The 104539-nt window shown below is 38.6% G+C and overlaps 5 protein-coding genes across 7 annotated transcripts in view; 4 read left to right on the top strand and 1 right to left on the bottom strand.

Annotated features, from left to right (window-relative positions):
- dnajb4 (DnaJ heat shock protein family (Hsp40) member B4) overlaps positions 1-2526 on the top strand; it is a 9008-nt gene extending 6482 nt beyond the window's left edge. Inside the window, exon 3 of the mRNA XM_022213246.2 lies at positions 876-2526. Coding sequence (XP_022068938.1) covers positions 876-1106 — 231 coding nt within the window. The 3' untranslated portion in view covers positions 1107-2526. The remainder of the gene's footprint in view (positions 1-875) is intronic.
- A 2613-nt stretch (positions 2527-5139) lies between these two features.
- Positions 5140-34124, top strand: gipc2 (GIPC PDZ domain containing family, member 2). The gene is made up of 6 exons (XM_051953257.1): positions 5140-5728; positions 24222-24407; positions 27447-27627; positions 31104-31216; positions 31286-31367; positions 32447-34124. The coding sequence occupies exons 1-6, from the start codon at positions 5462-5464 to the stop codon at positions 32596-32598; spliced, it is 981 nt and encodes a 326-aa protein (XP_051809217.1). The 5' UTR covers positions 5140-5461; the 3' UTR covers positions 32599-34124.
- Positions 34125-36518: 2394 nt separating this feature from the next.
- On the bottom strand, positions 36519-41378 carry txndc12 (thioredoxin domain containing 12 (endoplasmic reticulum); the record flags this gene model as incomplete). The annotated part of the gene is given in 9 exon segments (XM_051953692.1): positions 36519-36868; positions 37427-37459; positions 37462-37509; positions 38550-38619; positions 38715-38790; positions 39632-39648; positions 39650-39687; positions 40141-40197; positions 41258-41378. Coding segments are annotated over 9 exon segments (540 nt in total), but the record flags the coding sequence as incomplete, so codon positions are not given.
- Positions 41379-42602: 1224 nt separating this feature from the next.
- Positions 42603-48420, top strand: LOC110946626 (transcription factor BTF3 homolog 4-like). The gene is made up of 5 exons (XM_051953603.1): positions 42603-42736; positions 44414-44527; positions 46713-46914; positions 47712-47771; positions 48007-48420. The coding sequence occupies exons 1-5, from the start codon at positions 42683-42685 to the stop codon at positions 48051-48053; spliced, it is 477 nt and encodes a 158-aa protein (XP_051809563.1). The 5' UTR covers positions 42603-42682; the 3' UTR covers positions 48054-48420.
- A 436-nt stretch (positions 48421-48856) lies between these two features.
- On the top strand, positions 48857-100835 carry zfyve9a (zinc finger, FYVE domain containing 9a). Of its 3 annotated transcripts, none has more exons than XR_007944237.1 (20): positions 48857-49105; positions 61863-61967; positions 63829-63936; positions 70100-71541; positions 74038-74137; positions 75264-75440; positions 76324-76487; positions 77451-77580; positions 78605-78727; positions 79884-80039; positions 81843-82067; positions 85038-85120; positions 85784-85888; positions 89256-89406; positions 90504-90584; positions 92530-92692; positions 93420-93525; positions 94499-94675; positions 96408-98488; positions 98715-100835. XR_007944237.1 is itself a non-coding variant. In XM_051953261.1 (19 exons), exons 3-19 carry the CDS (start codon positions 63867-63869, stop codon positions 96567-96569), a joined length of 3594 nt encoding a protein of 1197 aa, XP_051809221.1. In that variant the 5' UTR covers positions 48857-49105; positions 61863-61967; positions 63829-63866; the 3' UTR covers positions 96570-98304. The 3 variants fall into 3 exon arrangements, 1 of the variants encoding a protein (XP_051809221.1); XR_007944238.1 differs by lacking the exon at positions 98715-100835 and having other exon boundaries at positions 96408-96793; positions 98357-98708; XM_051953261.1 differs by lacking the exon at positions 98715-100835 and having other exon boundaries at positions 77451-77559; positions 96408-98304.
- Positions 100836-104539: the final 3704 nt, after the last annotated feature.

The raw sequence follows: 104539 nt of genomic DNA on the forward strand, positions 1-104539 counted from the left end.
TGAATTGTTCCAAAAATTATTGCAAAAAACTTGTTTTACTTGTGAAATCCAAGTTTTTTTGACAGTTATAAATGAATGTTTTTTGGGTTGGGTTTTAACAAGATATTAACAGGAGTTGAACAAAATGGGGAAACTGAGAAATTCTGACCACCTGTTTAACCCTCCTGTTGTTCTTATTTACGGGCACCAAGAAATGTGGTTTCCTTGCCTGAAAAAAATCCAGAAATTCAGCAAAAAAAATACACAAATTTCTGAAAATTTGCAAAAACTTCAAGAAGAAAATTTCAATAATTCCTCAAAAGTTTCCCTTAAAAGTTTTATTTAAAAATCCCCCAAATTTGGAAAGAACATTTTGTTAATATTTCCAAAAAATGAGCAAAAATCTTCCAAAAAAATCCTAAAAATATCTAAAGTGATTACATATATATCAGTAAAGCGTCTCACATTTTCTTAAAGAACATTCAGTTTTTTTTCGGGATGTTGTTAAAGAAACATTATTAACATTTCTTTTTTTATTCCACCAAAAAATGTTCAAAATTCCTCAAAAATGTTGAAAATGTGGACATCAGGCATTTTACTGTGAAAATATTTTTTTTCTTCCACATTTTCAAACTTTAAAACGGGTCAATTTGACCTGCAGGGCAAAAGGAGGGTTAATTAAAAATGAATAAAAATCTTTGCTTTAATTGTCATTTTCCAGAAATGTCAGCACACATTGAGGTTTAATCAGATGATGTGTAACAGAGAGACGGAGAAATGTGGGATATTTTTGCTCGTGATCAGATCCGTGTGTTATTTTTGCCTCGGTTCATGTGTGGGCTGCTCTTCTCCTGCTGATCCTCACTTCCACCCTCTCTCCTCTCTCGTCTCCTCAGTCGCTGTGCGGATGCTCGGTTACCGTGTCGACGATAGACGGGAAGACGTGCAACATGAAGATCACGGACGTCATCAAGCCCGGCATGAGAAAAACTGTGGCCGGACAGGGCCTCCCGTTCCCCAAAAACCCCGAGCAGAGAGGAGACCTGGTGGTGGAGTTTGACGTGAACTTTCCCGACACGTTGCCCGGCAACGCCAGGGACGTCCTGAAGCGGCATTTACCTGCTTAACGGCGACGGACCGGACAGCCCTCGACTCACCGAGGACAGCTCTGACAGATCACAGATGGACCCCAACTGACGAATGTGCACTTTCTATTTTTGAGTATTTTGGTGGTTTTTTGAGAAACGCCACGCATGCAGGCAGAAGACTGTTTGGACTGTTGGTGTCTGGAAGTTTAATCATTTTAGCTTTCTGTTTGTTGGAAATATTTGTGAATGAGTTGCCAAAAAAACATCCCGGAAAAAAAAAACAAATTTAGTGCCAAATGATCCATTTTTAGATTTCCGAATTCTGTTTTTTTAAACCCTCCTGTTGTCCTCATTTACAGGCACCAAACAATATTGTTTCCTTGTCTAAAAAATAAAAAAATTCAGCAAATAACAAATTTAAACATTTTTGAAAATTTGCAAAACCTTCAGGAAGAAAATTCAGATAATTCCTTAAAAGTTTTATTTTTAAAAAAAAATCCCACAAATTTGGCAAGGAAATTCTTGTAAATATTTTTTAAAAATGAGTAAAAATCTTCCAAAAAAATCCTAAAAATGTCTAAAGTGATTATATTTATATATCAGTAAAACTTATAATATTCAAAATTCACATAAAAATCAACCAAAATCCAGAAAATTTCGCTGGATTTTGGTTTATAGCTTTTTACATTTTTAAAAAATATTTTTACTAATTTTTGGAAAATTTTTACTAATTTTTTGAAAATATTTACAAGAATTTTCTTGCCAATTTTGGAGGATTTTTTAAAAATAAAACTTTGAAGGGAAACTTTTCAGGAATTATTGGACTTTTCTTCCTGAAGGTTTTGCAAATTTTTATAAATTTGGGTAAATTTTTTGCAGACATTTTGGATTTTTTTTTTAGACAAGGAAACAATATTTTTTGGTGTCCGTAAATGAGGACAACAGGAGGGTTAAAATGGATTTGATTTCTGCCTGAATCCCAAAATGGTTTCAGTTCTGGACAGTCTCAACATATGTGAAGATTACTGACACTTTTTTCTGCCGTCTTTCATGTTTTACTTCGACGAGCTTTCCCTTCGGACGCCGTCTTATGGTTTGTCAAGAGGACAGCGGTGGAATGAACAGTGTGTGCATTTTACAGAGAATTTGTGACGACGTGAAGAACTTGAATTTTAAAATAAATATTTCCACACGAACTGATCTCGAGCTGTTTCAGCCGTGGAGACGAAGAGTCCTCCTCCATGAGAAACAGAACCAGCGTGTTAACTTTAAAATCGCTTTAAAATTTGCTAAATGCTGCTTTTAGGGGTTCTTTCTAGTCTGTGTAGCAACGTTTCACACAATGGGCACCTGGAAATTCTATATTTTGATAGTCACATGTGAATATTTTGTTGTTGTTGAGCTTCTACGGTGACATTTTTGATGTGCAAAGATCGAAATTAAAAATATCTTGACTGGATTCATTGCTTAAGGTCACACTGTGGTGAAGGAATGACCGGGTAAATATAGCCGTCTGCTCTACGCTGCTCACACTGGGATAAATGCCCCTCTCAAAACAAGAAAAAAAACTTATTTCAAGGAACTTTTACCTTGAAATAAGTGGGGAAAAAATCCGCCAAGAGAAAATGTAAAAAATGTCTGGGAAAGATTTCTTGAAATAAGATGTGATATTTAGACTCTTGAGATCTCAAAATTAGCTGGGAAAACTTATCTTAAGCTACATTTGAGCAGGATTGTCAAGCGGTGTCTTAAAATAAGCCATATATGCTAAAAAAAAAAAAAAAAAGCAGTTTTCCCCTCAAAAACAGATTTTTGCTTTCATGTAACCTCCTCATTTAAGATGTATTAACCCTGTGGTCTCCATTTATGTGCACAAAAAATATTGTTTCCTTGTCTGACAAAAATCCAAAAATTCAGCAAGAATTCAAATAAAAATTAAAAGTTTCCGCTAAAATTTTTATTTAAAAAAATCCCACAATTTGCCAAGAAATAAACGTTAAAAAATAAATAAAAAATTGGAAATATTTTTTAAAAATTAGTAAAAATCTTCTAAAAAAATCCTAAAATATCTAAAATGATTCCATATATATCAGTAAAACTTCTAATATTTTCTTTAAGAATATTCACATAAAAATCAACCAAAATCCAGTGAAATTTGCTGGATTTTGGCAGATTTTTTGGGGAATATTCTCAAAGAATCATTTTTTATATTTTTCTTTTTTTCCACCAAAATGTGACAAAATGTTGGAAATGTGGACATCAGAAATTTCACCGTGAAAATATATTTTTTCCAAACATTTTCAAACTTTAAATTTGTAAAACCTAAGTAGAAAAAATCCAAAAAAATCCCAGCAAATTTCACTGGATTTTGGTTGATTTTTATGTGTTCTTAAACATTTTTAACATTTCGTTTTTTTCCACTAAAAAATGTTCAAAAATTTCCCCAAATTGTTAAAAATGTGGACATCAGAAGTTTCACTGAGAAAATGTGTTTTTTCCCAGATTTTCAAACTTTAAAATGATCAATTTTGACCTGCAGGACGACATGAGGGTTAAATATCAAACTGTGGTGAAAGTATGAGCGAGTAAATATAGCTATCTGCTCTCAGCTGCTCACTTTCAGCTGCCAACAAAGAGGCGTTTTCCCACCAGGGGACGCCACATCACTCGTCATGACTCGGGGCCCACACAGGGGACGGTTCATGTTTGCAAAAGGGCCCCATCCGCCTGCAGAAGACGCTAATTATCCTCCTTCTGCAGCGTTTGCATCCAACAGCACATCTGTCCCTGAAATCGTCAGCATGTGTTGGAGATTTGTGATGAGTCACGATCATCCAGGGAGGAAGGAGAGTAAACACACCTGCTGCTGCTCGGAGTGGGAGTTCAGCAGGCAGCGGCCAGAAAATCAGAGGAAAACCCATTTAAATCTGGAAGAGTATCATATGGAATCACAGGAGTGACATAAAAAAAAGATAAATCTGTTAAAAAAATAAGGAAATAAATGTGCAAATATAGAGTAATAAATAAAAGAGAAAATAAAAAGATAAATCTGTTAAAAAATAAGGAAATAAATGTGCAGATATACAGATAAAAAAATAAAAAAATAAAAAAATAAATCTATTAAAAATTAAAGAAATAAATGTGCAAATATAAAGAGGAATAAATAAAAAAATAAATCTGTTAAAAATGAGGCAATAAATGTGTAAATATAAAGAGGAATAAATAGAATAATAAATGAAAAATAAATCTGTTAAATAAGGAAAAAATGCATAAATATAAAGAGGAATAAATAACGAAATAAATAAAAAATAAATCTGCGGAAAAATAAGGAAATAAATGTTTAAATATGAAGAGGAAGCAATAAAAGAATAAATAAAAAGATAAATCTGTTAAAAAATACAGAAATAAATGTGACAATATAAAGAATAAACAAAAGAATAAATCTGTTAAAGTTAAAATTATATATAATATAATAAATTATGTATAAATAAAGTTGTTATTGTGAGATAATTTGGCTTAAAGCATGGCCCTAGTTGGAAATATTTAATTTTTACTGGAAACTTCTTGATCTACACGATATTTTACAAGTTTATATTACTTCTGCATGTGTGTTTGGATGCAGGTTTACTATTTTATTGTATTTATTTCACTCGTTCCATGAGCTTTTAATTAAAATTCCTAAAATTAGTCATGTAAATAATAATATTGTTCAGTTTTAACCATAATCTAGATAGGTTATTTTGTACTTTATAGAATATTGGAGGTTCTCAATTGTACTATTTGAATAGTCAAAGTTAAAATTGAATATAATATAACAAATAATGTACAAATAAAGTTGCTCTTGTTATGTAATTTGGCTAAAAGCATGGCCCTAGTTCGACATGTTTAGTTTTTTTCTGGAAACTTCTGAATCTGCACTACACTTCTTAACTTTATATTACTTTTCATGTGTGTTTGGATGCAGGTTTACCTTTTAATTGTATTTACTTCACCTGTTGGATGAACTTTCAGACCCTTGGATGACTGTTTTGGTCCCAGGGCTCAGGTGCTCAGGGGCTCCCACTGCGCCTGCGTCCCGCTAACAGAGCCGCTATTGTTAGCCGAGAGCCGGACAGCAGCAGCGGAGCAGCGGCAGGTTCAGCCCGGGGTTATCCCGCTCTCACCCGCCCTACCTGCTCAGGATCCACGCTGTCGAAGAACAGAGGCGAAGCTGTGGGCAGGTAAAGGTAGGAAAGGAGGAAGGAAGCAAGGAAGGAAGGAAGGAGGGAGGGAAGGACTCCGAGGAAAGGAGGAAGTGGATGAGGTCGACCGTTGGGCTCAACAGGTTAGCTCCTCCGATGTTCTAGCAGCGGCTCGGACTTTTTCTCTCTAAAAACAAACCAAGAAAACACAAAATGCCGTGGAGGAAGAAAAACAAGTCGACGAAGGAGCATTTGGTGGACAACGAGGAGGTGAGCGGCGGACACGCAGGTGCTGGGAGCCTCGGTAAATCCGCCGTGAACGGAGCCGGACTGCCGCCTCCACCTGCCGACCTGCGGCCGAAGCTGGTGTTCCACACGCAGCTGGCCCACGGCAGCCCCACAGGCCGGATAGAGGGCTTCAGCAACGTCAAGGAGCTGTACGCCAAGATAGCGGAGGCGTTCAACTTCAGCCCACCTGAGGTAGGAGCTCACCTGGACGGAGCAGATCTGGTGCTGCGTTCAGGGGTTAAAGCTCGGTTTTACACGGAGTCAGTGAAGTGTTCTGGCAGACTTGTTTATAAACCTTTAACCGTGGAAAACCCAAAGTACAGCACCAGGTTTATTTTTTTTAATTTTATTTTACACAATCTCAGATATTATCATGAAATATTTGTGGGGAATTCTTTGTTTGTGTTTCTAAAGGTACTGCATCAGACAAACAAATACAAATAAGATATATTTTGTTTATTGTTTACAAGAAAAGCTAACAAAAATTCTAATTTCTAACAAAACGACCCAATATTCAAAATGTCTTATGTTTATAGAACCGATCAATTTTAAGTTTTTTAATGGCTCTTTGGGACTTGTTTAATATTATGGCTGTGATTGGACTAAAAGAAATTACACTTGAACACCTAAGAGGGATTCTTAATGCAATATTTCACAAATTTTTGGCGTTTCTGAATTCTATATTTGAGTGTATATATATATATATATATATATATAAGACAGAGAGAGACTTTACTTTTTTGTTTATTTTATTTATTTTGCTATTTTCTTCTATATTAAAAATACAGGGTTAATGTTAAAATACGTCATGACTAATTTCAAGTTTCATCTTAAAGTTCCTCTGATTCCTTAAAAAAAACTGAACAAAATGCTTTTAAAATCATGACTTGGCTCCCAGTAATCTCCTCGGTTGTGAAAGTTTAAAACCGGCCGACTCAACAAAGCCAGTTCAGTAAACTTAAGATATAAAGCTTATCTCATTAGGTCAGTCTGAGTTACATCATACAGGGACTGAATTAAACACCAACGACTAACTTGATTGAACAAAGACACACAGCAGAAAAACATAACGGCTTTAGAAACTAGCAGAACTCGAGCATTTACATTTGACTCAGTCTGTTTATGGTGTTTTACAGTGTAGAGCTGAACGATGTCAACACCTAAATTAATTACCAGCTGTTGGTTTAGAAGTCTAAATTTTCTCATTCCAGCTTCTTAAATTTGAATATTCCCTTTTTTCTCTCCTCCTCAGAACATAAACTGAATATATTTGCTTTGTGGACATTTGAGGACGTCCTCTTGGGTTTTCAGAAACAGTAATTGACTTGATCCACCATTTTCTGGCATTTTATAGATAAACGACTAATTGATTAATCAAGTAACAGATTAATCATTAGTTGCAGCCCCAGTCTCTCTCTGAGTGCAGATGTAGTTTGACAACCAAAAACTAATCACATCTTTGCTTGTTAATAATCCTATTTTTAAGCAATTATGTTATGTTCAGCGCTATTCAGTTTTGCTATAAAAGAAGAAGAAAACTAGCACTGAAATGCTTTTTTGGGGACCTATTTAATAGATCATTAAAACCCACTCAGATTAGGTGAAAATCCTGCAATAATAATACTAAATTCTGTCGCTAAATTCTCAGTACAACATAAAACAAATCACATCTTTGCTTGTTAATAATCCTATTTTGAGGAGTGTTGCTAAAGTTGAAAATTTAAAGTTGAGATTACATAAAAATCAGAAAAAAAAATACGAAGTTGTGTAGCTGAACTTTTGCAGCTTTTTTCTGACTTACCTACTTGACCCTTGTGTCGTCCTGTGGGTCAAATTGAGCCGTTTTAAAGTTTGAAAATGTGGGGAAAAAAAAAATTTCCACAGTGAAACTTCTGATGTCCGCATTTTTGGGAAATTTCTGAAAATTTTTTGATGGAAAAAAGAAACCAAAATCTAGGAAATTTCAATGGATTTTGGTTGATTTTTATGTGAATGTTCTTAAAGAAAATATTAGAAGTTTTACTGATATGTATGGAATCACTTTAGAGATTTTTCGGATTTTTTTTTAGAAGATTTTTACTCATTTAAAAAAAAATATTTACAAGAATTTTCTTTCCACATTTGGGGGATTTAATAAAACTATTAAGGGAAACTTTTAAGGAATTATTGGAATTTTTTTCCTGAAGTTTTTGCAGATTTTCATAAGTTTGGGGAATTTTCTTTTGCTGAATTTTTGAATATTTTTCAGCCAAGGAAAAAATATTTTTTGATGCCGGTAAATGAAGACAACAGGAGGGCTAAATGACCACGTCTCAACTCTGCTTGATCTCTTTGAGTCTTTTGAAATGGTTGGGATTTCACTTCTTTCAGATTTTTTAATGCAAGAGTGATTTATGAAGACGTGTTTTTACATGAAATGAAAGTAGTGCGACCGCTGAATGTATTAAATGTGATTTTTAACAAGCAGGGGCACGAGTTGATTTCTTTTCCTGTAATGAGACGTCCAAACATTCAAAAAAAAACCTAATGAGAGCTTCATATGCAAAGATAAAGTCATTTAGATGAAAACCGAATCCTTTAAGCGGCATGTATCACCTAAGTTTAGCTCAATACACGATTAAAAACAAGAGAATTCAGTAGAACTTATTTCTGTAATCCCCAAATAGGGTCATAAACAATACCTGATGTGTCTTAGCTGCAATCACAAGCAGCATTCATCTGCAGAAATAGTGCTTTTGCTGTTGATATGTCAGATTTAAATGCAGTTTTTCTGCTCATACTGGCATGCTTTTACTGTGGTAGTGTCACTTTTACTTCATAAAGGATCTTCATGCTTGTGCGCTGAAGGTAGGGCGGTTTTATAAGTGGCTTTTCTGGAGATTAGTCGTGTGGTGGCCGTTTAATGTCAGCTTTGACTGTGTCATGTTCGGAAAGACACGCCCTGCAAACGACGATACGCACCTTCAGACCTGCTTATCTGCTATATTACATGGAATCACAGGATAATAAAAGATAAATCTGCTAAAAAAAATAAGGAAATAAATGTAAAGAGGAATAAATAAATAACTGTTAAAAATAAGGAAATAAATGTGTAAATGAAAAGAGGAATAAATAAAAAATCTGTAAAAAAAAATAAGGAAATAAACGTGTAAACAAAGAGGAATAAATAAAAAAAATAAATCTGTTCAAAAAATAAGTAAATAAATGTGTAAATATAAAGAAGAATGAATAAAATAATAAAATATAAATTTGTTAAAAAATAAGGAAATGTGTAAATATAAAGAGGAATAAAAAAAATAAATATGTTAAAAATAAGGAAATAAATGTGTAAATATAAAAAAGAGGAAATAAAAATAAATCTCAAAAATAAAGAAACAAATGTGTAAATATTAAGACGAATAAATAAATAAATAAATCTGTTAAAAATAAGGAAATTAATATGTAAATATTAAAAGGAATAAATAAAAAAATCTGTTTAAAAATAAGGACAAATGTGTAAAGAGGAATAAATAAAAGAAAAGAAAAATATTTTTGCAATTCTTCTTTGTATTTATACATTTATTTCCTTATTTTTTAAGAGATTTTTTTTGTTTTTCTCTTTATAATGACACATTTATTTCTTTATGTTTTAACAGATTTACTTGTATTTTTTATTTATTCCTTATTATATTTACACTTTTTTCCTTATTTTTTAATGAACCTATTTTAAGCAAAAAAAAAATTTACTCCTCTTTATATTCACACATTTATTTCATGATTTTTTTAAAACAGATTTATGTTTTATTTTTTTATGTATTCCTCTTTATATTTACACATTTATTTCCTTATTTTTCAACACATTTATTTTTTTAAAAGATTTATTTTTTCATTTATTCCTCTTTATATTTACACATTTGTTTCTTTATTTTTTTCACAGATTTTTTTTAAATTTTTTTTATATATTCCTCTTTATATTTAAACATTTGTTTCCTCATTTAAAAAAAAACAGATTTATCTTTTATTATGGCACTCCTTTGATGCCATAATATTATGGCCACTGGACACCTGACAGATTAATGTGCGTCTATTTTTAGCTGCCGTTTATCGCGTCCATTCAGCATCAGGTTCCAGCGGGGAGGCGAGTGTAAAGCAGGTTCTGAGTCCTCCTCGGAAGCTGTTTAAGCTCCCCCTTTCAAAGTGGAGTGTGAGTGGCATGTTTGGCTTTTGTCGGCCTGAATAAGTCGAGCTGGGAGCTTCCTTTCCCCCCTCAGAGCTCAGAGATACCGCCGCTTCTTTCAACAAGTGAAATAATTAGAAAGGAATTCGTGTCTGCGGCGTTCGTCTCCACCTGTAGATGTAGGACTGATAAGTTCAGGCCACAGTCTCTCTCTAATCATAACCCTGTTTAGTCTGAACTGGACCCCAGCCATGTTTCTACAGGTATTTGTTCCATCGTGTCTATTAATAACGCTCATTAAAATCATCCCGCTGCTGTCAGAACTTGTTTTATTACACAAACTGCCTACAGCGTGTTCTCTAACTAACGATACCACAGAGGGCTCACAGATGATTTTAAAAGTTCGTCTTCTTCTTGAGCAAAACAATGATCCCCTACTAGCTCCAAAAGTGCTTTTTTTCATGATCTCCGTGTATTTTTTTTTATATTCCTCGTTATATTTACACATTTGTTTCTTTATTTTTTAAAGATTTGTTTTTAGTTATTTTATTTATTCCTCTTTGTATGTACATATTTATTTCCATATTTTTAAGTTATTTTTATTTATTCTTTTATTTATTCCTTTTTATATCTGCACATTTATTTCCTTATTTTTAACAGTTATTTTTTATTTGTTCTTTTATTTATTTCTTTTTATATTTACACATTCAGTTCTTTATTTTTTAACAGATTTATTTTTATTTATTCCTCTTTATATTTACACATTTATTTACTCATTTTTTTAAATAGATTTTTTTCTTCTTTATATTTATGTATTTATTTATTTTTTAACAGTTTTTTATTCTTTTATTTATTCCTCTTTATATTTACACATTTATTTACTTATTTTTTGACAGATTTTTTTTCTTTTATTTTCTCCTCTTTATATTTACATATTTATTTACTTACACCCCCTGTCAAAAGTTGTAGGACAGGTTCTACTTTATTTGAATGAGAAAGTGTCCTAAAACTTTTGACAGGGGGTGTATTTTTTAACAGACTTATTCATTTTTACTTTTTCCTCTTTATATTTGCACATTTGTTCAGTATTGCCTGCAGAGGAAGAATAACAGCTTGGGTGTCAACAAATTAAACAATTATGTTACGTTCAGTGCTATTGTTTTAAATATTTTGGCTTTACTATGAAGAATGAGAAAACTAACAATGAAGTACTTTTTGAGGATCTGTTTATTAGGTTGATTATCTTTTAATTCATAAAAAAATTCAGATTGCATAAAAATCTAAAAAAATATATAAAAGTTTGTCTAAACTTTGTTTTTTCCTGCTTAATTACTTAATTAACCACATCACAAGTCTTTGGGGGCAGTTTGGGCCTTAATTATGCAGGATTTAGATGAATGTAGGTGTTATTTGCCAGCATATGCTCACATTTGAGAAACCAGAACCAGTATTATAATGCATTATTTCTTACAGAATGACGTCATCGTTTAGCGGGGTGTGTATTCAGTGCAGTAATAGTTCAGAGCTGTGGCGCTGATAAACGCACACAAAGACGGAGTGAGGGATTGTGATGTGATCATGTCAGCTGTTAGACTCCACAGTTTTTAGCTCAGGAAGTCCCCGACGTCCGGCTCGGTGGGCACAGCCTCAGAACGAAGCAGATAACCCGTCCCAGAGGACCTCCTCCCTCCGTAAATACGACCCAAACCGGACAAAAGATAGCGGCTCTGCCAAATGAAGCCACGTTTACTGGCATCCTCGCAGCTTTTTAGGGACTAAAGTAATGAAATAGGGATGAATTTTATGCACAATGCCTCATTTTGAAATCATTTTGACACATATTTCACTTGTTCATCACTGAAGCAAATATAATCTGGTATAAAACCAAACGCTTTGCCATAGACTGTATATATAGTGGATGTATCATCTGGCTCCAGAATTGAAGCAAACCCGGAAGTGTCAAAAACTTGCAATATCACGTCGTCCGCGAGGGTTGGCTCCAAAAAGCTTTTGCTCCATAGACCCCAATTCATTTTTGGAAAAAATAAAATGTGATAGACTGATGTTCTACAGCTCAGGATTTTTTTCCCGTTAGTTTTCATGGTCAAAATGAGAGATCAAGTGGCCGATCTTAAAATGAATCAATACTGAATTTTAAATAAATCGTTAAAGTTGGCGGAGCCAGGGGGCGTGGCTATGCTTGATAGACAGCAACAGAAGCCTCTGCGGTAAAACGTGGGCGGGATAAGAGAGTCCTCAGCCAATCCTGCCCTAGTTGCTCTCCGGTCCAGTCTGTTTGATGACGCTTTTTACGTCACTGGCTCCAAAAAATCCAAAACGGCGACCAGGAAGTAGCAAAATCCAGGCTTCATTTTCTCGTCGTTGAAACCAACGGGTGACGTCACGGTTAGTTTACGCCTGTGCTTTGCTTGTAATTGTTTTCTATGATGGTTTTTACCTTTTGTCTAAAAACAAATTACATATTCCACTTGACCACACAGCAGTTTTATTAATATTTCAATTGAATGTTCGGCCTTTAAGAAATATAGTTCCTAGTGTTAATTCGGGGCTTCTTTACTATAAGATGTCATAATAAATATATAAGACAGCTGACTGTAGATAGTAGTAGTGTCCTTTTCCTTTTCTTCTGATGGATTCAAAACAAATCTAAAAAAAAACATATCAATCATGTATAACTAATAGAATACTTGTTGGATTTTGTCGACATTAATGAAATCCAAGCATTATTTTATCCGTTTTCACGATAGACAACAAAAAAATAAACCTGATAAAGACATTGTCCGGTAGTCCATCTTCATGCCAGTATACATCCCTAATGACTGATTTGAATTTTATTTATATTATTGATATTTGTATCATAATTCTCAAGTAAAAGTAATAATAAAATATTCTAATATCATTGGCTGTAGTAGTTTCAGTCCTGGGACATTTACTTTAGAAAAACAGTTTTTGTTTTCGTGCTCTTTGGTGGAAAACTAAATCAGAGGATTTGCTGGTTTAAGTGGATTTTCTGCACTCTGCATTCCCATTTTATTTAAATAGAGAAACAAAGTAATACCTCTTGATAATGTAGCACACTCTGGGCTGATCTAGTTTTAATTATTATTTCAACTTGTGTCGAAGAAATCATGTTTTCTCTGCCATTTTTTTTTTAATATTGTGGACTGATAATAAACACCATGAGCACCGTCGCTGTGACTGACTTCTATTCATACTTTAGGCTGCAGATTGCACATTAAGCTAGTTTACCCCCCCCCCCCCCCCCCCCCCCCCCCATTAACGGCTCATGTGACAGAGTTTCATGGTAACTGTTTGAATTTTCTTGCTGACAAACTTGTAGTTTTTGTCAAAGAACCGGATCATTTGTGCTTCACTTGTTAATCATTTGTGCCGGTGAGTTAACCGGGATCCGTAGAAGCCCTTCAGCCGTGAGCCATGAAACATTTTCTCTGGGGAAATGAACTGCAGAGCGGTTGTTTTGGACTGCTTTGGCTTTAGTTGTCTGTACTTTATCTGCTGCCGACCAAACGGAACGCTTCAAGGATGAATCCATGCGCGTGTTGAAGAGCAAACCCAAGGCTGACAGTTTTTATTCAAGTGTCAAAAACAGTCTGCGCTCAAATCCCGCTGGAAAATGTCCTTTTGTGCGTCACTGAATGGACGTCTGCTGGAGTTGTCATGCAGATTTAACCCTCCTGTTTTCCTCATTTACAGGCACCAAAAAATATTGTTTCCTTGTATGTGAATTTCTGAAAATTTGCAAAACCTTCAAGAAAAATAATTCAATAATTCCTTTAAAGTTTTTTCATTAAAAGTTTTATTTTAAAAAATCCCTCCAATTTGGTAAGAAAATTCTTGTCAATATTTTCAAAAAGTGAGTAAAAATCTTCCAAAAAAAATTCCTGAAAATATCTAAAGTGATTCCATATATATCAGTAAAACTTCTAATGTTTTCTTTAAGAACATTCACATAAAAATCAACCAAAATCCGGTGAAACTCGCTGGATTTTGGTTTATTTTTATGTAAATGTTCTAAAGAAACATTTTTGACATTTTATTTCCCTCCAAAAATGTTCTAGGATTTCCCAGAAATGTTGAAAATGTGGACATCAGAAGTTTCACACTGAAAATATATATTTTTCCACATTTTCAGACTTTAAAACGGGTCAGTTTTGACCCACAGGACGACATGAGAGTTAACTAACAGCAGAAACAGCTGGAACTGAAACATAACTCACTAATCTGATTTAAAATCATTCAGTGGATTAAAATATGTTTTGAATAATTTTACTAATGTTTGATTTTTGGAGGTGATTTTTGCAAACAGTCGATCAGAGCCTTCTCTCTTTGCCGTGCTGAATTTCAGACCAATTTTAATTTTTCCTTTGTGACATTTTCTCTAAACTGTTTACTGGAACAGCAGCTGTTGTTATTAGTCACCAACACAGCTGAGCAAATAGTTTCTCCCTCTGTTGGGACAGACGTGTAAACCTGAATCATTCCCACTTGAAGAAGAACTGCTCCTTTGCGACGATGAAGCTGGAATCTGTCGTTGCTGTAAATTAAAATCCACTGTGGCTGTTGTAAACCAGTGGCTCTGTGAGGGTACAGGAGTGCTTGGCTGAGCCTCGCACAAATTATATAATAAACAATGGTGTTGTCTTCCTTGTGATAGGTTACACATTTCTGTCCAAACACATTCCATTAAAACGTGTCCGGATTCCGTGGATATTAACGTGCGCTAAAGAGCTCAGTGCTGAGGAGCAACGGAAAGGAATTTCTCTGAGGTAAATAAGTGGCTAATTCAGCAAAAAAAAAACAAACAAAAAAAACAACCCCAAATTTCTGAAAATTTGCAAAACCTTCAGGAAGGAAATTCCAATAATTACTTAAAAGTTTCTCTTAAGAATTAAAAAAAAAAAAAAACAAATCCCCCAAATTTGGCAAGAAAATTCTTGTAAATATTTTCAAAAAATGAGTAAAAATCTTACAAAAAATCTTTAAAATATCTAAAGTGATTACATATATGTCAGTAAAACCTCTAATATTTTCTTTGAGAACATTAACATAAAAATGAAATTTGCTGGATTTTGGTTAATTTTTATGTGAATGTTCTTAACTGCATTTTTCACCATAAAATTTTCAAAGATTTCCCAAAATGTTGAAAATGTGGACATTTGAAGTTTCACTGTGAAAATATTGTTTCCTTGTCTGAAAAAATATCTAAAATTTAGCAAAACAAAATTCCACAAAGTTCTGAAGATTTGCAAAACCTTCAGGAAGAAAATTCCAGTAATTCCTTACACGTTTCCCTTTAAAGTTTAATTTTAAAAAAATGCCCCAAATTTGGCAGAAGAATATTTTCAAAAAATCCTAAAAATATCTGAAGTGAATACATACATATTAGTAAAACTTCTATTATATTTTTTAAGAATATTAACATAAAAAACTAAATTTGCTGGATTTTGGTTCATTTTTATGTGAATGTTCTTAACAGCATTTTTTTTTACCATAAAATTTTCAAAAAATTTCCCGAAAATGTGGAAATTTGAAGTTTCACTTTGAAAATATTGTTTCCTTGTGTGAAAAAAATCTCAAATTTAGCAAAAAAAAATTCCCCAAATTTCTGAAAATTTGCAAAACCTTCAGGAAGAAAATTCCAATAATTCCTTAAAAGTTTTATTTTTAAAAATCCCCCAAATTTGGCAGAACAATTCTTGTGAATGTTTTTCTTTAAAATGAGTAAACATCTTCCAAAAAAATAAAATCCTAAAAACATCTAAAATGATTCCAGATATGTCAGTAAAACTGCTGATATTTTGTTTCTTAAGAACATTCACATAATAATCAACCAAAATTCAGTGAAATTCGCTGGATTTTGATTGATTTTTTTTGTGAATGTTCTTCAGAAACATTTTTAACGTTTCTTTTTTCCTTCAAAAAATGCTCAGAAATTTCCCAAAAATGTTGAAAATGTTTCACAAATATTTTTTTCCACGTTTTCAAACTTTAAAACGAGTCAGTTTTGACCAGCAGGACGACACGAGGGTTAAATCAGAAGCACAGAAAACACACTGCAGGAACAGAGCATTACAGAGCCTTTAATAGAGCAAACAGTCATGCTTTCTGTTATGTAAACTCACTTCAAGTTCAGTGATATCTCAGCCGGTGAGATGTGCATGTGATATGACAGTCTGAGGACAAAGAAAGGAATGTTTTTATGTGCTCAGGTCAAAGTCTGGCTGCTGATTCGAGGTGTGTCTCTGCCTTCCATCCATTTACCTACACTTTGAATACTCGGGCTGCGGCCGTGCAGCACAACCACACGTCTTGTTTTTGTTTTTGCAGCCGGACATTTGTTAATCAGGGAGGGTGGATTATGTGGAACAATCTCATTTGGTGGAGCTTTAGCCGGGCTCACTTCCTCGATGTTGTGTAAAAAAACATGAGATAAAAAACTGGTTACACATGTCATGTACTTGAGGAGATGTGGAGCGGTACCTTCATCTGTTTGTGTATCGTTTATTGTGCAGCGTTTACTTTCATCAGTCATCTCTAAACGTGACCGACTGCTGATAGAACGCTCTATAAGCAGATGTTTGTAGAGAAGAAGCTCTAATGTCTGATCTGAAGTCACCACATGCAGCTTTTCTCCAGTAACTGCTTCCAATCCCTGTTCACTGCAGCCCTGTACAGCACCGATTCTGAGCCTGTAATGATTAGCTTTTGTTTCCCTGGAGGTGTTAATTCAGCTAAAAATTTGTTACAGAGGTCACAGCTGGTGGCGGAGCTGGAATGGATTGAAGTGTGTCTCTAAAAACCAATCAGCAGATCCCAGAACAGACTTGTACGGACCAAACAGGACAGTTTTATGTCCCTTTAACCCTGTACAACCCACTGTTGCAAAAATCAAATTTTTTAAAATTATTTTCTATTATATATTGTAATAATTGTCCTTAATATTACTTTTTATTATTATTAATATTTTTTGCAAATGTTTTTCTATATTTGGGTTTATATATTTATATTACAGTAATAGTTATTATTAGTAGTTTTTTTGATTTTCACTCACTATATTTGAGTTCATATATATATATATATATTTTGCTACAATACATTTTGCTCATATAATAAATGTTATTATGATTATTATTTTAATTTTTTGCAAGTTTTTTCTATATTTGGGTTTATATATTGTACATATGTGTATTTATCTATTTTTTTGTTCTTTTTTTTCTATATTTGGGTCTCACAGGGTTAGAATAAGGTTTTAGTGAAGGTCAACAGAAACAGTGAGAATAACTTTTGTATTTTTGAACCATTTTTATTGAGGACTCCTTTACCATTTTACCTTTAGTGTTTTTGCTCATTAGATGGTCAGAAATAAGAAGAAACGGATAGATTTCTGTCAGTAAAGGTAACATTGCTGTACTGTGTGTGGTCCAGTCATTCTTACTGTCCAACAAAGCTGCCTTTAGATGCGTAATCATTCACACTGAGCAGTTTATTATCACGGGACAAACACATGCAAATATTGACATGTAGCAACAGGTTAATTTTTTTCAGAATGTAAACGATGAATCCTTTATTTAAATATGGCTGGTTAATGAGCCAATTAAATGACTAACCATTTTAACATTACCAGTGCTGTTATTTGTGATGTGCAAAAGGAAAGCTGTGGTTTGTTCTGGTTCCTTCTTCCTCCTTAGAACTGTAATTATGTTTTTCCCCAGCTGAAACCAATTATCCTCATTATCAAACAGCTCTGTTGTTTAGTGTCTAGTAACACGTTCTGAGGTTAACGTGGTTCCAGTGATCGTGTGTTTACTGGTATTTGAGCTTTATTATTATTATTATACGTGTGACAAGCAAATGAGCACCAAGTCTCCCTGTCTGAGCATCGCATGGCTGCAGGAGAAACAAATGCGACGCTAACGAGGAGCGTGAAGCTGCAGGAACAGACTCCAGGTGTGTGTGCTCACTGCTGACCGGCTTTATGGTGATTCAACCCTGCAAGACCGAAATATAGAAAAAGAAACATTTGGAAAAAAATAGAATAAAACAAAACACACACACACAAAAATATATAATCCCAAATACAGAAAAAATTTCCAAAAATGTAAAATAAAATAAAAAAACTACATATATATATATATATATATATATATATATATATATATATGTATATATATGTATATATATATATATATGTTTTTTGCTTTATTTTGATTTATTTTTTGCTAATTTCTTCTATATTTAGGTTTATGTATGTTTTTTGTGTGCATGTGTGTTTTATTTTATTCTATTTTTTGCTTCTAATTTATATATAATTTATATATGTATGTGTATATATGAAGTTTATTTGCAAAAACAGATAACTCCATTTTATAAATTTTCAGAAAACTCATTTTTTTACTGTTTACTTGAGATAACAATAACAATAATATGCACGCACACAAAAATATAGAAATAAAAGAATAAATAAATAAAGTAAAAAAATGATTATACACACACCTTTTTCAGTACAGTATATTTAAAAATATCTAAAATATATATATTTATTTTTGGTTTTATTTCTTTATTTTGCTCATTTTTCTACATTCTACATATATAAATACATTTATATATAAATAATAGAAAATGGTAACTTTTAAAAATAAGACTGTTTTTGCAGCAGTGGGTTTTCCTGGGTTCGGTGATGCTGAAGAAGATGTTGTCACGGCAACACCTTCATCAAAACCAGCGGGTTGTCAGAGGCGGCTGAGCTTTCCGTCGTCCTCTCTGAAGATCCATGTGGAAACTAAATCACAGATAAAAAGAAACGTGTTTGTCTGCTGATGGATCCGACTTTCTCCTTCAGGTTGTCGGACGGCCTTTTACCTCCTCGCTTTCTGAAGCAGTCAAAGTTTTGTCGACACTTTCAGTAGTTTGTAGTTCACTTACTTTGGATCTGTAGTTTTTTCTTGATTCTTCCAAAGACATTTCTTTTTAAAGCAAAGTGGTTAAATATACCTGTTGAACTGAGCTCACTTCAGTCAAACAAGCTTATTTTTAGGACGTTCTGATGGATAAATCGGAGGTTTAATGGAGGTTTTAATACACAGACAATGCTCTGTTTGGATCAGATGTGGCGTTTTACGACACGTTCGTCTCCGTTCTCATAACAGGCTTTTTTTTCTGCCGCCGCTATCGTCGTCTTCCTGAAGAATCTCACATCCGCTGTCAGGTGAATGATTACACTGAAATGCTGACGGATGTGATTTCCTGTTGAACACGCAGCTTACATCAGCGTTCCCCGTTAGCCAGTTAAAAACTAAACGCAGCAATGACAGGAGAGGCTTTCTGGAAGTGGAGAAGAACAACAGGTTCTTAAGCTGCTGCACATGAGTGATTTCCTGCTGGAAGCTTCTCCGTTTAACCTCTCTGACCTCCTTCTCCACCGTTAGAAGAACAGCTGAAGAGGCTGTGAACTGGCAGCGATTCAGTTTCCTGAGCTTTTAGTCAAACCTATTTCAAGTCGAGTTTATTTCCCAGAGGTCCAGTTAGACCAACATGAGGCCCGTGGGCCAAAAGTGGTCCTCCAGAGGGTCCAATCCGGCCCTCAAAGTGTAAAAATTACAGAGAAGACATTAACTGCAGATTGTAAATTAGTAAAACTATAAATTTAAAATCATTTCTAGACCATGACAAGTTGATTTGATCAGAAAGTAAAATACTAGATTGTTCGTTTGTCGCTTTGTGTCTCATTTTTGTAATATTTTGTCTTGTTTGTGTTGTTTTTGTCTTTTTTTTTTTACCTGACTTGTGGTTTGTGTCATGTTTTTGTGATGTCATTTCTCGTCTTTGTCGTTTGTCTTATTTTTGTGTTTCGCTTGAACTTTTTGTCAAATTTTTTGTAGACAGTTTAAAAATTAAAGAATAAGACTGATTGTTAAAGAAAATAATTAGAGAGACGACATCACACTGAAGAACCAGGCAGCTGAAAGAAAAATAAAACCAGAGAGAACATCCAAAATAAACAGGACAGAATAGAAAACTAAAACGAATTACAGCCAAAAGTAAACCTCACATAAAGTGGGTTTTAACCTGCATGCTGTCCTGTGAGTCATAATTGTCCCATTTTAAGTTTGAAAATGTGGAACAGTGAAACTTCTGATGTCCACATTTTCAACCTTTTTGGGAAATGTTTGAACATTTTTTGTGGAAAAAAAGAAATGTTAAAAACATTTCATAAGAACATTCACAAAAAAATCCAGTTATTTTTCCAAATTCAGATATTTTTGGGATATTTTTGGAAGATTTTTCTTCATTTTTTGAAAAATTTTACATGAATTTTCCTGAAAAATTTGGGGGATTTTTTAAAATAAAACTTTTAAGCGAAACTCTTAAGGAATTATTGGAATTTTCTTCCTGAAGGTTTTGCAAATTTTCATAAATCTGGGGAATTCTTTTACTGATTACTTTAAAAAAAAATTTCAGACAAGGAAACCATATTTTTTGGTTCCTGTGAATGAGGACAACAGGAGGGTTAAGGACCGATTTAAAAGAAAGGAGATCGATAATCAGTATTCATCTGCATTTGCTTTAAAAATGAAGGTTTATACCCCTAGTTTTCCTCTCTGACTGTAAGAATATGTCATTTTTAGAGTCACACTTTGTAAAAGAACAGTTTCTACTTTTAAAAATGACAGATTTTTGCTGAACTAAAACAGATAAAGATGCGTTGACGTCTTCTGACTTTAAAATGCTGCCGTGCGTTTGTACAAATTCATGCATCAACGTCGACTCCCAATTCATCCTGAAGTTTGATTTTTGCGTTCTCCTCTCAGATCTTTGACACTCGGAGCAGCTCCGGCCTCGGATGAACAGACGGCGGTCCCTCTCCTTTGACTTTTTTTCTCCGTGTGGTTATCGGGGTTCTGGTCGGTGTGGACCGGCGGTGGGAGGTGTGGGGTCTGTTCTTGTGAGTCAGAGCGTCGCTGCAGAGTGCGACGATGCAAACTAGCTGCTCTGGTGGAGTGAACAGGAGGAGAGGAGGGAGAGAAGTGGCTTCATGCAGCTGGCAGCCTTGGTAACCGGGCGTAGGCGTCTGCTGCTGATCCTCCCACTCGGCCTGGGCGGAGGCGAGGAGGGCTGTTATGGAAAAGAAAGGAGAAGAGCCGTCCGTTCAGCTGCAGAGCACCCCTCCTTCCCCTTTTACTTTCTCTCTCCAGTGGCCTCCCTCCCTTATTATCCGGTTCTTTTATAGTCTGGTAACCCGAGGCAACCGAGGCAGCCGGTGTGAGAGCGAACAGCGCCTCTTGGTACACGGGAGAAAGACAAACAAAGGCCCAAATAAGGCCGTCCTCGCTGCCAGAGGCTGATTGGTGCACAAAGGTCGTCCTGCTGATGAATCGGCACGAATCAACCGATTACTGCAGCCCAACCCGGAAGTCAGACGCTAATTCCTGCCTCAGTGTTTCCCAAAGCCGATCCCACAACAGGGGCTGGATGTCAGGCTTAGAAATACGTTAACCCTCCTGTTGTCTTCATTTACAGGCACCAAAAAGGCTGAAAAAAATCCCAAAATTCTGCAAAAAAATTCCCCAAATTTCTGAAAATTTGCAAAACCTTCAGGAAGAAATTCCAAAAATTAAAACAATCCCCCAAATTTGGCAGAAAATGCTTGTAAACATTTTCAAAAAATGAGTAAAAATCTTCCAAAAAATCCTAAAAATATCTAAAGTGATTACATATATATCAGTAAAACTTCTGATATTTTCTTTAAGAGCATTCACAAAAAAAAAGAAATTCACTGGATTTTGGTTTATTTTTTGGTGAATGTTCTTAATAAACTTTTTTTTTTTTACTATTTTTGTTTTTCCGCCCAAAAAATGTCCCAAAAATGTTGAAAATGTGGACATCAGAAGTTTCACTGTGAAAATATTGTTTCCTCGTCTGAAAAAAAATAAAAATTCAGCGAAAATCCCCCAAATTTGACAAGAAAATTCTTGTAAATATTTTCAAAAAATCCTAAAAAATATAGAAAATAACTCCATGTATATCAGTAAAACTTCCAATATTTTCTTTAAGAACAATCACATAAAAATCAACCAAATCCAGAGAATTTCACTGGATTTTGGTTGATTTTTTTGTGAATGTTCCTAAGAAACATTTTTAAAATTTCCTTTTTTTTTCCACCAAAAAATGTTCAGAAATTTCACAAAAATGTTGAAAATGTGGACATCAGAAGTTTCACTGTGAATATATATTTATTTTCCCACATTTTCAAACTTTAAAACGGGTCAGTTTGACCTGCAGGACGACATGAGGGTTAATAAACATCAATTTAAGTATCGGTAAAAAGCAACCAAGCTTCTCTTTAAGGTTCTTGAATGTGTTTAGACTTAGACTTTGTTTTTTTGACAGAGACAGTGCACGTTAATGAAGGTCTGTTTATGCAGCAGTGGATGTAAATACACCAGATTGTAGCAACAATGATACAGTCATAGACAAAAGCGTTGACACCCCTGGGATTTTTCCAGAAAACACACCATTTCTCCCAGAAATAGTTGTAGTTTAGAATGTTTTTGGTATACTCGTGTTTATTTCAGTGATGTACATTGGAAAAAATTCTTCTCCACGGCACCATTCTGCTTGATTTCCATTCACAGGACAGAACAGAAACGCAACAGAAACAGTTGAACATGCAAGTGTAGTTTTCACTCTGGCCAGATCACCTGTTGTTTAGGGTTGCTGTGATAGACGGCGTCAGGTTTTTGCCTAGTCGAGCTCGTCTGCATCTCAGGGTTGTGTATCTACGTCCTGAGGGGATGAGGCGTGTGTTATGTCCTGTTCTGTTGTGTTTGCTGTCCGTGTCATGGCCCTGTTGTTTACTTCTGTGAGGTTTGGTGTGTGTTATGTCCTGTTCTGTTGTGTTTGCTGTCCGTGTCATGGCCCTGTTGTTTACTTCTGTGAGGTTTGTTGTGGGACGAACGACTGTTTTGGAGGCTGTGGTGGTTGTTCGTTTGGTTTTGTTTGTAACGGTGAGCAGGTGAAGCCGGACAGGAGGATGGACTGGGTTCACCTGCTCATCCAAGAAGCAGCAGTGACTCTACCAGAGCTGAAGAGTTAAAACGTCTTCATCAACCTTAAACTGAAGTCCAGTTACTTTCTACTAAAGGATTCCTGTGACTTGGACGACTGAGAATCTACAGAGACGTCAGTCAAAGTGGAACTTACTCGGAGCTTTTCTGTCTATTTAATAAATGATTAAAGGCACCAGACTGGTCCTCCTGGGTTTCGCTGCTTAAAGTGGTGTTAAATCAGGCCAGTGTCGTGTTGCTGGAGATCACGTTTCCCCGTCTGTCTGCTGGACGCCATGTCAGCCTCAAGGTGTGAAGCCGGGTTTCCTCATTACTGGTGAAGGAAGAAAGGTTGTTTTCCTTGTTGGGGAGTTTGTATATATAATATTTAGAAGAATCTTTGTCGAAGAATACCGTGTGGTGTTTGGTTATAGGCGGCCATGTTGGTTTTAGGCCTGAAAACAGCAAAAATGTGAACTAGGATACAGAAAGTGTGATGCATCCAGAATGACCTGAAAATGATCCATAATTATGGAAAATTAGTCCAGAATGACATGAAATGTGTCCTTAAGGACTTGAAAATTATTCCAAAGACACAAAAATTTGTCCAGAATGGCAAGAAAAGATCCAAGCCGACATAAAACTTGTTGAAAATGACTCAAATTGTCCAAAATTACTCGAAAATTGTCCGAAATGACTCAAAACTCGTCCAAAATGGCAAGAAAACTGTCCAAAATCTCTCAAATTGTCCAAAATGACGAGAAAAGGTCCAAGCCTACATAAAACTTGTTGAAAATGATTCGAAAATTGTCCAGAATCGCGAGAAAAAATCCAAGCTGACATAAAATTTATTGAAAAGGACTTGAAAATTGTCCAAAATTACTCGAAAATTGTCCAAAATGACTCAAAACTTGTCCAAAATGGCAAGAAAACCGTCCAAAATCTCTCAAATTTTCCAAAACAACTTGAAAAAATTGTCCAAAATTACTCGAAAATTGTCCGAAATGACTCAAAACTTGTCCAAAATGGCAAGAAAACTGTCCAAAATGTGTCAAATTTTCCAAAATGACTTGAAAAATTTCCAAAATTACTCGAAAATTGTCCAAAACGACTTGAAAATTGTCCGGAATGACCCCGTGGGGTGGACGAGGGCAGGACTGCAGAATTAGACTGCTACATTAAAGACAGACTCCCTGATTGATTTTGATTGATTGATTGATGACTCGTACTTTTAGCATGGTGACTCGGTGGATTTATTTTTGAAGCCGTCTCGGTGTTCCTGCTGGGACTGACAACATGGATGGTGAAAACAGATGCAGACTGTTCTGGGTTTCCCTTCAGCTTCTTATTTGTCGTTCCCGTTAAAAAGATTTTTATCACGTGTGCGTGTTGCCGAACACATTTGTTAATTAGCTTCGTCTACCCGCTGCGTGTTTTCGCACAGATCCTGTTCTGCACCCTGAACACCCACAAGATCGACATGGACAAGCTGCTGGGGGGGCAGATCGGCCTCGAGGACTTCATCTTCGCCCACATTAAAGGCCTCAAAAAGGAGGTGGAAGTCCATAAATCTGAAGACGCTCTGGGACTCACCATCACCGACAACGGAGCGGGATACGCTTTCATAAAGGTAAGAGGGAGTACAGCATCTCACCTGGAGCACGCCGACCTTTGTTCACCTCCTGGTTTACTGCTGTGGAAGGAAGCTAGAACTTTTCAGATGCAAAGTGAGGCTTGGTAAGGAAGAAACGTAGGCTGTGGAAATGAAAGAAGTTCAGTAAACCTGCCATGATGCCAGTGGCCGTATTAACATTCATCTCGCTTATTCCAGAATCAGAAATGAGGTTGGATTAAAGGATTAGGATTGTTCTCAACAGTAAGCTGTGTTTATTGGTTTAAGTCGTGTCTGTTTAGTTTTTGTGTTTGCAGACAAAGTTGTGTGGAGAAAATTAGGTCGACACTAGCAGAGGATGCAAATGCTTAATCTAATCGTCTATTTTATTTCTCATTTAATAAAAAAAAACTTCAGCAAAAGGTTCCAAAACTGAAGGAATATTTTGTCTCCAGTCATTTGGGTCAAACTGTAACAGAGAGACTTTTGAAGTCCATGGGATATATCTACATATGTTTTATTAAAAGTAAGAAACTAATGTTTTTTATGTTATTATGATCATGTATTTACTAATTCCATAATTATTTATTGTGGAAACCATCGCTTTGTTAATAAAAAATGACTGGATGTCACTAAAATGTCAACTATGATACAAAAAATCAAGCAAATTCTATATTGACTCGTCCAGAATGACTTGAAAATTATCCAAAATTACAGAAAATTAGTCCAGAATGACATGAAATTTGTCCTAAATGACTTGAAAATGATCTCAAAGACGCAAAAATGATCCAGAATGACAAGTAAAGGTCCAAGCTGACATAAAATTTGTTGAAAATGACTCAAAACTTGTCCAAAATGACAAGAACATTGTCATACCTGATTTATCTGTCACTGGTTAATCCACTTCTACAAAATGATTAAAAATTAACAAATGCATATAGTAAAAAATATAGTAAAAATGTAGTAAAAGTACAGTATAAATATAGCAAAAAGTAAAAATACAGTGAAGATATAGTAAAAATGCAATGAAAATGCAGCAACATATAGTAATGATGTAGTAAAAATTACAGTAAAATATAGTTAAAAAATACAATGAAAATATTTTTAAAATACAACTAAAAATAGTAAAAACATAGTAAAAATATAGTAAAAATACAATGAAAATATAGCAAAAATATTGTAAGAAATATTGTAAAAATAAAGTAAAAAATAATAAAAAATACAACAAAAATATTATAAACACAATAAAAATATAGTAAAAAATACAATAAAAATAAAGAAAAAATATTGTAAGAAACATTGTAAAAATACAGTAAAAAATAATAAAAATACAACCAAAAATAGTAGAAACACAATAAAAATATAGTAAAAAATACAATAAAAATATAGCAAAAATACTGTAAGAAATATTGTAGAAATACAGTAAAAAATAATAAAAATACAACAAAAAATAGTATAAACACAATAAAAATTTAATTAAAAATACAATAAAAATAAAGCAAAAATATTGTAAAAATACAATAAAAATACAGTAAAAATACAATAAAAAATATTGTAAAAATACAGTAAAAATATAGTAAAAGACAGAACACATGTAGAGCAAATGATATAAGGTACCACTAAGTATTGAGTACATGAAAGTACACGGGTTAAGAAAAGTTAATAAAATCTGAGCTAAAAATACGAACAAAAAGCCGATTAATTCTTCTAATACATATCTGATCTCACTGATTTTCCTGTTGACTCGTTTCCACATCTAAATTATTCAGAGTAGCTTCACCTAATCCTAATTCAGTGCTGATGGATCCTGGTGTAACGAGCTGATCTGCCCTCAGTCATGTCAAAACAAACTGCTCACATGTGCCATCATGTGGCGCTGAAGGGGCACTGCATCCTGACGGAACTAATAAAGGCATGAAAGAGTCCAGCGGGTCGGTCCAACTGGTCACCATTCATTCATTCATTCATCCAGATTTAAAAGTTTAAATCCTCCAGCTCTGGTGAACTCGACCCATCCGGCCTAATCCAGCTTTCCTGTCCCAGCTTCCACCTCCTGTTCAGGAAACGGTGGACCGGTGATGTGTAAGGAGCAGAATGTGGGTCAGCAGGTCTGTGTGGAGCTTCAAAGAGTCAAAATGTGTTCAAACGAACCGGATTCATGTAAAGTTATGGATTAAGTGGAGGAATTTGAATTTAAATCATTTGAATTGTAAAAAACAAAACAAAACAAAAAAAAACAGTAAAAATGTAGTAAAATATAGAAAAATACAGTCAAAATATTATGAAAATACAGTAAAAATGTCAGAAAAATACAGCAAAAATATAGTAAAAAAAACAGTAATAATATTGTAGAAATACAATAAATATAGTAAAAAATACAGTAAAAAATGTAGTAACAATATAGTAATAAAAATATAGTAAAAATACAGTTAAAACTTGGTAAAAATACTATAGAAATATAGTAAAAAAATACAGTAAAATATTGTTGAAAAATACAGTAAAAATATAGTTAAAATATAGTAAAACATGGTAAAAATGCAGTAAAATATGGTAAAAATACAGTAAAAATATCATAAAATATACTAAAACACAATAAAAATATTGTAAAAATACAACAATATAGTAAAAATATAACAAAAATATTGTAAAAATACAGTAAAAAAATGGTTTCAAAATATAGCAAAACATAAGAATACAGTAAAAATATTTACTGCTGTTCAAAAGCATCCGTCATTCATATAAAATTATGGATTAGGTGGAACATAAGTGTTTGTTTCCGTTTGTTAAAGCTCTTGAAGTCACATTGGGAAATAAACGGTGTTATCTGGCTTTCCCCTGAAGCATTTATTAATAAAAAACTACTTTTCTATTGCTCTGAGTCAAGTGGGTTCACATCAGCGGCTCACAAACAGGAAAATATTCTGTTGGTCTGGAGCACACACAGACGCTCTGCTTTATTTGTTTTTTCATCCTGCTGCCGCTGCTCTTTCCATGTGGGCTTTCTGCCGTCCTCTCATCATGTTTGTCATTTCGTGTCGTCTCTCTCCTCCCTGGCAGCGGATCAAAGAGGGCAGCGTGGCGGATGGGGTGAAGGTGATCTGCGTGGGCGACCACATAGAGTGCATCAACGGGCGCAACATCGTCGGCACGCGGCATTACGAGGTCGCCCGCATGCTCAAAGAGCTCCCCAAAGACAAGGCCTTCACCCTCAAACTGGTGGAGCCGATGAAGGCCTTCGGTGAGTGAAAAACAGGACGGAGTGTAGGTGAAGCTCGCACTGAGTCACAGACATGAGCATCAACGCCTTACATAACTGACCTGCACGGTGAGGGCTCAGCACACGTCAGGGCGGCACTAAGAGTGAAGTCATCACGCTTCAAAAATAGTTTCATCTTCATGAAAACTGCAGAGAAAAGAAAAACAGATCAATATTTGGTTCAGCCACCTTTTGTCTTCAGAACTCCTCCTTCTCCTCCGTACGCTTTTGCACACTTTGTTCCGGCATGTTTGAGAACTTCAGGCTGAAATCTGCTGTCTCCAAGCTCTGTGGGACCATCTGCTGCAGGACTCCTCGTTCTGACTGTGGCTGGAGATGGTTTAGAGTCTGGCTGAATGTTTGGACTGTTTGTTCTGTTGTAGAATAAATCTGGGACCAAACAGACGTCTCTGATGCTTCTGCGCACGACGGATAAGGCGTGAAACATCCAGAGCATCAAATGCAGCTCTAACAAGTAGTGCATACTCAGTCTAAGGCCCCAGAAAGGAGCGTAGTGTACGGGAAGAATCTGTATATTATTATCTTTGTATTATTTACACTAATGTTCAAAAGTATGGGGGCACCCAGACAATTCCATGATTTCTGTGAAAGCTCTCACTTTTATTCGTGTGCTACAAAATACAAAACCACAGTAAAATATAGTAAAATACAGCAAAAATTATAGTTAAAAATACAGTAAAATATGGTTAAAAATATAGTAAAAATATAATAAAATTACATTACCAAATATAGTAAAAATATAGTAAAATATATCAAAAATACGGTAAAAATATATTAAAAACAGTAAAAAATACAGTTCAAATACAGTAAAAAATAATAAAAATACATTAAAAAATAAGGTACAAATATACTAAAATATATTGAATATATGGTAAAAAAATATGGTAAAATATATTAAAATATAGTAAAAATACAGTAAAATATAATAAAAATACATTTACAAATATAGTAAACAAATATGGTTAAAATACATTTTAAAATATTGTAAAATATATTGTATAAATATAGTAAAAAAATATACACTACCGTTCAAAAGTTTGGGATCACCCAGACAGTTTCATGTTTTCCATGAAAACAAACTTTTATTCATGTGCTAACAAGAATGCAAAAAAAAAAAAAACACAGTAAAAATACAGTAAAATATAATAAAAATACATTAAGAAGTATAGTAAAAATTTGGTGAAAAATATAATAAAATATATTAAAAATACAGTACAAATATAGTAAAATATAGTAAAAAATAAACTAAAAAATATAATAAAAATACAGTAAAAATCCACTAAAAATATAGTAAAAATACATTAAAAATGTAGTAAAAATATACTAATAAATATAGTAAAAATACAGTAAAAATATAGTGAAAGTACAAAAAAATATATTAAAAATATGATTAAAAAATACAGTGAAAATATAGTAAAAATATACACTACTGTTCAAAAGATTAAAAATCATCCGTTTCCAGCTACAGTAGTCATTTACTACATTACTACAATGTAGAATAGATTCAAGACCTTTATTTAACACAATTATACATCGTATAATGCGCAGTGAAATGTATTGTGCACCTTCTCCAAACCTAAACAATAAGAATCAAGAATAAAAACAACACACAAGGATGCATATATGTATGTATATGTTTATGTATGCATGTATATGTACACACGTGGACAAAATTGTTGGTACCCCTCAGTTAAAGAAGGAAAAACCCACAATTCTCACTGAAATCACTTGAAACTCACAAAAGTAACAATAAATAAAAATTTATTGAAAATTAAATAATCAAAAACAGCCATTACTTTTGAATTGTTGATTAACATAATTATTTAAAAAAACAAACTAATGAAACAGGCCTGGACAAAAATGATGGTACCTCTATAAAAGATTGAAAACTATTTGACCAGAGTGACATGATTAACTCAGGTGTGTCATTTAATTGACATCACAGGTGTTTCCAAACTCATAATCAGTCAGTCTGCCTATTTAAAGGGAGACAAGTAGTCACCCTGCTGTTTGGTGAAAAGGTGTGTACCACACTGAACATGGACAACAGAAAGCGAAGGAGAGAATTGTCCCAGGACATCCGAAAAAAAATTATAGACAAACATCTTAAAGGTAAAGGCTATAAGACCATCTCTAAACAGCTTGAAGTTCCTGTGACAACAGTGGCTCATATTATTCAGAAGTTCAAGACCCACGGGACAGTAGCCAACCTCCCTGGACGTGGCCGCAAGAGGAAAATTGATGACAAATTGAAGAGACGGATCGTTGGAATTGTATCCAAAGAGCCCAGAGCAACCTCCAAAGAAATTAAAGGTGAACTCCAAGGCCAAGGTACATCAGTGTCAGATCGCACCATTCGTCGTTGTTTGAGCCAAAGTGGACTTCATGGGAGACGACCAAGGAGGACACCACTGCTGAAAAAAACTCATAAAAAAGCGAGACTGGAATTTGCAAAAATGCATGTTGACAAGCCACAAAGCTTCTGGGAGAATGTCCTTTGGACAGATGAGACCAAACTGGAGCTTTTTGGTAAGGCACATCAACTCTATGTTCATAGACTCAAAAACCAAGCATACGAAGAAAAGAACACTGTCCCTACGGTGAAACATGGAGGAGGCTCAGTAATGTTTTGGGGCTGCTTTGCTGCATCTGGCACAGGGTGTCTTGAAAGTGTGCAAGGTACGATGAAATCTGAAGACTATCAAGGCATTCTGGAGAGAAATGTGCTGCCTAGTGTCAGAAAGCTTGGTCTCAGTCGCAGGTCATGGGTCTTCCAACAGGACAACGATCCAAAACACACAGCCAAAAACACCCAAGAATGGCTGAGAGAAAAGCGTTGGACTATTCTAAAGTGGCCTTCTATGAGCCCAGATCTGAATCCCATTGAACATATGTGGAAGGAGCTGAAACATGCCATTTGGAGAAGACACCCATCAAACCTGAGACAACTGGAGCTGTTTGCTCATGAGGAGTGGGCCAAAATACCTGTTGACAGCTGCAGAACGCTCATTGACAAATACAGAAATCGTTTAATTGCAGTGATTGCCTCAAAAGGTTGTGCAACAAAATATTAAGTTATGGGTACCATCATTTTTGTCCAGCCCTATTTCATTAGTTTGTTTTTTTAAATAATTATGTTAATCAACAATTCAAAAGTGATGGCTGATTTTGATTATTTAATTTTCAATAAATTTTTATTTATTGTTACTTTTGTGAGTTTCAAGTGATTTCAGTGAGAATTGTGGGTTTTTCCTTTTTTAACTGAGGGGTACCAACAATTTTGTCCACGTGTGTATGTGTGGATTATTCTGTTTGTAGGGCAGCACTGATTTCACACAGACTCCTCTGAGTCTGCAGGAACACCTGTGACGTTCAACATTCCCGTGTAACTAAAATAAGACGTCTTTTCTGTTTCACCGTCGTCCCCTCGCTGACAGATATGCTGGAGCCGAGGTCGAAGGGCGCCAAACCTGCCAACGACAACAAGATGGGAACAGGGAGAGGAACTCTGAGACTCCGCTCCAAAGGTCCAGCTACTGTGGAGGACGAGGTGAGTTCCTCTGTTCATCCAGCCGCTGAGCTTCTCATCATCACAGACTAAAACGTGTTGTCTGATCAGCCGACAGAATTCGAGGAGAAAGCCGTGAAGAAAGTAGACGACCTCCTGGAGAGCTACATGGGCATCAGAGACACCGAACTTGGTGAGGAAACATTTTCAGGATCAGCGGTTGTCTGTTGATTTTTATGTGAATGCTCTTAAAACAAGATTTTTAAGATTTCTTTTTTTTCCACAAAAAATGTTCAAAGATTTCCCAAAAATGCTGAAGATGTGAAACTCACACAGAGTTTATTACTCTGAGTGCAGAACAAATTTCTCGGTCTACACGGTCGACAGTCAGAGGAGAGTGTATTGTTCCAAGGTGCAGAACTACTTTTGGCCAACAGTCATTTTCTTACAGAGCTGTGAGCCTTTGGAACACTCTTCCCAGTGAAATCATGGCATGCACAGACTTTAGCGTGTTCAAGCGTTTAACTAGAACATGGTTATTGTCGCAGCAAGTTTGTACACATTGAGTGACTGGGGTAAACTGTAACTGTATGTGTTACTGTGTGACTGTTACAATGTACTGTTTTTTTTCTTTTTTTTTTTTTTTCTTTTAATGGTAACAGCAACCTGCCCAGGGACTACAGGTGGAAATTAGCTCTTTGTGCTATAACCTGGCACATGCATATTTTCCTTATATGGATTAATGTTTATTGTGCATTGTCCCTGATTAAATAAATGAAATAAATAAATAAATAAATAAATAAACTTCTGATGTCCACATTTTCAACATTTTTGGGAAAAAAGAGAATGTTTCTTAAGAACATTCACATAAAAATCAACCATTATCCAGCAAATTATGGTTAATGTCCTTAAGAAAATATTAGAAGTTTTACTGATATAAATGGAATCACTTTAGATATTTTTAGGATTTTTTTTGGAAGATTTTTACCCATTTTTGGAAAGAATTTACAAGAATTTTCTCGCCGAATTTTTTTAAATGGAACTTTTAAGGAATTATTTGAATTTTCTTCCTGAAGGTTTTGCATTTTTTTTGCTGAATTTTTGGATTTTTTTAGACAAGGAAACGTGAGGTTTAATTGATTCATTGAACTCTAGACCTTGAAAAAAGCGATTAAATGGATCTGATTGACACGAGAATCACTGGAAAGTAAACAATCCAGTCTCTTGTTTGTGTAAATGTCAAAGTGAACATTGTCTGCTCTCCGTCTGCAGCTGCTACGATGGTGGAGGTCGGCCGGGACAAGAAGAACCCGGACGAGTTCGCCATGGCGCTGGACGAGACCCTCGGAGACTTCGCCTTCCCCGACGAGTTCGTCTTCGACGTCTGGGGCGCCATCGGAGACGCCAAGCAGGGAAGGCTTTAAGTCTGCCGACACACGCGTTCACCCAGAAATAACCAATAATAACCCTTCCCAAACCCACCTCCTCAGACTGGACAGACTGCAGCTCTGGAGTTTCCTTCCATCGCTGTGTTCAGCTCCGCTCTGGGCTGGAGTCTGTCAGGAATCAGCATGTTTGGTGTAAAAACCTCCATGAGATGAGGACCTGAAGAGTTGGTGATTAATCCCACGTTGTAGAAACCTTTTGTACCTCGGAGACGCGATAGCGGCGTTAAAAAGCCGCTGCAGTAACAGGAGTCTGTCACACTGGTTAGAAATGGTACAACCTGAAATTTAACCCACTCAGCTCTGATCACGTTTCCAGCTGTGTAGTTTGGAACATAGAGACGCACCGCACGGCTTTTTATAGTCTCTTTTTTATATGTGAAAGTGCTGCTGATTTAAAGCAGCAGCATTCTGTAATTAGCGTAATTATCGTAGCAATATCTGTCTCTATGGCGACCTTTTATTTCTGTTAAGATCTTTTGAATGATAAAAAACAGACTGGGCTCTGTCCTCATCAGGTTTTCTTCTCTGTGCCTGGAGGCCGAGCAGTAGAGTTCTACCTTTTTCCTCCAAATGCCTTCAGCCGACACGTTCCTGACATCTCTGCCTCTCTAGACCAGGGGTGTCCAACATGAGGCCCGTGGTCCAAAAGCGGTCCTCCAGAGGGTCCAATCCGGCCCTCAGAGTGTAGAAATTCCAGAGAAGACATTAACTGCAGATTGTGAATTAGTAAAACTATAAATTTAAAATCATTTCTAGACCATGACAAGTTGTTTTGATCAGAAAGTAAAATACTAGATTGCTCATTTGTCATTTTTTTTGTCTCCCTTGTGTTGTCTTCTTTCTTGTTTTGTTTCTTGCTTTTGTCCTTTGTCCATTTTTTGTCGCTTTGTAATGTTTTGTTGAATTTTTAGTCTCTTTTTTCATGTTGTTTGTCTCATTTTTATAATTTTGTTTTACTTTATTCGTCGTTTTGTGCATCGTTTTTGTCTTGCTTATGTCGATTGTCCATTTTTGGCTGCTTTATAACTGTCTAGTTTTGTCTCTTTTCTTGTGTTTTGTGTCATTTCTGTAATTTTGTCTAGTTTTTTGTCTTTTGATCATAAAGTAAAACACTATATTGTTCAGTTCCAGTTACCTGTGACTTAAAGTCAGAGCTGTGGTTATTTAGAGGTTATTCTGCTGCAAATGTGGAACCTGGACTAAGTTTGACACCTCTGGTCTAGTCTGTTGTCACCAAACTACGCAGAGATGCACGGCTAGCATTTTTTGTTTCCCTGTAATTTATTTTATCATGAAAAATCACCATGCTGTAAGACATTTTAGGGCTCGGCATGAAGCCACTCTGTGTCTGGAACGGGATCAACTGCAATCCGATGTCTTAAATAAACGCACTTTCTCTGTCAAACCGATTTTAAAACGGCTTCATGTGGAGTTAACTGTCTGACCGACCGCAAGGGATCACTGCTGTCATAGAAATAAAATGTGTCGTCCTGCTATCATCACTGCGGCTCACGCTCAGTCAATACAACAAACTTTATTTGCACACCTGTCCGTGTACATGTATAAAACACATCAGGACACTTATCCAACGCTCCGTCCCTCATTTAAAGAGTCTAACGAGAGGAAAAAAACCAAAAACAAAACGAGGGGTGGAGTCACTTCACGAGCAGCAGACCAAAAAACAAAATGTAGATATAGCAGAAAGAATCATACAGAAACTGGCGTGATTAAATGAATCTTAAAGACACATGATGAACGTTACCACAGACAGAACCAACGGACTGTAGAGGATCTCTGGAAGCACATCACTGGAGGAGTTCGACATGAAATACTGCATCTACGAAAACTACCAGAAGGTTTAACCCTCGTGTTGTCCAGCAGGAAAAAAACTGACCCGTTTTAAAATGTGGAAAAAATAACTTCTGATGTCCACATTTTGGTGGGAAAAAAGAACTCTTTAAAAAAATGTTTCTTTAAGAACATTCACATAAAAATCAACCAAAATCCAGCGAAATTCGCTTGATTTTTATGCGAATGTTCTTAAAGAAAATATTAGGTTCACTTTTTCAGGAAAGCACCAAATTTGGTCCAGACATAGTTTATGACCATACAATTGATTTAAGAGGAGTACCCCAGAAATCTAAGCCCCCTGGTGGCCTGTTATATATAACACTGTTATAAATGGCTTTACTGAATCCGCAGACCCTTAAACAATGGGGGTAGACCTTGAAAGTCACTTTGTATCTGTCATATTAAGAGAGATATTACATAAATAGGTTTAGCAAGGTGGCCATATTTGAATTCAAGATGGCAGCCACCAGGGGGCTTAGATTTTTGGGGTACTCCTCTTAAATCAGTTCTATGGTCATATACTATGTCTGTACCAAATTTGGTGCTTTCCCGAAAAAGTGAACTATCGACCCCAAATTTCGGTCTTATCCGCCTAACTATGAAGGTTTTGCAAATTTTGATAAATTTGTAGAAATTTTTTGCTGAATTTTTGGATTTTTTTCAGACAAAGAAACAACATTTTATTGAGTGCCCATAAGTGAAGACAACACGTTAAAGTACGGCGGCCCGCGGGCGGGCCGTTTTTTTATCGGTATACGCTTTTTTTTAAATAGAAGGACACTGCAAACACGATTATACAAACACTATACACACATAGAAAGCTGAGATTCTCATGAATCCGCCGGTATAAACCACTTTCAGATGTGATTACCACAGCGGGTAATATAAACAATTTATCCAACAAACAACAAGTCAAGTAAACGTGCACAAGCTCACCTGTCGACGCAGTTTGGACGCTCGTTTCTGGTCATAAAAGAAGATAATCCACAAAAACCGGCCAGAACCAAGCTTAGCCATCCAGAGGAAACAATCCAGTATAATACTTTGGGCCAAAACATGTCTCGAAATAGGTAAAAAATCCAGAAACGATCGGCTCCGTGCGCATGCACGCGGCGCGTGGTGGCGCTGTGCGTTTCATATTCACTGCATCTTTCTATTATAACTTTATCATACACGGTCCTATTTTCTTTGTTCGCGATTCAAAATGGATACTGGAGGCTTCTCGACGCTTCAAACCGGACTTCAACCAATCAGGTGACTCGTTTCCGCCTACTTCGGCGATTTAGCCAACCATGGCGAGTCTGACAGATATCGATTACATCACTTGATTGACTTGTTTCTCAGCAAATCACGCCGGAGGAACGTTAGATTGACAGGCCTGGTAGCCAATGAGCTTGCTGAATGGCTTGCCTATAAATCCCGCCTCTGCCAGCGGCTTTATATGATATTTCATTCGTGAGCTCCGGGGTCCACCTGCTGTTTCTCTGTATTCCTCTCAATCTGTGTGTGTGATCGACACTGAAGCCTATCTGAAGTGATTTTTTGAGTTCTTTATGAGTTTTTGGAATGAAAATGAAGTGGAAAATGAAGTGAAAAGGAATTTATACCATTCTGTAGAGAGTGTGCCAGTGTATAAAGAGTGTATCCAACATTGACAGGGGCGGAGCATATCAGTACAAATACATGTGTGAAACACTCATTTCTTGTAGTATTGCTCTGAATTTTGACCTGAACTATGTAAGACCCAGGCTTTTGCAATATTGTGTTTTCAAGCTGTTGCAGTGCTGCCACACTGATTTTCAGGTGTTTTATTAGGAAAAATGTAGGCGAGAAAAAAAATTCATCCTAATTCAGTGTGTTCCAACATACATAACTCTGTGCCAGTAGCACCTAGAGTAATTCTGACTGCACTGGGTGAAATTCAGGTTGTCAGCTTTCAAATGAGACCCCAACCATGCATGTACTCCAAACAGTTCAAGACAGCATTCAATTACTTTCTGTAAATCTCAGTAGAAATTTCGGGCGAAATTGACCAAACCTTAAAGGGTTAGACATTTCAGTCCGTTTCAAAATCTTGGCGTGTTGAAAAGGTTAACGTGGCTAGCTGGAGTCGGTTTCATCCTCTACAGACACGAAGTACAGTAATATGGCGTCTAGAAAACATCGGTTGTCGAGAGGGAAGGACTGAAGCACCTCTGAGGGTTGGCTTGGTTCAGTCAGTGAGCTGGACCCACTGCCGGGGTAGAAACAGAGGAAGGGGTTGGTTTGGTGGTGGAGGAAGTGTAGCCCTTACAGCCCGCCGCCCCGCCGCCGCCTCACAGCTCGTCTCCGGTGTGGAGCTGCTTGAAGGCGTCGCCCGTCAGCTTCTCCTGGGCCTCCTTCATACCGGACACGACTGGAAAACCAGAAAACACAACACACTTCAGCCAGTCTTCTGCTTTATTTTGAAGGAGCCGCCAGCGAAAAAATCACACCAATGATGGTAAAAGTAGGGATGTCCGATATCGGCTTTTTTGCCGATAACCGATGTGCCGATATTGTCCAACTCTCAATTTCCGATACCGATATCTGTGGGCTGTTAAAACTAATTCTCGGGCACCATCACATATCTCCTGTGGTGGAATTAACACATCATGCCCTCATTCTATTGTGATGCTCCATTGGATGCATTCTCAGATAAACAAGACTTTCAGATGGAAACATTATCTGTGCAAAATAAGAAAACTATTCAACTGAGGTTATGGAGAAGTGACATTTATGAGACTTTTTTTAATTGTCTCAAACAACAGTTCACACTCTCCCTCCCTCTATGAGTCTATTACATAAATCCAGGCATTATTTTATCGGTTTCCATGATAAAAAAAAAAAAACTCAACGATATTGAGCGATACTACATTTTATGCCGATATTATTGGACATCCCAGCAAAAAATACTACTAATCTGGACCGTTACCTTGCTCTGCATTGCTGTAAAAGTACTTGTATTGGGGTTCCCGTTTTTATTGATGATTTCTGGATGGACTGTGCCGCTGGGATCTGTGAGGAGAACAAATCAACGGTTAATTCATTTCTGAATGAACCATCTGTGTTTTTATTCACTACAGGAGACCTCGGAGCAGCAACTGAAAATTTAAAGTTTTCCATTTTTCCCCCGTCACACACATCATCCATTTCAATCTCGGAGCGTTTAAGTCTCCTAACGAGGTCCAGGCAGACCATAATGTTCCACAGGTTTGTCTGAAATTAAAATCTAAAAACACAGGGCTGCAGCTAAATGACCCCAGGTTTCACTCTGGAATTAATCATTTCAGGCATTTTATTACTTAACGTCTTTCCTGACGATCATATTTAACGACTAAAGTCCAACATCCTTATTGTAGAAGACAAATATCTGATACAGATTTTTTAAGTATTTTCCTGTCTTTCCCCCAAAGAGGAAAGAATTTAAAGCTTCAAAGACGACAGTCACAGGGGAAAACCCGTAAAAAGATGATATTCAACATTACAAAGTAACTTTGGGCCACTGTGGATATAACAAAGGTTCACTACCAGTCACACCACCTCATTCAGCGCTTTTATTTATTTGTATTATTTTCTACATTACAGATTCACACTTGTTTGTCTACAGCATAGTTCCAGATGTTTCCTTTATAGTTCTGATGTCGTCGAGTATTGTCTATAATGTGGGGAATTAATTAAAACCACTGAATGAGAAGGTGACTGCTAGTTTATAATAAACATAATAATCAGATGTTATCCGATTATTACATTTATTTGCTACTTCTATCTAAATAACTAGAAGAACTCTTAAAGCTCAGGTCTTTGGAGGTTGATCTAAAATACTCTGCAGTTATTTCACTAATCCTTCATTTCCAGTTTGTAGAAACATCTGATCCTGTTTTCTGCTGCTATCGCCCACCCTCTGGCTTTTTTCCTTTCTCTTCTTCTGCTCTTTGCCTGCCTAATTGCCCCTCTGGGATAAGTAAAGTTTTTTTCTGACTCTGACAGTCGGATGGTATTCTGGTTCTGCAGCTGTTTAATCTGCGTTCACACTCAGAGCGACCCGACCCGTCTCACGAGGAAAAGAATCCGAGGAATGTATCCCCCGTCTGGGCTGAAGGCCTCGTCCTTCGGCTCCTCCTCGTCCTGTTCAAACAGGAGATAAACCATCGTTCACCAGAACAGACACACTTTTACAGACGGAGCAGAAAGAATCAGACATGAAATGAACGTTTCCTCACCTCCAGGTTGACCATCACAAAGTTGTGAGCCAGTTCAGAAATGTCCTTGGATTCAGCAAATTTGGGCTTCAGTGCTGATTAGAAAAACAAGAATAATACAGTTAAAAAAAACCACAAATAATATCAATATCAGCACGATAATATTCAAGGTATGGAGCCATTCTTTTTTCTTGCTTGTGTTGGTCTATTTTTTGTTTTGTTCTCATTTCTGATATTTTTTGTGTCATTTTTGTTTCATTTTTGTCCATTTTTTGATCGCTTTGTAACTTTTTTTGTCTAACTTTTTGTCTCTTTTGGTTTGTTTAATGTCATTTGTCAGATTTTTTGGTGCCTTTGCGCCATATTTTTGTTATATTTTTCTTGTTTTTAGCCTTTTTTTAATGTAAAATCCTCTCTGGTTCAGTTCCAGGTGACTAAATGTTGTGTTCTTTGTCGACACTCTGATCTGGAAGTTGTGATGTGGAAATGATAAACTGAGGCTGAATGTTGCTGAAATTGAATTTATTTATCTTCAGAAATTTCATTTCTTTATAATGTTTTGTAAAATGATGATTCCTTAAATGCGAACATTTACAGAATGTACTTTTTGCACAAAATCAAAGGAGCCATTGGGAGTTGTGGTTATTTCCAGGTTATTCTGCTGTGGTTTTACTGGTCACTGGAGATCAAACTGGACTGGAATGTGGAACCTGGACTAAGATGAGTTTAACACCCCGATCTAAAGGTTAAATAAGCCGAGCTGCTTTTTACTTAAAGCCCCTTTAACAGCTCAGGAACATGGTTTATCTGATCATACTGGGTTTAAAAATGCTCCAGATGCCTTTTAATCAGACCTGAAGGGACAGTTTGAGTTCACACGTCTGACTATTCTCCTCTCTGAGGGAGTTTCTTGCAGGTTGAACTTTGTATTTACCCTTTGGCAGGCTCCACACCAAGCTCTTGTGGATGATGACCATGAGAGGCCAGCCCGCTGTCAAAGCAAACACAGAAAAAAACACCAATTAACACATTTAAACGGCTTCTCCAGCAGTGGAACTTCTGATGTCCACATCGTCAATGTTTAGGGGAAATTATTGAACATTTTGTGGCGGGAAAAAAACAGGAAATGGCAAAAAAAAAAAAGTTTAAGAACATTAAAAAAAATGTGAGCATTCTTCAGAAATATCAGAAGTTTTACTGATATACATGCAATCACTTTGGATAATTCTAAGATTTTTTTGGAAGATTTTTATAAGAATTTTTTTGCTAAATTTAAGGTAATTTCTTAAATAAAATTTTTAAGGAATTATTGGAATTTTCTTCCTGAGGTTTCCGCAAATTTTCAAAAATTTGGGGAATTTTTTGATCTTTTTCAGACAAGGACACTTTTTGATGCCTGTAATCGAAGACAACAGGAAGGTCAGGTGGAATATTCCGGCTCACCTGGCCTCGGCCTCTTTCTTGCCGTCATCCAGCGTCCTCCAGTGGATGTTATCTCCAAATCCTGCGGGGAGGGAGAGGATTAATGAGTGGCGTTGTGTTTCCACAGCAGGGTGGGTCTGCCCTAAATACACAATCAATACAAAGAACTGGGAGGCGGTAATTCAGGAAGAGGCTGATCTGACACCTCGGGCTGTTTCTGGAGGCCGCTGAGAGACAAAGAATCAACTGAATGAATAGAATTTGACAGGAAAAACTTCTAAAATGTTAGAATTAGTGGCTGTTAATCTGCTCTTTCCAGGTTTTAGAGGTGTGTGTGATCAGGTGTTTTTCACCTCTTTTTTTTTAGACGATATTAGCCAAATGATTACTGGATTGAGTATTTTCTTGTTTGTTTCCCGGGGCATTTGTCATTCTGAGCTTCGGGAAACATGGACTCACAATTTTTGCCATTTTCTGGACCATAAACTAACTAATTAATTCAGAAAATAATCGAAAATAATATTAAACAATGAATAGAATCATTACTAATTGTAAAGGGAGTTATTCTGTGTTTAAAATTACTACTTTAATTATCCCGCTGAGTGACATTTTCACTTCTTTTTTTGGCATTTAAATAAAGAATTAAGAAATGAATCATCAGAATATTTCATCACCTTCAACTCCAGTTTTGTCAGATTGAATAGCTGTGACTTTAAACACAAAACGACAAAAGTCAAGACAAGAAAAGGCAAAATATTTTTTAAAAATGAGACAAAGAACAAAGAGCAATCTAGTATTTTACTTCATGATCAAACAACTTGTCATGGTCTAGAAATTATTTTTAAATTTACAATCTGCAGCTACTGTCTTCTCTGGAATTTTTACACTTTGGGGGGCCGGACTGGACCCTGAGGAGGGCTGCTATTGGCCCGTGAGCCGCATGTTGGACAGCCCTGTTGAATCCAGGTTTAGGTTTTAGCAACACGACCTCAGGGGAGAAATCACTAAAGTGAGTCTGTGGAGTGTCAGCAGTGAAATAAATGATTAATGCAGGTGAATAAAACTCTACCTGAGCCAGGAACAAAGCCAGCTAGCTCCGCTCTGCTGCTTTTAATCAAACTTTCTCTCAAATGTGAGCTCACCTCTACTGCTGGCGGATCCGACGACCTCCTGAAACAACGATAGCCACAAAAAAAACTGCAGGAAGGAGAAAACGGCACATTTACTGCGCAGGTTTGCTTTTTGACCGGATTTTTTGTGTTTTTATTTCCTTCCCGTTAGCAGCGATCGGCAGTGACTGTTGTAGTTCATAGATATGGTTGAGTTAAACCAGCGACCCGGAAGTTTTACCGCTACGGTTTCACAGCGTCGCCATCTATTGGCTGGCGACACTTGACATCACATCCACACGATCCACACAAACCGCGTGCCTCTGCTGCTTCGTCACGTGGTCAAGTTAGACGACGACATGTTGGCAAGCAGACCGGAAGTTTGACCCAAAATACAAGTTTAAAGCCTGTCCAGCTTGGCATTTCTACTCTCTTGCTCTCTGTGCAGATCTTTCTCTCTTCTCTCTCTCTCTCCCTCTCTCTCTCCCTCTCTATCTATCTATCTATCTATCTATCTATCTATCTATCTATCTCTATATATATCTATATCTATATATATATATATATATATATATATATATACATGTCTATTATCCTTGTCTTATTTTCTTTCACAATCAAAGCTTGAAATCACGATGCGTCACTGAAATCACTTTATTCTACATGTTTCATTTACAACATCTCCAAAAATAAATAATTCTGTAATGAAAGCAACACACAAACAACAGCAACAACGCATTCCTTTACACAGCCTATCTTCCAGGGACTATTTGGTTTATATATGGCACCAAATAGTCCTTGGATTCCATCTCCACATCGCTCCTGGTGTATCTTGTGGAGATCTTTTATTTTGAAAATCCAGTCTGACGTGTGAAGTATTGCTGCCGTCTTAACGCTGCCTCCAGCTTTGCGGCTTCATGTGTAGCTAGAGCCGTTTAACGGGGCTGTCACCTCTCACTTTATCCCAGGTAAACCAAAAAATAACTCATTTCACCGTTTACAACCGAGGCGATTCATCTAATCGTGTAATTTGAAGCTGGTTCAAGCTATCATTAGCCGCAGAGAGTTGGTTTAGCTCGTTTGTTTAGCCACGGTGCTAGCATTAGCTCTGTTAGCCTCCGAGCTCGAAGCCTAACTGGCTCTACTTAGAAATCTAACTTTAAAATTCAACGCTTCCTGTACTTTTCCTTCATCGTTTTAACTTTATGTCGGTCGGGTGTGTCAGTAGCTTCAGTGTTGCTGTCAGTTAATGTATTAGCATCGTGTTAGCTTGTTGCTAACATGTGAAGCTGAGGATTATTGCAGCTCTTAACTCCTGCTGGGATCATTGTACTGCACCAACCACATGTTCCTCACCTCAGTGGAAACCTGTGCTGTTCTTTTGTAAAACGCATTTAATTAATATCATTCTGATGTGGGTTTTCTGATTTTTTTTTTTTTCCTCAGATCAAGAACACTATGAATCAAGAGAAACTCGCCAAACTCCAGGCTCAGGTCCGGATAGGAGGAAAGGTACAGTCCATTACTATTACATCTGTCATAATAATAATAACTTTAAAAGATGACAAATGACAAGAATGAGACGTAAATGACACAAATGAGACGCAAAATGAGAAAAACAAGACGTAAATTATAAAAACGACAACAAATGATAAAACGAGACATAAAATGACAAAAGCGAGATGTAAAATGACAAAAGTGAGAAACAAATGACAAAAATGAGAAACTCAATGACAAAAACAAGACATAACATGACAAAAATATGCAAAATGACAAAAACGAGACACAAGATGGTTAAATAGAAGACACAAAATGATAAAAACGAGACATAAAATGGCAAAAATGAGACGTAAAATGACATAATTGAGACACAAAGTGACGAGGGATTTCTGTGGAATGCCAGATAAAATGAATTACTCTAATCGAGATTGGAAAAAATGAGGGCATTGATGGTTTTTTTCAGGTCTCTGTTCCGTTTTGTTTTTGCAGCCATGTTGACAGCTGTTCAGAGGGAAACTTCCACTCACGGATTTCAGTTGTGCTCAGTTGTTGCTCATTTTAAGGAGGCTGGTGGCACTCAGCGTCTTTCCACCTGACCTCAGCACTCCTTTTATCTTCATCTGCTTTGTTCGCATCCGTTGTGAGGTCTCCAGCCTCACACTAGGTGGCGGTGTTTGTTGTTTTTGCGGCAGTGTTCATCAGCCGCTCAGATTCCACCACACTGGCTGCAGCTGAAAGGTTTCATCACAGTTAAATGTTATCCGTCTATCTATAGTCGCTCTATCCCTCTGCTTATTTGTTTATTTATTGTGTTTTGTTTTGAATAGAGCAAAGCAAAATAATACAAAATGATACACAAATGACAAAAGCGAGAAACAAAATGAGACCGACAACACGAAACAAAACCAAAACGGGACAAAAAAGCTATCAAGTGACCAAAAAAATGGACAAACGAGACAAAAATGGCAAAAGTGTGAAACAAAAAGACAAAAACGATTCACAAAACAATGACGAATGCAAACGACAAAATCCTGACACAAGCAATACAAGCCAGACAAAAAAACAAGACAAAATATTCCAAAAATGACAAATGAACAATCTAGTATTTGTACTTTCTGATCAAAACAACTTGTCATGGTCTCGAAATTATTTAAAATTTATAGTTTTACTAATTAACAATCTGCAGTTAATGAATTTAATCATGATTAATCTAAACTAATCCACTAATCTGATTAATATGTGAGTCGTTTGACAGCACTAGTAAAGAGTTAAGTCCCTGTAAAGACACTGCGCTGTGGTTATTCTTGCTTTGATTTCCTAATTTTAGCCGATAGAAAGCCTCTAATCATGCGACCACAATAATAAAGCCATTTCTGGCCTTATATTCTGTAACAGAAGGGTTTGGACGTCCACTTCCCTTTATTGTGGACGGTATTTTGCTTACTCGTGCATCAGGAGCATCTACTTCTAGTTTCATACGTGTCACGTCTAAGTTGGGATTTCTTTGCTGAGAATTAAAAACGCTGGAAACGGGTCTGAGTAGTCTGTTGTGTTTGTCAGTGGTTCACCTGCTGTCTAGAAATGAATACATTATGAGTCTGAGCTGGACGCAGAGTGTGACCTGCTGCTATTTAACGCTGTCTGACAACCCTCGTTTTTTCCCCCCACACCTGTTTTGTGTTTCCTCAGGGAACGGCCCGCAGAAAGAAAAAGGTCGTTCACAAAACGGCAACAGCCGACGACAAGAAGCTGCAGGGCTCTCTGAAGAAGCTGGCAGTGAACAACATCGCCGGGATCGAGGAGGTGAGCCGTCAGAGGATATGCTGTACCGCTGGGATCTCTGTTTCACCCTCGTGTCGTCCTGTGGGCCAAAATTAACCCGTTTTGAAGTTTGAAAATGTAGAGAAAAAATATTTCCACAGTGAAACTTCTGATGTCCACATTTTCAACATATTGGGACATTTTTTGGTGGGAAAAAATAAATGTTAAAAATGTTTCTTACAAACATTCACATAAAAATCAACCAAAAATCCAGTTTATTTTTTGTGAATGTTCTTAAAGAAACATTTATTTTTAATATTTCTTTTTTCCACCAAAATGTGGGAAAATGTGGACATCAGAAATTTCACTGTAAAATATATTTTTTTCACAGATCAAACATTAAATTTGCAAAACTTTAAGGAAGAAAATTTTTAAAAATTCTTAAAAGTTTGACAAAAATCCCCCAAATTTGTCAAGAAAATTCTTGTAAATCTTTTCAAAAAATGAGTAAAAATCTTCCCAAAAAATCCTAAAAATATCTAAAGTGATTCCATATATATCAGTAAAACTTCTAATATTTTCTTTAAGAACATTCATGTAAAAATCAACCAAAATCCAGCAAAACTCGCTGGATTTTGGTTGATTTTTATCTGAAAATATTGGAAGTTTTACTGATATGTATATATATGTAATCACTTTAGATATTTTTACTCATTTTTTGAAAATATTTCCAAGAATTTTCTTGCCAAATTTGGGAGATTTTTTTAAATTAAAACTTTTAAGGGAAACTTTTAAGGAATTATTGGAATTTTCTTCCTGGAGGTTTTGCAAATTTTCAGAAATTTGGGGAATTTTTGCTGGATTTTTGATTTTTTTGATTTTTTTTTCCCAGACAAGTGAACAGCATTTTTTTGGTGCCTGTAAATGAGGACAACAGGAGGGTTGAATCTGAGAATCCTGAATCTTTTATCGTTGCCGTGTCATGAGCCTGAGTCAAGCGTCCCTCGTTCCCGTCTTCATCTGGTTTATTTTTAGAGCTTTTAGCTGAAGAGAACGTCGGAGCACAAACAGAAACTGATGCTCCACGTTTGTCTGGCCTCAATGTGTGTTTTAGTTACAGAAGATTGTTCACATGATTAAGATACATGTTTGGGGAGTTTATTTTGCTTTTTTTTTTCTTTCATTTTCAGCCTTTACATCAGGGAGTCAAACTCCTCTTAGTTCAAGTTCCACATTCAGTCCAGTTTGATCTCCAGTGGACCTGAGCAGTAAAATCACAGCAGAGGAACCGATAAATAACCACAACTCCTCATGGTTCTTCAGTGGAAAAAAAAAGTACTTTCTGAAAATGTTTTCTTAAGAAAAATAAGTTCAGTTTCAGCAACATTCAGCCTCAGTTGATCATTTCCACATTACAGTGTGTTCAACATTATCGTGTCTACAAAGGAACACAACATTTTGTCATCTGGACCTGAACCATAGAGGATTTACTTTAAGAAAATTTTCAAAAAAAACTCCACCAAAAACAAGGCAAAATGTGACACAAACGACAAAAGCGAGAAACAAAATGATCAAACAGGAGGCAAACAACATGAAACCTGACAAAAGCGTGAAGCAAAACAACCAAAACGACGCACAATACGGTGAATAAAGCAAGACACAAAACGACAAAAATGAGAAACAAACGGAAAAAATCTGAGACAAAAAACACAAAATATGACAAAAGTGACACACAAAACGACAAAAGAACAATCTAGTATTTTACTTTCTGATCCAAACAACTTGTCATGGTCTAGAAATGATTCTAAATTTATAGTTTTACTAATTGACTATTTACAGTTAATGTCTTCTCTGTAATTTTTACCCTTTGAGGGCCGGATTGGATCCTCTGGAGGACCGCTTTTGGCCCACGGGCCTCATGTTGGACACCCCTGCTTTAAAGTCTTTGGATTTTGAGTTCTATTTCTTGGTCCGTTGCCCGTTTGAAAAGCTGTTTCCATGTCATGCGTCATCATTTTATCTTTTATCGTGTGTTTCATCTGTGAATGTTATTTTCTGCTCTACTATGAATGTTGTTTTGTTTCTACTGTTGGATACAGCTACTGTCACGACCTTTGAAACTGCCCCTCGGAGGACAAATAATCAGAATCTGAAACAGATGCTAAAAGTAACTCTGGAGTAGCCGCTGACACGCTCTGATCCAGACTCTGCTTCCTGTTCCTCTCAGGTGAACATGATCAAAGACGACGGCACGGTGATCCACTTCAACAACCCCAAAGTCCAGGCGTCTCTGTCCGCCAACACCTTCGCCATCACCGGCCACGCCGAGACCAAACAGCTGACGGAGATGCTGCCGGGCATCCTGAGCCAGCTGGGAGCCGACAGCCTCAGCAGCCTGCGCAAGCTGGCCGAGCAGTTCCCACGGCAATGTGAGTCCAAACGCTCGCCGAGACAACGTCAGGGTCTACGAGGTCGAGTAGTGTGAAGGATTATCAGTAGGAGGCCAAGGGAGCATCGAACCCAGACGATTTTATCAGTGGTTGGGTTGAATGGTTTAGGAAGATACACAGTGAGGCTTCCCCAAACCCTTTAGTCTATTTCTAATGTAAAACAAACAAAAGACCTCATAATGACACAACTGAAGTCATGTTTGTATTCAGCAAGACTTTACCAATGAAAATCAAACTCCAAAATCGAATAAAAGTGAACATTTTATTATGTTTTACCAGAAACAAAAAAATGTTTCTTAAAAATAATTCTTAAGAAATCCAGTGAATTTCACTGGATTTTGGTTGATTTTTTTTTTTTGTGTGTGAATGTTCTTAAAGAAAATATTAGAAGTTTTACTGATGCAGATGTGATCACTTTAGATAGTTTTAGAATTTTTGGGGGGGAAAAGTGTTGCAAATTTTTTGAAAAGAAATTGCTAGAATTTTCTTGCCAAATTTAGGGTATTTTTTAAAATAAAACTTTCAAGGAATTACTGGAATTTTCTTCTTGAAATTTTTGCAAATTTTGGGATTTTTTTCAGATGATGAAACAGTATTTTTTGGTGCCTGTAAATGAAGACAACTGGAGGGTTAAAGCCAAGTTGTTGAGTTTTACAGCTGGAGTTTTTGGAATCGCTGCAACATAAACTTCTCCTCAGACTAAATGTACAGAAATATTCAAAGGATTCACAGTCTGAAATAAAACTCTTGATTTATTCTGGCTTTTGTTTCTGCAGCGATGGATTTAAAAGCAGTCAAAGAGGAAACCATCGAGGAGGAAGACGATGACGTACCAGGTAGAGATAGAGACGCTTTTAATGTGAAGTTACGGTGTTGTTCCTGTTGCTTTTAGGACAGCTTGCAGTTATGGTGTTATTTGTCATTTTGTGGGTGTAAATATGCTTTCAAATGGTTTGTTTTCACAATTTATTTGCAAGATACCAGAAACAACAGCTGCGTTTTTGACATCTCAGTGTCTGTCTCCTTTCGGGACTAAAACACCGGTTTTCTTTGTCGTTTTCTGTCTTCCAGATCTTGTGGAGAACTTTGATGAAGCCTCAAAGAACGAAGCAAACTGATTCCTTCTCGTCGCCCCTCCGGTCAGCCGTCGTTAATTCTTTTACCTCTTACGGACTCACACCGGGCATTTCCTCTTGTGGGGGAGATGGTTGTTTAAGGTGCGGTGCATCTTCTCCGGAGACGAGATCCTCTCCGGTCCAGCCTGCCGCCACAACGACATGCTAAAGGTTTTGATTTCAGAGACGCTGTGGACACAAGATCTGCACGACTGTCAGCACCCAAAGGACTCAGCTATGTTAGACCCGCGCTACTTCTATGGCTAGTATTTAAGAGATTGTTTATGAAATTACAGTTGAAGTGAATGAAGGATTCACTTTTCATTATAGTGGTGATTTTGAATTTAATAAAACATTTTTGGGCTATCGATGGCTCGCTCCATTTCTTGGTTATTTACATTAGTTTCAGTCACTGGGATAAAAACGAAAGGAAAAGCACCAGGATGGTATTTCCCTCCCTGTTGGGGACTTCATTTATGAAATACATGTAACTGATGCCGTAGTGTTCCTCTTCCTTTGCATTTTCCTTAAGTCATTTTTCTATAAATAAGTGATTATTTCCGTAATAAATGTTATGAAATTTGTAAAGACATGATCATAATGAACATAAAAAAAATATGTATTTTTTACTTTTAATAAAAATGTATGCAGATATATCCCATGGACTTCAAAAGTCCCTGAGTTATATATTAACCCCAGCAATAACTGAGGAAACTTGCTAGATGAGAACTGAGACGTGTTTAACAACCAACAAGTCCAGCTGCATTAAGTGTATGTTGGAGTCTTATTTTGAAAGGTGCGGCCGGTAGCTGCAGGTTTCCGCCGCGGACACCGACTTTCCGCGGCTCCTTATTTTCCAGCAGTAAGCCCTGGAGGAGGAGGGATCACGGACTACGGCAGACTACGGGCTATACTTTCAGACTTGTGCTGTGTGAGTGAGGCGGGCGGAGGGTCCACGCCAGGAGACCGAAAATAGCCCCGAAAGACGATCCAGGAATGACGGCCGCTACCGGAGGAGCTCCGCGGCACCGTACGTGAAGATGAGGATTCCTCCGGTGAGTAACCGGATTTGTTTTCATGACATTTCACAGCTCGGTTGTCGCTCTAACGTTACGCACCGCCATTGCCAGCAGTGATGCAGCCCCAGTGAGCGTGGATGGCGTTTTTCTGCTCGGTGGAAGGACGGTGCCGTTAACGGTTCATGTTCAATTTTAACGGCGGTTACACAACACGAGCTGAGGCTAAACACCGTAGCAGGAATACTCGGACCGACTGTGTGAAATGGGGCTGAGTTAACCTGAGGGTTTTCGGTTTCCCCCGTACGGTTCTGACCGGCCGCTAGCCACGGAGCCCACCGACCCGGGGACGCTGCGACTGTCCGTCAGAGGAGCGAGTCGCTGCCGTCACTCGGCGCACGACCGCCCGCTGAAGCTCCGGAGCTAACACTAGCCTCTCCGCTACAGCCCGTTCAGCTGGACTAACCGGAGGCTAAAATCCGAATCCAAACACAGACTTCGGGGGAAACTGTTTGGGAAACTTATCATGGCCTTTGGAGGGTCTGCTGAGTGGAGCTAGCGGCTAATCCAACTGTCCAAGTTGTGGTGCAAACAAACCCCAACTGTTGTGCGTTTTTATCACAGCTGCACCGATTTTACCTGCTGGGTTTAACACCAGAAAGGTGTGTTTAGTGATATTTATCCATGTAGGCTGTGTTTGGCCTGCAGCAGCAGCCACTTATGGTTGCATAATCCCAGCTAATGGTCACCTATCTGCTCCAACTGTTGGTTTGGTGGTGCCATGCCTTCTTTTTTTGGTTGCATTGAGCTCATCGTTTGGTTTTTCCATGTCTGAGATGGATTCATGAAGAAACAGGCCCATCCCAGAGCCACCTTGAATAGTCATCAGCAGGAAATAAATCAAATGACTCAAGAAAAACCACTCAGATGTTATAATATCATCATCTCCGTCTGGTGAGGATTCGCTTCCAGAGTTGTTTTAATGTCGCGAAACCGTGTTTTGTGGGCTTTAAAGTTGCATTCAAGTGAGCACATTCTGCAGATGTGTGTAAAACTGGCTTTTAGTGTCAAATGTTGGGATGGTTAGGCTGAAACATCCAGGAACTGATGAGGAAAATGCATTTTTCAGTTCAGTGTGGATTCGTTTAGGTAGCGCCGATTCACTTTGTTTAGTAAGGTGAAGAGAAACGCTACAAATCCAACAATTCCCTTTGAGCAAAAAGTGATGAGTCGAGGTGTTAATGGTGGTGAAATTGTCACATAGAGAGATCTCAGGACTGCACTGTAAGTACCTGATAAGTGGTGTTGTAGACGCCCTGCAAAAGACTCAATTTTAACAGGATAAAACCTCCAGCAGCACCAGGCTGAGGGAGGGTGGGCATTTGCCTCAACTGGTGAGGGCGGAGAGAAGCATACATCAAGGTGTTAATGGTGGTAAAACTTTCAGGTGTGTGATGTAAGAAGTATGTTAGAAGTACCTGATTAGTGGTGGAGTAGAACCCTGAGAAAGAGCCAAGCCGGCGCCACCAGAGAAGTTAAATCTGTGTGACTCAATAGAAAGCCACATCGCATAATATCAGAGTGTGTAGCGATGTCTAATATTATCGGCCCGATATTGGCATAAAAATGTAATATCGGTCAACATCATTATCTATCATGAAAACCGATAAAATAACACGTGGATTTACCGACTCAGAGGGAGAGAGAGTGTGAACTGTTGTTTGAGACGTCTTTTTGGAAAAATGGCAGTAATTCAGAGTAGACGATATCGGTTATCGGCAAAAAAAGCAAATATCAGACATCCCTGCTTCGATTACTTAAACCTTAAACATGACCATAACCTCATTTCTAAAGATAAAAACAGCATTGGCTGGACTTTTGTTTCAAATTCACTACAAAAATAAACAAAACTCAAGTGCTCTACTGTAAAATAAACAACTAAAATAATCATTTTAAAAAAGCATTTATTTTCACCAGAGCTGCTGCATCAACTATAACTAGAGATGTCCGACAAGATTGATATTATCGGCCCGATATCGGCATAAAATTTTAATATCGATCAATATTGTCATTGGTGTTTTTTGTGAGTATAATGAAAACCAATAAAATAATGCATGGATTTACCAGCATTTACTAATTCACAGAGGAAGGGAGAGTGTGAACTGTTGTTTCACACAATTAAATGTAAAAAAAGGCATAAATATGTACATTTTTCCATAATTTCAGTTGAAGTAGTTTTCTTATTTTTTCAGTGTTTCCATCTGAAAGCCTTGTTTCATCTGACAATACATCCAATGGAGCATCACAATAAAATGAGGCATGATGTGTTAATTCCACCACAGGAGATATGTGATGTTGCCTAAAATTAAACAGCCCACAGATATCGGTATCGGTAGAATGAATGAATATATTTTATTTAAGTGTCATGCACCTATACAAGTACCCAGCCCGTATGGGCTTATATGACACTAGTCATCAAACAAAGACGATGGCATACGGTTAAATGAATCACTGTAAACATCAGATTGTATACATAGTTTTCAGTCTCAAAGTCCATGCCTTCTCTATATAGCTTGCAACGGAAAATATTTCGTTTTCAAATAACCATTTTAACATTTCTCCCTCGGACATCCAAAACAGATCAGGATTAACAATCTGGATTTTTGCAAACAAAACAGTTCTCAAATTCATATACAAAGGACAATAAAACATAAAATGAAATTCATCTTCAACCAAAGACATATCGCACACAATACAGTCTTTAATCCTCGGGGATCCCTTTGTAACGACCTCCCTCAATCTGTAGAGGCAGCACTCCAGCTCTGAGTTGAGCACACAGAGACCTCTGTCCTCTTTTTAAGTAACAATTTACATAAGGCTCGACAGAAAAACAGTCCTTCAACTGAATGTACGTTCGTAATTTTGGTTTACGAAACAAATCGAAGTGCCACTTTTCTTTATAGATCTCAAACAATATCTTTCTCTGGTCTCGTAATTTACACTGCAAATTATTTTGAAACAAGGACTGCAAATTCATACTAACAAAGATTTCAAGGACACCCTTAGTCCAGGGATATTTATGAATTCTATCCCAATTGAAAACCCTCTTGGTGAGCCTGTCCTCAGGGAAGCATACAAGGCGGTTCCAAAGTCTTAAGACTTACGGTAGGTATCGGTCATTGAGAGTTGGACGATCTCGGCATGTCGGTTATTGGCAGAAAAGCCAATATCAGACATCCCTAGAAGTGTGTTTTTCCAATGTGTATTTTTATAACAGCCATAATTGACTTGTCTGTTGTTAGACGACATCTCCAGCCGATAGAACGTTTGCTGAGTGTTTTTACTTGATGCTGATCTCCGCCTCCATCCTCAGGTGGTCTTTAAACCCACGGGGCTGATTGAGGAGAGCGATCCAACAGGCTCTCATGTGTACAGAGACTCCCCAGATGTGGGTTACTGTATGCTTTCAGAAACTATTACCAGGCTGTCCCTGATGGCAGCCCGTCTCCCTGCGCTGCTGCTTCTATCTAGCGGTGGTTAAATGTAGATCAAAACATAGGGGAGAACGGAGGCTCATAATAGCTTCTGACGGTTGCTGTGAAGCTCAGCAGCTCTTTCTAACAAGAGGACAACGGCTCCTTTCTTTACCTTCCTTTCTTCAAATCTCACAGGATTTGCCTTTTCAACTTCTCCCGTCAGAGGAATCATGTCTTTTTGAGGCAGCGTGACCTCATACAAACCTGTGGTGTGTTTTTTTCTTCTTATGTGTTTTAACTTTATCTGTTTAATCTCCAGCTGTGTTGCAAGGAGAATAAAAAGCTACTCCCACTGCACTGGAAAAAATGCTCCTGTCAAAACAAGAAAAAAAAATGATTTCAGGGAACTTTTACCTTAAAATAAGGGGAAAAATCTGCCAATAGAACAAATTAAAAATGGCTTGGTAAGATTTAGAATATTGAAATCTCATAATTAGCTGACAAATCTTATTTTAAGCTACATTTTACCAGGATTGTCAAGATTAGGTGTCTTAAAATAAGCCAGACATGCTAAAAAATAGTGTATTAAACTTATTTTGAGTTGTATTATGTGACACTTCTCTAGATTTAAGACCATCTTGTACTTGAAATAAGATTACAAAGATTAATTGAAGCATTTTGAGACATGTCTTCTCACAGTTAGTTAGAAATCCTAATATTTCGTCGTGTTTTGACAGCATTTGGAGGTGTTGTGCTTCAGGGTAAGCAGCTGTTTTTAACTCAAAAGTAGACATTTGCTTTTTAGACATTCATGCTGAGTACAAAATTTAAGATGTATTTTACTTATTCACTGCAAAAACTCAAAATCTTACCAAGTCTGTTTGTCTTATTTTTAGTCTAAATGTCTCATCCCACTTGATTTAAGATAAATTCACTTAACGAGACATTTCAGCAGATGGAGGGACTTATTTTAAGACAATGCATCTTAATTATCTTGTTAAGTCAAACAATCTTGAAATGATCTTTTTTTGAGTTGAATTTTACAAGAAAGCTCTAAATAAGTTTAACTCTCGTGTCATCCTGTGGGTCAAAATTGACTCATTTTAAAGTCTGAAAATGTGGAAAAAAATATTTTCACAGTGAAACTTCTGATGTCCACATTTTCATCATTTTTGGGGAAATTTTTCAACATTTTTTGGTGGGGAAAAAAAGAAATTTTAAGTGTTTCTTTAAGAACATTCCCAAAAAAAATCAACCAAAATCCAGTTCTTAGAGAAAATATTAGAAGCTTTACTGATATATATAGAATCACTTGTGATATGTTTGAAGATAAATAAAAGATAAATCTGTTTTAAACAATAAGGAAATAAATGTGTAAAGAAAGACCAGTAAATAAAAAATAAATCTGTTTAAAAAAAAGAGGAATACATTTATTTCCTTATTTTTTAACATTTATTTATTTTAATTATTTTTTACTCTTTAGTTTTTGCATATTCGTTTGTCTTGTTTTTGTAATTTTGTCTTGTGTTTGTCATTTTGTGTCTCATTTTTTTTTTGGAAGATTTTTACTCATTTTTTGAAAATATTTAAAAGAATTTTCTTGTCAAATTTGGGGGATTTTTTTTATACATAAATAAAACTTTTAGGAGAAACTTTTCAGGAATTATTGGAATTTTCTCCCTGAAGGTTTTGCCAAACTTTCAAAAATTTGGGATTTTTTTTTGCAGAATTTTTGGATTTTTTCAGACAAGGAAACAATATTTTTTGGTCTGTAAATGAGGACAACAGGAGAGTGAATGTCCAGCTGTGTTGTAAGGAGAATAAAAGCTCCTCCCAGTCTCCTTCCAGTCAGGGCGTTGAGACGTTGCATCATAATGTGTCACTCAGTCATGCGATCGTGTTGTTAGAAAGTGATGTCAGCCCATTCTTCAGTAGAGGAAGCGATCATTTGAGGTTTCCTGCGTTCACCCCGAGTAGACGGCGTCTGGATATGGATCTGAAAGCTGTTTGTCAGGATGTCCTGGAAAGTCTTTAGCACCAGACAAAAAAACGGGCAGCACAGATCCACAGGTCAGAGCCTGGATTTCACAGGAAGTTATTTTTATGCTGCACAGTTCAGGAACTTTCACATGAGGAGGGTTTCCCCACGTACGAAACGCCCGGTGAATCACAGCAGCGGGCCTCAAAATAGCAATCATTAATCACTCGAGATTCATCCATTGATTTTCTGATTATTCTCTGTGTCTATAAACAGTCCAGAAAATGACTCGTAGCAAAGTACGGCCTGGATTTGTAGTTAAAAATGTTTTAATAAATGGTTAAAATGGTGTTCCTGCTGATGTCTTTTGCTTCCATATTTTGTCCTAAAGCTGAACATTTTCCACTTAATGTCATTTATGTCAAAGAACAGCAGGAAATCTTTACATTTAAGACGAATATTTGGTATTTTTTGCAAGAAAAATGCTCATAATGATCAATTAATTGACTATTTGTGTCAAAAAACACTTTAAAAATAGCTGTTGGGAATATTTGATGATTTAAATCCAAAATTAAAATAGCAGCAGATAATTTCTCTGTTGGTTTCCTTTAATTAATTAATCATAAAGTAATTTCAGCTCAGTTTAAATGCCCTATGATGTTGTAAAACACCTGCCTGTTGCTGTCTTCCTTCAATCTGAACGGTTCAGGAAAAGCAGTGCTTCCAGTAAAGCGTTATTCTGATGCGTTCCTCCCTGATGGAATAAATTAGCCAATAGCAGAGCTCCAGAGTTCTGCGTCACGGCTGCATCACTCCATTCATCAAGGTTTAATGCACAGCTTGTCGTTATTAATCCCTCTGAAACCTTCTCCTCCTCCTCATCCTTCCACAGTGGGTCTCAGTGTTACAAAGCAGGCAGGAAATCAGGTTCAGGTGAGACGTATTTACCCGTGATGTGAGTGAATAAAGGCATTTATTGTACTCTAAATGTGAATGAAATAGAAAAGGTTGCATTTTGAGTTTTAAGAGATGAGAGAAAAGAGGGTATGTGGGGAGCAGTGAACCTTTGGATATGACGTGTTCTGGCCTTTCCTGAGCCTTCATCACGTCACCACGTCCGTTTTCTGTCACTGAGGAAGACACTGTGTTATGGAATCACAGGAGTGCCACAATAAAAATAAATCTGTTTAAATAAAATAAGGAAATGAATTAATTAATAAAGTAATAAATAAATAAAAATAAATCTGTTAAAATATAGAAAAATAAATGTGCAAATATAAAGAGGAATAAATAAAAGAATAAATAAAAATCTGTTAAAAATATAAGAAAATAAATGTAAATATGAAGAGGAATAAATAAAAGAATAAATAAAAAATGTTAAAAATATAAGAAAAATATGTAAATATGAAGAGGAATAAATAAAAGTTAATCTGTTTAAAAATATAAGACAACAAATGTGTAAATATAAAGAGCAATAAATTAAAAAATAAAAAGTAAATCTGTTAAAAAGGAGGAATACATATTTTACATTTATTTTTAGCGAATTGATTTTTTTTATTCCTCTTCATATTTAAACATTTATTTCCTTATTTTTTTAACAGATTTTGTTTGTCATTTTGTGACTTTTTTGTCATTTTGTCTTGTTCTTGTTGTTTTGTGACTTGATCTTGTTGTTTTGTGTCTCATTTTTTTGTCATTTTGTATCTCGTTTTTGTCATTTTGTGTCTCGTTTTTGGTCCTCTTGATGCCGTCATTAACATCAGTTTCTTGCTGTGACGTATGAAAACGCATCTCAGGAAAACATTTTATCGTTAAAATGATGAAGTGTCTGTCAGACAAATCAAGAAAAGGAAAACCTCTCAAAATATTGAACCGAACGGATCCAAAATGTAAAATGTTCATGTAGATGACAGAACTTAAGGATAAAAGTGAAACTGCGCTAACGATGGAGGGTTTCCAGCTGATCGGTGAGGAAGTGAAGGCATCTCCCTGGGAGGAAACGACAGGAAAGTCTCGTTGTGACAGCGAGGACTTAATGAACTGTTTTAGCGTCCCGGTATGTCCGAGCTTCCTCTCTGTTTATGTCCTTGTCTTATTTAATTTAGCCTCCATGCTGGGGTCTCCAGTCAGGCATGCTTTACCATGTTAGCGGGCTGCTTTTATTGTTAGCATGTCTGGCTCAGTCTGGAGCTTGTAGTAAGGATAAGAATTAAAATTCGTTTTTATCATTTTGTGTCTCCTCTTTTTCATTTTGTGTCACATTTTTGTTGTTTTGTCTCATTTTCGTCATTTTGTGTCTCCTCTTTTTCATTTTGTGTCACATTTTTGTTGTTTTGCGTCTCATTTTTTTCCATTTTGCATCTTGTTTTTGTCATTTTGTGTCTCCTGTCATTTTTTTGTCACATTTTTGTTGTTTCGTGTCTCATTTTTGTCATTTTGTCTCATTTTTGTCATTTTGTGTCACATTTTTATTGTTTTTGTACTGTATCTCATTTTTTCATTTTGTGTCTCATTTTTGTCATTTTGCGTCTCATTTTTGTCATTTTGCGTCTCGTTTTGTCATTTTGTGTCTCGTTTTTGTCATTTTGTGTCTCTTCTCAGAATGATTTTATGCTGGTTAATGTCTGGTTTTCGACCTGCTTTTGAACTTGTTTTAAGACTGAATTTGGATCGTTTTGTTGGCTGTTTTTGAACCCAGTTTTGGACTTGTCTTGACTGATTTTAGGCGTGCTTCAGACTGTTTTTTAGCTGTTTTTGGACTTGACTGATTTTAGGCGTGCTTCAGACTGTTTTTTAGCTGTTTTTGGACTTGACTGATTTTAGGCGTGCTTCAGACTGTTTTTTAGCTGTTTTTGGACTTGTCTTGACTGATTTTAGGCGTGCTTCAGACAGTTTTTTAGCTGTTTTTGGACTTGTCTTGACTGATTTTAGGCGTGCTTCAGACAGTTTTTTAGCTGTTTTTGGACTTGTCTTGACTGATTTTAGGCGTGCTTCAGACTGTTTTTTAGCTGTTTTTGGACTTGTCTTGACTGATTTTAGGCGTGCTTCAGACTGTTTTTTTTAGCTGTTTTTGGACTTGTCTTGACTGATTTTAGGCGTGCTTCAGACTGTTTTTTTTAGCTGTTTTTGGACTTGTCTTGACTGATTTTAGGCGTGCTTCAGACTGTTTTTTAGCTGTTTTTGGACTTGACTGATTTTAGGCGTGCTTCAGACTGTTTTTTAGCTGTTTTTGGACTTGTCTTGACTGATTTTAGGCGTGCTTCAGACTGTTTTTTAGCTGTTTTTGGACTTGTCTTGACTGATTTTAGGCGTGCTTCAGACTGTTTTTTAGCTGTTTTTGGACTTGTCTTGACTGATTTTAGGCGTGCTTCAGACTGTTTTTTAGCAGTTTTTGGACTTGTCTTGACTGATTTTAGGCGTGCTTCAGACTGTTTTTTAGCTGTTTTTGGACTTGTCTTGACTGATTTTAGGCGTGCTTCAGACTGTTTTTTAGCTGTTTTTGGACTTGTCTTGACTGATTTTAGGCGTGCTTCAGACTGTTTTTTTTAGCAGTTTTTGGACTTGTCTTGACTGATTTTAGGCGTGCTTCAGACTGTTTTTTAGCTGTTTTTGGACTTGTCTTGACTGATTTTAGGCGTGCTTCAGACTGTTTTTTAGCTGTTTTTGGACTTGTCTTGACTGATTTTAGGCGTGCTTCAGACTGTTTTTTAGCTGTTTTTGGACTTGTCTTGACTGATTTTAGGCGTGCTTCAGACTGTTTTTTAGCTGTTTTTGGACTTGTCTTGACTGATTTTAGGCGTGCTTCAGACTGTTTTTTAGCTGTTTTTGGACTTGACTGATTTTAGGCGTGCTTCAGACTGTTTTTTAGCTGTTTTTGGACTTGTCTTGACTGATTTTAGGCGTGCTTCAGACTGTTTTTTAGCTGTTTTGGACTTGTCTTGACTGATTTTAGGCGTGCTTCAGACTGTTTTTAGCTGTTTTTGGACTTGACTGATTTTAGGCGTGCTTCAGACTGTTTTTTAGCTGTTTTTGGACTTGTCTTGACTGATTTTAGGCGTGCTTCAGACTGTTTTTTAGCTGTTTTTGGACTTGACTGATTTTAGGCGTGCTTCAGACTGTTTTTTAGCTGTTTTTGGACTTGTCTTGACTGATTTTAGGCGTGCTTCAGACTGTTTTTTAGCTGTTTTTGGACTTGTCTTGACTGATTTTAGGCGTGCTTCAGACTGTTTTTTAGCTGTTTTTGGACTTGTCTTGACTGATTTTAGGCGTGCTTCAGACTGTTTTTTAGCTGTTTTTGGACTTGTCTTGACTGATTTTAGGCGTGCTTCAGACAGTTTTTTAGCAGTTTTTGGACTTGTCTTGACTGATTTTAGGCGTGCTTCAGACTGTTTTTTTAGCTGTTTTTGGACTTGTCTTGACTGATTTTAGGCGTGCTTCAGACTGTTTTTTAGCAGTTTTTGGACTTGACTGATTTTAGGCGTGCTTCAGACTGTTTTTTAGCTGTTTTTGGACTTGTCTTGACTGATTTTAGGCGTGCTTCAGACTGTTTTTTAGCTGTTTTGGACTTGTCTTGACTGATTTTAGGCGTGCTTCAGACTGTTTTTTAGCTGTTTTTGGACTTGTCTTGACTGATTTTAGGCGTGCTTCAGACTGTTTTTTAGCTGTTTTTGGACTTGTCTTGACTGATTTTAGGCGTGCTTCAGACTGTTTTTTAGCTGTTTTTGGACTTGTCTCGACTGATTTTAGGCGTGCTTCAGACTGTTTTTTAGCTGTTTTTGGACTTGTCTCGACTGATTTTAGGCGTGCTTCAGACTGTTTTTTAGCTGTTTTTGGACTTGTCTCGACTGATTTTAGGCGTGCTTCAGACTGTTTTTTAGCTGTTTTTGGACTTGTCTTGACTGATTTTAGGCGTGCTTCAGACTGTTTTTTAGCTGTTTTTGGACTTGTCTTGACTGATTTTAGGCGTGCTTCAGACTGTTTTTTAGCAGTTTTTGGACTTGTCTTGACTGATTTTAGGCGTGCTTCAGACTGTTTTTTAGCTGTTTTTGGACTTGTCTTGACTGATTTTAGGCGTGCTTCAGACTGTTTTTTAGCTGTTTTTGGACTTGTCATCAGGTTAGCTGTTCTGTCGTGCACGTTCTCTATCTTCTGATTGGTCCTTAGTTGAGTTGCAGCATGTTTGCACACAGTGTTTTCTGAAGAATGTGTAGCTGCAGGACTGTTTTCCTTTTCTTTTTAATTCCTGCAGACTCTCTGACTGACACCCTCTCTCATGCTCGTATGTCTCCTTTAAAGCATCTTTCCAAGTTTACATGCCTAAAAATACAACTCTTTCACGCACTTTGACTGAAGCTGCATTATTCAGCGCCTCTGCAGAGTAATTAAATCTTAATCAGGGATGGGCTGCTGTCCTCGTGGAGCCGTATCTGTGTGTTTGTGTTTTTTTTGTGAGTGCACTGGAGCTGCTCAGGCTCTTAAGGTGGAAGACTATTTTAGAACTCTTTCATTCAGTTTGGAGGGCAGTAAACGGTGCAGAGGTCGGATGAGGGGACGTTTTGGCGCTCAGATGTCGCTCCCGTTCAGTCGTCCGTAATGTGATGTTAATTCACTCTCACCTGACTGGATCATCTCACGCTCTTCAGATTCTGGATTGTAAAAACTCCTTGTCATTTTCAAGCTTTGTGGGACTCGTCCGACGTCGACAGCATCCGTCTCCCTCTTGGTCATAGCTAGTTTATCTTTTCGTTTGTTCTACGAAGATGTTGCGGCTTTAATTGGTCCAGCTTCACATAAAACTTCAGAAGTGTTTTTCTTTCGTACCAGGACTGTTGCCACATTTAATCCAAATTTTAATCAATGCAGTCAAGGCTGAGGAGGCAAATCAAAGATCTCCTGATTATGAGCAGAGCTAGGTGTTGAATTTTCAGTAGTTTTTAGGGCTGAATAAAAGCTATCATTACACTGAGTAGAAAAGCAGAATGTGTCACATTATTATCTAAGCTAAGAAGCTTCAGTCTGTTGTTTTACAGTCTTGTATTTTTCTATATCTTTACTATATTTTTACTATATTGTTCTATATATTTTCTATATTTTTACCACATTTTTACTATACTTTTATTATTTTGATATAGTTTTTCTATACGTTTACTGTATTTTTTTCTTTATCTTCACTGTTTTTGATATATTTTAGCTCTATTTTTACTATATATTTACTATATTTTTTGTGTATTTTTGCTATATTTTTGACATTTTCACTGTATATTTTCAATGTTTTACTGTTTTTTCTTTATCTTCATTATATTTTTGCTATATTTATATTGTATTTTGCTATATATTTACTGTATTTTTACGATATATTTTCTATATTTTTACTGTATTTTTTCTTTATTTTTAGTATATTTTTACAGTATTTTTGCTATGTTTTTACAGTATTTTTACTATATTTTTCTTTATTTTTACTAGATTTTTACTGTGTTTTTGTTTTCAATATTTTTTACTGTATATTTTCTCTTTTTACAGTATTTTTACTATATTTTTCTTTATTTTTACTGTATTTTTGCTGTTTTCAATATTTTTTACTGTATATTTTCTATATTTTTACTGTATTTTTGCTATTTTTTTCTGTATTTTTATTGGCACTTTTCTATATTTTTACTGTATTTTTGCTATGTTTTTACAGTATTTTTACTATATTTTTCTGGATTTTTGCTGGATTTTTGCTATATTTTCAGTATTTTTTACCATATATTCTCTGTATTTTTACTATATTTTGTCTGTGTTTTTACTGTATTTTTTACTATATTGACTGAAATGATATGACCTTAAGTACACGCTACATGCGTGGCCTCCTGGTTTGTGCTGACATCTCGTCATCCCGTGCTCACGTCTTAAACTAAGCAGAAAATGTGTCGACGCTGCTCCTTCGCTCTGCGGAATATCTGGTCTCTGGTGTAATCCCTGGTCGCTGCTGTCCTGATGAGAATGACCCTGAAGTTCAGCACACACACACACACACACACACACACACACACACACACACACACACACACACACACACACACACACACACACACACACACACACTCTTCACGCCTCATCACATCACCACGCCAAGGTCTCCTCATCAGCAAGGACAGACTGAGCAGGTTTACTGAGCACAGATTCAGCTTTTCTCCATTCATGCTTCTGATTGTGTTGTCCAGTCATGAGTTTCCTGTTTCCTGCTGTAAATTCACACGTCGTATCTCCTTGCAGTGCGTCCAGGAGTGAAGCTACGTCGTGTTTTTGCCACATAAGTTGAGCAGCAGCTTTTTACTGATCGGTGTTTCCCTCTCTGTCTCAGGTGTGGGCGCTGGGCGCTTGCCAGACTGGGTGAAGTGAGAACTAAGAGGGAAATCCACTGAGAACAAACCACCACCGGGGACTGCTGAGGAGGACCTCTGTGCAGGTGAGGAGCAGCAGAGTTCACAAGTAGATAACTGCCAGTGAAGTTCTCATTCACAGCACCTGGATAACCTGCAGGAAAGGTGAGCTGAGTGCAGGATATAAAGTGGAGTTGTAAGTTTCACCTGTGATATATATATTTGCATGATATTTTCCTATTTCATCCACCTTTAGGAGATGAGAAATTACCCTTCATGCCTGATATGGAGAGAATGAAATCATGCTGCTCTAACACCTGCAAAGGAGCGTTTTGCATTTGATGTTTTTTTTTTAACTTAACATTCAACAGGAGCTTAATGGATACAAAATACTGCCTTCTCCTGGTCTTATAGTTTTCATTTAGCTGAGTTAACCCTCGTGTCGTCCTGTAGATCAAAATGACCCGTTTTAAAGTTTGAGAATGTGGAAAAAAACATATTTTCACAGTGAAACTTCTGATGTCTACTTTTTCAACATTTTTGGGAAATTTTTGAAAATTCTTTGGTAGAAAAATGTTAAAAATGTTTCTTCACAAAAAAATCTACCAAAATCCTGTAAAATTTGCTGGATTTTGATTGATTTTTATGTGAATGTTCTTAAAGAAAATATCAGAAGTTTTACTGATATATATGGAATCACTTTATATATTTTGGGGATTTTTTGGAAGATTTTTGCTAATTTTTGGAAAATATTTACAACATTTTCTTGCCAAATTTGGGGGATTTTTTTAATACAATTTTTAAGGGAAACCTTTAAGGAATTACTGGAATTTTCATCCTGAAGGTTTAGCAAATTTTCTGAAATTTGGAGAGGTTTTTTTTTTTTTTTGCAGAATTTTGGGATTTTTTTTTTTCAGACAAGGAAACTATATTTCACAGTGAAACTTCTGATGTCCACATTTTCAACATTTTTGGGACATCTTTTGGTCGAAACAAAGAAATGTTAAATATGTTTGTTAAAAACATGCACAAATGTATTTTTATGTGAACGTCCTTAAATAAAATTTTAGAAGTTTTACTGATGCATCTGTAATCACTTTATATATTTTTTAGGATTTTTTTAGAAGACTTTTACTAATTTTTTGGAAATATTTACAAGAGTTTTCTTGCCAAATCTGTGGGGATTTCCCTTAAAATACAACTTTAAGGGATGCTTTTTAGGAATTATTGGAATTTTCTTCCTGAAGGTTTTGCAAATTTTCAGAAATTTGTGGATTTTTTTTGCTGAATTTTTGGGTTTTTTTTTTTCACACAAGGAAACAATCTTTTTTTTGCCCACAAATGAAGACAACAGGAGGGTTAAATAAAATGAGAGTGTGACGGTAGAATTTTATGCCAAATAATCGCAGTAGGGTGGCTAAGCGTTGGCTGTTTCCTTTTTCTGGTCGTCTCAAACTCAAATGAGTTGTAGGTAAATGCAGAATTAATCCAAAACTATTCAGATAGCCAATGAATTGTGTGACATGTTTCTCAAATGTGATGAATGTTTTTTTTCTGGATAGACTTTCTTGCTCCTCTGAAGTGGATTAGAGATGTCGCCTCGGGCAGAACCGTTCTCACTAAATGATCAAACCATTAATTTGTTAATTGAGGAGAGACGTTTCTCATCCTGGGTGTCAGAGCTCCCCCCCCATCAGTTAATTCTCACCAGGAAATTTTCCAATCATAAAAAGACTTAGATTGTGCTCATTTTTCTCCGTGACCCCAGAGTGATGACAAAGAGAGAGCTGCTCAGGAGGGAAAGACATGTAGAGGGGATATTTCTGCTCCAATAAATCATGAAGTGAGCAGAGGATAAGGATGTGGAAAAGGAGATATGATTCTGATACATCCAGTATGGAAACGTGAGTGAATCTGAGACTGAAGACGTGCTCCTCCTGCTTCCAGGTTCACGCGGCCGTCGGCAGGGTGGAGCTTCCTGACCCATGGAGAATTACTTCCAGGCCGAGGCCTTCAACCTGGACAAGGTGCTGGACGAGTTCGAGCAGAACGAAGGTGAGATTCTGCGTCAGATTCAACTCTTTCTGAGCGTTTCTTTTTTACTCACCGTGAGCTCAAACTGCAACATGGAAGCAGCACAACCATGAGCAGACGTAGAGAGAAGTCACAGTAACGCCATTAACAGGAAGTCCTCGGTTTACGACGTCATTGACCTCACATTCTCTGGTTGTACTCCACCTTGGATTGTGCAACGTTCACTCACTTTTTACCTTCATTATGGCTCCCAGCGTAAGTCAGACTCTTCTGATGCTTGGAAGAAAAGGAAAGCCGTCTTCATGGAAGTGAAATTAGATAGAATAAAACTCTGGAAACAGGAAGAAACAGCGACCAACATGGGTTAAGTTGTAAAAACAGGTCTCCATAACTCCAGAACTTAGCTCCAGAATAACTAGAAAAACCCCATAACTTAGCTCCAGAATAACTAGAAAAACCCCATAACTTAGCTCCAGAATAACTAGAAAAACCCCATAACTTAGCTTCAGAATAACTAGAAAAACCCATAACTTAGCTCTAGAATAACTAGAAAACCCCATAACTTAGCTCCAGAATAACTAGAAAACCCCATAACTTAGCTTCAGAACAACTAGAAAAACCCATAACTTAGCTCTAGAATAACTAGAAAACCCCATAACTTAGCTCCAGAATAACTAGAAAAACCCCATAACTTAGCTTCAGAACAACTAGAAAAACCCATAACTTAGCTCTAGAATAACTAGAAAACCCCATAACTTAGCTCCAGAATAACTAGAAAAACCCATAACTTAGCTTCAGAATAACTAGAAAAACCCCATAACTTAGCTCTAGAATAACTAGAAAACCCCATAACTTAGCTCCAGAATAACTAGAAAAACCCATAACTTAGCTTCAGAATAACTAGAAAAACCCATAACTTGGCTCTAGAATAACTAGAAAACCCCATAACTTAGCTCCAGAATAACTAGAAAAACCCATAACTTAGCTTCAGAATAACTAGAAAAACCCATAACTTAGCTCCAGAATAACTAGAAAACCCCATAACTTAGATCCAGAATAACTAGAAAAACCCATAACTTAGCTCCAGAATAACTAGAAAAACCCATAACTTAGCTTCAGAATAACTAGAAAAACCCATAATTTAGCTCTAGAATAACTAGAAAACCCCATAACTTAGCTCCAGAATAACTAGAAAAACCCCATAACTTAGCTCCAGAATAACTAGAAAAACTCCATAACTTAGCTCCAGAATAACTAGAAAAACCCCATAACTTAGCTCCAAAATAACTAGAAAAACCCCATAACTTAGCTCCAGAATAACTAGAAAAACCCATAACTTAGCTCCAGAATAACTAGAAAAACCCCATAACTTAGCTCCAAAATAACTAGAAAAACCCCATAACTTAGCTCCAGAATAACTAGAAAAACCCATAACTTAGCTCCAGAATAACTAGAAAACCCCATAACTTAGCTTCAGAATAACTAGAAAACCCCATAACTTAGCTCCAGAATAACTAGAAAAACCCATAACTTAGCTCCAGAATAACTAGAAAAACCCCATAACTTAGCTCCAGAATAACTAGAAAACCCCATAACTTAGCTTCAGAATAACTAGAAAACCCCATAACTTAGCTCCAGAATAACTAGAAAAACCCCATAACTTAGCTCCAGAATAACTAGAAAACCCCATAACTTAGCTCCAGAATAACTAGAAAAACCCATAACTTAGCTCCAGAATAACTAGAAAACCCCATAACTTAGCTTCAGAATAACTAGAAAACCCCATAACTTAGCTCCAGAACAACTAGAAAAACCCATAACTTAGCTCCAGAATAACTAGAAAAACCCCATAACTTAGCTCCAGAATAACTAGAAAAACCCATAACTTAGCTCCAGAATAACTAGAAAACCCCATAACTTAGCTTCAGAATAACTAGAAAACCCCATAACTTAGCTCCAGAATAACTAGAAAAACCCATAACTTAGCTCCAGAATAACTAGAAAAACCCCATAACTTAGCTCCAGAATAACTAGAAAACCCCATAACTTAGCTTCAGAATAACTAGAAAACCCCATAACTTAGCTCCAGAATAACTAGAAAAACCCCATAACTTAGCTCCAGAATAAGTAGAAAACCCCATAACTTAGCTTCAGAATAACTAGAAAAACCCCATAACTTAGCTCCAGAATAACTAGAAAAACCCCATAACTTAGCTCCAGAATAAGTAGAAAACCCCATAACTTAGCTTCAGAATAACTAGAAAACCCCATAACTTAGCTCCAGAATAACTAGAAAAACCCATAACTTAGCTTCAGAATAACTAGAAAAACCCATAACTTAGCTCTAGAATAACTAGAAAAACCCCATAACTTAGCTCTAGAATAACTAGAAAAACCCCATAACTTACCTCCAGAATAACTAGAAAAACCCCATAACTTAGCTTCAGAATAACTAGAAAAACCCCATAACTTAGCTCCAGAATAACTAGAAAAACCCATAACTTAGCTCCAGAATAACTAGAAAAACCCCATAACTTAGCTCCAGAATAAGTAGAAAACCCCATAACTTAGCTTCAGAATAACTAGAAAACCCCATAACTTAGCTCCAGAATAACTAGAAAAACCCCATAACTTAGCTTCAGAATAACTAGAAAAACCCATAACTTAGCTCTAGAATAACTAGAAAAACCCCATAACTTAGCTCTAGAATAACTAGAAAAACCCCATAACTTACCTCCAGAATAACTAGAAAAACCCCATAACTTAGCTTCAGAATAACTAGAAAAACCCCATAACTTAGCTCCAGAATAACTAGAAAAACCCATAACTTAGCTCCAGAATAACTAGAAAAACCCCATAACTTAGCTTCAGAATAACTAGAAAACCCCATAACTTAGCTCTAGAATAACTAGAAAAACCCCATAACTTAGCTCTAGAATAACTAGAAAAACCCCATAACTTAGCTCCAGAATAACTAGAAAAACCCCATAACTTAGCTCCAGAATAAGTAGAAAACCCCATAACTTAGCTCCAGAATAACTAGAAAACCCCATAACTTAGCTCCAGAATAACTAGAAAACCCCATAACTTAGCTCCAGAATAACTAGAAAAACCCATAACTTAGCTCCAGAATAACTAGAAAAACCCCATAACTTAGCTCCAGAATAACTAGAAAACCCCATAACTTAGCTCCAGAATAACTAGAAAAACCCCATAACTTAGCTTCAGAATAACTAGAAAACCCCATAACTTAGCTCTAGAATAACTAGAAAAACCCCATAACTTAGCTCTAGAATAACTAGAAAAACCCCATAACTTAGCTCCAGAATAACTAGAAAAACCCCATAACTTAGCTCCAGAATAAGTAGAAAACCCCATAACTTAGCTCCAGAATAACTAGAAAACCCCATAACTTAGCTCCAGAATAAGTAGAAAACCCCATAACTTAGCTCTAGAATAACTAGAAAATCCCATAACTTAGCTCCAGAATAACTAGAAAACCCCATAACTTAGCTCTAGAATAACTAGAAAAACCCCATAACTTAGCTCCAGAATAACTAGAAAAACCCCATAACTTAGCTCCAGAATAAGTAGAAAACCCCATAACTTAGCTCCAGAATAACTAGAAAACCCCATAACTTAGCTCCAGAATAAGTAGAAAACCCCATAACTTAGCTCTAGAATAACTAGAAAATCCCATAACTTAGCTCCAGAATAACTAGAAAACCCCATAACTTAGCTCCAGAATAACTAGAAAACCCCATAACTTAGCTCCAGAATAAGTAGAAAACCCCCATAACTTAGCTCCAGAATAAGTAGAAAAACCCCATAACTTAGCTCCAGAATAAGTAGAAAAACCCCATAACTTAGCTCCAGAATAACTAGAAAAACCCATAACTTAGCTCCAGAATTCAGAAGTCGCTGTTAGTAGGAAAGCTGAAATCATTTTGGTTATTTTGGGGTGTAGAGGGTTAACAGATGTGGACAGAAGAGGAGCGGTGAGTCATTTAGCTTCAGAAGGTGTATCTGTGAGGTTGAAGTTTCTGTCATTAGTTTCATTCTGCAACCCTGTGAGTGAATCGTCTCGGTGTCGGAGCGTCAGCCGCCGCCCGTCGGTTTGAGTAACGTCTACAGGTGCTGATTGAGGGCGGCCACACAGGGAATAGCACTAATTGGGTTTTCCGTTTCCCTCGGGCTTTTGTACGAGACGAGAAGGTTGTCCTTTTTTTCATCCCGCTAATGATCACAATAAGTAGGTAAACTGTGCTGGGGCCTGTTTGTGGTTCCACAGAGTTTATTTCTGGTGATGGTAAAGTAAACGCTGAGCCGTGGATCTGCACACTTCTTTCTTTTTTCTATCTGTCTTTCTGACTGTCATAAAGTGAATATTTGAATAAATTACCTTCAGTTCTGTACAACTAATAAACATTTAATGCTTGATGTGTTTTTTTTGTTTCATCTGTGAATGAATAAAAATCTGGTAAAACTAACCTTCAGATTGATTTCTGGTGATGGTAAGATAAACCGTGGATCTGCAGACTCTCAGCTCTCCTGCACAAATGCTTTGCTCTTTTTCTGGATTTACGGCAGAAAGAAATGCCGCTTCACACACACAGAGTGTATTTTAATGTTCTCTCTGTGTGTGTTTTGGCTGTGAGCGATGATCGGCCGTCTGCCAGAGATGCAGCTCGGCAGATTAACTCGGCGTGTCTGAATGTGTGTCTGAACGTCGTACTGGAAGAGCTTAGCGTGAATTCCACGGCAGGGAGGAGCTCGTTCTCCAGAAGCTGACGGCGCGCTGTGAGGAAGTCGTTTTATAGAAATATTCTGAGAATTTTCAGCTCCTGTTACGCAGCGTCCTGACTGACGGGTCCCACGGTGAAACGTTCGGCCCACTTTCTCAGAATCTCCCAGTCCGTCCACACGCTCATCTCCTGCTCCATGCCAGCCTCATTTCTCAGTGCGTCCCCTGGTTTGTTCCTGCCGTTTTCAGCTCTTTCCATCACCTGGGAATGGATCTTTGCTCTCAGGTTCATGATTTTTTTTTTACCAGCAGCTGCTTACTCTGATTTTAGATTTCACAAGAAACCTGCAAAGTACGCAGAAAATCAGGATAAACAGTTTTATATGAGAGATATAGAGCTAATAAATGCTCTGTATCTGGTGAAACTGTTGATTTATGACGAATTGATTGACAGATCAGCTGTTTTAGTCCTTGATTATCATATGATTGATCCCGCTGTTTTCCTACTACCACTGTCACTTTAAATCATTTTAAATAATCTTTTTTTTAGATCTTTCTGTCTGTCTTTCTTTTTAATTTTCTTTTTTCTTTTTTGTCTTTTTTCTTTGTCTGTCTTTTCATTTTTCTATCTCTACCCTTCTTTATATATTTGTCTTTCTATTTTTCTTGCTATCTGTCTTTCTTTTTATTTTTATCTCTCTCTTTCTCTCTCATCCCGTCCTTCCTGGGATCGATCTATCTTTCTTTATTTCTCTCTCTCTCTCTCTCTCTCTCTCATCCCGTCCTTCCTGGGATCGATCTATCTTTCTTTATTTCTCTCTCTCTATCTCTCTCTCTCTCTCTCTTTCTCTCTCATCCCGTCCTTCCTGGGATTGATCTATCTTTCTTTATTTCTTTCTCTCTCTCTCTCTTTCTCTCTCATCCCGTCCTTCCTGGGATCGATCTATCTTTCTTTATTTCTTTCTCTCTCTCTCTCTTTCTCTCTCATCCCGTCCTTCCTGGGATCGATCTATCTTTCTTTATTTCTTTCTCTCTCTCTCTCTCTCTCTCTTTCTCTCTCATCCCGTCCTTCCTGGGATCGATCTATCTTTCTTTATTTCTTTCTCTCTCTCTCTCTCTCTCTCTTTCTCTCTCATCCCGTCCTTCCTGGGGTCTTCCTACATGTAATCTCCGTGTTCTCTCTGTACATGTGTCGGTTTCCTCCCACAGTCCAAAAACATGCTGAGGTTACCTGCTGATTCTAAACTTGTCCGTAGGTGTCAATGTTTGTCCTGTTTTAAGTTATTTTGTTGTTTTTAAGTTATTTTCTATTTTTTTCACTGTGACGCTCTTTGCTCACCCTTTGGTTGTTGTAAACTGTTGTAAAGGACTATAAAAATAAACTTTTCCTGCAGCTGACGTCCATACAGTCCTCACTTTTCTTCTCTTCTTCCTCCACAGATGAGACGGACACTCCCATCCTCTCGGATGCGAAGTGGACCCAGATCCTGGCCCCTCCAGCCCACATGCTGTCTCTGAACCCCGCCCTGGCCCACGCAGACCTCAGCCCCCGGGAGAGCCCCCTGCCCTTCAAGACCCTCCCCGACTCGTCCTCCAGCGCCTCTCCGGGAGCCGACCCCAAAAGACACCCCGGCCCCGAGCCTCCGTCCTGGGCAGAGGAGAGGCCGGCGGACGTCCACAGCCCCCCGCTGCCCCAGCCCAACATCGGCAAGCTGGTGGGCACCGACGACCTCTCACCGCCCGCTGTGGAGAACGGCTGCCCGGCCAGCCCACAACCAGACGGGCTCAGCAGAGAGCCCGGTTCTGGAGCAGACGTCCAGCCTGGAGCTTCTGACCAGGAGGCTCAACATGAGGAGATCGCTGCTTCAGCCGGAGGAGGAGGACACGCTCTGTCTCACACTCACTTCACTTTTGAGGTGGGATTAGGACAGGAGCAAGCAGAGAAAATCCATCCAGATGTGGAGCATAAAATCCGTGCAGATGTGGAGCATAAAATCCATCCAGATGTGGAGCATTCGGCACAGAATGGAGAAGGCCTTAAAGATGAGAGCTGTTCAGATGTTCTACAGGACTTTGGTTCAGAAAGGCAAACTGCAGACTCACAAGAGGAACAGAGAGAAAGTGTGAATGTGGAGAAGGAGGAGCTGGAGGAGAACGGTGTGTCTCCTCCTGAGGACAAGGAACGGAGCTGTGGTCCAGAGGGACAAACAGACCAACTCCTCCTCAGAATACCGAGCCTTCCCAACGGTTTGGAGCAGGAGAGCAGCTCCAAGCCGAAGGAGACGGAAGAGAAGGACGAGGAGGAGGAGGAGGAGGGCTTTTCTCCTTCTCCTGTCCCCTCCAAAGAGGACTCTGTGACTGAGGAGAAGGAGATGGAGGAGAGCAAACAGGAGAGCGGCGATGGAGGAGCAGGAGGGTCGGGGAACGTCCAACCAAAGCTCAACAACCGGCTGCAGCCCGTCAGCGTCCCGTACGGAGGGGCGCGACCCAAGCAGCCGGTCAGCCTCAAGCTCCAGATCCCTCAGCCGCTGTCGGGCCAGGTCCAGAACCAGCTGGGCCCGTCTGCCGTCAGCAAGAACAAGAACCTGGAGAACCAGAGTCGGAGAGGGACTCCCTCTGAGACGCCGCCCAGCGGGCCGGACCAGAGCACGGTGGGCGTGAACGGAGACGGAGCCGTTCACTGTCCTGCCCCGATGCCCTCAGAGAGCCCAGACAACGACCTCCAGGCCGGCCAGCAGGGCGCTCTGGGCAGGAAACCGGCCAGCTCCCTGGGAGAAGTGGCCCCTGTGTGGGTCCCTGACTCCCAGGCTCCCGTCTGCATGAAATGCGACGTCAAGTTCACCTTCACCAAGAGGAGGCACCACTGCAGGGCCTGCGGGAAGGTCAGTGGTGGGGGGAGAAGCGGTGATTACAGCAGCGTGGCTTTTGTTTCTGGGGCGATTTTGTCGCTTCAGGATGAATTTAATAAAAATGTTTTTTTTTCTAGTGCAGCTACTTTTAACCCTCATGTTGTCCTGCAGGTCAAACTGACCCGTTTTAAAGTTTGAAAATGTGGAAAATATAATATAAATATATTCACAGTGAAACTTCTAATGTCCATATTTAACATTTTTTGGAAATTTTTGAATATTTCTTGGTGGGGAAAAAAAAATGTTGAAAATAGTTGAATGATGTTCATTTTGTCGTCTATTATAATAGGATAACGTTGCTTTTTATACCGACAAACCAGCAAAGAAAGGATGGTTTTACCTTGCTGACATGTTTCATCTGCAGCCTTCTTCAGAACGTCGTCTGACGTGTGCTCACGTGTCCTTTTTATCACGTGACCGATCGGACAGATCTGTCAAAGCGAACTTTTCCTGATATATGTGTGAACACTGTAGATATTTTTAGGATTTTATTTTTGAAGATTTTTCCTCATTTTTTGAAAATATTTACAAGAATTTTCTTGCCAAATTTGGGGGACTTTTTAAGAATAAATCTTTAAAGGGAAACTTTCAGTGAAATGTAGTATTTTACTTTATGACCAAAGCAACAAATCTCAGAGGAAAAAAACAACAAAAACATGACAAATATTACAAAAATGAGGCACAAAATGGCAAGAACGAGAAGTAAGAGACAAACGACACGAAACGGAACACAGCCATAAAAAATCTGACAAAAACTTACAAAGCGACAAAAGAATGTACAAATGACAAAAACGAGGGAGAAAAAATACAGAAGTGAGAAACAAAACAACAAAAAGATGAGACAAATGACAAAGACAAGAACAACACAAAATATTCCAAAAAAGAGACACAAAACGACAAAAAATGAGACAAACGACACGAACAAAACAGAAAAGAGACCAAAAATTTGATTAAAACAGTTACAAAGCGGAAAAATGTGGACAAAAAGGAGACAGAAAATTACACAAGCGAGACAAAAAACCAAAATGCCGAAAACGACGCACAAAACGATGAATAAAGCCAAACACAAAATGAGACAAAAAGGAAACGCAGAATGACAAAAACAAGAAACAAAATGGCATGAAGTCAGACAAAAACAGGACAAAATATTACAAAAATCAGACAAAAGAACAATCTAGTATTTTACTCTACGATCCAAACAACTTGTCATGGTCTAGAAATGATTTTAAATTTATAGTTTTACTAATGTACAATCTGCAGTTAATGTCTTCTCTGTAATTTTTACACTCTGAGGACCGGATTGGACCCTCTGGAGGACCGCTTTCGGCCCACGGGCCTCATGTTAGACACCCTACACCGTTGCTGTAGTGGATAAAGGAGGTAAATGAATGCGGTCCTGGCCTTCCTTTGCAGATGCACTCGGTGGGTGTGCCGGTATCTTGCTAGCGTTCTGTCCTCACACACATTAGTGCAGTGTGTCCATGCAGGGCTTTTCTCTGAAGTCGTGGTCGCTGACGCTGCACTGGAACGTCGCCGGACTGCTGCTTTATTTCCCATGGTGGTAAACAAACAAACACTCTGCCACTGTAGCAGGGAGGAGCCAGCTCTGCAGCAACACAAACACCTGAACAGCAGACGCAGCGGGATCCTCAGAGCTTCCACGGACACAAAACGGCAAAAAAACAAAACCCGAGATGACGAAACGGCAAAAGATAGACAAATGACAAAAAAAGATGGAAAAAAAAGACAAAAAACAAGACAAAATATTGCAAAGATGAGACACGACAAATGACACAAAACAAAAAAGAGACAAAAAATTGATAAAAAAGTTCCAAAGCGACAAAAATGTGGACATAAGCAAGACAGGATATTACTCAAACACAAGCAAGAAAAAAACCCCAAAATGGCAAAAACAACACACAAAACAATGAATAAAGCGAAACACAAAATGACACAAATAAGACAAAGAACACAATCTAGACAAAAAGGAAACGCAGAATGACAAAAGCGAGATACAAAACGACAAAAATGTGAGACAAGAAAAGACAAAATGTTACAAAAATGAGACACAAAACGACAACAGGAAACAAAATGAGACAACACGAAACAGAACAAAGAGGCAAGATGTTAGACAAGAAAATTACAAAATGACAAAACGATGGACAAATCAAAAAGACACAAAACGCCAAAAAAATAGACTAACAACACAAGTGAGATGAAAAAAACACCCCAAAATGACCAAAACTAGAAATGAAACAACAAAATGGTGCAAAACACTGAATAAAACAAAACACAAAATGGCAAAAATGAGACGACAAAAACATGAAACAAGCGACCAAAGTCAGACAACAACAAGACAAACTGCAGCTGCTTCACTTCCTGGCGTCCTCACAGTGGAAGTGTTGTGTGGTTTTGTGCTCGTCGTTTGAAGGCTCGTGGCGTGAACGAAGCGTTTCTTCTTCTTCTCAGGTGTTCTGTGCGGCGTGCTGCAGCCTGAAGTGTCGGCTGGTGTACATGGACAGGAAGGAGGCTCGAGTTTGTGTCACCTGTCACTCTGCTCTCACTAACGGTGAGCATCAACCAGAAGGTCGCTTCTTTATCGCCTCTGTGTTGGGTTTCTGTGTGCACATGTGAGCAGTACGGTGAATAAATACGGCCCTCAGAGGAATGCTTGCACGTTATTACTCTTTATTTTTTGTTCTTGATATAAATTAGTAGAATAGAAAAGTGTTGCAGAAGTGTATTTGTTGGAGTTTTGTGTGCTGTATGTTAATGCGGTCCAGTCGTAGCCTAGCCGCGCTAGACCCATGTTCTGAAGACACAAGGGTCTAGGGCCGCTCGACAGGGAGGGAGGAGGGCTAAAAGGTTGTCTTTCAAATCCCTCTGCAGCAATTGGGTAGGTATACAACCAATCAGCACAACGAATAGGCTGACGTAGTTCCTAGAGCGCCGGCGGATTGTGGCTAAGTCCCATTAGCTTCCCAACCAGCGGAGCCAACTGGTATATTAAGGATTTGCCATATCCCGTCGGCATAAGTCCAAATACGTCTTTCTTCTCAATGAAACACTTCAGTGCCGTCCTTTGTTTATCTTTCAAGTTGAATTTTAGCTTCAAATCTTTAAGGGCTGTGGCCAAAGCCGAGTCGAAAGATAACTGTTTATTGTGCGCCGGTTGTTTCTGTCAGAATCGTCGCGCCTCTGTCGTCACTTAGTTACGCCCGCCTTCTGACTCTACACTTCATGGTGATTGGTCCGGCCAGTTTTAGGAGAATCCAGCCTCGAGCCTTATGGAGGGTAACTAGACCCACCCTGGCAGAGAATTAAATTCGTTGCCGTAGGTTGTCTAGCGCGGCTAGGCTAGTCCAGCTGCTTTATAAACAAGAAAATCACTCAGATCAGTCCTCCTCCAAGGCTGTCCATTCCCCCATATGGCGTTGTTAGAGAAGCAGCGTTTTATGATCTTTATTATTATTGATGATCAGAAATCACGGCACCACAGAAGGTGTCTGTGTAATATAAACGTACCAACAAACTGAATGAGCTGAGCACAGGCGTGTGTTCTGCATGTGTACGTTATTTTATGTATAATACAAGAAACAACTGGTTAAATTGTGGGGCTGTTTTCAGACTGTTATGATCTACACATGCTGACTCCTGCTTCGTTATTTCTGCTCTTGATGTTTTCTGTCCATCAGCTCAATCATGGGAGACGCCGTCCACTGCGAGCAATCAGAGTCCGAACCCCAACAACCCGGCCGAGTACTGCTCCACCATCCCTCCCCTGCAGCAGGCCCAGGCCTCTGGGGTGCTCAGCTCGCCTCCTCCCACCGTCATGGTGCCTGTAGGAGTCCTGAAACAACCCGGCAATGAGGGTACGACCTTTACCAAGAGTAAAAACACTCGTACACATCTCACTTTCACCTTTTACTCTGTCATTCTGTCCCCAAGTGTTCTCCAAGTTAGATCAATATTCTTTTTCTGATACCTCATTTAAGTCATCAACACGTCATCGACATGTCATACCACATCATCGACACGTCATCACACATCGACACGTCCGTCAACACGTCATCGCACACCATCAACACGTCATACCACATCGTCCGCACGTCATCACACATCATCGAGACGTCATCGCACATCATCTGCATGTCGAGACATCATCACACATCGACACGTCAACACATGTCATCACACATCATCTGCATGTCATCATGTCATCACACGCCAACACGTCATCACACGTCGACACGTCATCACACATCGACACGTCAACACGTCATCACACGTCAACACGTCATCACACATCGACACGTCGACACATGTCATCACACATCATCTGCATGTCATCATGTCCTCACACGTCAACACGTCATCACACATCGACACGTCAACACATGTCATCACACATCATCTGCACGTCATCACACATCATCTGCACGTCATCATGTCATCACACGTCAACACGTCATCACGCGTCATCAGCGCAACATCACACGTCATCAACTGTCATCACCACGTCATCTGCCAAAATCAACACGTCATCACGTCATATACACGTCATCAACACATCACGTCATTAACACGTTATCAACACGTTATCAACATGTCATCAACGCGTCATCAACACGTCATCATGTCATCAACGCGTCATCAACACGTCAAACGTTTTTTTTTTAAATTGCGTAACCCTGTTATGTTTCCCTCTGTCTGCATGAATGTTGACATTGAAGTATGACGTGTTTTTGTGTTTAGCGTCGATCTCTCGGGAGCAGAGGAGGGTTTGGTTTGCTGATGGAGTTCTACCAAACGGAGACGCAGCAGAATCGCCCAAACCTGCGACCTCCAGCGCCGGCCCCTCTCAGTCGCTCGCCATCTCCACGTATTCCAATAAATCCTCCTCTTCTGAGGCCTCAGAGGTAGGCCTGGCACGCCGAGCATCCAGCCACAACTAATGCTATTAGATTAGCCTGTGTGGTCGTCTCCGGCTCGCTAAAGGAGGCCACAAGGAACTCTTTCTGTGGGACTCTTGGTGGTTTAGTCTCAGACTGCAACAAACAGGCAGTTAGCGAAGTTCTAAAGACACGTTGCTGGTTGCGTGATCTGAATTAGAAGTCCCTGTGGTTTTAATAAAGCTGGAATGAACTCACTATAAGCCGACATGCTCCAGACGACTGATATGTTAAAGTCACAACGACAAAAAACAGCCGTAGAAGTTGTTGTTGATGTGGTGGTGGTGTGTGTGTGTCAGGATGATTCATGGCCGGTTGAACACGGCGTTTGTTTACATCTCAGACGGCCTGGTTATGCTTTGCAGACAGAACAGGAGCATAAAATCAGGCTTTCACATGCGACGGTTGACGAATTCTTAGTTCACCAGAAGAATGTGTGAAGACGTTGATTTCCAGAGGCTCCTGCTGTGCTTTTCCTGCTGCTTTCATGCTTTAGCACCTCACAGTTTATCAAAGACAAATGGCTTAAAGGAGAGAACATTTAGATCAGGCCAGGACGAATATTAACCCTCGTGTCGTCCTGTGGGTCAAAATAATCCGGTTTAAAGTTTGAAAATATGGGGGGAAAAAAATACATTTTCACAGTGAAACTTCTGACATTTTCAACATTTTTGGGAAATATTTGAACATTTTTTGGTGGAAAAAAAGAAATGTAAAAAAAAGTTTTAGTCGGATTTTGGTAGTTTTTTTGTGAATGTTCTTAAAGAAAATAGAAGTTTTAATGTAATGTAAGTTTCCCTTTAAAATTTTATTTTAAAAAATCCCCCAAATTTGGAAGAATTCTGCGTACATTTCTACCTCAAAGTTTCTATTGACTGTCAGTATATTTCACTGTGCTACGTCTAACTCCACGTCTCCCCCCCCTTCCAGGCGGCCCATCCTCCTGTTGCCCCGGTGGGCAGCCCCGTGGGCAGCTCCCTCAGCCTGATCCCGGAGGACGGACTCCCTCCCATCCTCATCTCCACCGGAGTCAAAGGAGGTACGGGAGGCCACATCACAGGTGCTTGCCCTCATCCTCACCATTCTGCTGCCTGCTCGTTGTGCTGTCCGCTGTGTTTCTCCGGCTTTTTGTCACCGCTCATGTTTCATCGCTGAGGAGGAGATGTGGGAATGCTGTGATGACGTTTAACGGGGTGGGAGGGTTTGCAGCTGCTCAGCTTCGTGTGGTCGTCTTCCTGTGTCTGGCTTCACTCATCGTATGAATCCTTCACCGTCTTCATCACTCCCTCCTCACCCTCATCTCCACCCTCTCATCCTCGTTCTACAAACTTGTCTGACTTTTCCTTCACTCCTTCCTCTGCATCTCTCTTCTTCTGCTTCGTCTTTGCCTCCTTCTTCTTCTACTTCCTCTCCTTTCTCTTCTCTTTCTTTTTCTCCTCCTCCTCCTTCTTCTTCTACTCCTTCTTGTTCTTCTTCTCCCTCTCCTTTTCCTCCTCCTAATTTTCCCTTCTCCTTCTTCTTTTTATTCTTCTCCACCTCTTCTTTCTTCTCGGTCTTCTTCTTCCTTCTCCCTCTCCTCCTCCTTCCTTTTCTTCATCTTCTCCTTCTTCTCATCTTTTCTTCTTCTCCTCCTTGCTCTTCATTTTCTTCTCTTCCTCCTCCTTCTTCCTCCTCTCCTTCATCTTTTCCTCCTTTTCCTTCTCCTCCTCTTCCTCCTTCTTCCTCCTCCTCCTTCTACTCCTTCTTGTTCTTCTTCTCCCCTTCCTTTTCCTACTCCTAATTTTCCTGTTTTCTCCTTTTTCTTCTTCTCCACCTCGTCTTTCTTCATCTTCTCCTTCTTCCCATCTTCTTCTCCTTCTCTTTCTTCTTCTCCTCCTTTTCCTCCTTCTTCTTCACCTTCTCATCTTCCTTTTCCATCTTTTTCTCCTCCTTCCTCTTGTACTTCTTCTTCTTCACCTTCTCCTCCTTGTTCATCATCTTCTTCTCCTTTTCCTGCTTCCCCTCCTGCTTCTCCTCCTCCTTCTTCATCTTTTCCTCCTCCTCTTCCTCCTCCTTTTTCTTCTCCTCCTCCATCTCACCTTCAGATTATGCGGTGGAGGAGAGGCCGTCTGAGATCGTCCTGATGCAGCAGCTGGAGGAAGGAGGTCCAGACCCGCTGGTGTTTGTGCTCAACGCCAACCTGCTGGCCATGGTCAAGCTGGTCAACTGTGAGTCACGTTTAAAGCACTGATCTGGAGGCGTTTTACAGCGATAGTAACGAGTGTGCAGACCTGCTTCTGAATTAATCATTTTATGACGACATAAGGGAAACTGTAAAACACATATTTGCAATACGTGCATTTTTAATCACGCCTGATTTAGCTCTGACTGAGTGACCATTCCCAGACGTAGTCAAACGCCAGCGGAGTTCTCTGTAGCCCGTTTTATGTAGAATATGTAACGCTGCTTTGGATTTAAGGAACAGCTTTGATTCAGGACTTAACCCTCCTGTTGTCGTCATTTACATCTTCATTTGTCTGAAAAAAATCCAAAAATTCAGCAACAAAAAATCTCCAGATTTTGGAAAAATTTTAAAACCTTCAGGGGAAAAATTCCAATAGTTAAATAAAAAATTGTATTTAAAAAAAATCTTCAAAATTTGACGAGATTCTTGTAAATATTTTCAAAAAATTAGTAAAAATCTTCAAAAAAAATCCTAAAAATATCTAAAGTGGTTACATATGTATCAGGGAAACGTCTAATAGTTTCTTTAAGAACATTCACAAAAAAAATTTTGCTGGATTTTGTTTGATTTTTATGTGAATGTTCTTAAGAAACATCTTTAAAATTTCTTTCATCTACCAAAAAATGTTCAAAGATTTCCCAAAAATGTTGAAAATGTGGACATCAGAAGTTTCACTGTGAAAATTTTTTTTTTTTTTCCACATTTTCAAACTTTAAAATGTGTCGATTTGACCTGCAGGACGACACGAGGGTTAAATATCAGACAAATGTACATTATGAGGTATTCAGACCTGACCAGAACATCACAGCAACAGCCCCAAAGCTCAGACATTAATAGGTAGATAATGCATTCTAATCTTTCTTTCTGCAGATTTAACCTCGTGTTTTTATCTGACTGCATTCAGCCTGATGTTAAAGTGTTCTAAAGATGTTCCAGTCTTTTATTGCTTTCCCTTTCCTTTAATTTGCCACACTTGGTGTTGATTTGACTTGAACACTTTTATTTATTTATTTATTTATTTTTACTTTTTATCCTCCTTTAAAAATGTTCTTGACAGATGTTGGAGTCACGCTTCTGTTCTTTTGTAATGTCCATGCCTCTGTTTTAACTCACAAGTTATCTGCCTTTTTAACCCGCAGACGTAAACAGGAAGTGCTGGTACGTGACGACGAAGGGCATGCACGCTGTCGGCCAGGCGGAGGTCGTCATCCTGCTCCAGTGTCTCCCAGACGAGAAGACCGTTCCCAAAGACATCTTCACCCACTTCGTGCAGCTCTACCAGGAGGCCCTCAGTGGTGAGAACAACACCAGCAGCTCCACCAGGAGGCTCCCTGTAGAATCAGTCCACCTCTACCGTGGAGCTCTCTAGGGGGAGGAAACAGCTCATTAGTAGTTCTGTCTGCAGGTCTGTAGGTAAAAAAAACAAGCAAAGTCTAAAGGTAGTGTGGAATAACAGGAGGAAAATAGATGATATTTATTTTGTTGTTTTCTTATATTTGATTAGCGATTCTTTTTATCTGACAAAGTTAGTGAGGGTGATTGTTTTACCTTCTGACATGTTTCAACCGTGTCTGCAGTCTTCCTCAGAGCGTCATCTGGCGTGTTGATGACCTGTGATGACATGTTGTTGGTGTGTTGATGACATGTGATATGTGGATGATATGTGATAACATGTGATGACATGTTGACGTATTGATGAAGTGTGATGATGTATGATTACCTGTGATGACGTGTGGATGACCTATGATGATGTGTGATGTCGTGTTGATGACCTGTGATGTCATGTTGATGACCTGTGATGTCATGTTGATGACCTTTGATGACGTGTTGATGACGTGTGATGTCATGTTGATGACCTGTGATGTCATGTTGATGACCTATGATGTCATGTTGATGACCTTTGATGACGTGTTGATGACGTGTGATGTCATGTTGATGACCTGTGATGACTTGTTGATGACGTCATTTTTATCAGGTGACCGATCTGACAGATCATTCAGAATCTGTCAGATCTGGCCACGCCCCCCGTCGTCCGACTGATGGTCTCTGGAGGATGGAGTCCAGGTGTTAGAGGGACTTCTTTTTCACATTGTGTTCCTTTTTTTTCTTGTACTGAAAGCTCTTCCTGTTTCTCCAATGATCTACATGGAATTTCATAAATGATGTTTCATTGGTGGTCTTTTATCTTTTGGGGTGAACTAGTAGCTGTTGGAGTTCGGTGTCTGGCTTTACTGCTGTGTAAATGTTGTGTTTTCTCATTGAATGGGTTCTGTTATCCCTCGGTCATATGGAATGGTGATTATGGCTCTGTTTTTACTGTCCAGTTTTTGCATGCGTTTTCTTTTAGTTTCATGGGGGAAATTGTTTGAGCTCTACTTTCTGTTCCAGAGGCCACAGATGCATTTATTTTAGCTCTATTTAAAACCAGGTTACTGCCCACCACTGTGTCTGTTTTATGAAAAATGGTCCCAACATCAGCGTCCTGCTGTCAGGTCGCCTCCCTCCAAGCGTGACACCCCTCTGCTGCTTGTCTTGTGTTTTTAAGTCTGTATGCTGCAGAGCAAAGACGGCTAATATCCTCTGACTTTGACGGCTCGCTCTCTTCAGGCTGTTTCCTTTTTCATATTTGCACCGGAGCAGTTTCAAGCTGCTGGAGAGGAGCCATGTTGTTCACGTCGCTCCTGATTAAGTCGGCGTCAGCGCCAGGCCTCGGGATAAAGTGCTGGCTTTAGCAAGTCCCAGCCGCTGAGCTTTTTTCTGGCCATTAGGGTTATTGTGTTGTGTGCCATCTGAAGCCATTGATCTCTCCGTCAGATAATCAGAAACATGAACCGTTGGTGGGTAATATGAGGTTGTAGAGTGAGCAGCCGAGTCTTTATTCACAGCTGAACTTAATATGTTCTAAACAGACAGTAATCCCAGTCTTTGTATCTAGCTTTTTTTAGAGGATGAGAACTCAACATTTTCTTTCCTGATTTTATTCTATTGCCCCCATAAAAATATTACATTATTCCTCTTCACTCCCCACCTTCTCCTTCTCATATTTCATCCCTCCTCCTCACGTCTCCTGTATCGCTAACCTTTCCTTCGTCTTTCAGGTAACGTGCTGGGCCACCTGAGTCACTCGTTCTTCACGCAGAGCTTCCTGGGCAGTAAGGAGCACGGCGGCTTCCTCTACATCAGCCCCTCCTTCCAGTCGCTGCAGGACCTGCTGCTGCCCAACCCGCCCTACCTCTTCGGCATCCTCATCCAGAAGTGGGAGACTCCCTGGGCCAAGGTCTTCCCCATCCGCCTCATGCTACGACTGGGAGCAGAGTACCGATGTGAGTGCAGGTTGACGAGGCTACCGGCGGTGTAGTCGGAGTGATTAAGTAGTAAATTAAAATGACTATTTAGATTCATGGACATAAAAAAATGAAATCGGTTGGAAGAACAGAAATCAAAACACACAACAGACTCAGTTCTTCTCTTTAAAAAAATCCTTTCGCCCTGTCTGAAACAAAGATTGGATGCCATGTTTGTGATTTTGGTAACACAAAACATTGATCCAGATCATTGCGAACTTTAATCAGTTCCTGAGTGTGATGATATTCTTTGTAGTCTGATGAAAAGTTGTCCAGAAAGCAGTTACAAAACATGCTAGCCACATGGTCCGCAAAGTGAACCAGGGATCTTCTAGCTGCTCGGCGAAAGTCCTAACCAACCAGCCACATTTCACAGATATCCATCCATCCATCCATCCATCCATCCATCCATCCATTTTCTTCCACACTTGACTGCAAACTGCTTTTACAGATACATTCATACATATCTATATTTTTGCTTTATAAATTTCAAGCGAGTCGAAGATGGTTGAGCAGAAGGCCCCTGATGTTTTGCGATGGATGGACCCATCTATGAAATATCACCTACTGACCAATTAGAGGTCTAGAAACAGCATTTCATTGGTAGGAGATCCCATGGAGCTGGCAGTGAAAGACGGAAGAGTCTATCAAAACTCTTTTCTTTCAGCACAGATATGAGAGCTGTAGATTCCCAGTGGAGGGAAGTCCTCTTTGCTGTATTTTCTTTGTTGTTTACTACAAGCAGTTTCAAAGCCGTTTCATCGTTCTGTCCTAAAACGGAGGCTGATTAAAGCTCTAAGGCTTTGTACTTGTTGACCTATAAGCCTACTTCATAATTTGTTCATTGCTTTCTCCCAGGTATGTTTAACATCATCACCATGGCTGTAGCTGAAACAATGAGCTAAACCTGTCTAATACACCACAAAAATCCACCTGCAACACACAAATTTAATGGAATACACAGTTGTATTTATAGTCAGATATACTGGTGTAGCAGAGATGTTGACTAAATTCACAGTTTTTTTTTTTTTTTTTTCAACACCTTTCCTTCCCGGCTTTGGCTGCCGCAACTGTGTTATTTTTTTTGAAATCCTCACATTGGTTTGGAATTATAGTTTTTTTTTTTTTACAACTCTAGACCAGTTTGTCTGCGATTGATACCCTGGTGCCAACGCTGCCTCTTTTATGTGAACACACTTGTAGCTAGATGCAGCAACCCTGGTTTACTGAGTTTAAATAGCTTTGTGTAACTGCTTTGCTTCACTGTGCTTGTTTGATGATGTGATATGTTGATGATGTGTGATAACGTGTGATGACATGCTGATGACATATTGATGAAGTGTGATGATGTGTGATTACCTGTGATGACATGTTGACGTGTTGATGGCGAGCGATAGCATGTGATGATGTGTTGATGATGTGTGATGTCATGTTGATGACGTATGATTTGGCTAGTTTCCCTGTGATTATAGGGTTCATGTTTGGCTAGTTTCCCTGTGATTGTAGGGTTTATGTTTGGCTAGTTTCCATGTGATTGTAGGGTTCATGTTTGGCTAGTTTCCCTGTGATTGTGGGGTTTTTGTTTGGCTAGTTTCCCTGTGATTGTAGGGTTCATGTTTGGCTAGTTCCCCTGTGATTGTAGGGTTCATGTTTGGCTAGTTTCCCTGTGATTGTGGGGTTATTGTTTGGCTAGTTTTCCTGTGATTGTAGGGTTCATGTTTGGCTAGTTCCCCTGTGATTGTAGGGTTCATGTTTGGCTAGTTTCCCTGTGATTGTAGGGCTCCGTTCGTGTTTGGCTAGTTTCCCTGTGATTGTAGGGTTCATGTTTGGCTAGTTTCCCTGTGATTGTAGGGCTCCGTTCGTGTTTGGCTAGTTTCCCTGTGATTGTAGGGCTCCGTTCGTGTTTGGCTAGTTTCCCTGTGATTGTAGGGCTCATGTTTGGCTAGCATATTTCTGCACAGAGCAAACTTTACGTCCTGCCCAAAGATTATTAGATTCATGTCGTACAGTGTAGCAAGCTGGGAGCTTATAGGACTGTTAATCAAAACGTCACCAAGCTAAATGCTGGTGTTATGGGAGATAGTGTGATTATCCTCTGACAGTTTCTTGTGGTAAAATATTAAGATCCAGATTCATCTGGAGAGCTCAATATGTCGGTTGTCAGAGGAGTCTTGTCGACATCACACCTGCCTTCTTTCTTACGTTCCTCTCTCACAGCTTCCCACATAAACCAGGAAGTCTTGTGAGGGGTTTTATCGTTCCACCAAATCCTCTCCAGCCTCTTCCAGCCAGACCTGCCAGCACAGAGCGCTGCCTGGCTCTGTTAAGCCTCTGAACCCGGCGAGCTCGGATAGAATACATTAACAAAGCCACGTACAGTCGAAGCTCCTAAACACAAAACTTTAGCATCCCCCTGAAATTAATCCGCTGCTCTTCTCGCCACCTCTCTGACCGGCAGAAGGCTGGAGGCTTGTCGGCTACGGTTCTCCGCCGAACTCCTGCAGATTGAGACTGAGATTTATTTATTTTATTGCTAATGAGAGTTTGTAGCGAGATCTTATTTCCAGCTGTTTGCCGAGATAAGGCTAAAAATAGTCATCTAAGAAGCTTTGGTTGCAGAGAAAAAAGCAGCCTTATTTTTCACTTGTGGATTAACAGCGTTCCTCCTAACTGCAGGCACAGCTCAGTGTATTTGATGTGTGGCCTCTTGTTCACTTCATTTGCATTTATGAATGAAAAGGAGGGAAGTGCAGTAAATAAAAACACATGAAAAGACCTGGAAAAGCCCAACCCAACAGCATAAGAAAGCACGACTGAAATAAACCAATACAGTAACACCAAATTTACTTTATTCACCTTAATGTATGTAATCAGCTTCCATGACGAGTTGATGAAGGTAAGCATGTTCCTCTTGTGCATTTACTAATCAGTGAACTTCTTGTTTTGCAGTTTATCCATGTCCACTGTTCAGCGTTCGCTTCAGGAAACCTCTTTTCGGAGAGACAGGTCACACTATCATGAATCTGCTTGCTGTAAGTGTTGGTTTCCTCTTCATGTTTCCTCTGTTAGTGTTTATTTTCAATGGTGAAAAGCTCTTCTGGACACAGTTTCAAACATTTAAACATAACTTGAGATGTAACTTTTCAAAAGCTTTAATTTGTTCGGTACAGGAGGTCCTCAACTTACATCAGAGTTCCGTTTGTACGGATCTACGCGTGTCGATTTTGCCGTAAGTCGGAACTGTGACGTGCATCACGATATCGATCAGTTCTTCATAAAAATCTTGAATACCAACAACTTTCATGCAAGAAGATAGCATGTTGACCTGTTTTTACAACCTGATCTAATAATGCTGGTGTTGGTCAGCTTTTCTTCCTGTCGCCAGCGTTTTAGTCTATCTAGTTTCACTTCCATGGAGACGGCTTACCTTTTCTTTCAAACATCAGAAGAGTCTGACTTCCGCTGGGAGCCATAATGAAGGACAAAAAATTAATGAATGTAGCACAATCCAAGGTGGAGTACAACGGGAGGATGAAAACAAAGCAGTCTGATAGCGTCATCCGCTCTGCTCGTCAACTAGTTCCACGTAATGATTAAACGCTGTAGGTCGAGGACGTCGTAAACTGAGGACCTCCTGTATTTTGTATGAATAGATAAATGTTTCACTCCGTTCTGTTTGCTTGTCGCTGCTGCAGGACTTCCGTAACTACCAGTACACGCTGCCGGTGGTGAAAGGTCTGGTTGTGGACATGGAGGTGAGGAAGACGAGCATCAAGATCCCCAGTAATCGCTACAACGAGGTGAGCGTCTGGCGTTTTTATTCCTTTAATATCACATCCAGGGTGGTGCTCTGAGCCTCGGAGCTTAGTTCGTTTGGTCAGAGGAAAAAAGTTCTGTTTTGTGTTTTACTTCTGGTACAGTTTTTGTTCTGATTGATAAATAACTGCATGTGGTTTTATTATGGGGTGTTACATAGAGACCGCTTCAGTGTAATTTTTCCTTAATGACAGTGTTCAGTTTTTGCACCTCGATGTTCTTTTCTGGTGTTTAAGTCACTTAAATGTCCTAAAAGTCAAACCCCAGGATAGGATGAGGTATTTTAAACTATTTCCAACTCATTTATTAACCTCTGATTGTATTTTTTTTGTGCTAATGATTGATAAGGCTGCTAACATGATTGTTAAAAATGCTAAACTGTTACCATAGTTACCAAGCATCTTGCATTTCTATGCTGCAGGTTGTTTCCTGGACAGTTTGTGTTCAGAGAATTGATATTTTTCAATACTTTAGCCTTTAATTTACACTTCAAAAAGAAACTGCATCAACAGCTATATCATTATATAGCTGTTTAATATAGGCTAGTAGCAGAATACATCAATCAAAGTAATCTCTGTGGATAAACTTCTGGTTGTAGAGTTTGGCTGATAGAAGCCGTGGTTCTGGTTGTAGAGTTTGGCTGATAGAAGCCGTGGTTCTGGTTGTAGAGTTTGGCTGATAGAAGCTGTGGTTCTGGTTGTAGAGTTTGGCTGATAGAAGCCGTGGTTCTGGTTGTGGAGTTTGGCCGATAGAAGCCGTGGTTCTGGTTGTAGCGTTTGGCTGATAGAAGCTGTGGTTCTGGTTGTAGAGTTTGGCTGATAGAAGCTGTGGTTCTGGTTGTAGAGTTTGGCTGATAGAAGCCGTGGTTCTGGTTGTAGAGTTTGGCTGATAGACGCCGTGGTTCTGGTTGTAGAGTTTGGCTGATAGAAGCCGTGGTTCTGGTTGTAGAGTTTGGCTGATAGAAGCTGTGGTTCTGGTTGTGGAGTTTGGCTGATAGAAGCTGTGGTTCTGGTTGTAATGTTTGGCTGATAGAAGCTGTGGTTCTGGTTGTAGAGTTTGGCTGATAGAAGCTGTGGTTCTGGTTGTAATGTTTGGCTGATAGAAGCTGTGGTTCTGGTTGTGGAGTTTGGCTGATAGAAGCTGTGGTTCTGGTTGTAGAGTTTGGCTGATAGAAGCTGTGGTTCTGGTTGTGGAGTTTGGCCGATAGAAGCTGTGGTTCTGGTTGTGGAGTTTGGCCGATAGAAGCTGTGGTTCTGGTTGTAGAGTTTGGCTGATAGAAGCTGTGGTTCTGGTTGTAGAGTTTGGCTGATAGAAGCCGTGGTTCTGGTTGTAGAGTTTGGCTGATAGAAGCTGTGGTTCTGGTTGTAATGTTTGGCTGATAGAAGCTGTGGTTCTGGTTGTGGAGTTTGGCTGATAGAAGCTGTGGTTCTGGTTGTAGAGTTTGGCTGATAGAAGCTGTGGTTCTGGTTGTAGAGTTTGGCTGATAGAAGCTGTGGTTCTGGTTGTGGAGTTTGGCCGATAGAAGCTGTGGTTCTGGTTGTGGAGTTTGGCCGATAGAAGCCGTGGTTCTGGTTGTAATGTTTGGCTGATAGAAGCTGTGGTTCTGGTTGTAGAGTTTGGCTGATAGAAGCTGTGGTTCTGGTTGTAGAGTTTGGCTGATAGAAGCCGTGGTTCTGGTTGTAGAGTTTGGCTGATAGACGCCGTGGTTCTGGTTGTAGAGTTTGGCTGATAGACGCCGTGGTTCTGGTTGTAGAGTTTGGCTGATAGAAGCCGTGGTTCTGGTTGTAGAGTTTGGCCGATAGAAGCCGTGGTTCTGGTTGTGGAGTTTGGCCGATAGAAGCTGTGGTTCTGGTTGTGGAGTTTGGCCGATAGAAGCTGTGGTTCTGGTTGTGGAGTTTGGCCGATAGAAGCTGTGGTTCTGGTTGTGGAGTTTGGCCGATAGAAGCTGTGGTTCTGGTTGTGGAGTTTGGCTGATAGAAGCCGTGGTTCTGGTTGTAGAGTTTGGCTGATAGAAGCTGTGGTTCTGGTTGTAGCGTTTGGCTGATAGAAGCCGTGGTTCTTGTTGTAGAGTTTGGCTGATAGACGCCGTGGTTCTGGTTGTAGAGTTTGGCTGATAGACGCCGTGGTTCTGGTTGTAGAGTTTGGCTGATAGAAGCCGTGGTTCTGGTTGTAGAGTTTGGCTGATAGAAGCCGTGGTTCTGGTTGTAGCGTTTGGCTGATAGAAGCCGTGGTTCTGGTTGTAGCGTTTGGCTGATAGACGCCGTGGTTCTGGTTGTAGAGTTTGGCTGATAGAAGCCGTGGTTCTGGTTGTAGCGTTTGGCTGATAGAAGCCGTGGTTCTGGTTGTAGTGTTTGGCTGATAGACGCCGTGGTTCTGGTTGTAGAGTTTGGCTGATAGAAGCTGTGGTTCTGGTTGTAGAGTTTGGCTGATAGAAGCCGTGGTTCTTGTTGTAGAGTTTGGCTGATAGAAGCTGTGGTTCTGGTTGTAGAGTTTGGCTGATAGACGCCGTGGTTCTGGTTGTAGAGTTTGGCTGATAGAAGCTGTGGTTCTGGTTGTAGAGTTTGGCTGATAGAAGCCGTGGTTCTGGTTGTAGAGTTTGGCTGATAGAAGCCGTGGTTCTGGTTGTAGAGTTTGGCTGATAGACGCCGTGGTTCTTGTTGTAGAGTTTGGCTGATAGAAGCCGTGGTTCTTGTTGTAGAGTTTGGCTGATAGAAGCCGTGGTTCTTGTTGTAGAGTTTGGCTGATAGACGCCGTGGTTCTGGTTGTAGAGTTTGGCTGATAGAAGCTGTGGTTCTGGTTGTAGAGTTTGGCTGATAGAAGCCGTGGTTCTGGTTGTAGAGTTTGGCTGATAGAAGCCGTGGTTCTTGTTGTAGAGTTTGGCTGATAGACGCCGTGGTTCTGGTTGTAGAGTTTGGCTGATAGAAGCCGTGGTTCTGGTTGTAGAGTTTGGCTGATAGAAGCCGTGGTTCTGGTTGTAGAGTTTGGCTGTGATGAATGAACAGATGGGAGCCCAGTGATGTGAAATGGGGACCGTTACTCAACAGCTTGCAGGCGAGTCTTCAGCGCAGCAAGTGGCTAAAGCCCTCCAGATTTTCAGTTTTATTTCTGATTTGCACAGGACTTCTTCAGAGAGGCAGGGAGGCGGGGGATTTAGCAGAATTATTACGTGGGATCTTTCAACTATTGATATCCGCCCGTGTCGCCGTCCTTTTATGCAATCTGTCATCTCAGCGCCGTCCCGTTTAAACCGAGGACTTTACCCACAAGCCCGCCGCAATTAGGCTTAACGTTTTCCCCAGCACATCCCCAAAGGGCTACCTAATTAGTCGTGCATGTCGTCTGTCCTTGCAGCTGATGAAGGCCATGAACAAGTCCAACGAACACGTGCTCGCCATGGGGGCGTGTTTCAACGACCGCGCTGACTCCCACTTGGTGTGCGTCCAGAACGACGACGGGAACTACCAGACGCAGGCCATCAGCATCCATCACCAGCCTCGCAAAGGTGCCCACACAGAAGCTCCCATCACATTAACCCTCGTGTCGTCCTGTGGGTCAAAATGACTCGTTTTAAAGTTTGAAAATGTGGAGAAAAAAATATTTTCACCGTGAAACTTCTGATGTCTATATTTTCAGTGTTTTTGGGAAATTGTTGAACATTTTTTGGTGGAAAAAAGAAATGTTAAAAAACTTTATTTTTTTCTAAATGTTCTTAAAAAATATCAGAAGTTTTACTGACGTGTATATATATATATATATATATATATATATATATATGTAATCACTTTAGGTAATTTCAAGAATTTTTTTTGGAAGATTTTTGCTATTTTTTTAAAATACTAGAAAAATTTTCTTGTCAAATTTGGGGCATTTTTAAAAAAAATAAAACTATTAAGGGAAATTTGTAAGGAATTATTGGAATTTTATTCTTGAAGGTTTTTCAAGTTTTCAGAAATTTGGGGATTTTTTTGCTAAATTTATGGTTTTTTTTTCAGACAAAGGAACATTATTTTCACAGTGAAACCCCTGATGTCCACATTTTCAACATTTTTGGGAAATCTTTGAACATCTTTTGGTGGGAAAAAAAGAGAAATGGGAAAAAAATGTTTGTTCAGAATATTCACATAAAAATTAGAGAATCCAACAGTTTTTTTTTTGTGGATGTTTTTAAAGAAAATATTAGAAGTTTTACTGATTTATAAGTAATCACTTTAGATATTTTAAGGATTTTTTGGAAGATTTTTGCCCTCATTTTTTGAAAATATTTACAAGAATTTCTTGCCATATTTGGGGGATTTTTTAAAATAAAACTTTTAAGGAAATTTTCTTCCTGAAGGTTTTGCAAATTTTCAGCAATTTGGGGATTTTTTTTGTTGAATTTTTGGATTTTTTTCAGACAAGGAAACAATATTTTTTGGTAGGATAAAACCTTCTTTACCTCCAGCATCTCATTCTTTGTCTGGAATCTGTTCTCCTGGAAATCCTCCTCCTGCCTGTGTGTCTGCTCATGTTTGTCTGAAAATAACAAACCCTCCCTGGCTGCTTGGTGAAGTTTAACTGGAATTGTGATTATTTTTCCCTCTTCTCTCTGTGTTTTTCTAGTTACCGGAGCCTGCTTCTTTGTGTTCAGTGGTGCTTTGAAAGCCTCGTCCGGCTTCTTGGCCAAGACCAGCATCGTGGAAGGTGAGAACTGCGACAACAAGCTGCATGTTGGCTGGAAAAATGCTGAAATATTAGCTTTGTTTGCCTCATGAGGTTCTGGACGCTTCCAGAGAATCGTGGCTATGCAGACAGAATACAGATATATCCAGTTAAAGCTTTATAAAGATGTATGTTTTGTACCGTGGTGGCTGTTCCTTTTACATCTCTACATGTATTAGACTGTTGTGGGAAATATTGGAAACCAAAAAAGGCATTGAAGTTGGGTTTTTATTAGATTTTTTGTGTTATTGTGCAGAGGTACCATGATGTCAGAGGTATGAAATGTATTAAAATATCCGGAAAATCTCATTTATAAACATTGCTCAAAAGATTTATAAGGAAAAATCTGATATGATGATATGTGATATCTTTATCCTGATGTATAATAGTAGATAGAGAATTACTACTACTTCTAATACTACTACAACAACTACTACTACTACTACAAATACTGTGGTCCGTGAGAGACGTCAGAATGGGGCATGTCTGCATCTTCAAACCAGGAACAGGAAGTGAAATCGGTGCCATACGTGCGTTACGTTTGACTGCTATGATTGGACAGCATTGCAAGGTGGCGCAGAATTCACTGAGATTGGTTGAGTTTGTGTTAGTTCCTGTAGGGACTGGTAAACGTTGCCGGAGCTCAGGAGCAGATGGCAGCAGTGACAGATGTAACCTTGTTTAATTTAAAGCAAAAGGTTCAGTCAAAGTCACCATCGGTTTGGCAGCAGCTGTGCAAGTCTGTGGACCTGAAAGGAGAGGTCATACGTCGAGTGTTTCCATCACAACGCTAATTGTCTGCTTGGTTTTGTTGCATGAAGGTTGTGGGTTCGAACGGATAAGACGTGATGTAGTCAGAATGTTCTTCTCATGGTTCAGTCCTCCAGCTTTACAGGGACGATGTACGTTCACGTGTTCAGAAGAAGCATCTTTGGAGGGAGATTTTATTTGGTCAAATGCTTTAAAATCTGGCTCAGTCTTGCTGTTTCAAAGAGCTTGAGTCTCTCTGGTAATTTGGTGTCATGCAGGTTAAAAATGGCCAACATGTGTGCAGGAGTGGACAAGATGCTCTGGATCTGCTCCAAAAATACTGAATCCTACAATTCTCAAATTACTACCGAGAATATTTTTTGACATGTGCATCTGGTTTTGTATTAAATCTGCAGCACTGAACTGATGTCTCCCCCTGCTGGCCAGGAGAATAACTACACAAACTTTAGCGAGGTGCACTGATGCACCTCTTTCTTTTGCTTTTCTTGGACTCCTAATGGTTCCTTTGATTTAGTGCAAAAAAAGCACGTTCTGAAAATGTTCACATTTCAGGAATTATCTTTGTACAAAACATCATAAACAACCTGAAATTTCTGAAGAAAATAAGTTCAGTTTCAGCAACGTTCAGCCTCAGTTTATCATTTCCACATTTCAACTTCCAGATCAGAGTTTCTACAAAGGAACACAACATTTAGTCTGAATCATAGAGGGTTTAACTTTATAAGACAAAAGACAACAAAAACAAGGCAAAGTATTACAAAAATGAGACCAAACGACAACAGTGAGAACCAAAATGAGACAAACAACATGAAACTAGCCAAAAAAGAGACGAAAAACTAGACAAAAAGTTACAAAGCAACAAAAAAAGGAGCCAACGACACAAGCAAGACAAGAAAAGACACAAACAAGCCAAAAAGTGACAAAAGCTAGAAACAAAACCACAAAGAAATAGACAAGCAACACTACAGAGACCCAAAAACTGCCACAAAAAGACACGCCAAACAATAAATGAAGTGGAAACACTCTGGAGGGCCGCTTTTGGCCCGTGGGCCTCATGTTGGACACCCCTGCCTTTCAGGATTCTTTGTGTTCTTCATCGTATCTCTATATTGGTAACTAGTTTCAGCAGTAATGATCAAACGGTTCTTTCCTGCAGACGGAGTCATGATCCAGATCACGGCTGAGACCATGGACTCTCTACGGCAAGCCCTGAGGGACATGAAGGACTTCACCATCACGTGTGGGAAAGCCGACCAGGAGGAGAACCAGGAGCTGGTCCACATCCAGTGGACGGAGGACGACCACAACTTCAACAAGGGGTGAGACAGAAACTCCTGATGAGGAGCTGCAGAGACACGATTAAGTCCCGGACTGTTTAAACAGATGACCTGCTCTGCTGTAAAACTCGTATAAACGTTTAAAAATGACTTTCCACCAGTTATGAGATGACTTCATGAGCAGAACGTTCTCTGAAACACAGCAGCTGTTTAATCTCAATCGTCGTCATACAAATACAACTACGACTGCTACTACTACAAGAAATACAACTACCACTACTACTACAGCAAATACAACTACCACTACTACTACAGCAAATACAGCAACTACTACTACAGCAAATACAGCAACTACTACTACAACAAATACAGCAACTACTACTACAACAAATACAGCAACTACTACTACAACAAATACAGCAACTACTACTACAACAAATGAATGAATTAGTGGTTTATTATTCGGTTACAAAAATTGCAGCAAACTAAAATTTTTTTCTTTTCCTGCCTTTTCTTCTCTTACTCTTTCCTCATCCCCTACTCCTCTCAAAAAAAAGATGAAAAAAGAAAAGAAACAAACAAAAAAACCCAAAACCTCCAAATACAACTACGACTACTAATATTACTACAGAATGAAGCAGAGCAGCTGGCATCACTGCAGTTTTATTCACTGAAACATCCCTCTTGTTCCCTTGCCTGTATTCTAGGACCTCCTTTATTTGTGAATCCTTTGTAAATGATTTTCTTCGATGTCCCGTTTGTTTTCCAGCGTCATCAGCCCGATTGATGGGAAGTCCATGGAGTCCATCACCAGCGTCAAGATCTTCCACGGTTCAGAGTTCAAAGCTAACGGCAAAGTCATCCGCTGGACCGAGGTAGGACTGGCTGTGCTCACACTGCTGCTTTCCAGAGCATCAGGGAGGAAATCAGGACACCACGAGTCCCACAGGAGGAAACGTTTAAACCTGTTTAACCTTAAATCCCACCCGCCTGCAGCTCCATTTACCGACGCTAAACTCAGTTCTGCTCCGACACGCCGGCAGCATGTTCTTCTACCACGTATGACTGGAATTAAAGAACAAAATATGGAACAACTAAAGCATCAGTAGCCTGTCAATGAAGCTTCAAGGATTGTTTAAATTACAGAAAACACACATCATCTGACTGCAAACTTGTTAAATGCACCTTTATTTTTCTCTTAATGTTTTAAAAACAAGCTGTTTTCCCCCAAGAAGTAGAAATTCTTTCCAGTTGAGCTGTTTAATTGTTTGATGACTCAAAAGCTCCCCAGTCATGATCTAATACAGGAAGTCCTCAATTTACGTCGGAGTTCTGTTCCTATGGATCGATGTAAGTCAGAACTCCAATGAAATGTAAACAAATCCGTTCTGTGCATCACGACATCGATCAGTTCTTCATAAAAGTCATGAACACCAACGACTTTCATCCACGTATGAATCATTTTAAAAGAAGAAAACAGAACATGTTGACCCGTTTTTACATCCTGACCCAAGTTCGTCGACGTTTCTTCCTGTTCCCAGAGTTTTATTCTAATTTCACTTCCATGAAGACGGCTTTCCTTTTCTTCAAAGCATCAGAAGAGTCTGACTTACCCTGGGAGCCATAATGAAGGACAAAAAGTTAGTGAATGTAGCACAATCCAAGGTGGAGTACAACCAGAGGATGGAAACAAAGCCGTCTGATAGCACCGCGTGACGACGTATTGATGACGTCGTAAACTGAGGACTTCCTGTATTTAGCTTCCAAAAAACCAAATCCAGTCAGTCAGTCTGCCGCTGAACTATATTTTTAGATCTTGTTTTTACGCTGCGTCTCCGTTTGCTTCAGGTTTTCTTCCTCCAGAGTGAAGACCAGCCCAACGGTCTCAGCGACCCGGCCGACCACAGCCGTCTGACAGAGAACGTGGCGAGAGCGTTCTGCATGGCTCTGTGTCCTCACCTGAAGCTGCTGAAGGAGGACGGCATGGCCAAGCTGGGGCTGAGGGTCACGCTGGACTCAGACCAGGTAGGAGAACGGAGGAGTCGGAGGGCTGGGGTTTGTAGAACATGTGCACCAAACTGGAGTCATTCATCACGTTTTTACACTGTCACTGCTCTGCCTGAATAAATCATAAACATTTATGAAGAAATCTGCGAAATTTGAGCTTGATGTTTCAGATACTGAACTAGAAAGTTGTGGTTTCAGACTGGAGCCGTGGAGGCATCAGGACTGGTTCATTCCTGATCAGATCATCTGTAGCACTGTGGAGTCTTTAAGTTCTACTTCTGGGTTCTGGACTTTCCCTCAGGATTAATTAATGAAGTTTCTATCCATCCATCCATCCATCCATCATTCGTCCGTCCGCCCATCCATCATTCGTCCGTCCGCCCATCCATCATTCGTCCGTCCGTCCATCCATCATTCGTCCGTCCGTCCATCCATCCATCCATCATTCATCCGTCCATCCATCCATCCATCATTCGTCCGTCCGTCCATCCATCCATCCATCCATCATTCGTCCGTCCATCCATCCATCATTCGTCCGTCCGTCCATCCATCCATCCATCCATCATCCGTCCATCCATCATTCGTCCGTCCATCCATCCATCATTCAGCCGTCCATCCATCATTCGTCTGTCCGTCCGTCCATCCATCCATCCATCCATCCATCATTCGTCCATCCATCCATCCATCCATCCATCATTCGTCCATCCATCCATCGCAGAGCTTATAATGTTAATAAAGGTTTTTCTGATTCTGAACTTCACAAACATGCGTGACCAAAAGAAATTAAAAGTACGAATCATCCTTGCAGTGACCACCAGAGATGCTCTAAATGTTCCTTTGTTCTGGAACACATAAGTCTGTTAATTATTTGGATTTTGGTATCCTGTAAATCCCTGAATCTCAGTGGGTGTTTTTTTAACGTAGATTATTGGAAAGAAACATGATTGACAACAAGCAGAGATGAAGAAAGGGAGAACATTTCTCTTCTGTCATCTTTTAATCACTCAGTCATCCTGATTTTTAAAGTTGAAATTAAATCAATGGCTGGAAATTAAACCCACTGTCAGTAGATATGAATACGAAAGTTTTACATCCTGATGAACTTGTGCATTAATGGTTGTCACTCTGCCAAGGAACGGTGGAGTTATGTGACGATGGTCTGTCCGTCTGTGTGCAACATTACTCAAAAACAGACTAAAGGATTTGAATGGAATTTTCAAGGAAGCTCAGAAATGACACAAGGACCAAGTGATTATATTTTTGCAGTGATGCGGCTTATAGTCTGGATCTACGGATTTGTTAGACTTCTGCATCATTGCCAGACAGCAGCGCGGCGTCACTGTAACCATGACAACACTACATCAGCTGATTGTGATCCTACTAGAAATCCACCGTTGAGGACTTATCAGGACTTATCCATCAGAAATGATCCAAGGAACAGCTGATCAAACTGCGGGGGTGTTTCTGTGTCCCATCAGTTCCCGCCACCCGCTACATATTTAGGTCACGTGATCCGGTATCCGTGCATAACGTACACATGCAGAACACACGCCTGTACTCAGACCAAGGTCACTTTGTTTGAGGGTACATTTATATTAAATGTTGTTGTGATTTCTGCCATGAATTTTATTGAAGATTTCATCCATCAGAAATGATCCACCGCTGAGCAGCCTTGGAGGAGGACTGCTCTCTGCGTGTTTTTCCAGTTTGCTGTTCAGAGTTCTGCAGTAACGTCCGTTTGTTCCTGCAGGTGGGTTACCTGGCAGGAAGTAACGGTCAGCCTCTCCTGCCTCAGTACCTGAGCGACCTGGACAGCGCTCTGATCCCCGTCATCCACGGCGGGGCCTGTCAGCTGAGCGAGGGCCCGGTGGTCATGGAGCTGGTCTTCTACATCCTGGAGATCATCTCGTAGGACCTGGAGACGCCCCGCCTACCCGCAGCCTTCACCTCCAGGCTTTTTATAACCTTCAGATGTCATCTCCATCGTCTCCCTCCCAAACCGTTTGCACTTCAGAAAAGCCCGATAACTGTGGCGTGCCGGGCGGGGTAGCATTCCTCCTTCAAACCTATGCATCGCCCACCGTCTGCTCGGCTCCAGAGGCCGTCAGGAAGCTCACCTGAGACCTCAGCTGTCAGGTGATGTCCGGTCATCTCCACAGATCTGTCAGCGTCTGTCCTGATCCCCACACCGTCAGCGATGAGCAGATAACGCAGAACAGCCTGAGATGAGGAGAAAAACCCACATTTAGGAGGATAGAAAAGCTAATTCTGTCGTAGCAGATAAATATGTTATTGCTGCAAGTTTCCGTCTGATGAAATACTGAAGTGAGGTTTGGATTTTATTTCAGACGACTGACAGAGTGATTTTTTTTTCCGTCAGGTCGGTCAGTCAGGTGGTGATTTGTGGATTCACTTCTTGTGTTTGTCGAGTGTCTCAGAGCAGCTCAGATGATATTCAGGACATTAATGAAGTATGAAGGGAAACAGAACCGTGATTTGTGTAAACACAGCGGTCGGACGAGCTGTGAACTCAAAAAACTAGAAGAACTGCATTTTCTCTGTGAGGTTACAAAGAGGCCAGTTTGTATAGAGAGAATATGCTCTCCTGCACCGTTAATATTCCTGCAGGGATGACATCAGAAAAAACATCAACCAAAATCCAGCAAAATTCACTGGATTCTGGTTGATTTTTTTCTTAATGTTCTTAAAGAAAATATTAAAAGTTTTACTGATATATATATATATATATATATATATATATGTATGTGTGTGTGTGTGTGTGTGTGTGTATATATGTGTGTGTGTAATCATGTTGCATATTTTTAGGATTTTTTTTGGGAAGATTTTTACTCATTTTTTGATATGTACACGAATTTTCTTGCCAAATTTAGGGATTTTTTTAAAAAAAATCAAACTTTTCAAGGAAATTTTTAAGGAATTAGTGGAATTTTCTTTCTGAAGGTTTTTGCAAATTCTCTGAATTTTGGGGAATTTTTTTGCTGATTTTTTTAATGTTTTTTTTTGGTGTCCATAAATGAAGACAACAGGAGGGTTAAAGGGTCTGCATGAGCTGCTGTGGACTCTGATTGGAGGAGAGTCACTTCCTTCATTTAGATGCAGGAAGTTTTTTTCATCTTCTGGAGTGGACCGTCTGTAGGGCCGCTTTTGGCCCGCGGACTGCATGTTGGACACCTGCTGTAAATAAAGAGAGTAGGAAGTTGTTCTTTCAGTGTTTTTCTGAGTCAAACTTTACTCTGATGTGGTTCAGGCTGACTTCTGGTCCCGGTGTGGCCGTTTAGGACGGAGCTTCTTTTTCTGAGACACTCGATAAATGCAGGTTCTGACCTCAGGTTCAGGTCCGACGGACTGCAGGTTTGTGGGTATCTGGACAGAGCTGGTGTCTAATGTAGCTCCAGCGTCACTGTGGAGGTCCTGAAGCACTGAACTCTGGGTAAAAAAAAAAGCCCGCCTCTGTGTAGCACGGACGCCACTCCGAGGGAGACTCATCCACCTGTGAAAAGTTCAGACCTTTCCTTAGAAGTTTAGAAAGGGAAGAGAGGAGGGAGGAGGTTAGTTTTATTTGCACCGTGGTGCTCAGTGCCTGCAGCAGCGATTCATCAACGGAGAGAAGATTAAAAAAAACAAAACACTCATCTGGGTTTCACTTCTTAAGCTTTACTTCACTGACTCTCTGTACAGGTTTTTGTAGGCGGAAGGATTCCTGCTCCATCTGTAGCCTCCGGAGATCCCAGAATTCCTGAAGGACCGTCCTCGCTCTGTCAGATAGGATCACCCGCTACTCTGACGTCAAAACGCCCTGATTTAAAAAAGGTTCCGATGCTTTATTGATCAACTTAATGTGTATATAAAGCTGAAAAATCAGACGAGGGAATCAGTTTTTAATCTCATCAATCATCTTCAAGTCGTCTGTGTTCGCATCTTATTTTGGTGTCTTTTTAATCATACAAAGAGAATAACTGTTAAAGATGTAAAGATATATATATATATACAGCATATATATATAGATGAATATATATAAAAACTGTATTAATTGCAGACGCAGTGCACTGGATTCTAAGCCATTTAGAGGAGAGTTAAAGCGAGCGTCCTGGAGAACGTCGGTGGTTTGTTCCTGCAGAACCAGAAGCTGAATGTATTTCATCTCGCATCGTCTGCATCCTTCCAAAGCCCCCGAAATCTTTAAACTCTTTAAAACTCTGCAGACCTGAACAGGAACCCAACGCGTTGATTCCAGACGGAGCTGGACCGGACGATCCTTCACAAACATGGACCTGTAGAATTAAAAAAATGAAGAAGAAAATCTAAGAATGTATTTCTCGTTTCTGTTCAAATCTGCAAAATGTGCTTTTGTTTCCAGACTAATCACCAAAAACCCCGTCATGTGGACTGTACAGTAACCGTCTTTAACCGTGTCATGAGACCAGAAGGGGCTACTGACCAGAGAAAAAACAAAAAACTATCTCATCAAAAAGTCAGAATCAGACAATCACAGGAAAATCTGCAGAAGAGCCGACGCTTAGTGCGAATTAGACCCTGTAGCTGTTCTGTTCATCGCTCAGTCTGAAGTATTTTAGAAGCTCCTGTAGCAAAGAAACGTTAAAGACCCAACGAGAGGTCGAGGGCCGCCGCCAACGGGTTAATTTACTGTGATCTACCAGAGGTGGCGCCGCCCCAATCACTGTGTCTTCACTGTTCCTCAGCCTGTTCTCAAAAATTATCAGTAGGGATGTCTGATGTCTTTTTAACTGATAACTGATAACTGATATGCCGATATCGTCCAAATCTCAATTTCCAATTCCGATATCAACCGATCCCGATATCTGTGGGTTATTTAGCTAATTCTAGGTAACATCTCATATCTCCTGTGGTGGAATTAACACATCGTTCCTCATTTTATTGTGATGCCCCATTGGATGCATTCTCAGATGAAACGAGGCTTTCAGATGGAAACATTATCTGTAAAATAAGAAAACTACTTCAACTGAAGTTATGGAAAAAATGACATATTTATGACATTTTATTATTTTTTTTTATTGTCTCAAACAACAGTTCACACTCTCCCTCCCTCCCTCTATGAGTCTTTTACATAAATCCAGGCATTATTTTATCAGTTTTCTTGATAGGCAAAAAAAAAAAAATGATATTGACCGATATTACATTTTTATGCCAGTATCGGGCCGATATTATTAATGGGCTGATATTATCAGACATTAGTAATCCTCATGCTTTCTCTTCATGATGCTTATAATGAAGGATGTCTGATAATATCGGCCCACTGATACTATTGGTCCGATATCGGCATAAAAATGTAATATCGGTCAATATTGTTATTGTTTTTTGCCTATCATAAAAAATGATAAAATAATGCCTGGATTTACCGACTCATAGAGAGAGGGAGAATGTGAACTGTATTTGAGACAATTAAAAAAAAAAGGCATAAATGTATTTTTTTCCATAACTTTAGTTGAAATGGTTTTATTTTGCACAGACAATATTTCCATCTGAAAGCCTTGTTTCATCTGAGAATGCATCCAATGGAGCATCACAATAAAATGAGGCATGATGTGTTAATTCCACCACAGGAGATATGAGATGTTACCTAGAATTAGTTAAATAACCCACAAATATTGGTATCGATTGTTATCGGAATCGGAAATTGAGAGTTGGACGATATCGGTTATCGGCAGAAAAGACAATATTAGACATACCTCGCGAGGATTTGTTTTTATTTTTCTGTTTTTTCTGTTCCGTTTTATTTTTTTGGCATTATCTGACGTGTGCAATATGTCCTAAGTCCAAAAAAAGGTGCAATTTGTTTGGGGAGATAAAAAAGTAGCATTTGTTTTGTATTCAGTTGTAAAATGTTCTGAATCCAAACTATAACTCTGCATGCAAACAGAAACGGTGAGAGAGCGACTCAACTCTGCATTTTAACAGTTAAATATCCTGGAAACAAAAAAACACTCATTCAGTTCTGTCTTTAATGGGATTTGTTCATTATTTTTTCTTTTTAAAAAATAAATATTAGTCAAAAACGTTTGAAAAGCCAAAAATATTTTTTCTTTACTCTTCAAATGTCAAGAAAAGTGGTCTTTATCAAATGAGAAAAACAAAAACCTGTAGTATATGTAAAATAAAAACTTATAGAAAACTGAAACCAGTGTTTTTACTTTATTTTAGATGTGTTTTGTTTGTGGGAGAAAACACACTAGGGGAAAATTAAAACCAGTTCATTTTAGTGGTACATTTTTAAGCAGGATAAGCAAATCCAGTCCATGATTAAAAACGGCAAAATCCTCCATTTGTCTTTTATTTTGTAGCTTCCTGGAAACAACATGACCTTGCTGCTCTTTGTAAACACGGAGTCAATCCAGACATTAGAGGACAAAATGATGCGTTTAATCATTCAGTGTTTGTGATGAAAACCAGATGTCAGGTTGGAAATTTAGACCCCAGAAACAGAAACGTTGAGATCTCCGAGATGTTTGGCGGCTGATGGGCTCAGTTTTGTCATTATGGCTTCTTCTGTCAAACTTTAAAGGGTCAGTTCACTCAAATTACCAAAAAATTTGTGGCCAAATCGTCTGTAAACGCAATAAATGATCACATTATAGAGCTGATAAGCAACAGTATCCTTCATTTAAAGCTGCGCTTCTGGCCGCTGAATAAATTTAAATCCATTTCTAAGTCTTTTTGCCAACTCCTGAGGTAAATATCTGATGTTGGTTTATTTCTTCTGTAAAAATTCACTCCAGAGAACGTTCTGATTATGGAAAGACTCATCAGATTTACATTTGAAGGACAGGAATCTCAGAAAAAATGAATTAATCTCTGAAAAAATGAAGTGCTACGTTTCACTGGAAAGTCTTTTTGTGAGTTAACAGGGCTGCCGCTAGCAATTATTTTTATTACACTGTTTTCTGAACTTGACTGGTTTAGTTTAGAAAACGGGGCGCAAAAAATGTCTATTTTCATTTCCCAAATTTCTTGTTTTGTTCACAAAGTGCAATAAGAGAATTTAGACTTTTACTCGCACACATAGATTGTATCTCAATAGTTGAGTAATTTAATAAATGATCAGTGGTCTGATAGAACGGGCCCTTTAATGGATCGGAGGACTCATTCTGATACAGGGCTGCCAACTGTCACACTTTGGGCGTGACACACGCAACTCAGTCCCTTCATACACACTAATGCCACACTCCAAATATCACACAGGCAGAAAAGTTCCACTTTGCTGTTATGGGAATATGTAACTTTGGGGAAATCCAGTTCGTGTTTTTACTCCAGAGAATGCCAGGATTGTGAAAATCCAGTCCACATTTCCTGTCCTACACGCTCCCCAGTTCATTGCAGCAGCAGGCTGGCTGTCTCTGAGTGACCACCTGTGTTTGAAAGCCTGAAAGCCTGTGTAGCGCTGCCCGGTCAGTGGCGGGTCTACCATGGGGGTACGGCGGGCAGTGGCCCCCTCTGTGATCTGATTGGCCACCTCGTGTGCCCTCCCCCCCCCGAAAAAAAAATGTTCGTTGGAAATCTACATTACCGATACTCCAATTTCAGACGCTCCTGAACGCAACTTTGTTGTCCGACTGCACCTGAATGCACCAATGACGTCTGTGTAGGTTCTCATTCATCCAGGTCATGGTTATCCAAAGTAGTTTAAATCAATCCACTGGACTTTAAGAAAGTTCCTTGAAGACGTTTCACCTCTCATCCAAGAGGCTTCTTCAGTTCTGGTGGTGGTTGGTGTTGCCTCAGCTTTTAAACCTCTGTGAGGTGTGTCCAGGCCTATTATTCCAACAACCAATACCAAGACTCATCTGACTACTCAACGATGGTCGTTGTGAGTATTGGTGGGGGTCGTTGAAAGGGAGTGACTTTTCATTGGTAAGAATAGTTTTTGGCTCTTTTTTCATTATTAAATCTTGTTGAGAGCTTCCAGACTATGAGAGCTAACTAGTTAGCCACTAGCAAAACACTAACGCAAGCTAGCAGCTTGACAACCAAATACCAGACAGTTAATAGTAGCTGTAGTATAGTTGTACAAGCAGTAGTAGAAAAAATACAAGCAGCAGTAGTAGTATAAGTAGCTGTTAGAGTCGTAGAAGTATCAGCATTTATAATAGTATTACAAGTTGTAGTAGGATGTGTTCTTTAGCTTTGCATAAATTCAGTTTTGTTTCTAAATAATATAGGACCAGAATGAAAAAAGAGGAAAATCCAACCTTTAATTCAAGTGCATTTATTCAGTGGGGAAAAAAATCACACATTAAGAGATAATTCTTTTACATCAAATCATGTGTTCCAAAATCATTAGCATGCCTGATGTTTATACTTTGAAGAACCTCCTACTGCCAACAAAACAGCACCTAATCTTCTCCTAGAATACATTTTTCTACAATTTTCAGCTTGAGAGTTTGCTTCTGCAATAAAAAATGGAATTTATGTTAAAGCTTTCAATACATCTTAACCAGGGGTGCCAATAATTATGGAGAGCGCTCTATATATAAATATATATATATATATATATATATATATATATATATATATATATATATATAGCACGCTCTCCATATATATATATATATATATATATATACACACATATATCACTTCAGCAGAGTCTGAAGCTGTCCCACTTGATTCCCCTGGAGGAGAACTTCAAACGTCTTTTAAACACTATGGAAAAATCATCTTTTAGGACTTCTTCTTGTTCTTAGTGTTTTTAAATTTGAACTTCATTGCTCAGCGCTTTGCATATCTCATTGAGATTACCTGTATAAATAAAGGCGAAATAAAATAAAAATAAAAACAGTAGCATAGTATGTCTCTTAGAAAACATCATAGTTAGCCTTTGGTATGAAAAAACGTCATCAACTCCAAGATTTTAAATACTTTCATTTACTGTAAATGAATTTCTCCTCCAAATGTCTCACTAATAATCATTATCAGCCTTAAAAACACACAAAACACCCCTCTATACTGGACCACTCTTAGTACAGTCCGGTTCCCCCTTCTATAAATCTGCTTGGAATCTTCCACTTCCTGTCTGTCAAAGTGGCCTTCTACCATAGACTGTATATAAAGATGGACGTAGCAATCTTCTTTGTTTTTATGACAGTAAACTGATTATATTTGGGTTTGACATTTTATAAACCAAAACAAGAAATGAATTAGTGGAGAAAACAATCAGCAGATTAATGGACAAAGAAAATGTGTTTTCCAACATGTATTGAATTCCTCCAACATTACGAGATACATACAATTTAAATTCAATTTTATTAATATAACACCAGTTACAGGTCAGATTGTCTCAAGATGCTTAATTTTTATATTTTTTGTCATATTTAAAATATGACAAAGTAAGAAATTTAAACCTCTTAACTAATCCAGTTTATTATTTGTTTTTTATGAGACTAATCAACAATTAAAATAACTTTCTCCACTAAAACTAATAAACATGAGGTCAAATAGAAGGAACAGTTTTAAATCCTGCAGTCCCACGACAACAAGAATAAAGTTTGTGAACAAAAACTAAATCTGCTGCTGGATTCCATTAAAATCCTAATAAATGATCATAAAGTGTGATACTAAAGGTTTGTGGTGATAAAAATCTCAAAGTAAAGACATTAAGTTGAACATGTGGATGGAGGCTGATAAAAGTTGACCTTCCTTCATTTCTCTGGAGCGACTCCATGGATTTTAGGGATGCTGGTTAAAGACCTGCTCTTCTAGTCGTCTTCCTTCTAGTCGCTGTAAAAAGTCACTCCATCCTCGCCGACTTCAACACCTCTTCATGACAACTTGTTCTGCCTCTGACCTGGTGGAAACTCCAGAAACTCGGGAAACCCGAGACTCGGA

Source organism: Acanthochromis polyacanthus, chromosome 9 (genome assembly GCF_021347895.1).
Source record: "Acanthochromis polyacanthus isolate Apoly-LR-REF ecotype Palm Island chromosome 9, KAUST_Apoly_ChrSc, whole genome shotgun sequence".
NCBI classification, from domain to species: Eukaryota; Metazoa; Chordata; class Actinopteri; family Pomacentridae; genus Acanthochromis; species Acanthochromis polyacanthus.

Excerpts from the sequence above, each read along its gene's own strand:
- zfyve9a (XM_051953261.1), top strand. The coding sequence starts at position 63,867 with ATGGAGAATTACTTCCAGGCCGAGGCCTTCAACCTGGACAAGGTGCTG. Across the intron at positions 76,488-77,450 it reads CCTCTTCTGAGGCCTCAGAG|GCGGCCCATCCTCCTGTTGC; the intron begins GTAGGCCTGGCA and ends CCCCCCTTCCAG. Across the intron at positions 93,526-94,498 it reads AAGTCATCCGCTGGACCGAG|GTTTTCTTCCTCCAGAGTGA; the intron begins GTAGGACTGGCT and ends CGTTTGCTTCAG.
- LOC110946626 (XM_051953603.1), top strand. The coding sequence starts at position 42,683 with ATGAATCAAGAGAAACTCGCCAAACTCCAGGCTCAGGTCCGGATAGGA. Across the intron at positions 46,915-47,711 it reads CGAGCAGTTCCCACGGCAAT|CGATGGATTTAAAAGCAGTC; the intron begins GTGAGTCCAAAC and ends TTGTTTCTGCAG. Across the intron at positions 47,772-48,006 it reads GGAAGACGATGACGTACCAG|ATCTTGTGGAGAACTTTGAT; the intron begins GTAGAGATAGAG and ends TCTGTCTTCCAG.
- gipc2 (XM_051953257.1), top strand. The coding sequence starts at position 5,462 with ATGCCGTGGAGGAAGAAAAACAAGTCGACGAAGGAGCATTTGGTGGAC. Across the intron at positions 5,729-24,221 it reads TCAACTTCAGCCCACCTGAG|ATCCTGTTCTGCACCCTGAA; the intron begins GTAGGAGCTCAC and ends GTTTTCGCACAG. Across the intron at positions 24,408-27,446 it reads CGGGATACGCTTTCATAAAG|CGGATCAAAGAGGGCAGCGT; the intron begins GTAAGAGGGAGT and ends CCTCCCTGGCAG.